This window comes from Crinia signifera, chromosome 7 (genome assembly GCF_055691185.1).
Source record: "Crinia signifera chromosome 7, ASM5569118v1, whole genome shotgun sequence".
Taxonomy (NCBI): Eukaryota; Metazoa; Chordata; class Amphibia; order Anura; family Myobatrachidae; genus Crinia; species Crinia signifera.
In genome coordinates, this window is record NC_139223.1 from 164,027,941 (window position 1) to 164,156,990 (window position 129,050).

General features: G+C 47.1%; 3 protein-coding genes across 3 annotated transcripts; 2 read left to right on the forward strand and 1 right to left on the reverse strand.

Moving 5' to 3' along the window:
- Positions 1-16,230: 16,230 nt before the first annotated feature.
- On the reverse strand, positions 16,231-22,608 carry LOC146021262 (gamma-crystallin 2-like). Its single transcript, XM_083155056.1, has 4 exons — positions 22,594-22,608; positions 21,920-22,016; positions 17,426-17,700; positions 16,231-16,506 (listed from the first exon to the last, which is right to left on the reverse strand). The coding sequence occupies exons 1-4, from the start codon at positions 22,606-22,608 to the stop codon at positions 16,231-16,233; spliced, it is 663 nt and encodes a 220-aa protein (XP_083011182.1).
- A 13,007-nt stretch (positions 22,609-35,615) lies between these two features.
- LOC146019609 (carboxypeptidase O-like) lies at positions 35,616-56,873 on the forward strand. The gene is made up of 9 exons (XM_083152119.1): positions 35,616-35,740; positions 36,795-36,909; positions 42,353-42,454; positions 44,616-44,720; positions 48,955-49,065; positions 50,599-50,689; positions 52,078-52,280; positions 53,117-53,201; positions 56,531-56,873. Exons 2-9 carry the CDS (start codon positions 36,799-36,801, stop codon positions 56,800-56,802), a joined length of 1,080 nt encoding a protein of 359 aa, XP_083008245.1. The 5' UTR covers positions 35,616-35,740; positions 36,795-36,798; the 3' UTR covers positions 56,803-56,873.
- Positions 56,874-65,543: 8,670 nt separating this feature from the next.
- Positions 65,544-117,583, forward strand: LOC146021263 (carboxypeptidase O-like). Its single transcript, XM_083155057.1, has 11 exons — positions 65,544-65,572; positions 72,786-72,861; positions 73,375-73,499; positions 74,643-74,757; positions 76,288-76,389; positions 79,742-79,846; positions 80,631-80,741; positions 99,655-99,745; positions 104,250-104,452; positions 114,375-114,459; positions 117,285-117,583. Exons 1-11 carry the CDS (start codon positions 65,544-65,546, stop codon positions 117,557-117,559), a joined length of 1,317 nt encoding a protein of 438 aa, XP_083011183.1. The 3' UTR covers positions 117,560-117,583.
- The last annotated feature ends 11,467 nt before the right edge of the window (positions 117,584-129,050 follow it).

A 129,050-nucleotide genomic window follows, 5' to 3' on the forward strand; every position in this document is an offset into this window, starting at 1 on the left:
CGCTGCACGGTGTACTGACACAGTCCCTGTGTATGTATAAACTTGGTGATCAGGTGCTGCTGTCTCTCCTGTCAGGGGTCCCCCCCCCTCTCGCAGGTACAGTTTACCCAAGCCTGTAAGGGGGGCCCTGGTCTGGACACAAAGTTTTTTCTTTTTATTTGGTGGCGAGTGTGCCGGGTCTGAGTGCGCCGGAGTCAGCTGTTCAGCAGCGGCATTGGGGGTGCGGATGTGGGCGGACGTAGGCCGACGTGGGGGCAGCAGCATCATAGAGGTCCTTCTGAGTGTCGTTCCACTCTCCGACTTCAGTGCCTAACTTGGGAGTTTACAGTGGCTGGACGACAGGAGGATAGGTAGTCCCTGGGTGCCGGGAGGAGCTGGGTCAGAGAGAGGCCACCTCCCGCGGGAGTACCACCCACTCCGCAGAATCCAGCCCGCCCTGCTCCCCATCCCAGCCGCCACCAGCAGCAGCAGGTGCCGGTGCCATGTCTCCAGCCCAGCAGTCCCAGACCTGGTTCCCCACCCATGTCCAGGTCACTGTGTTCCAAGGTGGAAGGTGGGTGGCCGGTTGTTCTGTGTCTGCTGCCTCCCTGTCTCTGGATGTCAGCATGTAACTCCTGGCAGAGGATGTACTGTAACTCCATGACAACGGGCATGTTAACCCCTGGCAAAGCATTTAACCCCTGGCAGAGCATGTACTGTAACTCCATGACAACTAGCGTGTTAACCCCTGGCAGAGCATGTAACTCCTGGCAGAGCATGTACTGTAACTCCATGACAACGAGCGTGTTAACCCCTGGCAGAGCATGTAACCCATGTCAGAGCAGGATAATCCCATGGCAATGAGCATGTTAATCCACTAATTTGCAATGAGCATCACGGTGAGTGGAATAACATGTAATGGGCATTATGGCATGTGGTAAAATATGTAATAGGTATTACGGTGTATGGCATAATGTGTACTTCCCATGACAGGGTATTGTCTAATCGCTGTGCCCAACTACCCCCCACAAATGACATAACTCTCTTGTTGGATAAAATTGGCCACAGCAGCCATCTTTATTGAAACAATACAATTTTAAACAATAATCCAAAAACATTCCCACGGAAGGTGGTCCCCGAGGCCCTCAATAAATATATATCCACGCCTCTAAGCACTTCCAGGAGCTCTTACCCCCAGCCGATAGCGATTGGCTCAAGGGCACCAATTGTACACACCCAGTGCTCATTAATTAACCTCACCCAGGGGAGTCCAGCCCCCTCATGGGGCCCTCCCCGCCGCATAATTAAGCCTCAATGCCACCAACCTCGAGGACCCCCCTCCGCACAGGCCACTGTGACAAAAAGACATCCTAGCAAATATTCTACCTAAACTATAAAAAATAGGGAAGGGTGGGTGGGAGCTGTTGAGAAAATCTCCCAGTGACCCCTATTTCCTGCCTGAATCCTGCTTATAAACCCCTCCAACACCCCGTTAAGCCCCTCCCCCTATGACCCTCTCCTTAAGCACTCCTCCTATGACTAAACTGCTAGTCAGCTCCCTACAAACCCTGTCAGGGGAGCCTACCCCCAGGCTTTGCCTCCAGTCCGGCTCCTACATGACAGGGTATTGTCTAATCGCTGTGCCCAACTACCCCCCACAAATGACATAACTCTCTTGTTGGATAAAATTGGCCACAGCAGCCATCTTTATTGAAACAATACAATTTTAAACAATAATCCAAAAACATTCCCACGGAAGGTGGTCCCCGAGGCCCTCAATAAATATATATCCACGCCTCTAAGCACTTCCAGGAGCTCTTACCCCCAGCCGATAGCGATTGGCTCGAGGGCACCAATTGTACACACCCAGTGCTCATTAATTAACCTCACCCAGGGGAGTCCAGCCCCCTCATGGGGCCCTCCCCGCCGCATAATTAAGCCTCAATGCCACCAACCTCGAGGACCCCCCTCCGCCACAAAGCACGAGGTTAAACCCTTAACCCTGTGCGCCCCCCCCACATCCGGAACGCTGTTTCTATTCCCTCTTGTAGTCCCAAAGACCAAACATCTATCCCCACAGCATTCAGGTGCACACCGTCACCTCTCCAAAATGCCCCGGCACCAGACTCAAGTTCCCTGTGCCTCACCACAACAGCCCCGTTCCTGGCCATAAAACGCCCAATCGCCCTGTTAACTTTAATCCGTGCCTTATTGAGCTTGTCAGCCGACCTCGCATCCCTCCAATAATGGCGTGGCACGATGTCTGACCAAACCGTGATTAATTCCGGAAACATTGCCCATAACCGTAGGAGATCAAACTTGATATCCCTTATCAACTCCCTAAATGGTCTGCCCCCAAGGTCATTCCCGCCCACATGCAAAACTAATATGTCGGGAACCCTATCGAGCCGAACAAAACGGTGAAATTCCTGCAGCACTCCACTCCATACCATACCGCGTTTTCCCCGCCAGCGAACCACTGCCTTCTCTCTATCCAAACCCAGCTGGCGGCCGTTCGGTCTGACATCAGCCCGTAAAGCTCCCCAAAAGACATATGAATGTCCTAAAATCCAAATCAGGCACGGAGGCTGCCCTAAAACAGAGAAAACACAGTCAACCTCAACAATCCCCTAAACGAACATAAGACCGAAAGCGAGACGATTCCCACCGCCCAATACGCTTAATCAACTCATCCCCAAATCCCATTCTAGCAGCCTCAGTTGCGGCCCCAATGCGGAAAGAGTGACCCGCGTATTCCTCCCCCTTGAGGCCCAACGTCCGCAGGACTGCTCTAAACACACTTGTGAACTGAAACCGTGATAAAAAGGATCCATTCGCATGCATCAGCAAAGGATCCCTTTCCCTGCCCACTCTGACCTCCTTAAATATCCTCAGCCGTGCCACCGGGCACATATCTGAGCCTGGTACAGAGAAGAGAACTACCTTCTTCCCCCTCCCTAACTGATCCGTCTTAGACCTTCTCACCACTAGCTCCACCCTATCCGAGTATAAATCCACATCCTCTCCTAACAAACCTCCCGGCCTGGACACGCTTGGACTCACGAGCTCCCCAATCCGCAGTTCCCCGAAGAAGGCAAGCGAAAAAGCTACCCCGAACAACCTTTCCTCGAAATTGGAACTACAGACCTCCCCTAACTTCATGCCCATATTCTGTAACAACTGGAAAGACACCGGCCTTCTCTGATCCTGTACGACATGACCTCTCCTCCAACCTTTTAAAGCCTGCGCAATCAGGAAATTCTTAGTGACGTCAGGCCTGCCGCCTGCACGAAACCCAAAAGCCAAGCCCGCCATGCAGCGCGTGATTTTTGCCACTGACCAACCAATCTCCTTACAATGGCCTATATATAGCAAGACAGCCAACTCGTCATCATCCTCCTTCAGACCTACTACCTCACGCCATTCTAACCAGCTCCGCCATTCCTGATTGTATGCCGACCATGTATTCGGGGCCAAGGATTCCCTGATGAGCTGATCGACTACCCGTCCAGCAGAGCCCAGAGCCGGCTCGGGAACCCGGTCCCCTCCCTGTCCGCCTCCGGTGCCAACTCCCGAAAACGCTCCCACTGTGAACGAGATAAAGCATCCGCAATGCCGTTAGAGACACCGGGAACGTGCCTAGCCACAACCCACAAATTCAAAGCCAGACATTCCAATACTAACTGCTGCAAAATAGTGACCACTGACGGTGAAGATGCCGACAATTGGTTAATAGCCATGACAACCCCCAAATTATCGCAGTGAAAACAAATCTTCCTATTGCGGAATAGCTCCCCCCAAACAACTACTGCTACCAAGATAGGAAACAACTCCAACAATGCCAAGTTTTTAACCATGCCTCTCTGCACCCAAGACTCCGGCCACCGGCCTACACACCAATGTCCCTGGCAATATGCCCCGAACCCACCACTCCCGGCCGCGTCTGTGAAAAGGTCTAGCTCAGTAGCGACGCATGTGTCTGACATCCACAAAGCTCTGCCGTTAAAAGCTTCCAAAAAAGTTGCCCACACCCGCAAGTCCCCTTTCAACTCACTACCTAATCTGACAAAATGATGAGGAAGAACCACCCCTGCTGTCGCTGCTGCCAGCCTCCTGCTGAAAATGCGGCCCATAGGCATAATGCGACACGCAAAATTCAATTTGCCCAGCAAGGATTGCAATTCCCGCAATCTAATCTTCTTCAACAGCAATGCCCTCCCTACCTCGGCCTTCAAACCCAGCAATTTCTCCTCGGGCAAGCGGCACTCCATATTCTCGGTATCAATGACAATACCCAAAAAACTGATCACAGTCGCAGGGCCCTCCGTCTTACCTGGAGCAAGCGGGACCCCAAAGTCTGCCGACACCCTTTCAACAGTCCTCAACAATAAGTCACATACTCCGGTCCCCCCAGGACCAATACATAAGAAGTCATCTAGGTAATGAATAACTGAACTACACCCAGAGACATCCTTAACCACCCACTCCAAAAAAGAACTAAAGGCCTCAAAATAAGCACATGACAAAGAACAACCCATCGGTAAACAACGATCAACAAAAAATTCCCCGTCCCAACAACAACCCAACAAACGCAAACTGGTTGGGTGAACCGGCAGCAAACGGAATGCCGATTCAATATCAGTCTTTGCCAACCTGGCCCCTTTCCCAAACCGCTTCACCCACTGAACAGCCGCGTCAAACGATGTATAAACCACCGAGCAGATGTCAGGGTCAATGCCATCATTGACCGACGCCCCCTTTGGAAAAGATAAATGGTGTATAAGACGAAACTTGTTCGCCTCCTTTTTTGGCACCACCCCCAACGGAGAGACTATCAAATCTGGCCATGGTGCCGACCCAAAAGGTCCAGCCATACGACCTAGCTGCACCTCCTTGCGCAGTTTATCCTGCACCACCTCTGGATGCTCCCTTGCAGACTTCAAATTCCTCCTCAAGCCCCCTGAAACCTGCACGTCGGAAGGTATCTTAAAACCTTCCCTAAACCCCTCCTCCAACAACACGGCTGTCTGTTGGTCAGGATACCTACGCAGATAGCCCAGCATCCTTTCCAGCCGAACCGGTGTCTCCCCCTTTTGAATTACCGTCCCGTGACTTCCCTCTGAAGCATTTATTTGCACCATGGGTCCCTCCACACGAGGAACATTCATGTTCAAATTTGCATTTTGCCCCAAAACGACATGACCCGTCATTAAAGGCAAAGCAGAGTCCCTTCTGCATGGCCATCCCATTTGTGGCCTCCCTCGCCCCCCCCCCGTCCCCACGAAAGGGCTGCCCACTTTTTGTGGGAGCCGTCACCTTTAACCATAAAGCAATATCCTTATGGTCCCAACGTATGTTAGGGCGAACAGCCTTCCTCTGCCTAAACTGCTCATCGTACCTAAGCCAAGCCAAGCCCCCATACACACGGTATGCCTCTCCTATCGCATCCATGTAACAAAACAAGCCTGAACAATTGTCAGGTGCCTTCTCCCCAATCACACTAGCTAAAATAGCAAATGCTTGCAGCCAGTTCGTGAATGACCGCGGTATCAGCCGATACCGCCGCCGTTCCTCCTCCTCCTTCTTCTCCTCCTTACGGGGCCTATCCAGATTAAAACGCTCTAAAGGGAGCAATGAAAATATATCAACGTATTCCCCTTTCCAAATCTTCTCCCTCACCTCCTGCTTCAGGTGGGCCCCCAATGGCCCCTCAAAGCATACATACACCTCCCCTTTTGCAGTGTCACTGAGCCTCCCACTCTCCTCCTGCGTCCCAACACTGCCCCCTTCTGCCCCTGCACTACTGCTACTTTGCTCACCGCCTGATACCGGCACCCCGCTGCTCACCGGCACCCCACTGCTAACCGGCACTCCACTGCTAACCGGCACACTATTACTGACTGGCACACTAATGCTAGCTGGTGTGCCCGCATTCTGCGGCACCCATGCTGCCGCCGGGGACGGCCCCGCCCCCTGCCGCAAACCCACCAACCAATCTGCAAAACCACTCAATAATTCAGTAACACCTCTACTCATTTCCCCTTGGAGGGCTAACCCTCCCCCCCCCCCTGACTCTGCGCTAAAGCATTAACAGACATAGAGACAGACTCACCAGGCTGCCTGGGGGCTGTGAACCCAGCAGCCGCAGGTCCAGTGTCCTTACGAACTCCAGCCAATGAGGAAGGACCAGGTATTTCTCCATCATCTGCTGACGCTGCCATCTCTCTTCTCCTGTCATCCCGACCCTCAGGTACAGCACCAGCCGGCGTGACCTCGTTGGAGGCGGAGCCAGCTGTGCGCCTCTCGCTCCGTGTACCAGGCCTGCGGTCCTCAGCCTGGCCCTTATTTTGATGTGAGCGGTACGGACCGCGTGCGGCCGTACCGCCGATGTTTACACTCTGCACATGCGCAGAGGTCACTCTGCGCATGTGCAGGGGAATTCGCCGAGTAAAAAATTTAGACGCCGCAAAGGGGGCGTATAGGGGTGTGAGGGGCTTAATAGCCTCATTACCCTATGTATACGCCCAGCGTTTCATGGGCGTTCCCATGCAAACGCGGGGCGTATGCATGGTAATGAGGCTATGACGCCAGTGATGGGGGCGGAAAGCTGACATCGCCGGATGTCAGCTGCCCGCCCCAATACAAGCTTTCACACGGACGATTGTCCGTGTGCTCTAAGCTTGCGTGAGCGGGGGGAGCGTGCGGCCCTGCCTTCGATGGTCATCGACCATCGAATGCAGGGGGCAGCTCCCAAATGGTGGAGGCGTACGCCCCGCCATTTTCATGCGGATCGGCAGCCGTCCGTGTACGGACGGCCGTGCCGATCCGTCTTGTAGGCGGGGATTCGTCTGGTGCGGTCGGAGCCGCATATGCGGCTCGACCGCACCAACCAGAATAAGGGCCCCTGTACTTCTGCCCCCCTGGCACGACTCACCCCGCGCTGGGCAGCAGCATGCCCCGCATGCCCCACCGCACCAGGTCCAGTACCACGCAACGCCGGATCTTCTTGCACGTGGGGGGGATCCCCCCCGCGCGGAGGGTTCCGCCTGCTGGTTGGATTCCTCCCAGACCTGGTCCTGCGGGCGGAAGGTGCCCGGCCCGCAGCCTGGCCTGGAGGGTCCCTAACGGGGCTCCGTGAACGGCGCTGAACCCTGGGGGACACAGATGGGCTAAAGCGCTCCGGAGGCCTGGACCTCCGAGGCCGTGCACCCGCTGGAGCAGCCTCCTGCGTTGCTGCTCCCAGTCCCCCCAGCAGACCTGACATCTGCTGCTGCAGCCACTCAGCCCCTCTGGTGTCAGCTGCCTCCCTGAGGGCAGCAAGCGCAGCGGATACCTCCGCATCAGCGTTGCCTGGGGAAGCCATGGGAGATGTCACGCTGCTTAGCTGTTGAGAAAATCTCCCAGTGACCCCTATTTCCTGCCTGAATCCTGCTTATAAACCCCTCCAACACCCCGTTAAGCCCCTCCCCCTATGACCCTCTCCTTAAGCACTCCTCCTATGACTAAACTGCTAGTCAGCTCCCTACAAACCCTGTCAGGGGAGCCTACCCCCAGGCTTTGCCTCCAGTCCGGCTCCTACATTACAATGTGTGGCATTATATGTAATGAGCATTATGGCATGTGGTATAATATGTAATGGGTGTAGTGGCGTAACAACGGGTCCGCAGAGTGTGCGGGGAGCTACGTCCATGGGGGCCCCAGGAAGTTGTTGTACCGGGGCCCAAGATTTCTCTTGGTGGCCCTGGGGATAATGAGTCATCAGCAGGGATTACTGAGCAGCTAAAGCAAATCACTGTCCTTGTAAAGAATTTCCTTGGTGACACCCCTGGCATAATCTGAAGGGAGATTGGAAGTGCAATGCAGGGCAGCAGTAGATTAATGACTGACTGAAACAGGAATCTCCTGTAGGGTCCAAGTGGGGGGGCAACTAGGATTACAATGTGTTACAATAATTAATAATTTCATTTTCTATATAGTAATAGCTAAGAGGTGCTGCAGCAGCTTAGTCTAGAGTGTAAATAGAGAAATGTAGTTTCTTGGTTACTCATTACAGTATTAATAAGGGAATTAATGCATATTACCGTACCATTTGTGCCATAATAAATGCCAATTGTATCATTATTTCCAGCATACGGGTGCTTTCCCTGGATCCAGGGCCTCTTACTCCCCGGACAGATTATGCTGCTGATCATTACTGTATGTAAGTCTTTGGGCGGTATTCAATGAGAATACCTGCGAGGTGCAGCGAATCCTTTTTAGGATTCGCTGCACATTCGCCACGTTCCGGAGCCGGCGGGCTCCGGTATTCAACGTGTCAGGGGCTCGCTGCCCCTGACTGGTGAATATGAGCTCCTGCGGCGATTGCCGCAGGGAGCCTGATGACAGTGGCAGGCAAAGAGATGGAAGTCTCTCTGCCTGCCCCAGAACTTTGTGGGGGGTAGGTGGGCTCCCCGGGTGCCAGGCAGCACAGGCTGCCCCCCGGGGGTGCCAGCAGGGGACCTATATTCACTATACCCGATCGTAACGATCGGGTGCAGTGAATATATGAATATGTAATGAGCGGCTCGGCTCCGGCGCCCCCTGCTGGCTGCTGTGTAAAAAAAATATATATATATATTTAAATTAAATATATATTCATGTGCTTACAGCACATGAATAAAAATAGCATGCCCCTCCTCAGAATAAAATTCCTGATTTTTTGACACCAAATGTAAAAAACAAAACACTTTATTTTAAAAGTTCACATTCCACTTCACCATAAAAAGATAGCGATTGCTACTCGGTGAATCATGGTGAAAAAAACCTTGAAATGTATTCGCCATGTGGTCATTGAATAGGGTGATTCACCGTTTTAGTCAGAAATTCGCCAAACAGCACAAATTCGCCATAAAAACATGGCGAATCAGGCTCATTGAATACCGCCCTTTGCCTTACTGCTCTTCTACGGCCTGAGATCAACAAACTAGTGGAATCATCGGAGGGAATAATGTGTACAATCTCTATAATGAATCATGAATCATCTATATAATAAGTTGAAGAGTCTGTGTGTGTGTGTGTGCGTGTCCGTCGCATTGCGGACACACCGTGGCACTCAGAGACACCAAATTTGGCAACAAGATACCTCTGGACCCGGTGGTGTGCACCTCAAAGCCATTTTTGGGAAATTTCACTTAGAATTTAAAAAAAACACCCAGTTTTAATTTTCCTTCATAGATGTTATCAGTTCTCAGTAAAGCATTTCAGGGAATGACAGCTTGATGTAATTGTTACCAGTCCCGGACCGCTGCAGCAAAGTTCCTGGCTGGTGTCTTCCTCCTCAGAAAGTGTGAAACTCCTTTAGTAGCTGTGGTCTTGCTGCCAACGCATTTCAACGCGGTCCGGGACTGGTAACAATTACATCAAGCTGTCATTCCCTGAAATGCCTTACTGAGAACTGATAACATCTAGTTCTCCACGCTTTCTGGTAATTGCAGACTTTCTGCCACCTCAGGATATGTGCTGATTCCGATGCTGTTATATTTTATGCCTGTTTGAGAACTCTTTTTATTAAGGTTCTCATTTTATTTTGGTAATTGTGCTTTTAGCTTGTTAACCCAGGAGGGAACCCAGAGCCGGCCTTAGGCATAGGCAAACTAGGCAATTGCCTAGGGCATTCGGAATGCCTAGGGGCATCAGCAGCTTCTGCTGATTAAAATGATATGCAGCATGCCTATATTCTGTGTGTGAGTGAGGCTGTATCTGCATATGAAATAGTGTATTCATGGAAATCACTGTAACATAGCATTCCGTATGCAGGTACAGTCACGGTCGCACACAGAATATAGGCATGCCACATATCATTTTAATAATCGGAAGCTCCTTGTGTGTACTGGTGATAACAATGCAAATAAGACGAATTTTAAGCAAAAAAGGCACCCAACGTTAGCAGAACTGGCCAGGAGCTGCATGGCCTATAGAGGCAAGATGTATGAGGAAACATCTGTGTCCAAGCAGAGGCAGAGGTCACAGTGTTAGCGGCTGTGCGAGTGCTGTCTGTGGGTGGGTGGGTTGGTTGTGCAATAGTGTTCAGCATATTTATAAGGGGCATTATGTGTGTCATGTATAAATGCATTAATAATGTGCGACATATGTGTAACAGGCATTATGTGTGTCATGTTTATAAGGGCATTAATAATGTGCAACATATGTGTAAGGGGCATTATGTGTGTCATTATGTGTATGAAGGGCATTAATAAGGATTGGCATAATGTGTAAGGGGCATTATGGTTATAAGGACATTAATAATGTGTGTCATGTGTAAGGGACATTACTGTGTGGTATTATCAGGGGTGCCGAGAGAAAGGGGTAGGGGGTACAAATTTCCCAGGCCAAAGTCTGATGGAAGGGTCCAGTGGGGGCCCCGGGCCCCCTCCCCTTAAGTGACATCAGCAGCTGCAGATCTTCTCCTCTGCCCAGCACACACTGCTTTGTGCTGGGTTGCAGTGTGGCCATGGAGGTGCTTAAAACACAATATTTTCTCAGGATTTTTTTCCAAGGGTATAATGTGAATAATGTGAGGAGTAATGTACATAAGGTAAAGTGGTACTACTGTGTGATGTAACGTGAATAAGGGACACCATCGCATGATATAATGTAAATAAAGTGGCACTGCTGTGTGGCATAATTTGAATTGGGGGTACTATTGTGTGGCCATGCCCCTTCCCAGCAAGAACACACTCCTGTTTGGGCTGCGCACCGAATGTGTGCACAGTTTCTATTTAAAATATTGCGGGTAGGAACACCAAAATGATGACTGCTATGATGAGGGTTGATGGTGCTGGGAAAGGGGAGCAGGGTCAGAGGCGGAACTAGTGGCGGTGCTAGGGGGCACCAGCCAAAATCTTGCCTAGGGCGTCATTTAGGCTAGGGCCGGCTCTGAGGGAACCAAAAGCATTTATTTGGATTTTATTGTATTAAAATATACTCTGTTACGCTATGATCCACTCTCTTTTCTATTTTCACATGATTATGACATCCAATTGATGAGAATATATTTGTGATTCTGTACCGGAAGCATCCTCTACAGTACAGTTCAAAAGGGTTGTATAATACCTTTATTTTATACGTGTGAAGGTGGAGGCGCAGACAACGTTTTGGTGTTAAACTCTTTTTCTATGTGCACATTCTAACATTATGATGAAGGCTTTAAACAATTAGGAAATAATTGAGGATATACATAGACCACACATAACACACACACACACACACGTACACATTGTACACGCACACACACACACACACACACACACACAAACAGTACACCACATACGCACACATAGCACACAACACACACATTTATACGTAGAGCACCTCACACACTTAAGCTGTGTACACACGGGGGAGATAGGGGCTGAAATCGCTGGAAACACACCGCATGCAGTACAATACAAATCCATACACACTACAACACACACCCAAAAACAGTACAACAAACACACAACTCCTGGCTTCAATCAATTCTATGGAGACGGACCACGATAAAATGGCCGCCCCATAAAGCAGACAGTTCTCTGAAACTGTTTGCGGTATGGGGGCGGCCATTTTATCGTGGTCCGTCTGCATAGAATTATTACTTGAAGCCAGGAGGGGAGCCGGGACGCGCAGACAGGTAAGCCTGCGGCGATGAGGGGGGGGGGGTGGCACCGGCGGCCGGGGTGGGGAGGGGGGGAGACGCCCCCCCATTAACGGCGGGGGTGGGGAGGCCGGCGGGGAGGGGGGGGGAGGCGCCCCCGCATTAACGGCGGGGGGGCGCGCCAAACCAAGCTACGCCACTGAGAACACACACACTTAAACATTGCCAGGATATGCACAGCACACTACACACACATATATACGTAGCGCACCTCACAAACTTACACATTCGGCAGATATACACACAACACAACACACACACATACATAACACACAACTCACAGTACAACACACACCAACATTCACTACAACACACACCCAAAAACAGTACAATACACAGAACACACACTTAAACATTGCACAGATACACACACATAACATACCTCTAACAGCACAACACACACCCACATTCACCACACACACCCAAAAAACAGTACAACACACACAAAACACACATTTAAACTTTGCACAGATACACAAAGACACAACACACACATACTGTATATACATAGCACACCTCACACACTTACGCATTGGACAGATACATACAATATAACACACAAAAACACACACACAAAAACAGTACAACACACACAAACACACAGAACACATAAAAAATAATTTGCCGTTTATTTAACAGTCTGTACCGGCAAATAAAAACTGTACCTAATGTACAATTTCTACTTTGTTCCCCATATCCGTCTCTCCAGTCCTCCAGTTGCACTGAGAAATCTTTGTCCTGGCCAATGCACCCATTGATCAATGCAAAGTGGGTACACTGCACTCACCCTGTTAGTCAGTTGGATATCAGGCACTGCTCTGCCTTAAGGGTTTCCCAGACTATTTTGGTTCATAGATAATGTTTGGTCGATGGGCATGAGCGCTGCATGCATTTGTTTGAATGTTATGAGTGTACGAAGTTGAAGAATAAGACTGAGATGAAGATTTGTCATGTTATAGTGTACAATTTAGTTTTACTCAATAAATCGTGAAAAAAATATGTGTACATAGAAGTACAATCAAGAAATGAAAGTAGGATTAAAAAACAAATTATGATTCAAACTGATAATTGTTTGTATGGCGGTGGGTTGCGAAACAACTCTATAGGTGGAGGGGGTATGGATATTGTGGGCATAATTGGTGTTTGGTACACCTACAGGGGGTACCCAGATGATGAGAAATTTTCACTACAGTGTCACCGTAGGGGGATTTCCAATTGGGGTTCAGGTGGTCTTTTAGGGACCCCTTTACAATTCCGTTGGTCTCTTCTCCTGGAGCCTATGGTCTCCCTCAGTGATATCATTAAGGGAGACCGTAAGCTCAAGGAGAAGAGACCTACAGGATTGTAAAGGGTCCCTAAAAGACCACCTGGACCCCAATTGGGAATCCCCCTATGGTGACAATGTGACCGTGACACTGTAGTGAAAATCCCATCAATTGAGGGCCCCATGTAGGTGTAACAAACACCAATTATGCCCACAATATCCATACCCCCACCTATAGATTTGTTTCACAACCCACCCCATCCAAACAATTATCAGTTTGAATCAGAACTTATTTTTTAATCCTACTTTCATTTCTTGATTGTACTTCTATGTACACTTACATTTTTTTCACGATTTATTGAGTAAATTGTAAACTTTGTAACATGGCAATTCTTTTTCTCAGTCTTATTCTTCAACTTCTTACACTCAAACCTTATCAATGCACCCATTGATGATTGTGATGGCTGGATCAGTGGATTGGCTCGGCGGGTGTAGGGAAGAATTTGGCCCATTGCACCCATTCCCAGTGGGGCATTACAGTGGTGCGGGTAGCGTGCGTCGTGTCATGACATCATGTGGCCAGGCCCGTGGACCTGCTCCCACACTCAGGGGCTGCCCCACTGTTTGGTAGAGATGCCCGGTGCATGTGCTTTACAGATCCCCAGACCTCAGAGACTGCTGCAGGTTCGGTGAGGGGAGTGGCAGTGGCAGGGAGCAGTGAATTTTTAATTAATTATGGCGGGGTAAGTAACGCCCACCCCGGTCCCTTCGCACTCAGCGCCTGTAATTACACACCCTAGAAACTGTACAATTTAGTAAAGTATAGAAATGGAGGTGTGGCCACGTACCTTTCTGATTTTGTACCGATTTCTGACCCTCAGATGTTGGAGGATATGTCATACAGTAGGTGGTAAATCTCAGGAGTGGATGTGGAATTCATCAACACATACAAGTTATCAACTCAGGAGCGTTGTGTTTCAAACAACAACACCACACCTGATTTCATTGCCATCATTGAGTATCAATGCAAACACATTCTAACATTGTGGTGGAATCTATAACAAATTACAATCTTAGGTCTTTGGCACAGCATATTGTAAGATGACATTTTTCAGCAATTTTGGAAATAAAGAAACCCCAAGGGTTTCCCGGGCAACGCCGGGCGGGTCAGCTAGTATTATAAGTATATTGAATTATGTGTGTATGTATGTGTTTAGTGTCAGTTTGTGTGTCTCCAAAACACTGCCATCTGCTGGCAGCGAGTGAAACTACGTCTTCCTCTCTCACACATGCACAAACACAGAGGCAATCACAAGGAAGCAGACTAGCTTTTGAATCATAAACTCACCAGGTATCTTTATGCTTACACTTTAATAAACTTAAGCCTTAACATTAAAATAAGACACAGACACAAGTGCTGGCTTTTAAAAATGAATATCAAATTTATTAATTGACAACTTGACTATTAACTATAGATGGTGGCAGCCTCAAGAGTGGTCAGGGGGGAAATGGGTAACATCACCGTACCATTCACACACTGCTAGTGATCAACTCTCCCTGCCAGGGCCGACGCCACCACTAGGCAGCCTTAGGCATTTGCCTAGGGCGCTGGCCACTGGAGGGCGGCAGTTCGGAGCTTCCCCCCCCCCCCCCCTGCGCTGCATCACCCAGCAAGCCCTCCTCCCCCTCCCTGGGTAGCGTTGCATCACGGCGACCCGCATCACCCACCAAATCCCCCCCCTGGAATGTCATGGTGCCAGACAACCCCCCTCCACCTCCCCACCCCGCGTCGCATGGCAAGCCCCCCCCCCCGGAACGTCACGGCAATGTGTGCCGCATCACTGGACCCGACAGGCGGCCCCCCTCGAGCGGGTTAGTGATTGATCGCCGGGGCACTGCTAGGCACCGGAGCGCCCCAGGCGGGGAGGGGGGGGCCCTGCTCCCTGCACAACCCACCCATGCTGGTGGTATAGCCGTCTCCCGTGTAGGAGCATGGACTAATGACAATCAATGTCGGGAGAGCACACCCACTATCTACATACAACTGCATAGACAAAAATGACTGGTCTTTACAGCCGCCGAAAGGAAAAGACACACTGTAGGATTGGGAGGGAGGGGAAACTTCACAAAGAGGCAGCTCACACTACTTCCTGGTCTGCCTACTCCTCCCCCTATACCCCCATTGGCTTACCCTTTCTCATCATATCACATAGTCCCTAACAAACTGCTAACTAAAGTGACGGCATCCCAGAACCTTTTGTGGTTTATGCCACCTCTGTGTTTATTCAACCATCGGTTAAACTGGCTGCTTTATTTTTACACTGCAATATAGATCTCACTTTGAAGTAAATCCCCACCCAAATCTAACTCTCTCTACACATGTTACATCTGTCCCCCTGCAGTGCACATGGTTTTGTCCATCTAAGAAGGAATTTGTCAGAAAGAGTGACCCAAAATAACCCCCTCTGTCCCTGTGACTGGGCCGTCAGCCAATCAGAACTTGCGGGCCGGAATACCAATCAGGAGCTGGCCCACAAACTTTGATTGACTGACGGCCCAGTCACAGGGACACAGTAAGGTGAAGGAGAAATGCGCAATGCGTTCTCCTCTGAATGGAAGCAGTGACGGCAGAGGAGAAGACAGACAGCAGGGAGACACTGGACTCGCCTCTCCCCGACAGCTGCATTGTGGTGGCAGCAGCAGGAGCAACATTGGGGAGTTGTGCTGCTGCTGGGAAATTCTGGCACATTGGGGGCAAATGTATTTCTGGCACTGTGGGGGGCACATATGGCACTGTGGGGGGCATATCTGGCACTGTGGGAAAATATCCAGCAATGTATGGCATACCAGGCAACGTGGGAGCATATGTGTGCATGGCACTATTGGAGGCATATGTAGTATATCTGGCACTATTGGGGGCATATGTATATCTAGCACTATTGGGGGGCATATGTTTATCTGGCATTACTGTGGTTATTGGGGTCATTGTGTAACTGGCACTGCTGGTGGCATGTGTATACTGTATAAGGCATTACTGGTGGCATTATGTGTATATATGGCACTGCTGAGGGCATTGTGTATATATGGCACTGCTGGGGGCATTGTTTATATATGGCACTGCTGAGGGCCTTATGTGTAAAAAAGAATAAAAAAGTTTATTCAACAGTTGATGCCCCACCCCTTTGGTAGCTCCGCCCACATCACCACCCACTTATGTCCCATCCACAGTTCCTGAACCTATTTTCCTACAAAATAGCACTGCATACAGTACGCTGTGTTAAGGCTTTTATTTAATGAAATGCTCATTCTTTATTCTTCAGTAAAAGTCCATGGCGCGTCTCAGTGATCCAACCCTGCTGCTCCCAGCTCCCCAGTCACTGAACCGCCTGTACTCTCCGGGTCTCACGTAGTACTGGCGCCCCCTGTAGTTGGGCTCTTCATAAAAAACCCAGTGTCCCTCAAACACATTACAGGATTGGATGTCCTGGTAGCGGAACTGCTCATGAAGATTGGGACAGTCATCGGTAAGGTCCATAAGCTGTCCCTTGTAATCTTCTCTCTCGTACACCTTTATTCTGTATGTTCCCTGGTGCTAAAGTGAGAAATAGCAGGAGAATGAATAGAACACGGCAAAGGTGTACTAATGAATATTACGGTATACAGGAGTTCTGCACATCAATAACGAGAACAAGACTGAAAGGTTGTAAACATTTAGGAAAACATAGTAAACACCGATCCTAATATACAGAGCCCTCATCGTTTACAGTATCTAGAAATAATTATCTAGAAATTATTCACAGGTCAAGTCAGGCACACACTATGCAATGTGTACATTGGGCGATAGTAGCGGCGGCAAGGACCCGGTGGGAGAGTGGCTGGGAGGAGTGATTTAGTGGAAAGCGATGTACTACCTGTATCGCATGTTCGTGTAGGATGACAGAACGCATCGTTAACGCAGGAGCGCGCATCCATGACATCGAGTTTACACACTACACGATTGTTTGAAAGATATTGCTCAGCAGGGTTTAATACTTGCCATCTAGAGTCCAGCGGTGACAGCGTAGTGCAAACCGCCGGAAAAATGCCCGGTTCGACATTCTTTCCAGATATCTGCGCAAACGCAGTGGAAGCTGAGGGCTCTAGTGCTCAGACTCCACAATGCTGCTGCTGGCAACAAAGTAAATGACCTCTGCGACATATTTCTGGAGATATGTGCAGATGGATTTGAGCGCGTTTAAGCTCGTACTCTTCTGTGCGGTGCTACTCCCAGCTGAGAGGAGGCCTAGATGGAACAGGCTGCGCATGGGCCGCCTCCTCTCTCACAATGCACCAAGGTCTGCTGTAGGTGCATGCGCAAACCCCTAAAATCCTTCAGGGGATCGTATTAGGCCCACTACAAGCAGGTCTGAATCACCCCATTATTTCTATCTATCTTTGTATCAGTGCTTATAGGATCCAGTATTTCAGTAATTATTGCTCTTATTGACAGTTGTGTCTATTTTAGGACCCACCTGTGGGATGACGCGGCAGGAGCGGATGGAGTCGTTGTACCCCAGCCAGTGCTGGCACTCAGGGTATTCTCCCCGTTTGAGGAAGTACTGGTAGCCCCTGAAATTGGGGTGCTCATAGACCATCCAGGGCCCACTCTCTACTTTGATGGAGTTGCAGCGGTTGAAGAAGGAGTGCAGGTCGGAACAGTCGGAGCTGCACTCGTGGAATCGGCCCTGGAAGTTCCTGTCCTCGTAGAAGATGATCTGGAAGAATATTGGATAAGAAGAGATGTTAGCTCAGAAGACTGGTTGTGATTCTATAGTGATCTAGTCATTTGAATTCATGTATGTCCTATATTTTCCATAATAGGGATTTACCTTTCCCATTGTACCGGCAGGCTCTCCGTGTGTGTAATCTGGGAGTGCTGGGAGCCAATGCGCCAGGGTTTATATTCAGTGCGTCTCGTGATTGTTTTGCATACGTTGAACAATAGAGGGTTTAATCTGTCTAGTAGGGTGAATTTCGAGTTCCTTTATGCTGCAGTATTGTGTGTGGTTCTTTGTGTTGTTTCTGTACCGCATGGCTTTGTATAGTACACAAATAATACATTAGGGTCTCTTTTGTAACGCTGCGATGTAGAGCGATGTCAGCAATGTTGGCCATTAATTTCAGGCTTCAACTGGGTCACAAGTGATGTGTCCACTGTGAAATAAGAATGGAAGAATATATACAGTGTGTGTGTGTGTGTATACATGGGATTTCTCTCATGAAATGAAGCCATACACGTGTTGTATCTACATTCTGTGAAAAGTGAATATTTTAATCTGCTGTAAAATGGAATCAATCATTTTTGTTTTATGTGTTTACATTTTTATCTATTATTTCATTCATTATAATGTGGTGAACATTGTATAGAGCGCACTTCTATATCTTTTTGTTTTATACATATATGTCACTGGTGAAGGATTGGATGAAGCCGTGTGATGCTCAGGAGACGGACCAGAAGATGAAGGATTAAAACGTGCAGGTTTAATGAAGGATTTCATATACTGTAGCTGACAACTTCACTTAAATACTTCTTTAAGTGGCAGTTAGTGGTAAACAGAAAAACACCTGCAAGGTACTTGAAATGATTATAGGCAATGTCTTTGAAAGAAAGTCAAAGTGGGTAATGAGGCTGGCAGGAAGATTGGTAGTGATGATGTTCCGGAAAGAAGATGGTAACGATGGAGGGCACAATTGGATCCTTTGGACTGAAAGAGGATGGATAATGAGTCTCTGAATAGAATTGGGAGGTGGTGGTGCCGGTAGCTCGGAAGTACGGGCTGGCTGCTGGGCTTGGCTGGAACAAGAGTGATGGGGTCCTAGGCAGTCAATAGTCTGAGCGCAGAGCAGTGAGACAAGGACACCAGGAGAGTCAGGAGTCATCTATTAGAACTGAACAGCTCAGAAGACTTTTTGTACTGACCCTGAACAGCCCTAGGCAGATCCGCTATATCCCTAGAGGGCGGCTGCCATTGGCGGTCAGGATAGTAGTGGGCGGAGACCCCTGACCTGGCCCAATCCCAGTTCTGCCCTAAAGCAAGATGGTGTCGCCGGCCTCCCGGCATCGCCAAACACAGAGGCAGTGCTGCACTCCCCAGCCTTTCCCGCTGCCGTCCTCACGCCAGAAGCCTCCGCCGCCCGCCGTCCACAAGCCGGGAGCCCACACACGCTAGCGGTCAGCGGGCATGGACGGGTGAGTAATGTACCCACCGGGTGCCGCTGCGGCGGCGTGTGACACATATATGTATATATACAGTATATATATATTCTAATCAGACCCCTTATTTGCGCTCAATCTGTAAATTATAGTAAGTAAGTTTAATTTGTATAGCCACTTTCTCCAACAGGACTCCACTACTGTACATGTTTTATACTTATTGTATAAAATATAAGGTGTCAGCGGCTTCATCTGATGAAGCCGCTGACAACTTATTGGAGACGGAGAAACGCGTCATACGACTTTATACTACCTCCACCATCTTTTCTGGAGCTCCAGAACATAACCCCATACCTGCCTGCATGAAAAGCAAGTACTGTTATACTCGTATCCAGCACTGCATTCAACAGTGGCTGGACAATCAGCAGCCAGTGGCTATTGAGATCATTGAATTAATTGTTATTATTTTTTTACACCCAATATTGGTGTTTGTATTGTCTGGCCAGACAGTGGACAATCAATACAAAAAACCTTCTTTTACACTAATTGGTGTCTTAAAGAAGTGTCTACATACTGGTCCAATAACAACAACTGGACATAACCATCTCAGGAGGGCCATATATTTACCAACCATCGGCTATTCCTTTAATTCAACATAATCACTAGGCACTAAATGTGCATATTTGTCTTTTATTGTTAAGTATCACTGGCCAGTGAATATATGTTTAATTAACCCCTTCACGACATTGCCTTTTAAGGTAATTTTTTTTTTTTTTTCCTCCTTGCGTTCAAATAAGCGTAACTTTTTTAATTTTCCGGCTATATAGACACATGAGGGCTTTTTTTTTGCGGGACAAGTTGTACTTTGTAATGGTACCATTTACTATACCGTATAATATTCTGGGGAATCAGGAAATAATTCAATGTGGGGTAAAAAAAAAAAAAAACGCCATTGCACAATTTTGCGCTGGTTACGGTTTTTTTGGAGTTCATAGTTCGTTTAAAATTATGGGTTATCTTTATTCTATGGGTCGTTACGATTCTGGTGATACCAAACTTATATAGTTTTCGTTATGTTTTACCACTAAAAAAAAAAATCGCAACTTTTACGGTTTTTCTAATTTGCGTTGCGTCGCCATGTTCTGCGGCTTATAACTTTTTTATTTTTCCACCTACGGACCTGGGTGAGGGCTCATTTTTTGCGGGCTGAAGTGTACTTTTTAATTAATACCATTATGGGATATGGGCGACTTTCTGATCTCTTTTAGTTATTTTTTTTTGGGTACGCGATGCTACCAAAAAACGTAGTTTTGGCGTTGGGGATTATTTTCCGTTTACGCCTTTAACCGTGCGGGATAACTAATGTTATATTTTAATAGATCGGACTTTTAGGAACGCGGCGATACCAAATATGTTTATTTTTTTTTTTTTTTTTTTTTTTTATTTGGGAAATGGGGAAAGGGGGGTGATTTGAACTTTTAATATTTTTTTATTTTTTTTTTATTTTTAAACTTTATTTTTTTTTTTTTTTTACTTTTACTACAAGGCCCCCTAGTGTACTTGACCACTAGGGGGCGCGATCGCCTGTACTAGGTTCAGCCATAGAGCTCTATGGCTGAACGTAGTGATTTTATGCACTTCCTATTACATCCTGCCTGAGGCAGGATGTAATAGGTATGCATACACGGCCAGCACAGGGGTCTACATTAGACCCCTGGCTACCATGGCAACCGATCGGCACCCTCCGATCTCGCTGCGGGGGGCCCCGATCGGCGCCGGAGGGGGGCACCCCCCCTCCGATCAGCTATTTAAGCACTGCGGGCGCTTTGCCCGCGGTGCTTAAAGGGTTAAACGGCCACGATCGGCGAACTCGCCGCTCGTGGCCGTGAGAGCAGGGACCTGGCTGTAATATACAGCCATTACCTGCTCTCTTTCAAGCCAGCTCACTCCGTGAGCTGGCTTGATTCCCCCGCAACCGAAATATGACGTATATATACGTCATATGTCGTGAAGGGGTTAAATTTTAACTTTTTGACCTATACATTGTTTCTAGCGTGTGTTTGTATATGTGTGTATATATGCTTACGCATATATGTGCATGTATATGTATGTGTATATATATATATATATATTTATATCTATTTATTAAGTCTTTCAGCTGGATGAAACATTTTCAAGTTCTTTTTGTTGTACATCCATGAACTTGTTGTAACCCCCGATGCATTTCGTCCACTAAGAGGCTCCCTCAGGGGTAAACTAAAAACAATCGGAAGACCTTGAATGAATTGGTCAGGATATCCAAGTTTTAATTAGAGGCGCTGTCTGGCTGGATGCTTATAGCCCTATATATTCCGTTCCGTGCCCCTTCTAACTGAATACGGAATCCTGTGCACGAAAAAATATTTCAACAGCCATAAAAACTTTTATCAAACCAATGGTACACAGGTCCTTTACTCATTCAAGGAGGCAGTAGGCTTATCCCCAAGCCTTCACCGGAAGGGGACAGTTTTTAGGTGGCCCGTAATAGTAACCGATTTACGTACTTCAACAATTAGACAATCTCTATAAGTGCCAGGAAAAGTCCCCTTAAAACCAGGAGATGTGTTCATCAGTCAGGCACTGCAAGAAAAAATTCTTGATAGAAAACCAGCCAATCAGCTCCTAACTGTCATATTACAGGCTGGGTTTGAAATATGACAGCTAGAATCTGATTGGCTGATTGTTTATCACTCTCCACTTTATCACTTTTGAAGCTTGATACATCTGGCCCTTAATAAGATATAGATCAGGCCAGTGGCGATTTCCTAATCACTATCTGATTTGCTGATCTGGGTTGCAGACACATGGTGGAATGCGCTGCGCCGTCGGATTACATTTGGTGGAACGCGCTGCGCCATGGGATTAAGCAGCTGTAATGTGTAACACAAACACAATACTGTTGTAAGTAAATAGTGACAGTATAAAGTTGAACAATCACAATGTCAGGTCACCACTTATCTGTAGCAAGGATTATTGTAAAGTAGATTGGCCCCGCAGCTGTATTTCCCTGATTGCAGCAGGTTAACACAGTGATAAAGATAAAATTCTGCAACGACGGCATAAATGCACAAAGTAAATTGCATCTAAAGTCCTTCCTAGGTTACAGTTTCGTGACTTTTGCAACAATGTCTGAAAATTTTAAGGTTTGTTTACATGACAATGACCATTTCTATTCTAGGGTTTTCTTACCAGCGTGGGGTGATTGCAGGACTTTCTTCTGGCTGCACCCACGCTGTGGAATTCCCTTCCAGGCACAAGAACTCTCCTTAAGTCTCCAAATCTTCCAGCGCTCCCTGATAACTTACCTCTTCAGCCAAGTTTATCATATTTCAAACTGCCATAATTGTGTTTATTTTGTCTTTTTTAATTCTAATGTATGTGTTGAATTTTATTTTATGAAATGTGTATTGCTATGATTGACAACTGGTGATTTGCGCAGTTACTTACCTGTTTTCCTTCCATTTTTGCTATTCGGGAGTGATGCCCCCTTTTTAAGTAAAAGCTGCTTGACAAGGCAGCACATTGCACAGCGCCCCAGATATAACATATATCCTTACAGAAATTTTTGTAACCCTGTTGTGTGCTGCTTGGGGTGAGGGAGGAAGGAAAGTACTACTGTGTGGTGTAAAGTGCAGTATAAGGCTACTACTGTGTGGTGTATCATGTATAAGGATACTACTGGCTGGTTTATCATAAATAACGGAACTACTGTGGTGTAACATGTACAGTAAAGGTACTACTGTGTGGTGTATCATGTAGAAGGGTACTACTGTGTGGTGTAACATGCATAGGGGTACTACTGTGTGTTGTAACATGTACAGTATAAGGTACTGCTGTGTGGTGTAAAATGTACAAGGGTACTACTGTGTGGTTTATCATGTATAAGGGTACTACTGTGTGGTGTATATAGTTACATTGTTATATAGTTACATAGTTGTTAAGGCTGAATAAAGCCTTGCGTCCATCAAGATCAACCTTTGTTCTTAAAGTGCATGAGCTATTTGCTTCATCCCTTATATAACTGAAATATGTTTAATTATATACAGATTTAATTGTTATTTGTACCCCTGGATGCTTGTGCCCAATAGATGATTGTCCAACATTATTTTAAAATAATTTATAGTCTCTGCCAACACCACTTCTCCAAGAAGAGAGTTAAACAATTTTATTGCCCTGACCATAAACAAGTTTTTTCGTTTAAGGGTACAAAATCTTCTTTCATCTATTCTAAACTCATGCCCACGTGTCCTTCCTCAAAGCAAAGAGGGTGCCTGACAGTTCATTATATTTGCCCCTGATGTCTCCCCTTAGACGTCTCTTTTCTAGCATAAACAATCCCAAATTGTCTAATTTGTCTTACTAATTAAATTTCTCCGACCCATTTATTCGCTTATAAGGGTACTGTGTGGTGTAATGTGTATAAGGTACTACTGTGTGGTGTATCACGTATAAGTGTACTACTGTGTGGTGTATCACGTATAAGGGTACTACTGTGTGGTGTATCACGTATAAGGGTACTACTGTGTGGTGTATCATGTATAAGGGTACTACTGTGTGGTATATCATGAATAACAGTGTAACCTGTAAACTATAAGAGTACTACCTTGTGGTGTATGATGTATAAGTGTACTAATGTGTGGTGTAACGTGCAGTATAAGGGTACTACTGTGTGGTGTAACGTGCAGTATAAGGGTACTACTGTGTGGTGTATCATGTATAAGGGTACTACTGTGTGGTGTATCATGTACAGTATAAGGTACTAGTGTGGGGTGTAATGTGTATAAGGATACTACTGTGTGGTGTAACATGCAGTATAAGGGTACTACTGTGTGGTGTATGATGTATAAGGATACTACTGTGTAATGTAATGTGCAGTATAAGGGTACTACCGTGTGGTGTAACATGCAGTATAAAGGTACTACTGTGTGGTGTATGATGTATAAGTTTACTACTGTGTGGTGTAACATGCAGTATAAGGGTACTACTGTGTGATGTAATGTGCACTATAAGGGTACTACTGTGTGGTGTATAAGGGTACTACTGTGTGGTGTATGATGTATAAGGGTTCTTCTGTGTGGTGTAACATGCTGTTTAAGGGTACTACTGTGTGGTGTAACGTTTATATGGGTACTACTGTGTGGTGTAACGTGTATAAGGATACTACTGTGTGGTGTTTGGTGTATAAGGATACTACTGTGTGGTGTATCACATATAAGGATACTACTGTGTGGTGAAACATGTATAAGGATACTATTGTGTGATGTATCATTTATAAGGGTACTACTGTATCCTGTATAACGGTACTAATGTGCGGTGTAACGTGTATAAGGATACTACTGTGTGGTGTATGGTGTATATGGAAACTACTGTATGGTGTATAAGGATAATACTGTGTGGTGTATCACGTATAAGGGTACTACTGTTTGGGGTAATGTGCAGTATAAGGGTACTACTGTGTGGTGTAATGTGCAGTATAAGGGTACTACTGTGTGGTGTAACATGCAGTATAAGGGTACTACTGTGTGGTGTAACGTGCAGTATAAGTATACTACTGTGTGGTGTAACATGCAGTATAAGGGTACTGCTGTGTGGTGTAACATGCAGTATAAGGGTACTACTGTGTGGTGTAACATGCAGTATAAGGGTACTACTGTGTGGTGTATCACGTATAAAGGTACTACTGTGTGGTATAGCACGTATAAGGGTACTACTGTGTGGTATATCACGTATAAGGGTACTACTGTGTGGTGTATCACGTATAAGGGTACTACTGTGTGGTGTAACATGCAGTATAATGGTACTACTGCGTGGCTTATCATGACAAATGTACAATACTGTGTGGCGTAATGTGCAGCGTATTTGTGCCGCTGCTCAGTGTCACCCTCCAGCTCACTGCAGCCTTTGGTCAATATTGGTAAAAAATGTAAAATATTGAGATGTGAGGGTCACAATTGACTGGAAATTAATGCTATCGAGGTTAATTAATACCGTAGGAACATACACAGGCCACAATTCTGTGATTTTAGCAATTTTTTTTATTGAAATTTTTTTAATACAGATCCAAAACCTGGGTGTAGTATAGCACACCGACAGCCATTAGCCCGACGTCAGGATCCTGACTGCCCGGACTCAGACAGAGGGGGGAGCGCAACGAATCCCCGTGTGGGCTCACTGCACTCGCCACACTGCGGGCTAAGCTTGCCTCTGATTCTATTCTCTCTCTATAGGGGTCGTGGACCCCCACGAGGGAGAATAGCCAGTGGCCATCGGGATTCTGATGTCAGTGTAAGGACTGTCGGAATCCCGACTGTCTGTCAGCCATCCGGCACCCCCAAAACCCAGCTTCGGCAGTTTTGGCAAAACAAAATACAGATGTCAAAGGAGATACAGGACCAAAACCAAACACGAGATCCGTCTGGGGCTGGGTTGTTTGTATCATTAGGCCCCACCCCTCACTGTATAGAGATGTGCTTAGTACATATACATAGAGAACCAGGCAAAAAAAAGACAATATTGCCATAGAAAACAAACTCTTACCCCTGGTTGAGGACCACAGTTTCCTTATATTTCCTCCCATTCTGCCCACTTAACCAGGAAGTGAATAGGATGCGGGAGGGATTCCAGGTATCCGGGAGATTTCCTGTAAAACCAGGAGTCTCCCGCAACTTTTTGAAATGAAACATGGCTGACATCAGAGCTGTTACGGAGCCTTCTGACACTTGGGCTTTTGCGGAGCGTTCTCACAAGCCTATTTGGTTGTTTCTCTCTGGTGGGTCAGTCTCTTCCAGCAACCACAAGCATTCCTATGAAAGCTACAGTCACAGTGCAGCGATGCAGAATGATATTTAATGAGGCAGAAGCAAATAGACGTCTGCAAAATGAACCACATTATTTTCCCCTGAATGTTTAGTGCATCATTAGGGTGCAGCCCAGCGATCCTGGACTACTGACATCAGATATGAAACCCAGAGGAATAGGACTTTATTTTCTTTTTTTGCTCTGTTATTTTAGCGTAGCCTATTTGCAGTTATTTTATCTCCTACAAATAACTGTAGGCAGGAATATCTGGGCTTGTTTGCAGCGTTAACATAACTTGATCTATAAAGTTTGTTAGAAGTTCATAAAGTGCCAAATAGACAATTACTGGGACATTCTCAGAATTTATTATATGCATGTCATTCCAATGGGATGGGCGCAGATAGTGTTATCTGAGCAGCGCTGTGTGTTTTAGGCAAGATCCCAAGTTAGATGCCGGGATTCCGTGTGAGGGACACAGGGAGCCAGCGTTACCAGGATGAAGGTCCTGCCTTGCCTTATGTGGTTTATGTGCACCATAGCATCGGAGGTCTTGTCTGTAAAAGTCCATTATAATGGGTAAGTTGGGCAATATGCATGAGGGGGCATCAGTAAAATCGAAAATGTGTTGCTTGGTGTTGTGTATTCTTAGTACATAGGCATAGGGGGAAATTTATGAAGATGAGTTCTATTTCAGATGCGATGTTGCCATTGGCAACCAATCAGCATAATTGCTAACTTTACAGTTATAGCTTAATACAGATGTGTCCACTTAATCTATCCTCCATGTGATACAAGTTGTGTTATACATAACACATGAGCTCGGTGTGATTCTGTAGCGATTGACATCTGTTTTGCAACTTTTTCTGATAAGAAGTGTGTTTACAAAACACAGTAAAAAGTACACACAAGCGGCTTCTGCTGAGTAAAATGATATACATCATGCCTATATTCTGTGTTTGACTGCAGCTGAATCTGTTGGTGTTTTCCTGGAAAACAGTGTGACACAGCTTTTTGTAGCATTTCCCGGAAAACCGTGTAATGTAGCATTTCGTAGGCAGATACAGTCGCAATCACCCACTGAATATAGGCATGCCGCATATCATATAAATCGGCAGAAGCCGCTTGTGCGTCCTTTTTGCAAACAAGTTGCTATTTGATACAAAAGAGACTCTACTGAGACAGACCGTGGCATGACATGACGAGAAGGGCTGTTAAATGGGGAAAAGGGATGATGTACTGTAAGACTTAAACATAACTCATAAATAAATACAGGGGAAAAAAAGTGGTTTCCAAATGTGTGCAAGGTGCCACGTGGCATTGCAGGAATGTCACGGTTGGTGGTCAAGGATTGCTTATAATAACCAAGGTACAGTAATAGAAAAATCCTGCGGGTACCTGTCTATTGAGCATATACAGTGTGGGACCGGGCATGAAGGGTTACCGGAGGAATGCTTGTTTAGGGGTGTGGCCAGTCTCCACAGTGGGTGTGGTCAGCCACCACATTGGTTTGCCAATTAGAGAATGCATGGTCAGGGCCTCTTGATAAATATATCTAGTAAATACTGCTATGCATACAGGATAATGTACCAGATGTATACAATGCACTGTAGACAATACACCTTATTCACCTCTGAGGTGAAGTACCGCCAGTGACCACTAGAGGCCACTCGATGGACCACAGTACTCCTTTAACAGAAAGTGAAAGTAAAATGATCTGTTTCAAACTTGCTGGATATGGAGAGAGGGAGCAGTGAGTAGGGATGGCCAGCGGTGCAGTCACCATCGCTGGTTGCCATCGATGGCGATTCTGTAACCAACCATTAATAGCCTTAAATTATCTGATGGATAACCATCGATAGTTTTAGCGATCGATGGTCAACCATTATGTTTGACCGATGGGCCCGTGGGCCAATAAGAACTCAGGGGCAGGATTTCCTGGTGTCAGGGGGCAGAGCTTTGCTCCGTGTCCCGGCACCTTGAGAAAAAAAAGGAAACATCGGTTCTCCTTTGCCATAGATGCATTGTTTTTCCCACATCGATGGCAAAAGTATTCAACATCGGCCATAAACCATCAATGATTTCAAATCATCGATGGTCAATGGCCATCCCTAGCAGTAAGGATAGAAAATGGAGGTCGGCGCAAATAGGGACTGAGCCATCATTTTGACTGGCTTTTAACTAGTAATGTATAATTCAAGTGAGCGGTCTGGAATCTGAGAGGGTTTCCCCCGTACCCCATTGGCTTGTCCAGATCTGGGTATATTGCAGGCAGGGCCACCGACAGGGGGGTGCCAGGGGTACAGCTGTCCCGGGATCCCATTGGGCTGAAAGCTGAGGGGCCCCTCTTTCCATGGGTACAAGAATTTTAAAAATCGGCCCTTGGGAACCGGAGATATCTGACTTCAAAGCAGTGGTCCCCATCCAAGCCTGTTAATTGCTCTTCCCAGTCAGATATTTCAGGTTCTGTCTGACGTAGAGTTTTTCTGAGGGTATATTCCAAAAGCTGGGACTCTCGCCCTTTGATGGACACTAGTAGCTTGTCTCTACTTTTCCGAGAACCAGAGATATCAGCCTTCCAGCAGCTGGTTACTGCTCCAGCTCCACACACCTGGTATGTAGTTTTATATACTCGTTGGCAGATTGCTCTGCCTCCTCAACTCTGATCCCCTAGTCCCCCTAATAGCATTTGGTAGGTGGAATTACATACCTCCCAACTTTTCATGTTAAGAAATAGGGACACTCGCGCGGCGAAGCCGCGCGAGCGTCCGAAAAGGGGGCGTGGCGTATGCAAATGAGGGCGCGGCTTATGCTAATTAGCCGCGACCTCATTTTCATACGAGAATAGACGCTGTGCGCATGCGCACAGCGTCTATTCTACTACATTGGGGGGTCTCCCAACTGCCACCCCCCGCAGCGGGACAATGCCTGCCGCGGGTGGGACGTCGGGACAGGACCCGAAAATCGGGACTGTCCCGACGGAATCGTGACAGTTGGGAGGTATGGAATTATCTAGTTTTTAATTCCATTAAATATAAGAAATCTATTTCTGGGAACTGGAGATATCAGAAAATTATGAATAATAAGCCCACTGCACTATACACCCCCCTCTGCATATTAAACATCCTGTACAACCCTGGAAGTTATGTATCAGGGCCCCTTCATTCAGCCCAATGCCCCCTTCTCCCACCCCATCTCCCACCATCTGTGCAGTAAAGGGGTAATTAGTGGAAATTACTGATCCAGGCCCTACATGCTGAGCGGTTGATATAATACCCCCTAACACCCGCGGGACATCAAAGCTTCCCCCACCCCTACCGCTGGAGGATCGGTAGGGGCCCTAATACATTGCTATGCCCAGGGGTCTACACTGCTGTTGACACCCCTGTATGTATAAATAAATACATATATATTAGAGGTGGGCAACAATTAAAATTTTTAATCGCGATTAATCTCATGAAATTTTTGCGATTAACTGTGATTAATCGCGCTGATAGGACATAAGTGCCGCTTACCTAAAATCTCCTTGCCAGGGGTTCCATGCTCGTTGCCAAGGGGGATTGCCACAGTGCCAAATACACATATGCCCCCACAGTGCCAGATATGCCCCCACAGTGCCAGAGACACATATGCCCCCCACAGTGCCAGAGACACATATGCCCCCACAGTGCCAGAGACACATATGCAGGTAATTCCATTGTCTTACATGACAACACTTGTATACAGTACAAAGTCTGGGGACATATATTGTTGCAGGACTGATGCATTTATATAGAGTGTACTATTGCAGGGCTGATGTATTTCTATAGGGTATACTGTATACATAATATGCTGTCTTTCATTCCAACCCCCCTTTAAAGTGATTATTCTAAAGCATGGCATTTGTGTACTCTGCAGTGTACACAAACAAAATCAGTTCTGTAATGCACTCACAAAAGGGGCGTTTGTCCTCCTTGCAGCAGGTCCTAGCAGCAAGAGCAGCAGCCTAGTCCATCTGTATTTTCAACTCTCCTGCCGCTGGACGGCCACAAACCAATAGGAGCTTGTGATCTGGCAGCCGCTCCTGATTGGCTGTCAGACCGCAAGCTCCTATTGGCTCGCGGCCGTCCAGGCAAGGGGAATTGATAATATTACTGACGGAGGGGAGCAGGGCAGGGACCGGGTCACCACCAGGCTGCTGCTACTGTTTTCACTTAAAGGTAGAGACTAGATCCAGCCGGGCAGCGCGCACAGACAGCGCTCTCTGCCCGGCTGTCAATTATTTAAGAAAACCGGTACATTCGGTACAGGTTGAATTTGCCGGTACAGACCGTTAAAAAACGGTACTGTACCCAGCCCTGTTCCCCACTCGCTGCCGCTGCAGTGATTCCCCCCCCCCCTCCCCCCGCGCGTTAACTGCGTTAATTTTTTTAATCGCAGTTAATGTGCTGGCGCGTTAACGCGATATTAACGCGTTAACGTGCCCAACACTAATATATATATATATATATATATATATATATATATATATATATATATATATATATATATATATATATATATATATATATATATACATATATATATATATATATACATATATATGTGTGTGTGTGTGTGTATATATATATATATTTATATATTTTTTATTATTATTATTATTATTATTATTATTATTTATATACATATGGTCTATCTATAATACTTTAACTGACTCAGCATATACTGGGTCACCTAAGTGTCCATCTCCGTGCTTTGCTCCACCCCTCTGGAAACCGCCTTCTGAAAATCCTGCGTTTGCCCCTGGCTCCGGCCTCTGCAGGGGCCCGGGCAGCTTCCCACAGTGGCATGGCACCACCCCCCGCACCCGCTCAGTATCCCCCACCCGGCGCCGACGGCCAGGCGCGCACAATACCCAGTGCAGCCTGCACAGCGCCGAGCCTAGGATACAGAGGGGCTCTGCAGGCTGCACTGTGCAGTGAGTGCTCTGAGTCCCAGGGGGGGGGGGGAGGATGCCGCACCGCCGCCACTTCTAGTAAGTATTAGTAATGGGGAGGCAGGGTGCCAGCATGCGATGGGGGGGGGGTGCCGGAGCATGCGAGGGCGGGGGGGGGGGGGGGGGGGTGCGCCGGCACATGCAGGGGGGGGGGGGGGGGGGGTTGTGTGCCGCTGGGAGCCAGGGCTGAAGGTCAGTCCCAGGACCCAACATTACTAGTGGCGGCCCTGATTGCAGGGAATTCCTATTCTAGGCTATATACTGTATCATCTCGCCCGTACTCAAGGCTGGTAAGTATTAAACAAAGGTCCGCGTGGCCTCAAGGTTAATATGCATTATATGGGTCATTATATGGGGAATTGGGGCTGTAATTAAATAACCCTGGGCGTTAAAGCTTGAAGATACCATATTTTTCCCAGCATGGTAAATCACTGCATATAATTTACACTGGCCCATAATACTGTATTAGAATGTCTAAAAACTACTAAGGTAAAAGGATCAATTCAATGAATGTGGTGCATATCAGTAGTAGAATTAAATGTAGTGTACAGTTTATGTATATACTGGAGCAGGATTAAACATCATGTACACTGCCCTGCCCAGGGACCTGATTTGGCCAAGGAAGGGGGTGTCTATTCTGTGGAGGGGGTGTGGTTAGTTTGCAGAGGGTGTGGACTAACATCCCAATTTATCCCCATCTAATGCAGAGGCGTAGGGAGCCGGCGAAGCACAAGCTCCGGGCGCCGAGACATCAAAGGGCCCCCGGAGCCGTGCAGCCCGCTCCCTGCTCTGTCCACCGCTAGTAACTCTGCTGCCAGACTGCTAGCCAATAGGTGCTTGCGTTCCAGCAGCTAATCAGAAGCAACATTGATGGCTGCTGGATTGCAAGCGCCTATTGGCTAGCGATCTAGCGGCAGACTTAAGTGAAAATAGCTGCGGACAGGGCGGGTAGCTCAGCCAGGCAGAGCAGGCAGTGGAAGGGCAGGGAGGGAGTCCCCCTTGGCAACGAGCAATAATTGTTCCCCTTGGCAACAAGCACAGAAAATCTCTTAGCAGAAAAGGGGTTAAACACAATTGAAGGGTGTGCTGTATTTGCCCTGTGTTGGTTGGATTTTCTTATTCATTAATATACATACAGTATAAATCAATAATAATACTAATATGTTCCTGGCATTCACTGTGCCTACTGTATGTATGTAACCACCAAGCTGGCACGGCTACTTACTGTAGATTGTGGTGCAGGTGTAAATCTTACGGTTTTTTTCCATCCTACTTTTTAGAGACCAAGTTTTAAGCATCGTCCCAGAGACATTACAGCAAGCTGAGCACATCCAGGAAATCTGCAACGAGTTCCAAGTAAGTTACAAATCATACAAGACTACTTTTCGTCACTATCCGGATGTGGGAAACAACAAGGTCAACCAGTGGGGGATAGATCAGGGGCATGGAGGGGCAAAGGAGACAGATCAGGGTCATCATGGTGCTGTATAGGAGGCTGTGCAGGGTTATGATAGCAGGTACTCATCATCATAAACACACCCATGAGATTACCAGCATTGTACAGCAGGGGGTGCAGCAACAATGACACAATAAATCATGAATCACGGCGGATGAGGTAGTATGGCTGCCTAAGGCATCTAGCAGTAGGATGCGGGAGACTTTCCCCGGAGCTGGGAGTACCACCCGATGTTTCAGGAGACTAGAAAAGTTACAAATGTGCCACAGAAAACATGTTTGCTCATATTTTGTGATATTTATTGCTTATGTTTCAGAGAACAGGAGGCTGACTAAGGGTAAACCAGGAGGCGGGGGGCTGTCTTGTTTAGGGGTTACATGTTGAGCAGTGGCGGCTCCAGGGGTGGGGGCTGTAGCACAGTCCAAAATTCAAATACGGAAGTCACACCCACTGTCATTCCAAGATGACTCACTAGCAGTGGGTGTGGCTCTCCAAACTGAATTTTGATCTGTGCTGCAACCCTTGCCTCTGAAGCCGCCACTGGTTGTGAGTATTGCCTGACAACTCTGGGTATTGTGTAAGGCAGTTTTCCTCACACAGTTCATGTTTCTAGGTCACCCAGTAGGAGCACAGGTGCATTCATTACTCACTGACACATTTTAAAAGATCCACAGGTGGAGTTAATTATTTTACTTGTGATTCTGTGTGGATCCACTTTGGACCCACTTTGAGACCCTGTGGTGTAAGGTTATTTCGATGCTGAGTTTTAGCCTCTTTGCAGAAGAGAGATGACAACAACTATTGCTAATCCTAAGAAGCCAACGATGGGCATCTCTGTCATTACCAAAGGCGACTCCTGCACCATTATCATATCTTCTCAGATCCATTGTGTACAGGGGCTGGCTGGCAAATTTTAGCCTGGGGGGCAAGTCCAGAGCACTGGCCCATAAGTAGCGCATAAGTAGCCCATAAGTAGCGCATACAACGCAATGCAATGGAGCAGCCTGTGGTGTCCTGTTTTTTTACACAAGGGTGTAGCCTGTGGTGCCGTGTTCTTTACGCAAGAGAGCAGCCTGTGGTGTCCTGTTATTAATTATTTATGCAAGAGAGCAGCCTGTGGTGTCATGGCATTATTATTATACAGAGGGAGCAGCCTGTGGTGTCATGGCATTATTATTATACAGGGGGAGCAGCCTGTGGTGTCATGGCATAATGCAATAATGCCATGACACCACATGCTGCTCCCCCTGTATAATATAAAAGTAATGCCATGACACCACAGGCTGCTCCCTCTGTATAATAATAATGCCATGACACCACAGGCTGCTCTCTTGCATAAATAAATAACAGGACCCCACAGGCTGCTCTCCTGCGTAAAGAACACAGCACCACAGGCTACACCCTTGCGTAAAAAAAACAGGACACCACAGGCTGCTCCATTGCGTAAAAGACAGGACACAACAGGCTGCTCCCCCTGTATAATAATCATGCCGTGACATTACAGGCCACTCTCCCTGTATAATAAAAGTAATGCCATGACACCACAGGCTGCTCCCCATGTATAATAATAATAAAATGCCATGACACCACAGGCTGCTCCCCCTGTATAATAATTTGTGTCATGGCATTACTTTTATAACATTATACAGGGGGGAGCAGCCTGTGGTGTCATGGCATTACTTTTATATTATACAGGCGGAGCAGCATGTGGTGTCATGGCATTATTATTATACAGGGGGAGCAGCCTGTGGTGTCATGGCATTACTTTTATATTATACAGGCGGAGCAGCATGTGGTGTCATGGCATTATTATTATACAGGGGGAGCAGCCTGCGGTGTCATGGCATAATGCAATAATGCCATGACACCACATGTTGTTCCCCCTGTATAATATAAAAGTAATTCCATGACACCACAGGCTGCTCCCTCTGTATAATAATAATAATGTCATGGCATTATTATTATACAGGGGGAGCAGCCTGTGGGGTCATGGCATAATACCATGACCCCACAGGCTGCTCCCCCTGTATAATAATAATAATGCCATGACACCACAGACTGCTCCCCCTGTATAATATAATAATAGTAATGCCATGACACAAATTATTATACAGGGGGAGCAGCCTGTGGTGTCATGGCATTATTATACAGGAAACAGCATAAATATATTTTTTTTAATTTGTGAGTTCTATTGTCACTTACTTTTCTCCCTCCTGCAGACCTGCTGCTCCCTGATTTTCTAGATTTGCGGCCCCAGGTCAGCCCGCCGTCCAGTATGCAGAGTGCCTCCTGAGTCCTCACTCCTCAGTGCCTGGCTCCACTTCCTGTGCAGACGCATGGGTGGGAGGCGTCATCGTCATGACGTCCACACCCAGCGTCTGGCACTGCTTGGAAGAGAGAGGGAACAGGCGGCCGGGCCCTCCTCCACGTAGCTGTGGAGGCCGGCGGCCATGTTCCTGTGGCCGCAGACTCATATTTTAAAAGGCTACAGGAACATGGCCGCCGGCAGAACAACAATGGTAAGGCGGCCGCGGCCCGCAGCCCTCCATCCAGAGCGGCCTGGGGGGCACATGGCACTCTGCCCCCCGGCCCAGCCCGCCCCTGATTGTGTACAAAGAAGCAGCCATGACCCGAGCTGTGTCCACCTCTGAATCAGACCCATTATACCACAGAGCTGCCCTACTTCTCATTTGTCTCCGTCCTCATAGCTTCCTCTATCTGTTTACTTTTTCCCGACTTACTATCATTTATTAATTAGCCTGCTTCTATCTCTTTTAAGTAACTTATATTACCTCTTACGTTCTTTCTCATGCCACATCTGCACCGTGCACTTTGCCCCCTGCTCATTTTCTCTTTCGGGCATCAATGATAAACACAGGATTACTAGAGGCGAGTTTACACTTTCCTTGATTTTGGATAGAATGAGGCCGGACCACGAAGGTCAATAAGTAAAAAAACTGCGATCAATCTAATGTAACGTATCACCTTAATACTGCAAACTTTCATTTGGGATCAGTAAAACTCTTAACTCCTATACAGTACACAGGGGGCCTAATTAAGACTTGATCACAGGGTGAATTTGTTCTCAAAATAGGCAAAACCGTTCTGCACTGCAGGTGGGGCAGATGTAACATGTGCAGAGTGAGTTAGATTTGACTTTGCACCGGTATATTACAGCACTATACATTTCCCACAGTAGTATGGGTTCCTGTTGGTAATGTATGGTGTTTTCTTACATTGCAGCTGGATCTATGGAAACCAGATGATGTCGGGGACGTCTCCCCGGGTGGAGAGGTGCATGTACTGGTGCCATCTTCTCTTTTGCCAAAACTGAAACAAAACTTTCTTCAAAAAGATATTCCAGTTAAGTAAGTGCATGGAGCAGCCCAGTCACCCGCCCCACACTGAGAAAGATGGACACTACTATACGGAAACAATTTAACACCATATTGAGCACTAAGCTTAGAGAGTGGGATATACAGTACCAACATTTACAGTACTGTACATCCGGCCGCTCATCGTAACAAAGCTAATTGCATATGTACTAACTGCGATGAGCAACTCAAAGGCCAGCTCTCCCAATAAGAGCTGCCATTTGCGATGGCCGCACACCCTCGGACACCCAGGTCAGTGACCCATGGAGTACGTCTCTGCATACGCAGGGTGCTGGCGGTGGCCGTGGGGAATTCTGGGAGGGATCCCTGTCATAACCCTACAGATAAGTGATAATTACAATGATAGGTAGAGAAGAACAGCGAAAATTACACATTTCCAAAACAATTGGGGCCAGGGTTGGACCCCACTCTTACGTGCAGTATTACCAGCCCTAGTGCCAATGGCATCCCACACCTTATTGATGATAAAATAGACCAATCACATATTTCCAGTGGTACACAACAGGTACCAGCAAGGTCAAGTTACACAATTAAAGATGGAACAGCCAGAACTACTTTTCCTATGCTTAGTCTTTCTGAAGGTCTTGACCTGCTATGAGCCTGCTCGGAACCTATAGACCACCTTCTACGCATAGCGAAAGGATGGGGGGTTCACAATCAATCCAGATTGACAGTAGTTTCTATTTAGAAATTCGAAGCGACCTTTGTTAAATGTTGTATTTTGAACCCTCAGACAATCCATGGTGATCCCCATCAGTTTACAAACCCCTACAGTACCGCTCGTTAGTAAATCTTATCTGATCTATAGTAAATGAATCCAGTATTATCACTGTTGTGTCATGACTCCAGCAGGTAACACGCCTAAACCTTGCGGTACATCGCCACATGTCTCCCCCTGACACCATTGCTATCTGAATGCCCATTAGTGCAAAGTCTATAGTAACAGGACAACAATAACATGCAAGTTACAGTAAGTATTCTGTGATACAGGATTGTTTCATCACGTATTCTTTATTCTCATTTCTAGGGTGATGATAAATGATGTACAAAAACTTATTGATCAAAACCTTGTCCATGAAGGCAGAAGGCAGCAGAAGTCATTGGCTTCATTTGATTACACAAAATACCACCCAATGGATGAGGTGAGGAGGGGGCTGTGCTTAGGGCAGGCTCTACCACTAGGCAGCTTTAGGCAGCTGCCTAGGGCACCAGGATCTAGGGAGGTGCCACCATGTCTGCCTATCAAAAAATCAAGGATGTCTGTGAGGATCCTTGTTGTACTTAACGCAGGCGGTTGCTGTGGAACCTCTACGACCTCACCTCCATACTTTCTCTTGAGGCATATTTCCCTATTTTGCTGCCCTCTCTTCCTGTACTCTGTTGTGGGTGGCAAAGGGGAGGGTGCTGGGGGCCTCCAGAGAAAGCAAGAGTCTTGCCCACCTACCTGGGGGGCTGGGAGGACCACTTAATTTTGGGAGGCTCCCTGCTATTCCAGAATGTTAATCAAGTATGCATTAAGGGGTTGGAAAATGGTTATTGGTGGCAGTATGTGTGTGTGGTGGTGGGGGGTGGGTGGGGGGCAGTAGGCTGGAGTTTTGCCTAGGGTGCTGAGAAGCCTTACACCAGCCCTGGCTGTGCTATGACCACACTATGGATGAGGTGAGAAGGGGACTGTGCCATGACCACACTATGGATGAGGTGAGGAGGGGGCTGTTCTATAGCCATATGATGGACCAGGTGAGGAGGGGGGCTGTGCTATAACCACACTATGGATGAGGTGAGGAGGGGGCTGTGCTATGACCACACTATGGATGAGGTGAGGAGGGGGCTTTGCTATGACCACACTATGGATGAGGTGAGGAGGAGGCTGTGCTATGACCACACTATGGATGAGATGAGGAGGGGGCTTTGCTATGACCACACTATGGATGAGGTGAGGAGGGGGCTGTGCTATGACCACACTATGGATGAGGTGAGGAGGGGGCTGTGCTATAACCACACAATGTATGAGGTGAGGAGGGGTCTGTGCTATGACCACACTATGGATGAGGTGAGGAGGGGGCTGTGCTATAACCACTCAATGGATGAGGTGAGGAGGGGGCTGTGCTATGACCACACTATGGATGAGGTGAGGAGGGGGCTTTGCTATGACCACACTATGGATGAGGTGAGGAGGAGGCTGTGCTATGACCACACTATGGATGATGTGAGAAGGAGACTGTGCTATGACCACACAATGGATGAGATGAGGAGGGGGCTTTGCTATGACCACACTATGGATGAGGTGAGGAGGGAGCTGTGCTATAATCACACAATGTATGAGGTGAGGAGGGAGGGGGCTGTGCTATAACTACACAATGTATGAGGTGAGGAGGGGTCTGTGCTATGACCACACAATGGATGAGATGAGGAGGGGGCTGTGCTCATAGGTGCCAATTTATGTTTTTGCTGGTGGGTGCTCAAGCCCAAAATATAGGGGAGTGGCTTTATGGGAAAGGGGTGTGGCCACAAAATAATACTGATTTATATTACGCAGCACAGTTGTCTCCAATATTCAAATTATGGCAACAGTGCCAAATACATAAATGCCCACATAGTGCCAAATACATAAATGCCCCCACAGTGCAGGTACATAAATGCCCACACAGTACCTGTGCCAGCGACGAGGGAGGGGGAGTGCAGTGGGACACGGGCGGGTGGGCCGCTGCTGAAAGGGTGGGTACTCATCAATTTCCATGGGTGCTCAGGCCCTCAAGCACCCACAGAATCGGCACCTATGGCTGTGCTATGACCACACTATGGACGAGGTGAGGAGGGGGCTGTGCTATAACCACTCAATGGATGAGATGAGGAGGGGGCTGTGCTATAGCCATATGATGGATGAGGTGAGGAGGGGGCTGTGCTATAGCCATATGATGGATGAGGTGAGGAGGGGGCTGTTCTATATCCACTCATTAGATGAGGTGAGGAGGGGGCTGTGCTATGATCACACTATGGATGAGGTGAGGAGGGGTCTGTGCTATAACCATTCAGTGGATGAGGTGAGGAGGGGGCTGTGCTATAGCCATATGATGGATGAGGTGAGTCGGGGGCTGTGCTATAGCCATATGATGGATGAGGTGAAGAGGGGGCTGTGCTATAGCCACACAATGGAAGAGATGAAAAGGGGGCTGTGCTAATACCACACAATGGACGAGGTGAGGAGGGGGCTGTGCCATAGCCACCTCATCCTGGGTAAATGAGGGTCACCAGAGATATGGCATGTTGAGCTTCTATACAGTTGTCTTGTGCATTGATAAGTTAAATAAACACCCCAGTATGCTCATATAAAACTTCTGGACACTGGACTGCCCTGGTTGTATGGGATTATGACTACCAGGATGGGTGGTGGGAACTTCGGTTGCTTCAAAAGAGGGGAGAATATTTGGAAGGAACTTCAGTGACCCACACAGGTGGACTTTGCTAATGTTTCATAGACAAGGATGTCTAAGGGGATTCCCTCATGGTGGTCCAGGGCAAACCATGGTCAGCAGATGACAATAGTGGGTAACAGTGTATGTTATCATGTGCAAGGCAAAATGGGTGAGCACCAATATGCCTATCGTGGCATATGTCTACCTGTAAAAATCAGCCAGTGCAGCTATAAGTGGTCCACAAACTCCATGATGAGAGATATCGTCAAGCTGTAGGGCATACCCCACTCTCCATGCCAGGTAGTGCCACCAGGGCCGGATTAACAATGGGCCTGATGGAGCTACTGCTCCAGGCCCACTCTCCAAATAGGCCCATTTTGTAGCTGAGGGTCAGGGCTTTCCAACGAGCCCAGCCCCGTGTCGCTAGCCCCCCGGGAACCAGAGATACCGCCAGGCAAACCTGGAACGTTGTCCCCATAGGATAACATGGGACCCGCTAATTCCGACCTCCACCCGGTTCCAACGGCTGTCAGTTCCCACTCCGGCATTACAGAAGCTCGAGGTTGATCTCAGTCAAACCCAAATTGCTGGGCCTTCAATCTGATACCTGGTCCATATGGGTTCATTGGTTCCAGAGATATTGTGGGTAAACCAAATTTTTTTTTCATTTCTAAAATGTAATTTCATGGCTGTTCATGTTGTTTGAGGTCAGAATTCTCTGGAACCAAACGGCCCAGTTTCACGGGACCAAAATCATTTGAAGCCTACATTTAAATGGGTCAGTTGGTTCCGAAGATATAGCTGTTTGTTTAAAGGGGGCGGCGGTGGCTTTCTCTCCCCCTCACACCAGAAAATGCAGGGATTAGGCTGGTGTAAAATGGGCCAGTCCGAGAATGTCCTTGCATGATCCTGGGATCGTATTCCCGGGTAAATCCCTGCATTTTCTGGTGTGAAAGGGGTATTATTTCAAATAGCCGGGACATGCAGTGCTCTGAATACAGCCGAGCAGCCCACTGCTCTCTGCCCGGCTGTCAATCAGTGCCAGATTAAGCCTTCGGGGGGCCCCTTGCACTTGTCATTACTGGCCACAAATTGCATGAGAGAATATTATACTGTCAAAACACAGAGTAAAGACAGTATAAACTTGGTCAATGGGTAACTGCTTACTCTGTAGGACTGTAGGAGACCTCACAGTGTCAGTGCCTCTGATTAAAAACCCTCCCATGACTAGGCTGCTGCTGCTGTCCTCCATAGGCCTGGGAAGCATGTAATGAGCTCCACCAATCAGAGCTCAGCATAAACCTCTCAGCCTCTGCCTTCTTGTGCAAAGTGTCATGGGACTTAGTCAACTCCCAGTAATGCACTGCACACTTGTGCAGTCAGTGTGCCTTGGCTCCCGATGCTCAGCACCATTAATCAATGTCACATTGGCAGATAGGTGAAGCTGCAGCACTACCCCACTCCCATGCACAAAACCTTTAGCTAAAAAAAATAATAATAATGTTTTTGTTAAAAATACATGCCAACCACAGGGGGCGCCTAGCTAGAGGGGGCCCATGGGTACTGACCCCTTTTGCCCCTGCTTTAATCTGGCCCTGCTGTCAATGGCTGTCATTTCTGCCCCGCGGTGGCTGTCCCCCAGTTACCGCGAGCATGTATTCCCCCTTGGCAATGAGCATGTAATCCCACATGGCAACGAGCATGGAACCCCTGGCAATGAGCATCGAACCCCTGGCAATGAACATGTAGGTAAGCAACACTTATGTAGCATCATTTTTAATAGGCATTATGGTGTTTGGCATAATACCTAATGGACATTATGGTGTGTGGCTTAACATGTAATGGGCATTATGGTGTCAATTTTTAATGCGCGCCAAATGCCCCTGTTTATGGAGCATATTGTGCATTTTTGCTCAATCTGTTTGGTATAGTGCAGGCATGTCCAAACTATGGCCCTCCAGCTGTTGTGAAACTACAAGTCCTACCATGCATTTCCCCAGTTTTGCTATTAGGGAATGCTAAAACTATGTCAAGGCATGCTGGGACGTGTAGTTTCACAACAGCAGGAGGGCCACTGTTTGGACATGCCTGGTGTAGTGTGCATTTTGACTCAATCCATGTGGCAAAATGTGAATTTTGCCTTAATCTGTGTGGCATAACGTGAATTTTGACTCAATCTGTGTGCCATAGTGTGAATTTTGGCTCAATCGGTGTGAATTTTGGCTCATTCCATATGTCATAATATGTAAGAGGCAAGTACAGTATAAGGGGGTTACTATTGTATTACATGATTTGTATAAGGGGTATACGGTGTGGTAACTTTAGGTGCTGAAATGTTGTCTACCAAGTTTCGGCTTTCAGTATTTTTTTTATGACTGGAGTGCCGCCTCACCCCGCAAGTATCTGAGGACATCGGCATCCTGCGGGTGTACCTTTGGAGGGCACCTGCCAATATATCTCCATGCATTTTTCTTATGCCAGCCCCCTGCCTTTTCCAGGCATATATAATTAGTTGAAAGCATTTACACAAATAAAGACACACCCATGAGCAGACCACCCAACCAGAACACTGGTCACGCCCCCCACATTATTGCGCATAATAGGCCCTTGATCATTTTCAGCTCCAGGCCCATTTAGACCTTAATCTGGCTCTGAGTGCCATGGTGTGTAGAGCAGAAACCATGGACGACTGAGCACTGGTGGAACGTGATGTCATCAGATCGCACATCCTACCGGTCCCCGAGATCTACCAACAGTCCATGTTTTCCAGGCCACCTGGGGATCTGTAGAATGTGTCAGTTATGAATAAAAGCTGCCCACATTCAAAAATGGGACCTTTAGTAATAACTACACCTGTGTTCCAGCTAGGTGATCTGGGAAACATGACCTGTTTGTAGATCTGGAGAACTGGTTTGGGCCAGCCCTGCACTACATTAGTAACTGTGTCTAACGGAACAGGGTTAGGGGAATTCCACAATGGACAGAAGTAAGTATTCCTGGCATGGTCTCAGTGCTTGCTTTGCCCATGGAGCAAGAACTCCCGCACAGGCCATGTCCATAGAAAGGGTAACCCGACGTCAGCGCTAGATATTCCATATTTCTGTGTTACGTATCCTCCGCGACGTATGACCATTATTACACAAATAAATAAGTGTTTCTTTGCATTTTACAGATTTACAAATGGATGGATCAAATAAAAGACACTTATAAACATCTTGTAACAATACATTATCTCGGACCAACCTATGAGATGAGACCGATCTACTATTTCAAAGTAAGCGTTGTACCTGTACCTGTGCCTTACGTTCTGCACGTTACTGCATTACGTCTGGTGCTTTTACTTTACGGATGATTATGTGCAATCCGTTCCATGCAATTCTGATTCTGAGCTGGGAGCAGCAATAAAAGCAAATACTGTTACTTTGCACCTGGACAAACGATGTAGCAATATAATATGGGCTAATACATTATTAATGTTTCCATGCAGGGTAAATACTGGCTGCGTTTGCATGTGGCCCACAAATGCTGGGCAGCTTTATTCTTAGTCTGGGTACACACCTAAAGATATATTTGCAGATGGATCGGGCAGAGTGTCCTGTATACACACTGGCAGATCCGTCGTCATTAATGATGTCACAGCCTGGCGGAAGCATTGACATTACATTACCATTTGACATAGTATTGGTAGTGAATAGTGATATGAGTAATATGCCCAGATGGATTAACCCTTTGAGTGCCAAGTGAATTTGTCAAATACTGTAGATGTGAAAATTGCCAAGCAAACATTTATATGCATCATAATTACTTGTAATGTATGTTACCTCATAGAGGAAATATCATCCTTTTTTACACAACATTTTTTATTTGAATTTATATAACAAATGTGAGCAACGCTGGAATTTTTAGTGGATATTTTGCGCATCTCTCACAGATGTTGGCACTCAAAGGGTTAAGCCTGGCGAAGTGATAAAGTGAAAGGTGATAACGCACCAGCCACCTGCACCACTGGGTCTGCGCATGCGTTATTGGTGCTGACCCCCAGACGACCTGTGCTGACCCCCCCCCCCCCCCCCCCCCCCCCGCTGGCAGTGTGGTCTGTAGCACAAAGGCTGCAATGGGCTATCACCATCTCAGAATGGCAGTAGCTCCAGGACCCGCTGCTGCTCGATATTGATACATCGAGGGGCATCGCATCCCCCGTAGTAATCTATGAGGGATGTCGCTGCTGGCTGGGCATGAGGGATCAGAAATTCCTGCTGCAGTTTTTCCTTGATGCATGTGGGGGGTACTAAATATTTATGGGTATCCCCTAAAAATGGGTGTTTTGGGGGAATTAGCCACTAATTTATGATAAACGGGCCGCTTATACTGTTGTAGTGCAGAGCAGGTAGATGTTACCAGGAGAAGGAATCCAGGCTAGTAGCAATGCCAACAGCTGTGCCATGCCCAGGGTACTTGGAGGGGGTGTGGCCAATGCATGGAGGTGTGGCCAGCCCCCCTCTTATCTCTCTCCCCACCCTCTCGGCCCCATTGCACACAAACTGTCCTTCAGTAACAGTTACTATAAGCTGAACATTGTAATAGTGGCTCTGATGACGGACTGTACTTTTTCCTCATATGATGTGCAGCCTCTGAGTATGATGTGCAGCCTCTGAGTATGATGTGCAACCTCTGAGTATGATGTGCAGCCTCTGAGCATGATGTGCAGCCTCTGAGTATGATGTGCAGCCTCTCGGTATGATGTGCAGCCTCTGATTATGATGTGCAGCCTCTGAGTATGATGTGCAGCCCCTGATTATGATGTGCAGCCCCTGATTATGATGTGCAGCCTCTGAGTATGATGTGCAGCCTCTGAGTATGATGTGCAGCCTCTGAGTATGATGTGCAGCCTCTGAGTATGATGTGCAGCCTCTGATTCTGATGTGCAGCCTCTGATTCTGATGTGCAGCTTCTGATTCTGATGTGCAGCTTCTGATTCTGATGTGCAGCCTCTGAGCATGATGTGCAGCCTCTGAGTCTGATGTGCAGCCTCTGAGCATGATGTGCAGCCTCTGAGCATGATGGGCAGCCTCTGAGCATGATGTGCAGCCTCTGAGTCTGATGTGCAGCCTCTGAGCATGATGTGCAGCCTCTGAGTATGATGTGCAGCTTCTGAGCATGATGGGCAGCCTCTGAGCATGATGTGCAGCCTCTGAGCATGATGGGCAGCCTCTGAGCATGATGTGCAACCTCTGAGTCTGATGTGCAGCCTCTGAGCATGATGTGCAGCCTCTGAGTCTGATGTGCAGCCTCTGAGCATGATGTGCAGCCTCTGAGCATGATGGGCAGCCTCTGAGCATGATGTGCAGCCTCTGAGTCTGATGTGCAGCCTCTGAGCATGATGGGCAGCCTCTGAGCATGATGGGCAGCCTCTGAGCATGATGTCTTCTTTGCAGATCGGGCAGCCTTCAAATATAAAGAAGAAGATTATTTGGATGGACTGCGGAATTCATGCTCGTGAATGGATTTCGGTGGCGTTTTGTCAGTGGTTCATTAAAGAAGTAAGTATCTGTAACCTTCAGTGTCCAGTGGTGGCTCTTCCCCGGTATGGTGACGTAACAATACTGAATACATTGTTTATAAAGGGGCAGATGTGACTGGAACAGTGCCAGATTTCCCACTAGGCACCTAGGGGCGGCATCTGCTGGGGGCGGCACGGCAGGAGGGGGGGGGGTCACAGGTGGGTCCGCAAATCACAGGATGAGGGTGACGGGGGTCGGCAAATCACGGGTGGGGGGGTTGCGGGGGTACGCGAGTCGCGGGAGGGGTCTGTGAATCATGGTAGGGGGTGTCGCAGGTGTCCGCGAATGACGGGAGTCTCGTGGGTCCGCGAATCGCGGGAGGGGGGTTGCGGGGGCCCACAAAATGCGGGGCGGGGAAGAAAATTGCGGAAAGGGGGTCACGGGGGTCTGCGGAATGCGCGGGGAGGGCGGGACACAATGTTGTGCCTATGGGCGGGCAGTTACTTAAATCTGTCCCTGGGCTGGAAGGAATATGTACTGATGACCGTGTTCAGAATATCGACACTGTCATCACGATGGATGGAAAACTTGCCCCCTAACCCTCTCCCCAGCCGTCTTACCCCCAACCCTCACCGATAGTGCCTAACCTCCGTACCACACCACCTACAACTAACTCCTCCCCTCTGCAGACGTTATGCGGTTGATGGTTAATTAGGTTGGCACAATAGGTCGACCACTGTTGATTGATAGGCCATAGGTCCACACCTTAAAAAAGCCAACATGGCTTAAGTCAACATGTCAGAATGTCGATACAAGCAATATGTTGACATGGAAAAGGCTGACATAAGAGATTGGTTACGTTTTTCATGTTTCTTTCCCCAGAGCAGGTGTTCTATCATCCTTACCTATTCACATAAGCATAGAGGGAGAATATAATAGTGTGGCGAGTGGGGCGAGTACATTTATACCGTGTTCATGTTGACATAAGTCAACAAAGACTAAAAAAAAAACTAGAAAAATCATGTCGACCAATTGCTTGTGTGGACATTTTGTCCCTATCGACCTAAGCCATGACCTTTTTAAGATCGTCTAATAGGGGGAAATTTACTAACAAAAATTTGTGAAAAAAAATCGTATTTTCATACGAAAATATGATTTTTGGGGGGTGGCGTATACGTATTTTTGGCATTTACTATGCCAAAAATATGAATTTTCGTATTCATATTGATGGGACATTTGTATTTGTATTTACAAATACAAATGAATACACCATCGATAGAATACTCCAGGAATCACCATTCAAAAGAATGGTGGTTTTGATTTACTAAGCAGCCGTAAAAAACTGCCACGAATATACGGCAGGAAAATACAGTGTAAAACTGCCACGAATATACGGCAGGAAAATACACTTTATTTTCCTGTCATATTTGGCAGAAGCCTGCAAAGGATCAGTCAGATCCCTGCAGGCTTCAAGGTAAAAAAATAGAGAAATAAATAAATAAATAAAAATCAGCGTGGGGTCCACCCCCCCCCCCCCCGCCACACACACACACACACACACACACACACACACACACACACACCTGTAACCAGCACCAGGCTGAAAGATCCGGGGCCGGTAATAAAAAATCAGGGGTTCCCCGTATTTTAAGAACCAGCCCCAGGCCAAACCAGCCAGCAGGTTAATGTCACAGACGGGGGACACTTATTATATAAGGTCCCGCGGCCAAAACATTAACCCCCTGACCGGTCAGCCTGGCCAGGGGCCCTGGGGGAGTGGGCCCCCCCCCCAATAAAGGGGTCCCCCCCTCCAGGACTTACCTGACCAGGCTGAAGCCTGGTGCTGTCCCCGGTGGCCCTGTGCGGTGGCCACCGGGCTGATTTCAGTGTAAAAAACTAGAATAAACTATTGTCTCACGCGCACGCGCGTCTCAATCTCCGTCGGCGGGGCGACGGGAACCCTGTCCGTCTCCGCCTCAGGGAGACGGACAGGGTTAGGGGGGTGCAGGCAGGTGGCGGGGACCCCGGGTTACCGCCGACACGCCGGCAGTGACCCGGGGGAGCGGCTGGAAGCGCCGTCGGAAGGGGACGCGCGCGCCTCTCGTGCGCGCGCGTCCCGATCTCACTATGCAGATGGCGCTGGCGGGGGATGGCGGCTGGCATCGCCATCGCCATCCCCTGCCAAGATGGGACCTGCCCCATCTGTATACGGCCGTTAATACGAATTAATACGACATCGGAGGGTTACAAAGCAGACGTAAATTGCTTTGTAAATTCCCCTCCGGAACACGACTTTGCATACGAGGTATGCAGTCGTATTCATTCGTAGCAAGAATACAAATACAATTTTTGGTACTTGTTTCCTATCTGGGCGCCCAGGTTTTCTACGTACAGCACCGTACTGAAATCGGATCGCATCGCATCGTACACATACACGATATTGAACGATGCGATGCGATGCGATGCGATCCGATTTCCCATAGGAAACAATGTGAAATGGCTCAATTTAGCCAAATTATAATAGGAACAATAGTAAATGGGCCAAAAACACCCCTGAACATTGAAATGTCCCCCCAAAAGTAGTTGACGCCACCCCGCCATCAACGTGAACCCGAAGCGTGGCGAGCGCAGCGAGCCCGCGAGGGGCGGCGGTACGCGTCCTCCGACCTTTTCATGCCCTACTATCCACTAGGGCGTGGAGTGAGAATAGAATAGTGTGGCGAGCGCAGCGAGCCACCGAGCCCGAAGCGTGGCGAGCGCAGCGAGCCCCGCGAGGGGACGCGGATACCTTCACAGTTATACGCGTCCCCTCGCGGGCTTCCCAGGTGTCCATGGCGACGCGGACACCTGGGAAGCCCGCGAAGGGACGCGTTTACCTGTGAAGGTATCCGCGTCCCCTCGCGGGGCTCGCTGCGCTCGCCACGCTTCGGGCTCGGTGGCTCGCTGCGCTCGCCACACTATTCTATTCTCACTCCACGCCCTAGTGGATAGTAGGGCATGAAAAGGTCGGAGGACGCGTACCGCCGCCCCTCGCGGGCTCGCTGCGCTCGCCACGCTTCGGGTTCACGTTGATGGCGGGGTGGCGTCAACTACTTTTGGGGGGACATTCCACTGCTCTGTGGGTTTTTTGGGGGTTTCTGGCCCATTTACCATTCTTCCCTATGCTGATTTGGGTAAATTGATCCATTTAACATTGTTTCCTATGGGAAATCGAATCGGATCGCATCGCATCGCATCGTTCAATATCGTGTATGTGTACGATGCGATGCGATCAGATTTCACTACGGAGAATAGCATGGTGCGCAATTAACTTAGTGGGCGCCCAGATAGGAAACAAGTACCCAATTTTTTGTATTCGTATTCTTAGTAAATGTCCCCCATAGTGTCTACCTTAATTGGGTCAAACCTATGCCCATACCCCTGCAGCCTAACCTCCTTCTAAGTGCCTAATGCCCACCCACCCCCACACTCCCCCTGTAGTGTAAGCCAAACCTCCCCTCCGGGGTCTAACCCTTACCTGCCCTGCATACTTATATTTGGCATCCTGCCAGTCGGGATTTCGGCGCCGGTATTGATGTCGGGATTCCATCGCCTGTCTGGGAGTCAGGATGTCGGCATCGGTATTGTAAATGCCACCATCCCCGCCGCCGGGATGCTGATTGCATCCTGCCTGGATTAGCCTCCGCTTCTACTTACATTGCTTACTAATATGGTAATGCAGCAGGGACGCCACACCTCCAGCATGCAGTACTGGTCTGAGCTGCAACACCATTGGCCGGCTGCATAACCCATTGGGGCCGTGCAAGGAGAATGCCACAGATCCAACAAAGAGGCTAGGAAATCCCTGTCCTCTGATGTAGATCCTGGCCTAATCTCTCCCCCAATACAATCGTATTGGCTATCTGGCTGTCACATGTTTTGGAGTCAAAAAAGGTGGCAGCCGATAGACAATAAGATCCCATTATGAGATCTGGATAAATCCGAACCTGCACATCTCAAATTTTTTCCTCAAAGGAGATGCCAATATGACACAATTGCGTTATTTTTATACTGCCCCCCTTCATAGACCTGCAAGATTTGATATTTATTTGAGAGTTCGCATTCTGAGCGAGCGCTGTCTGTAACCACACGGGAAACACAACGCAGTAAGGTATATATTCACATCTATATAGATCCCAAGACTGTTTTTTTGGGACAAACAGAGAGATGACTTCATATAAGGAAACCGCTCGTAATGGTAAATCGACATCTTTACTTTTTATACTTATTTCAGATACTTGAAAACTCCGTTAGCAACCATGTGATCCATAAGGCACTTACACACATAGACTTCTACATTCTGCCTGTCCTAAATGTGGATGGATTTATTTATTCCTGGACTACGGTAAGAACTCTACAACAGTCTAACAATAACTAATATACAGCCTAATTCAGCATAGATCGTTATTTAGAGGATTTGCAATCCAGTTGATTACTGAACGCAGAGAAGTTGCAGAGTGGCTGTAGTTTGATTGACAGGAGGCCAGTGTTTAGGGGCGGGAACATGGCATTTTCTGGGTGAATGTGTGTGAATACACAGACGTACCCAGGTTTTTCGGGTGTGTCTCTGATGTCAGCGATGACCACTTCCAGCCTGGTTCTTGTGCCGATCAGTAGAAGTTCTAGACTGGCGCAGATGGAAAACTTTGAAGTTTTGTTTTTTTGCGAATGGATGGCTATTTGCGATGTATGCGCAGTTTTGCACCGGGCGGTTGTTCTTTCTGACTTTTTGATCGCAGGCAACGGCTTTTTCTCTAATAACAATCCACGCTGAGATGTAAGAATTGCTCTAGAATATACATTCCTTACATAAGATGCTAAGAATGTGTTCCCAGAATCCTCTTTGTCACATCGCTCTGACGAGCGCAGTCACGTTCCTGACCTTGGTGACACGTGGATGCTGCCAGTCTATTTTCTTGCAAAATTTACTGCATGTTCTAAACGGTGTCTATAGACCGACACAATTTTACTTGGAGTACTTGTGATCAATGCGCATCGATTATGAAAATGCAGCCTGCTATTTTACCATGGGAGGGATACCGTCCCCCTTTAGACTGGAATATGGTAAGTTGAAGTTATGGTATAGCTTGGCGCAAATTCATAAATAAAATGTGAGTTGTTTGAATTTAAAACAACATTTATTAGCAGATAACATAAAATTTATACATACAATGTACACATGGGCACTTTGATTCAAAACCGGGTATAATCCTTTCTGTTTAACAGAATGAACAAAAAATACCTCACCCTATTTGATGGTTGCGGTTGGCTTGACTTAAATGGTACGCTCTGCCATACCTCCCAACTTTTCATGTTAAGAAATAGGGACACTCGCGCGGCGAAGCCGCGCGAGCGTCCGAAAAGGGGGCGTGGCGTATGCAAATGAGGGTGCGGCTTATGCTAATTAGCCGCGACCTCATTTTCATACGAGAATAGACGCTGTGCGCATGCGCACAGCGTCTATTCTACTACATTGGGGGGTCTCCCAACTGCCACCCCCCCCGCAGCGGGACAATGCCTGCCGCGGGTGGGACGTCGGGACAGGACCCGAAAATCGGGACTGTCCCGACGGAATCGTGACAGTTGGGAGGTATGTTCTGCTGCACCACCGCAGAAGGCTTAAGGGTAGGAGTCCCGGAGGAAAAGTGCAAGTGCGTCCTTTCAGAAAGTGTCCAAGTGCCAAGAAGGTGCTAGTGCACCGGCGTGATAGCAGCAGCTGCGATGGACCCGATTTTACATTTGTCGGGAAACCTCAAAAAAAGACCGAAAATGGGTCCGTCGGGTCCCATCGCATACCTTAAGTTAAGGTATGCGATGGAACCCAATGGGCGCCGTGCTAGGAAACAAGTACCAATGTTACTTTGAATTTAATACCTAGGATCGTCTCTGGAGAAAATCGCGTTCGCCGCATGACAACGGAACCTGCTATGGCGTTGACCTGAACAGAAACTTTGATGCAAAGTGGTGCTGTAAGTTCATGACAGTAGACAATGTTTCGCCTACAGTATGTGGGAGGGGATCCGGATAATAGACAGCTGCTAGGTCGACACCATGTCGACAAGTATTAGATAGTCAGGTACTAAAGGTCAAGCAGATGAAAGGTCGACAGTGTTTAAGGTCAGCCGGCACAAACATTCAACAGGTTCAAAAGGTCACAGACATTTTTTAGATTTTGTAACATGTTTTCAGAACTTTTTCTTCATTTACTATACACGTGGTCTATTGTGTGGGAATAGCGGCAAACTGCGTCCAAACGCCGGCTTCCAGTCAAGCAACTTGCGAACATTTAATAAAAAAATAAAAAAAAAACATTTTATCGCAGGATGGTCTCACGCATGGCCGATACAATCCATATGCATGCGCAGACTATTGATAATCGGCCGATGTGCAAATTCTGACAACAGCAAAAAGGTCTGATTAACCTTCAATGTTGCACTGCCGGTGGGGCAGATGTAACATGTGCAGATTTAGATTTGAGGGAGTTATTTTGTTTCTGTGCAGGGTAAATACTGGCTGCTTTATTCTGACACTGCAATTTAAATATCGGTTTGCACACACCCCACCCAAATCTAACTCTCTCTGCACATGTTACATCTGCCCCACCTGCAGCGCAGCATGGTTTTGTCCATTTGAGAACGAGTTGGCTTTTGGCGATCAACTCTGAATCAGGCCCAGTATTTTATACCTCCCACCCTTCCAGACTTCTAGGGGGAAATTTACCAATATGAAAAACCTAGTTTTTCGTATTAGTATTTTCCCTACGACTGCATACGACTGTTTCAGTCGTATCCAAAGTCGTGTTCCGGAGGGGAATGTACAAAGCAGTCAGATGCGTATTATGAATACAGCTGCTTAGTAAATCAGGAACCACCATTCTTTTGAATGGTGATTCCTGTCGTATCCTATTGATGGTGTAGACATTCGTATTTGTAAATACAAATAAGAATGTCCCATCTTTAGGAATACGAATTGTTGTATTTTCGGGATAGTAAATCCCGAAAATACAAATGTGTAAAAAATAGGTGTATTTCTGCCTACGAATACACCTATTTTTTACGAATCCATATTGGTAAATTTCCCCCTAATGTAGAATGCAGCCACCTGTAAAGGGGGCGTGGTCTATGTATGAGCTTCACAGGAATGACACGAACACAAGCCACGCCTCCGGTTTTCATCAATGTGTGGGCGTGCTTAGCGGCCTGTGAGCTATTACCCATGCCCACAGCGGCTCTGTCTTCATGAATAGATGCTGTGCGTCCATCTGCGGCCTCCTGAGGTATCCCAATAGTGCGTGTTCCTTGTATAGAATTAATTATAATGTTTCAGCCTAAACCATCTCGCACATTTTTCTTTTTAGCCATCGGCGCCTCTAGAGTTTGCAGAGACCTTACATTCTGTGGCCCTGGCCCGGCCTCGGAACCGGAGGTCAGCGCTGTGGCCCAGCTGGTGGACAGTCTTAAATCTGATATATTATGTTTCCTGACAATGCACTCGTACAGCCAACTCATCCTCCTGCCCTACGGCTACACCACCAACGTCTCCGCCAACCACGAGGAAATGGTAATTATACAAAGAGGATCATATCACAGGCTCTTCTGACCGTTGGGTTATCGTTACTGTGACATAGGCAGAGTTTTGGCAATCACTATGGGGGGGGGGGGGGTTGTATTAAAGCTTGGGGAGAGAGTAAGCGCCAACCAGTTACCGTCTAATTGTCATGTTACTGGCTTTGCTGGAAATGACAGAAGACGATTGGTTTATACTTTAGATCTCTTTACGGTTTTGAACCGGTATTCCACCGTGAATTTCACTCTCAGCTTACTAAGATCCAGTAACAGGTGATGGTTCCAGGTGACATTAAGAGGATTGAACCATTAGGGCCACCACCAGCCTGAGCACGCTGCATTATGGGGCATCAGGCTGATTATTATGCCAATGGTCAACACATGGAAAGGGTGTCATGAGTTTTTCACTAATTATTTTCATCCAAATGACTTGCTCATACGTTACGATCCACATGGACTACAATTGGGAATGGTAAAGTGGATGGCATGGCGAGAGGAGCGAACCCCCGCATTACACCAATTTTGGGTTCATGATGACAGATGTTGACACAGACATCAAGACGTGAAAACTTCACTTGGACCGTTTCAGGTGTCAGCTGATTGCTTGTGTAGACCTTTTGTCAATGTCGACCTAGTGCATCTCCAAAAAATTTATGTGTTGATATTTAAACCAGAGACTTAGGCGGTGACATCAGTACTACCAGACCCCCTTGGTCTCAAACTAAATAAATAAAATGCATGGGTCAGGGGGACACTACGATCCGAATGATTATCTTGCAAAATATCTGACAAAATAAGTCATTTACCATTTACAAATAATATTTATTACAGATGTCTGTGGGGCAGAACGCAGCGACCCAGATAGCGCGGCTCTATGGTACACAGTATCGAGTTGGATCATCATCTGATATACTGTGTAAGTTTCTACAACAAGAGAAAGACGATAAATCTGGACACGTAATAGTATTTGTACAGTAATAGTAATAATATATGTTTGATAGTGCATTACAAGTGTTCTCCAGTGCCATACACTGGGCAATTAAGACCGTTCATGGTCAAACAGCACAGTACAGAGAGTTGCACTATACAGCAGACCAGTAACAACGCTACAAATCTTAGTGATGAACGGGGTTCAATGGGAATATTCCTGTACTAGCTAACGTACAGCAGGAGTAGATAACCGGTCTAAAGATGCTGAAGAAAAGAAAGCAACTAAGGGGTAGAGTCAGGGGGCAGAGCGCCCCAGGAGGGAGGTAAAGAGTGAAACTAGTGTGCAAGAAGTACAATAGGTAATAAGAACAAGAGGGAGGAGGGCCCTGCTCATAGCTTACATTCAAAAGGGAAACGGTAAGACAAACCGAAACCATAAGGAGTCAGTTTAAACGGAACTAAGGACAGGAAACAGGAGTAGGAAAGTTGGAGGATTCAAGAAGGTGAGACAGACTATGTGGTGATGTGGTGGACTGGTATGCTTACTGTATTTGAACTTACATCAAAGCCTGCTTGAAGCCATCTAGGCTGTCGAAGAGTCTATTAGATGAGGGAGATGATTGTAATGTCGGGGGGGGGGGGGGGGGCTGCACGGTAGACGTCTTGGGTTCTGCTATAAGATGTGGTGATCAGAGGGGAGGAAAGGTGACAGTCATTAACCAACTATAGAGGGTGTGAGCCAGTATGTATTGGAACTGTAGGGAGCAGCAGAGTTGGAGAGGGCCTTATATATGGTGGTGAAATTTAAGAGGATTCTGAAGGGAGGACTTGGTTGATGTGGAGTGGCAGGAGAGGAAGATGAGTCTAGCTGAAGCATTGAGTACAGATTGGAGAGAGCTAGATGGCAGTGGGGGAGGTGTGTGAGGAGAAAGTTGAGTGACAATGGTTTGGTGTCTTCCTGGTAGTGGAATAGTATGATGTGGACAATGTTGCGGAGCTGGAACCAACGGGATAGAGCAAGAGTTTGAATGTGGTTAGTGAAGATGACAAAAGAGTGAAGAATGGCTCAGAAGCAGTTGAGTTGGGGGTCAGAGGTCATAGTAATGTTATTGACAGTGATAGACATATTGAGAAGGGAGGAGAATCTAGATGAAGGAAAACAATGAGTTCAGTTTTGATCATGTTGGGGTTTACTTAATAAGATGGTAGCTCTGTTTAAGAATTTGATTCTGATTGGTTGCTATGGGCAACATCCGTCTTCCATAGAACTTACAACTTGGTAAATAAACCCCACTGAATTTGAGAAAGCGTTCTGACTTCCTGGAGGTGACACCAGAGAGGCATCTGATAGAGAAGGTGAGAGAAGAGATAGAGATGCTGGAGGCCAATGCATTTACTCTGTGAGGAGGTGTAAAGTCCACAGAGAAGAGGACAGAACCCTGGCAGACACCCATTAGAAGGATGGAGCCAGAGGTAGAATCAGAGGAGGAGATGTTGGTGATGTACGTGAAGAACCAAGAAAGAATAGTGTTAGAGTGATGGTCTGAAGGATGAGCAGCAGGAAAGATGATCCCCTGTGTCATAGGCCACAGAGTGGTCAACTAGGTTGAAGATGGAGAACTGGCTCCTTCATTTGGAAGAGAAATTGTTGGTGACTTTGGCAAGGACAGGTTCAGTGATGCAGAAGAGGCGGAAGCCAGATTGGATAGAATCCAGGAGAGTTGTTGGAGAGGAAGCAGGTGAGATGGTTGTAGACAAGCTGCTCAAGTATTTTAAGAGTCAAATGGGAAAATATAAATGGGATAGTAATTAGAGAGTGAGGAGGAGTCAATGTTGCTGTTTTTATTTTTAAAATGGATGAGAGAAGAGTAAGTTTGAAGGATGAGGGGAATATACGAGAGGAGAGGAATAGATTGAAGAGGTGTGCAAGGTACAAGCAGGCAGTAGGGAATAAAGGAAAACACACACATGCTCATATTCAGTATTGTATGCATTGAGATATCATGGAAGATAAAGGGGTGAGAGTAGACTGAGAACACAGAACTACCTACTAGTATAGATTTATGATGCTGTCACAGCCTGATCATTTCAGATTATGTTGCTTCCAGTATTATAGCTGTTGCTTGTGAATTGATAATTATGTTTGGCTGCTGGGAAAAATAAAGATAGGAAGTTGGTTACAATGTGTCTTGTTGCTGGGGCGGGAGGTGTAAATGCCCCATTTTGACCTTTTCTTCCTGTTGGGTGCATGGTTATGGCATTGTGTGAGGGGGTACCTCCTCTGCCCCTCACTGCCATGCCTCCTGTATTACATGGGGGATATTAACAGTGTCATTAACTGATTGGCCTCTACATTGTATGGTGGTCTCTAATACTCTATCCACTATATGATGGTGACAGATGCTCTCAGCAGTGTATGGTGGCCACCATGATGCTCTGTGCACTATATGATGGTCACAGATGCTATAAGCAGTATATGGTGGCCACGATGATGCTCTGTGCACTATACGGTGGTCACTGATGCTGTCGGTAGTATTTGGTGGCCACCATGATGCAGGGGAACTAACAGTTCAGAAGGGCCTCAGTAAAATTAAGGGTGTGACCAACAAAAGCAGGCATGACTAGAGATCCTCCATGAAGAAAAAGAAAGGAAAATAACAGAGGTCATGCCTCCGCATGTGCCACACAGTATGGCATCAGTATATAACCCAGATGGTGGCAAGATGCCGGGAGAAAGAGAGGACAGAGACGCTGCAGCTGCTTTTCTCCCCCACTCAGCACACAGCACTGAACAGCATCTACTGGGATGGAGAGAAAGGCTGTTGCAGTGGCAGTTAGTTCTTTCTCACTCCCTGCAATGGGTGAGTGGGGAGCAGGACTCAGACCCTTCCAAAAGATTTTGGGCCCCAACACTTGGCACCATGGTGGTCACTGATGCTCTCTGCTCTCTGCAATATATGGTGGCCTCCGTGATGCTCTGTGGTGGGATAAGTCATATAGCATCGATTGAAATATGTACCCTTTAGTACAGCGGAGCCTGCATGTACCCTTCAAAAGTTTTACCCATTTGTATATATATTTTAGTCTTGCCAATGTTGACAGCTGTATTCAAACCAACCAAAGATGCAGAAGGTACTGGCTGACGAGGCCATTGCCCAGAGCACTGTAGTCCTAAGGGCACAGCGCTGCCGCCTGAACTATTCCCTTATAGAATGGGGGTATGGGAGGCATTCATGTATCGAAACATGTAGGCTATCTACAGCAAATATGGCCGACCAAGCTGCTGGCTAATGCCTGATTTCTTCTCATTAACAGACAGTAGTTCTGGCTCCTCGCGGGATTGGGCTGCCGATCTGGGATTAGACTTTGTCTACACGTTCGAGCTTAGAGATAATGGAACATATGGATTTATACTTCCGGAAGAGCAGATTAGACCTACGTGCGAGGAGACCACAGATGGGATATTGTCCATTGTCGACTACATCAATGAAAAACATTTTCCCAATGCAGCAAATATGTTGCCCGGAACTTTGTGGTTTTATTTAACATTCTCAATTGTCATTGGCACATACTGTTCATTATTTTAATCACATTCATAATTGTTTTTCTTCCGGATTATACTGTTTGTCGTTACCCGCTAAAGAGAAACCTGCAAAAGACAATGGCCCTTATTCTGATCGGTGCGGCCGGAGCCGATTATGCGGCCAGGACCGTGCGTGCGAAACCCCGCCTTCCATACGGATCGCCAACTCCGTCCGTATGCGGTAAGAAGCTTGCCGAACGGACCGCACGTGTATTTTTCACGGAATACGCCTCCTCCATCTAAGGGAACCTCCCCCATCATTCGATGGTCGCAGACCATCGAATTCAGGACCGAGTGATCCGCCAGCTCCCGCAACCTCAGACCACACGGACATTTTTCCGTGCAAAAGCAGGGATCTGGGCGGGCAGCTGACATCCGGCGATGTCATATGTCCGCCCCCTACACGTGCGTCACGGCCGCATTACCATACGTACGCCCAGCGTTTTCATGGGAACTCCCATGAAACGCGGGGCGTATGCATATAGTAATGAGCCCAAATAGCCCTTCACGCCCCTCTCCACCCCCTGTTCGGAGTGTTCACATATCATGCGGGATTTGGCCGTACGCCCCGCTCGCACATGCGCAGAGACGCCTCTGCACATGCGCAGACACAAAACATCGGCGGGCCGAACGCAAGCGGATATATCCGCACCGATCAGAATAAGGGCCAATGTTTGGGTTAAACTCCCTCATGGTCATGGTTCAAGTTTGTCATTAAACCACCTTTAAGAATTAAATGTAACAAATAAAGACATCTCATTCAATAATGACACGTTAGCTGGTATTTAATGCAGTCCGAGTTTGCTAGAGGTGCGGTACACATCAGGACTTTTTTTTTCAAATAGGCAATTATTTAAAAGATGGGGGGGTCAAAAGAAATAAAGAGGATCTCGTCATGTTGGCTCCCCCCTCTTACCAGTGTGAAATTGCTGTTGAGGGGGCGGGGTTTTGTAATATCATGCTTGCCTTTTCTCTACTGTTAGTGAGGTGTATGGGTACTCAGACCACCACCCCCACCCCCTGTGTGCGCTACTGTACCGTGCATTAGTTCTGGACGTATTTCCATTGCCTTCTTGTGCCTCTACTGAGCATGTGGATAAATCAGTAATTCTACATTCCGAAGTACATGGGGTAAGAATGGACACTATTATGGGGGTACAGAGGGGGGATACAGTTTAAATCCCGGCGGTCTGGATCCCTGCGTTCAGAATCTCGACGCTGGAATTCCGACCGCCGAAATCTTGACACTTTCTCCCTCCGTGGGTGTCCACGACACCCCTGGAGGGAGAATAAATTAGCGTGGCGAGCGTAGCGAGGCACCGGGCCCGCTGTGTGGCGAGCGCAGCGGGCCCGCTGTGTGGCGAGCGCAGCGGGCCCGCTGTGTGGCGAGCGCAGCAAGCCCGCAAGGGGGGAAATCCACGTCCCCCCCTTGTCGGGATTTCGGCGGTCGGGATTCCAGCGTCGGGATTTTGAACGCCAGGATCCCGACCGCCGGGATTTCATACTGAATCCTACAGAGGGTACTTGTTTCCTAACAGGGTTGCCCAGTACGCATTTAGTGTACTGGGCTATTCTCCGTAGTAAAATCGCATCGCTCTGAATGCAATGTGATGTCCATATAAAGTGCACAGGAGTGCTTATACAATGAAATGTCGAATCCGATCTCAGTGCACCAAATGCGATGCGATATTTCATTGTACAAGCACCCATGCCACGATATGTGATGGGTGCTTACAATGAGATGTGATGGTATGACATGTGATGGGTGTTTACAATGAGATGTGATGGGTGCTTACAATTGTAAGCACTTGCACCTATGCCATTGTTTAGCGTCAACCCCAGTATCAATGCCACCCCGAAGCGGAATGCGTCCTCTGATCTTTTCATACCCCCACTAACCACGTCGGCATGGAGTTGACTTTATATAGTGCAGCGAGCCCCACGAGGGGACGCGGAATACATGTAAAGTAATCCGCGTGCGCTCGCCTCGCCTCGCTTCGGGCTCGGCAGCTTGCTGCGCTCGCCACACTATATAAAATCAACTCCACGCCGACGTGGATAGTGGGGGTATAAAAAGGTCGGAGGACGCGTTCCGCTGCGCTCGCCACGCTTCAAGGTGGCGTGGATAGTGCTGGTGTTTTAGGAACACATTCGCATCTGCACATTCATACAGCTGACACAGTAATGACGAAATGTGTTACCTAATAACTAATTTACTTAAATAATTTGATTAATGTAGCATAAATAATTAAGAACATTCATTATTAATTACAATATAACAACTTTAAATTCATAAACACTAATGATTAAAGAACAAGAAGAATAAACATGAATAATAATAAATGAAAACATGATTAATCGTCCTTTCAGAGGAGCTTCAGGGCCTCAATTATACAGAGGAAAGGGTCCTCAGCTCCCAAAGTTTTGAGCCACATGAACTCTGTAAGGTATGACTGCAGCTCATGATGCACAGTGCCTCTTTGGCACTTATTCCGCCACTTGCATGCACCCCAAAGTCGTTCCACTTTTTGGGTGTGCTTCCCTGTAGCCGGATCAATAAAATCGAACTGGTGGTTAACAGTGAAATGCTGGTATCCAGCCAGTTGAAGTTGGGCAGTATAATATGCCCTCTAGCAGTCTGTATATATCGTCGTAGCCGGTCTGAGTGACCGCCCAATGGCTTTGCTGGGAGTCAATTACAGGGGAATTCTCACGAGAAGTTGGTAGTTCTCACAAGATTCCTCTTAATCAACAGCAGCTGGAGACGGTCAGTGATATTCAGCGGCAGCCGCCGGAGCATTGTACGGCTGGAGCAGGACAATTTGTAAGAGAATTTTTTAAATATGGCGCCCGAAAGATTTTTTTCCCCATACAAACGGCCCTTGGCACAAAAAAGGTTCCCCACCCCTGATCTAGGGAAATACTGTAGTTAACATAAGCTACAGTATGAAAAATAGGTTCAAACAGGGTGCATGAGAGAATTTCTATTTAAATATAGATGTGGTCACAAGCCATAGGGCTCCCCAAAACTAGGAAAGGTGAGTGCCGATGTTTAGTGTATATTATATAAAACATTCATAGAAAATACATACATGTATTCATTTAAATAGGTAAAACATTACAGTCCTGATCTAATCATTATTCCCATGAGTTATTGCAGGGGCGGATTGGCCCACTGGGAAACCGAGCCATTTCCCGGTGGGCCGGTCCATATTGCCCCTTGGCCGGGCCGCCGACCCTGCTATCAGGGCCGGTGCTGGCATCATCCTATGCGGCTATGCTGCGGCCGCATAGGATGACGTCACACCGACTCCAGTATTAGTGGGGACCTAGAGCTGGCCGGGACAGCTCCTGTCCTGTGGCAGGACTCGCATCGGTGCCCTCCCACCCCCCGGCAGTAGCAGCACCCCCCGGCAGGAGCAGCACCCCCCCGGCCTGGGAACAATAATGTAAGTAGTGAGAGAGAGAGGTTATGGAGTCGGCATCGGTTCCCTCTCACCCCCCCAGCAGTAGCGTCCGCCCTCCCACCCCAGCCCCCCGGCAGTAGCGTCCGCCCTCTCAATCCCCTGGCAGGAGAAGCACCCCCTGGCCCGGGAACAATAAACACCACCACCACCCCCCCCCCCAGTAGCGCGATCACCAACCCAACCCCCCCCCCCATTGTATCTAAACTCATTGGAAGAGTGGTGTTATCACATCATTAAAAGTATTCCTAGATAATTAATATTGCTGTATAGTTAGATGACTGTTTCCTGGATAATTGCCGCTATAAATACAGTATTATCTGTGGTTTATAAAACTACACAAATAAGGTGAAAGGGAGAAGACTCAGCGCTGGCTCCTTTGCCAAATATCCCAATATGTATCTCTTGTTAATGTCTGTCCCAATGCATTCTTGTAGCTGGGCCTGTGAACTTCAACAGGCTATGTCCAAATTATTTTGAATGTAGCATCCTGTAGGTGGGGCAAAATCAACTAAAGGCGGGGCTAGTATAAAGTAGGTGGGGTTAAAATGCATTTAATATACTTGTGTTATAGAAAAAATGCATTTGCCTCTGCCTATCTGCACCTAAACTCAGATTACTATATATTATATTATATTATGACTGTAATATATAGAGCATTCTAGTGCCCACTGCACAATAGCATCTCAGAAAATACAGTGCACCCTAGTTACAGATGTACAATACAATGAGCATCCTAATGACTGTCATACTATACAGAGAGCAGCCCAGTGACTGAAACAGAACACAGAGTGCTGTCTGGTGGTCTTGTATAATATACAGTATAGTGATTCCCAGTCGACAATTACTAGGTCGACATGGTCAAAATGTTGACACATGCATTTATTAGACATGGAAATGATCAACATAAAAAAGTGTGTCATTTTTTTTGTCTATGTCGACCCAAGTTGACATGGACACCGTTATAAGCGTACCGCAACCTCCTTACACGGCTCGCTGCGCTCGGGACACTATTATATACAGATGGAGCGCCTCTCTTCTTTGGCCGGGAATCGCCAGCATGTCTCCTCTGGTGATCGCCGGCGCAGAGGCGCTCAATCTGACTGGGACACGCATGCGTTTCAGAAGCACGCGTGTCCCAGTTTCAGGATGGCGCCGCTGCGGGTCCACTTCAGGGAGACGGCAGGTATAGGGGGGACGGCGGGCAGCGAGGGGCACCGGGGGAGGCGGCAAGGGATGCGGCAAGGGAGGCAGTGGGTGGCAGAGCCAGCGCCGTAGCCACAGGGTGCGCGCGAGCGTCGCCAGCCCCTGCAAGGAAGAGGCCGGCTCCATCTGTACTGTACTCACTCTATGCCTCTAGAATAGTAAAGTATTAAAAATAAAACTCATGTTTTATGTATCGACCTAGTGATTGTTGACCTATAATGGTTGACCTAAGGACTTGATGATTCTAAATCATTGATGGTTTGTGGCCAGTCAGCGTCCGGACAGTCTTTTAAAAATGTTTTCAAATCCAGCAACGCTTCCTGCCTCGCTGCCTGGCAAACAGCGGTAAAAGTGCCCAGCCGCCGCTGCCTGGAACTTCGCAGTCTGGGCCCCGCTGCCCACCACCCGCTGTCTGGACCCCGCTGCCTGGACGCTGCTGCCCCCCTCACACCAGAAAATGGCGGGACTAGGGTGGTGTGTAAGGGGCCAATCCAGGAATGTCCCTGCTTGATCCAGGCAGTGGCGTAACTATAAATTTTGCGCCCCCCTGCCAAAATGTTTGTGGCGCCACCCACAGGCATAATGGAGAAGCTGAAGCAGGAGAGAGGAAGAGAGACCAGCAGACACTGCTGCTTCCCTTGGCTCCAACGCATTCCAGGCCACCCTAGCACGCCCATCCGCCCGCCCATCATGTACACAGTAGCCAATAGCTGGCTCTGTGTAATCAGTGGGGTATTTGTTGTCTCTGCCATGGCGGCACTCGCTCTGCAACTCCGGTGCTCGGCCAGTGGGCAGCGGCAGGCAGCAGCATGTCAGTGCGTCGAGCAGGTGCCGGCACCCACACAGACCCTGCTGCCACTTGCTCCCCCAAGCAGCAGCTGGGGCTGCCTTACAGTAGTTACGCCACTGGATCCAAGGACCATTTTCCAGAGTAAGTCCCTGCATTCTCTGGTGTGAAAGGGGTATTACCTCAGATGCTGACCACTCAGTCCAGGATGCTCCAATCCCAGATACGATGGACATAACTTCTGCATTCCAGCTGTCTACGATGTAAAGCAAAGTGCATTAATTCTGCATGAAGAAGTCAGTGCATTATACATATAACACAGTGCTGGGCGCGGGTCACATGTATGCCTGTGAAACTGATAATGGTATCTATGTGACAAAGTTCATCCCTGCTATGGTGCTATAACTTTCACAGTGTGCTACCACCAGACGGCCATCAGTGGTACAGGATGAAGGGTATATCCAGCATCATCTGCCTACTGGGAGCCCTGGTCTATGGTGGGTTGTGCGTAAGGGTGCAGTACAATGGGTGAGTAGACACAACTGCTACCATCTCGTTATCTCTATCCTGGCAGAGCTAAAATATTGTGGACAAGATAATTACTGACGCAGTTAGACTTTTGTGAATACACACACACAAAAGGGTCCTGATTCAGAGACGCGCGCTGCATTGATTGAAGTGATTTTATTGCAACGTTGCATGAGCTACAACTCCTTTGGTGCAGATGTTACAGGGTGTACGCACAAAGATGCTGCTGCGGTTGTCGCACAAAGTTGCACCAGGCGCTATTACTGCATCTACAGTTGCTGATAGTGGGCGTTACAGGACCTGCGCATACATACGCACCGACACACACCAGGGAAGGGTTATGTAGCGGCATCTGCCTAGAGTCACAGGCCGGTGGGCGCCAAAACATGCAGCAGCCGCATCCGCGTCCGGCTCTAAATTGGACGCGGACATATTTATATCCCACGTTAATGTATATGTCCTCAGTGCATGTCTGGTTCAATGTACAGTATACAAGGGGGAAATATACTAAGATGGGAGATTTATTTCACATGGGATGTTGCTATCGGCAACCAATCAGATTTAATCTATTATTTTCTGGAAGGTGCTAAATGAATGAGAAGTAGGCTCTGATTGGTTGCCCATAGCAACATCCCATGTGAAATAGAATTCCCATCTTAGTAAATATCCCCCAAGGAGTCTGTTGTTATGTTGTGTGTAACTTATGGTAACTTTGCTTTGAACGATTTTAGATTTCGTGGGGTAAAGCTTCTAAAGGTGAAAAGTGCGGACTTTGCCCATAGCAACCAGATTCTTTCTATCATTTCTCTTTTGCATTCTAGAACATTATAGACAGAATTGAATTGGTTGCCATAAGCAACATCAAATTTTTAGAAGCTTAAGTAAATGTACCCCCAGCCCTAGCGCTATTATACTTCTGCGTGGAATGGAAAGGATGGTGGTATATGAGGCTTCCCGCAGGGTTCTGGGATCTTCCACGCATCTTCCTGTCCTAAGTATAGACAGAACCATGACCTTTGCCCTCAGTACTCATGTCCTAAGTATAGACAGAACCATGACCTTTGCCCTCAGTACTCATGTCCTAAGCAGACAGAACCATGACCTTCGCCCTCAGTACTCATGTCCTAAGCATAGACAGAACCATGACCTTCGCCCTCAGTACTCATGTCCTAAGCATAGACCGAATCATGACCTTCGCCCTCAGTACTCATGTCCTAAGCATAGACAGAACCATGACCTTTGCCCTCAGCACTCATGTCCTAAGTATAGACAGAACCATGACCTTTGCCCTCAGCACTCATGTCCTAAGCAGACAGATCCATGACCTTTGCCCTCAGTACTCATGTCCTAAGTATAGACAGAACCATGACCTTTGCCCTCAGCACTCATGTCCTAAGCAGACAGAACCATGACCTTCGCCCTCAGTACTCATGTCCTAAGCATAGACCAAACCATGACCTTCGCCCTCAGTACTCATGTCCTAAGCATAGACAGAACCATGACCTTTGCCCTCAGTACTCATGTCCTAAGCATAGACAGAACCATGACCTTCGCCCTCAGCACTCATGTCCTATGCATAGACAGAACCATGACCTTTGCCCTCAGCACTCATGTCCTAAGCATAGACCGAACCATGACCTTCGCCCTCAGTACTCATGTCCTAAGCATAGACAGAACCATGACCTTTGCCCTCAGCACTCATGTCCTAAGCATAGACAGAACCATGACCTTTGCCCTCAGTACTCATGTCCTAAGCATAGACAGAACCATGACCTTCGCCCTCAGCACTCATGTCCTAAGCATAGACAGAACCATGACCTTTGCACTCAGTACTCATGTCCTAAACATAGACAGAACCATGACCTTTGCCCTCAGTACTCATGTCCTAAGCATAGACAGAACCATGACCTTCACCCACAGCACTCATATCCTAAGCATTGACAGAACCATGACCTTCGCCCTCAGCACTCATGTCCTAAGCCGACAGAACCATGACCTTCGCCCTCAGAACTCATGTCCTAAGCATAGACAGAACCATGACCTTTGCCCTCAGCACTCATGTCCTAAGCATAGACAGAACCATGACCTTTGCCCTCAGTACTCATGTCCTAAGCATAGACAGAACCATGACCTTTGCCCTCAATACTCATGTCCTAAGCATAGACAGAACCATGACCTTCGCCCTCAGTACTCATGTCCTAAGCATAGACAGAACCATGACCTTCGCCCTCAGTACTCATGTCCTAAGCATAGAGAGAATCATGACCTTCGCCCTCAGTACTCATGTCCTAAGCATAGACAGAACCATGACCTTCGCCCTCAGTACTCATGTCCTAAGCATAGACAGAACCATGACCTTTGCCCTCAGTAGTCATGTCCTAAGCATAGACAGAACCATGACCTTTGCCCTCAGTACTCATGTCCTAAGCATAGAGAGAAACATGACCTTTGCCCTCAGTACTCATGTCCTAAGTAACGACCTCCCTGCATGAAATGCTCCATGTGCCTGATGGCAGCACCGTTACAATTATTATGATTTCAAAGCATAGTGTATTAACCGTTCCAGAGCATGCAGCAACCAATGCCATCTTCAGATGACGTTATTCCCAGTGCCCTGTACTTTGCTATGGGAATGATGTCCGAGTTGCGAAGCAGGATCCTCTCCGTGTGCATGCATGAATACAGATTGGGGGTCACGGGGATGGATGAATTTAGAGATAAATGTCTGCTGCCGACACAATCATGATTTGCTCCGGTAATATGGTATCCAATGCCACAACTCGCAGCAAGTAGGAAACTACAGAACACCATCGCATATGTATCTGTCAAGGTCTCGTGTCAGAAATGGGATTGGTACGAAATCCCGGCAGTCAAAATCCCGACGCCGGAATCCCGACTGCCGAAATCCCGACTGCCGAAATCCCGACTGCCGAAATCCCGACAAGGGGGCACGTGGATCGCCCCCCTTGCAGGCTCGCTACGCTCGGCACACTAATTTATTCTCCCTCTATGGGTGTCGTTGACACCCATAAAGGGGGAAAGTGTTGGGATTTCAGTGGTCGGCATTCCGGCATCGGGATTTTGACCGCCGGGATTCCGACCGCTGGGATTCTAACTGCATCCCTCAGAAACATGTGGTCTCCCCACCCAACGAATCCGGTTATGGTATAGGGGGTTGACAGTGTCTAGGTCGACCACTAATGGTCGACACCTAAAATGGTTGACATTGACAGGAGGCTGACATTGACAGAAGGTCGACACACATGTCTTAAGTCAACATGGTCAACACTCAAAATGTCGAGTTTTTTTACTTAATGGGTGTCTGTCTATGTCGACATAGACACCATGTAAGTGTACTGTGACACACTATCAGCACACTATCATAGATACTTGCGTAGTTTTACGGCGGCAGCCTAAGCTACATTGTCAGCGTAGCCCAATGGCTGCCTAGCGTAGTTAGCGTACTGTCTCCGCGGCGTCCCTGGCAAGCCTAGTAACCACCAGATCCCCTGCGCTGGCGGATGCAGGCAGAGAGGGGATCATGCGGGCACCGGCGGAGAGACTCTTCACCTGTATTGTGTGTCTCAGACGCTTGTGCGCCTCAAAGTTAGTATTGCGGCAGGGTACGGCAACGCTGGGGTTCGGTAGCACGTGCATCTCCTGCACAAAGGGGGGGGGGGGGTGCGGTGCGCAAATGCGTCTCATGCACAATAAAGGACACATTTGCCAGTGCTCCATGGTATATACTGGTAAATGCCTCCTTTTCAAACCCCCACTATCCACGCCAGCCCAAAGCGTGGCGAGCAGACGCATTACGCATCCTCCCAACCTTTTCATACCCCCACTATCCACGTCGGCAGGCATGATGTCCGTTTATGTAAGATGTCCGCCCACCGCACGTGCATCACTATCGCATTAGCATGTGTACGCCCTGCGTTCTCACAGGAACACCCATGAAACGCTTGGTGTTCACATATACTAATGGCCCAGGCCGGCACTCCACGCCCTTCGCCACCCCCCGCTTGAAAGGCAGGGAGTGTGTGCTCGGCGAACAGATTTTGCACCGAGTTTGCACGGTCCCACCGTATACACATGTGCAGAAATGCTGCTGCGCATGTGCAAAACATCGTTCCCCCATGCGAATTCGTGCCTGACTGAATAAACCAGAATAAGGGCCAATGCCCACTTGGATAGTAAAGTTTGAACCAAGATGGTCTAAACCAAGGTCAACCTTAAGCTTTTGTCCATTGTCGATCTAAGGTATGTCGACCACTCGTAGGTGTTGACCTAGTCACTGTTGACTGTTTAATGAAGCGCATATTTTCTGAGCAATATTTGCAAAAAAAAAAGTGGATAAGAGTCAAGAACGTGTTTGATGTGACTGCGCGGTTTGTGTAATCATTGTTTTCCTATCCTCCAGCTTCTGTGCTTTCTAGAGCAGTATAATATTTGACCTCAATGATACATCGGCAGAAATCGCTTTATGATAAGGTTATATAGTCATTTATTATACAATTATGCTGAGTTCTGGTTAAGGTACAATAAGTGTTTCACGTTTATTTGTTGTTGTTGAACTTATCAGTTATTACAGGTAATGACTTTATAATAATGTGGAAAATTAGGGTAGGAAAAGACACGCCCCATGGGTGGGGCAAGACACGCCTCCTCTAGTTAACTGAACCCTTAGCGCCAAAGGGACTCTAGTGATGTGTCACAGATTTGCATATTTTCTCCTTTCCTCTCGTACTTACGAAATGATATCACCAATAGTTACAATTCATTTATTTTAGTTACAGTATCTACTGTTTGCAGCAATCAAAACATCCTTATGGCCCAATTCAATTAGTTCCATCAACAGAAGCCACGGGTTACATTACTGCACTTCACAGGCTATCTTCATCATGCGCTCTCCGTGGATTGCGCAATTCTATTGTACAGGCGAATTGTAAAGGCAAAGCAATGTTACATAGTAATTCTACATGGTGCGGGGGGAAAGTGGGGTAATCAACCTGAACTCAAAAAAGGTGGCAAGTAAGTTTGGATACAATATAGAAGTCTATTAGTAGCCAAGTATTAGTGCTTGTTATAAGGGGCCAGATGTACTAATACCCGTTTTACACCACCGCAAAATCCCGGGTCTTCAGTGGGTCTGACCCGGATCAGCGGCGATGTAAATGGGACACACCGTGTCCCTTTACACAGGACTTCTAGCCAGGTCCTGACCGCCTGGGGGGGGGGGAGGGGGTGCACGGGGGCTGCACCAAGTGGGGCTGCCCCCAGCACGGCAATCAGTGTTTCCGGCGGGGATCACCGCAGTCCCGGTGCTTGTAGATGATGTAATCTCCAAGCGCCGCCTCCGTCTACATTGCGGGTGGGCAGTGCGCTCGTCACGCTTCGATCTCAGTGGCTCGCTGCGCTCGCCACATTTTATAAAATATAGTAGTGGAGGCATGACGTGGATAGTGGGGGTGAAATGGCTGGTCCAGCGGCACTACGCTGAATTACGTACATCGTCCACTATGAGTGCTGCCGCCGGGGAGTGACCATCGCTGCCGCCAGGGAGTAACTGTCGTTGCTTCCGGGGAGTCATCGGGGATCGCCGCCCGAAGGAGGGTAAGTATAAACCACACCACCCTGCTCCCAGTGCTGCCTCCTGTATTATCACGGAGCCAGCTATGCTGACAACGTAGCTTAGCCTACGTTGAAAACGCAGTGTAGCCGGGCGCCGTGATAATACACAAGTAGCAATGATGGTAAGGAAGTGTTGTAAAGGATAGCCTCTAGATTGTTTAAAAAACGTAAGTTTCAAAATCACCGGTACTTGTGTCAGGGCTGGTGCAAGGCACCGGAGCGCCCCAGGCAAGTCGGGGTGGGGGGAGGGAGGGGGGGGGGTGGTAACTGTGTAAAAAAATTGCTGCCCCGGCGTCCCTGCAGTGCTGGGGCGGTCAGGGGTGTCCGTGCCATAGGGGAACCTGCGGCGCTGTCATGTGTATAAAGCTGGCTGCGGCCGGCGGGGTCCCTGTAGTGAATAGTAAATAACTAGCGCTATGCGTGTGGCGGCGCGGGAAGCGCTAGTTATTTGCTATTCACTACAGGGACCCCGCTGGCCGCAGCCAGCTTTATACACATGACGGCGCCGCAGGTACCCTTACGGCACGGACACCCCTGACCGCTCCAGCACTGCAGGGACGCCAGGGCAGCAATTTTTTTACACAGTTCGCTGGGGGTGAGGGGCGAACTGCCGCCCTCCAGGTGCCGGCGCCCTAGGCAAATGCCTAGAGCTGCCTAGTGGTGGCGCCGGCCCTGACTTGTGTATTATCACGGCGCCCATCGCATCGCATACCACTAATTAAGGTATGTGAAGACATGCGATGGACCCGATTTCAGCCTTTTCCCGGGCTGAGTATACAATTTTAACATTGCGTCACATCGCATGCCATTACAATGGCATGCGATGCGACGCGATTTCCCATTGAGTCCCATGTTAAATGGCACCCCCAGACCTGATTTTTAATTGTATACCCACCCTGATGGATAATAAATATGGTAAATGCCCCCACATTGTTAACGGCCCCCCACTATCAATGGCAACCCGAAGCGTGGCGAGTGCAGCGTGCCCGCAAGAGGTAGCGGTACGCGTCCTCCGACCTTTTCATACCCCCACTATCCACGTCGGCGTGGAGTTGATTTTATAAAGTGTGGCGAGCGCACGCGCATTATTTCACAGGTATATGCGTCCCCTCGCGGGGCGCGCTGCGCTCGCCACGCTTTGGGCTCGGTGGCTCGCTGCGCTCGCCACACTTTATAAAATCAACTCCACGCCGATGTGGATAGTGGGGGTATGAAAAGGTCAGAGGACACGTGCCGCCGCCCCTTGCGGGCTCGCCATGCTTTGGGTTGGCGTTCATAGTGGGGTGGCTTTAACAATGGGGTGGCATTTCACTTACTCATGACCCATGAGGGTGGGTACACAATTAAAAATCGGGTCTGGGGGGGGCATTTAACATGGTAATAAGGCATCTGGGTGCCTGTACAATTAAAAATTGGGTGAAATTGCGTTGCATTGCATCGGATGCGATCATATCGCATCCGATGCGATGCAACGCGATTTTTCATCGTACAATGCCCTGCGATGGAAATCGTGGGTGCCGTGATAATACACAAGTAACAAATTACCTTTGGGACAATGTAGGGCATTACAGCATTAATCTGAGTTATGTACTAACACTCATACAACAGATGGTTCCCCCTGAGTACAGTCAGGAGAGAATGAAAGTACGGGAGACGGGCACATTTCGGGAATGGAGTGGATCTCTGCATAGAGGCAAGCGGCGAGGTGCAGAATACATAAGTGATTTGTCTTTTACATTATTATAACCCAAAAAGGCAGAGATGACTCCTACTCTATAACCTGTTATATTGCAGCCATTGCCCTAATCAGCAGGTTGTAATCATTACATGTTAAAGTACCATAATCCCCTATGTGCAATAACAGTTTATACAACTGTACATCAATCCAGCTGTAAATGATAAACCAGAAGTCCTTGGCAACGGGTGTGGTATGACAGCCCGATAGTAGGCATTCTGACGGTCCATATACCAACATCAGAATCCCAACTGCTGCTACTCCGACATTGAGCACAAAGAAACCCCTTGTGGGCTCATTGCACTCGCCACGCTGCAGACTCGATTATATATTCCCTATATGCCTTCGACACCGTACCACACAAGAGGTTGATAAATAAAATGGAGGACATGGGATTAGGGGCAAATATCTGCAGATGGGTAGGGAACTGGCTGTGTAATAGAGAACAAAGAGTGGTTGTGAATGGTGCCGTATCAGATATGATACAGTACTAAGTGGAGGGCCACAGGGTTCGGTTCTTGGGCCCATTTTATTTAACATTTTTATTAACGATATTGGGATGGGGTTACTCAGCAATGTATCCATCTTTGCGGACGATACAAAACTGAACAGAGTTATTAAATCATCAGAAGATGTCACCATGCTTCAAAATGATCTTGACAATCTAGATGAGTGGGCAAAAAAGTGGAAGATGAGGTTCAATGTGGACAAATGCAAGGTCATGCACCTCAGGAGACATAACCAGTGTGCTAGTTATAACCTAAGCGGGGATGAATTGGGTAAATCAATACTCGAAAAGGATCTAGGAGTCCAAATAGACAACAAACTGGGGTGTAGTGCTCAATGTAATATAGCAACTAAAAAGGCCAACAAAATTCTTGCATGTATTAAAAGGGGCATGGAAACTAGGGATTAAAAAGTAATTATGCCTCTGTACAAATCATTGGTTAGACCTCACCTCGAACATGGAGTACAGTTCTGGGCCCCGCACTATAAAAAGGACATCATAGAATTAGAAAAAATCCAAAGAAGAGCAACAAAATTTATTAGGGGAATGGAGAATTTAAGCTACGGGGAGAGATTAAGCAATTTGGGACTATTTACACTAGAGAAGAGACGTTTAAGGAGGGACATGCTCAATATGTAAAAATACATTAGGGGCCAATATAAGGAACTGTCAAACACCCTTTTTTTCTGCTAAAAAGGAATTCAGGACGCGAGGGCACGAGTTTAGATTAAAAGAAAAAAAGATTTTTTTTCATCTAGAAGAAAAAATTTCTTTACAGTCAGAGCAGTCAAAATTTAGAACTCTCTTCCTAAAGAACTGGTGTCGGCAGACACTATAAATACGTTTAAAATAAGGTTGGATAAACATTTATTGGTTTAAAACATCCGCGGTTACAAATAAGTAACATAATCTGACTTTAAAATATCAAAACATACTATACAACAAGGGATAAGCTACTATAAACATAGGTTGAACTAGATGGACGCAAGTTTTTATTCAGCCTCACCTACTATGAAACTATGGGGTTTATTCTAGTTCATTCTTTCTGACAAAATCCTTCTTAGATGGACAAAACCATGTGCACTGCAAGGGGGCAGATGTAACATGTGCAGAGAGAATTAGATTTGGGTGAGTTATTTTGTTTCTGTGCAGGGAAAATACTGACTGCATGATTTTACACTTCAATATAGATCTCACTTTGAAGAAAAACCCCACCCAAATCTAATTCTCTCTGCACAAGTTACATCTGCCCCACCCGCAGTGCACATGGTTTTGTCCATCTAAGAAGGATTTTGTCAGAAAGAATGGACTAGAATAACCCCCTATGTAACTATGGGAGGGTCATGAACCCCCTCGATAGAGAAAAGCCCCTGTCAGTCGAGGGTCTGATGTTGGTATACTTACCATCAGGATCCCACCTGTTGGGCTGTCATATGGCACCCTTGGCGAGGGGCATATACACAGGCTCGTGTGCTTAGGGATCTAAAATTGCTCAGTGTGTATGGACCTTAGGACTGATGAAATAATAACTGCAACACAAACAACAGATTAACAATCTTGGATAGATAATAACACGTTGATTAACATTAATTGTGAAATATATCCCTGAACCGTCAAAGTTGTATACAGTCTATGTGTCACAATTATATAGATTCACACATATTATATTATATAGCAACATGTGCAATAAATGCAGACATAAAGTTTGTAATCACTTGTTTCGATTCTTTATTGCAAAGTACTCTGTACTTTCTGTTATATTCCAGATTGCCTTCTTATAGATACGATGATATACAATAAAGGTTATATTTTAAGAATATAAATCCTCTTCTTAAGTGCGCCAGCAAAGAGACAATTCTACTTCTCATTATTGCTGTATACTGCTGTGTGGCGTAGTGGGTAGAAAGAGGACTTCAGTTTGGTGTAACACTAATAAGGGGTAGTTCAGTGTGGTGTAATGTGAGTAAGATTGCACTACAGAGTGATCAATTTAATTTCAATTTTTTTGATGGCAGAATTACCTCTCTACTATAGGAGCTACAAATCCTAGTTTCAGACATGTTTAATAGTGTCCCCCAGCACCCACCCATTTGTATATTTGTAATGTGTGTTATTATATTTATCACAGAGATCAAGTCCTAGAAATTGTCCCCAAGACGGCCAAACATGCCTCATATCTGCAGGACATAGCAAACGAATGGTTGGTAAGTAACAAGGGTAACAATGAGTGAATGAAAGCAACAATGTAGCATAAGCCCGGCCCACCCTAACATAATACAGTCATTATTAGGTAGTTACCTGGTAGGGAACACCCAAAATATTCTGCTTACATTGTATAATAGTAATTCAACACTGGGCAGCTGTTACTGTAGCTGATCAGTTATACCTATTTGTCTCTACTGTACCCCACTGGCAGGGCTGCAGAGAGCAGGGATGGGCTTAGGTACTGTTGGAGGTGGGGCCTAATTGCAAAGGTATGGCTATGCCCCGTACCCTATATGATGTCAGCTGCCTGCCCCTGACACACTCCATCATGGCCGCTTTTATATGGGACACCCATGAAATGCTGGGCTGGGAAACGCCCAAATATGTCATAATCCAATGACTGCAATTGGTTCATGTTAGTAGACATACAAAGTGCGTAAGCTGCAGTAAGTTGGCCGTTATATGAGAGGCGCGAATTTCTGTCGTGTCCTGACCAGTACCTATTGTTTTAGCTGGACTTGTGGAAGCCACGTTCTCCGGAAGCAATTCAGCAGGGAAGCAAGGTCCATGTTCACATCCCTTCTGCTTATCTGCAACCAATGAAGGACAAACTTCTCCAGTATGAAATTCCGTACAGGTACAGTACGTTCCGCCTTTCCTCATGCCGGTTACTTGTGAAGGAGACCTCATGTAGAGGACTCCGGGCCAGATGTACTAAGCTTGTAAAGTGATAAAACGGAGAGTGAAAACCACCAGCCACTCAGCTCCTCACTGCTATGTCACATGATGGGTTTAAATATGACAGAAAGGAGCTGATTGGTTGGTGGTTTATCCCTCTCCATTTTATCACTGTCCATTTTATCACAATCTGGGCACCACCCCTCTCCGCCGGCTACCGCATTCTTACTAATCATATATGCACTAACATACAGTATGCGATTAGTAACGCACAGGGTAGCTCATGGACTTCCAGGATGGCACCGTCTGCAGGGGATGCTGGGTGGGATCCGTGACGGATCCCTCTGACGATGTTGCGGAGAGAAGCCCATAGGCTTCTATAGGGAATCGGCAGCAAACGCTGTGCCACACACCCTGATTTATTCTATAACAACTGTATCTGCTATAGTCCTACTGAGGGCACCTGTAGGTATACATTCCCTGCACGGGTGTGGTATAGGGTTCCGACAGTCGGGATCCCGACAGTCATTAGCCCGACATCGGGATCCCGTCTGGCCGGACTCAGACAGCATGGTGAGCGCAATTAAGCCCATTGCGGGCTCGCCACGCTATACTCGCCACCTATTATATTCTCCCTCTATGGGGGTCGTGGACCCCCACAAGGGAGATAGCCGGTGGCCGTCGGGGACCCGTCTATCGGTTTTTTAACATTCAGGATCCCGATGTCGGGTAAATGACTGTCGGGATCCCGAATGCCGGGACCCCGTCCGCCACCCCCCTGCACTTAGTACTATAGGTGAAAGGTTATGTTCTGCAGAAATTTAAATCCACCAGAAATTTGTGGTTCCCACGGGCATGGAGATCTGATACACACGAGTTCCATGTTTTAAACTGCAAAAAATTACATAATTTTAGCGGATTTTATCAATTTTTATCAATGACTATCGATGATTAAAAACAGAATCTAAATTAGCACCAAAAACACGAGGTTTGCTTTGTAGTCATCGGTGCTTAGTAATAAAGCTTCCTAGCCGGCAATACCTATTAAATGGAAAATGACCATCACAAATGAATGTCTAACGTTAATGTTTTTGCTTTGTAGTGTGCTGATTAATGATGTGCAGCATTCAATAGACAAAAACACAGCCAATAGGAGAAACGCCAAGGCAGTGTCGCTGGAGAATTATGTCTACACGCAGTATCACCCGATGGATGAGGTACAGTAGGTGACAGCTTGTCTGTCCGAGAAATCATTCTGCCCCAAGCGCTGTAGGTTTTGAAGTGCCCCCGAAATTTCACATGTGGGAGGAGATCAAGTACCAGCCAATCAGCTCCGAGCTGCCATGTTACAGGCTCTGCTTGAAAAATTACAGGTAGGAGTTGATTGGTTGGTTCTTTGGGCCTGATTCAGACACGCTTTATAAGCAGCGTATATTCTCTGCCTATCGGGCGGGAAATCGACCATCGAAGGATTCCTCTCCCCTTAACAGTCAGTGAAAACTAACTTTTATTTCCGGCGCTGTTCGCCAAAAAGGGGGTGGTCACTGACATCATGTGACATCAGCCACCCGCACCCCCACAATGCAAACCAGTTCTTCTCTAGAAGTATTAGGTGTAGTACTAAGAGGTGTACACCTGATTTTACTTGTGATTCGACCCTGATTCGATTGGGACTGAATCGGGATTGAATCGGACGGCAAGTAAAACGCATTTGATTTGGACCACATAGTACAGATATTGTACAGATCTAGCACAGATCTAGGACAGATCTATACTTGATCTGTACTATATAGTCTTGCCTGCACAGCCTATTTTTCTACTCGATTTCAATGCCGCAGGGCAGCGCATCAGGATCGAATCGGCATCAAATGCGGCTGAAAACCACTCAATGTCCATTCGATTTCGATTTGACCTTGTTTATATAAGCAGAATCGAATAGAAAATAGACCAAGTCGAGCCGTGTGTTCGTATGTAGCATTACTATTGCAGATATCAAAGGGTCCCCGATACAGAGCACTAAACACAACCGTCACCAACTCCATAACCTCCACCGGGAATAGATCGTAGGGTCGACAGAGTCTAAGTCGGCAATGAATAAGTCAATACCAAAAGGTCAACATGCAGAAGCTCAACATTGACGAAAGGTCAACATGTAAGTTGTTGACATTGGCAATAATTCAACGCACAGAAATGGTCGGTAAAGAAAACGTTGACACATGAAAAGGGTACCACAAGTCTTTGAGTGTTTTTCTGTCAATGTCGATGTCTGAGCACCAAGTATCTCACTGCACAATGGCTGCTCTCGGCACACTTTACCATTTCCAATCAGAGTCCACGGGTAGAGAAAAGTATGAAAGTGCAAAAACGGGAAATAATCGTAAAAAAACTCACGTCAAACTTTTCATGTGTCAACCATTGTTAGGTCAACCATTCGATTGTGTCATTGTTCACTTGGTGTACATTGAGCTTTACGTATCGACCCATTGATTGTCAGTAAAACATTGTTGACCTATCATTCGGATGTCCTTCCACATACCCCACCTGGCATTCTCTGCCCCAACATTGGGACCCTAATCCCAATGCTGTTTTGAACCTCACAAAGTAACGTTCCCCTCTGTCTCCTTTGTTTGCCTTGGATCTCTTGTATTTGGGGTTTTATAAATGTTGGATGATGATGATGATGATGAGGTAAAATGCCCCAAGTCCTTTGTAGAAAGCTCACTCACTGAAGCACACACTTATTGCAGATCTATGAGTGGATGGATGAGATTAAAGTGAGATACAGTGACTTGGTGACAAAGCTGTACCTGGGGAGTACATATGAGCGGAGATCAATATACTACTTTAAGGTGAGTTGTACAATATTATACTCTTCCAAATAGGAGATGGATCGAGGTCTAGAGGGAGATTCAGTGGAGGAGTGTCACTCAGCAACCAATCCCCTTCCAACTCAAAGACTGTGCTAGAAAAATGGCAGAAGCTGATTGGTTGATTTGGACTTCTCTCTCCGAGCCTTCATACATTTTCCATAACTATTTTTTCTTCTTAAAATTACTGAAATTTATTCACTTGTAACTGAACGTTAAGGAAATCTCAACAATCAGCCTCTAAAAACTAGATGTATCCATAATGGAGGTTCTACGGTGAGTAAGATCACTTATCAATTATTCTGTATGCTAAATGGTGTTCCAGCCAGAACACATACAGATGACCAGCAGACGGGATGCCAGCAGTCACAGTACCGATGCCAGCATCCTGATAGCGGGAATCCTTATAGGGGTACGGTAAGTATACTTACCTTCACCACCCATACAGATATGAATCCTGCACCAGTCCACAATATTATATCAATGACCCACTTTTCCCCAACTTATGATGGGTTATTTGGCCTTTCAATTAAGATTTGGAGGTTCTAACCACTGCTTAGATATAAACCTGAAACACCAAAGAAAAAGTAAGCAATAGTTTGGGTGCAATAAGAGTCGTATAATAAAAATTAATTATAACTTTTATTGTTTTTGATAAAATACAGAAAGCAAAGAAGGAATGAAACCAAGTGTGTTAAACTATAAGCGGCCACTGCCTGTATTCAGTAAATTAGGGATAATATATTCCCTATACAGTATGTGCTTTGTGTCTCCTATTATTACTGTATTATTACTGTATGTTAATAATTATTAACATTGGGGATGCCAGCTGTCAGGATTCTGGCATCGGTTGCAAGTTACGATGGGTCATTGGTATCCTGACTGGAGATATCCGTCCTTCAGGATGTTAATCCTATCCCCTCCAGCCTGTCAGCTATTTACTGTCATTAAAATGACAGTCAGGAGCTGTTTAGCTGCTCATCATTTATAATTCATAATGAGAAATAACAAAATATCACTCATTGTTACATCTGCCCCATCATGCGTAGATGGATCGTGCATATTACCAGTGCACGGCAGTAGTAATATAATAATACCATATGGTAATGTGTCTGCAGGTCAGATGGCTGTAATAATATAGTACTACCATATACACAATACATATCCTGCTATAGTGCATCACTGTCCTTGCATCACCACAGTCTCTGTCTTTAGGCCCCCTGGTGGCTTCTGTCCCTGCCTTCTCTGGCCCGCATCCCTGCTATCTGTCCTCGCATCCCCGCCATCTCTGTCCTTGCATCCCCGCCCGCCATCTCTGTCCTTGCCTTCTCTGTCCCCGCATCCACGCTCTCTGTCCTCGCATCCCCGCCATCTCTGTCCTTACGCCCCCGTCGCTTCTCTCCCTGCCTTCTCTGTCCCCGCATCCTCGTTATCTGTCCTCGCATCCCTGCCATCTCTGTTCTTGCATCCCCGCCATCTCTGTCCTTACACCCCCGTCGCTTCTGTCCCTGCCTTCTCTGTCCCCGCATCACTGCTATTTGTCCTCGCATCTCCGCCATCTTGGTCCTTACGTCCCCGTCGCTTCTGTCCCTGCCTTTTCTGTCCCCACATCCCCACTATCTGTCCTCGTATCCCCGCCATCTCTGTCCTTGCATCCCCGCCATCTCTGTCCCTGCCATCCCTCTCTCTGAATTTGGGATGAATCAGTGTGGCATAATGGGAATTTTGACTTAATCCATGTGAATTTTGTCTTATTCCATGTGGCATTATGTGAATTTTGGCTCAATAAGTGTGAATTTTGGCTTATTCCATAGTAAGATAGTAATTAAGGTTGAAAAAAGACGTTAGTCCATCAAGTTCAACCTATCTAACTGTATCTTTGTATTCTAGTGATTCAAGACTTTTTACTAGCTTAGTCGCCCTTCTCTGTACCTGTTCCAATTCATTTATGTCCTTTTTAAGGTGCGGTGCCCAGAACTGAACACAATATTCCAAGTGTGATCTCATCAATGCCTTGTAAAGAGGCACTATCACATTGGCATCCCTTGAATCCATTCCCCTTTTAATTCATGCCAGTGTCCGGTTTGCTTTTGCTGCTGCACTTGAGCAGTGTGCACCATTACCTAATTTATCATCTATGATGACCCCCAAGTCCTTCTCTACAGCAGAATTCTCTATAATAACTCAATTTAGCCTATAAATAGCTTGTTCATTATTGTTCCCATAATTAATTACTTTACATTTATCAATGTTAAACTGCATTTTCCACCTTTCCAGTTCAATAAATCACTTTGTAGTGTATCCACATCCTCTCCTGAGATCATTTCTTCAATCAATTTTGTGCTATTTGTAAATATTGCAATTTTACTCACTACGTCACTTCCATTAATGAATATATTAAACAAGATGGGTCCCAATATTGAACCTTGTAGGACTCCACTTTGGACCTTACCCCAGCTGGAATGTATGCCATTTGCCACCATTCTCTGTCCCCGATTGTGCAACCAGTTTTTAATCAAATTACAAATATTATCTCCTAACCCTAAACTACCTAGTGTTATTAATAACCTTTAATGAGGCACCATGTCAAAAGCTTTAGCGAAATCAAGAAGTATTACATCAACAGATGTAACACCAACCCCCTACTGACTTCCTCATAGAAGCTAATTAAATTAGTCTGACATGATCTATTTTTGACGAACCCATTGTGAGCCTTACGTCTCACCTTCTCCTGTTCTAAGAAATTTTGGATACTATCTCTTATTATTCCTTCTAATATTTTTCCCACAATGGATGTGAGGCCTAATTTTCAGGGTTAGTTTTGCTACCTTTCTTCCATATTGCTACTACGTTAGCTATGCACCAGTCCCTTGGTACCATCCCTGAGTTTATTCCGTGTGGAATTATGTGAATTTTGACTCATTCCTTGTGAATTTTGACTCATTCCATGTGACTTTGACTCATTCCATGTTAATGATAATATATGAATTTTGAATTTTGAAATTACTTATTCCATTTAAATTCTGGCTTATTCCATGTGGCATAATTTGCATTTTGATGTGACTTATTCCGTGTGAATTCTGGCTTATTTTGAGTGGCATAATGTGAATTTGGACTCATTCTGTGTGGCATAATGTGTAAGGGGCAAGTATAACGGGGTCTACTATTGGGTTGCACAATGCGTATAAGAGGTATATGGGGTAGTACACTACACTGAAGGACATGTCCCCCTTTGAGTGGCCTTTGGCACGAACATGGTTACAGCCTCTACTTTCCATATCCCCACTTCTAAATTTCCACTTTGACCACTGACTGTACGGTAATTTGCTTGCAGATTGGATGGCCATCGGACAAGAAGAAGAAAATCATGTTTATTGACTGCGGCTTCCATGCCAGAGAATGGATCTCGGTCGCTTTCTGTCAGTGGTTTGTGAAAGAGGTAAGTCATATCCTGCATGTGTATTGTAACGGGGCATCTTAGTGAGATTACTGCCCACGGGCAGCAGCTTGTTGTTCCGTACAAGACTTCTTCTATTCATCCAAAAATATCGGGCTCTTTACCAATCAGAGTCAAGGCTGCTGTATGGGGCACTACTGTTCCCTGAACCCTGCCAGCCAGAAGCACGGGCAATTAGGTGCCCCCATGGTGCAGTGCCCTGCTCACCATCACCTACTTACGGCCCTGCATTTACACAACAGTATTTGTCATGGGGACCGTTGACCTGAACTTTTTGAGCAGTGCCCCGGTGGCAAGTCTGCAGTGTCACAGACACGTCGCCCGTTTTCCTCAGCTCAGTCTCGCCAGATATCCCTGTGGATCCTAAGGTGTATTTACTATGGAGAGAGATAAAGTTGACGGGGAGAAATTATCTACCAACAAGCTCCTAACTGTCATTTTTATAACCCAGCCTGCAACATTGCAACTAGTCGCTGATTGATTGCGACTTTATCTCTCTTCCCTTTATCTTTGCCTGAAGCTTATGCCCCATACACACGGTCAGATAGCTGAGAGCTACAGCAGCCTCATGTGTATGCCGCATTAATGCATGGACCCATCAGATCCTCCTCAGCTCCCATACTACGTGGCTGCAATACAACCTTATTACTGCTGCCCAATCAGATCACTTCTGCCAATACGTTCTGTACTGTACACATACTGCAATATAATATAATATAATATAATAGATACTTCATATGACCTCCTTCTGTATTCCCTTCTGCAGATTGTCAATAATTACAGGACCGATGCTTTCCTGAATAACTTCCTTAAAGAAGTAGACTTCTACGTTGTACCTGTATTAAACATCGATGGCTACATTTACACCTGGACAACGGTAAGACCAAGGATAAGTAATGCATGTTAAAGAGTAGAACAGGGCTGCCGTCAGGAATTTTGAGGCCCAGGACCCATTTCCAGTCCGGGCCCAGCCCCCCCTTCTCACTTGACTTACCGTGAACCGGCTCCTGCTCCCCCATCTCCTCTTCCACTGAGCTGCAGCCCGGAGGCCCCAGAGCACATACTTCTTCAACTCAGGATGCCGGCTGACAATTAAAATGCAGCACCGGCTGGTGAGCCAATCAGAGCTCGTGTACCGGCAGCTGCTCTGATTGGCTGCCGATACGCAAGCTCTGACTGGCTCAAAAGCCGATGGAGGCAGTCGGGGGGTTGCGGTGGGCAAAATGAGCTACCCGGGCCCTTCCAGAGGCCCGGGGCCCAGGAAAGCTGTACTGGGGCACCATCTAGGTGAGGAGCAGCGTTAGGCTGTTATCATATAGGATATTACCATAGTCTAGCATTACAAATACAATATAAAATCCACAGATCAACCAAAAGGTTTCCCTGTAAAGATACAAAGAAGCTTCCCTGTTCCTTAATCTGCCAGACCTATGGGACAGGACAGAGATCACCAAGGCTGCCCGCTGGTTTATTACAATCATTATCATCACCTTTAGAACATACATATATACAATTAAATACATTTCAAATGGTAACTTATTAACTCCAGCATCGCGGTATATAACACACTTATCACTGTAACCTCTGTTACTTTGTGCCAGAATTGCTGAAGTCTTTTTACGACCCATCTTCAATAAGTATTTCATAGATAAGATGGAAATAATGATCCTACATGTAACGAGAGGGCGACCTCAGACGGGTTACATGGGGCCAGTTACCCACTGGGGTGGCGCTATACACCAGCGACATGCGGTGGATGTTAGTACATTCGCAGTCAGACAGGAGGAAAATCCCCCCCCCTCCCCAGTGATTTCTCTAGGTATGACCTACAGTAGGTGGGGGTCTGGATTACACACAGCGCATATAAGGCATACAGTAAATGCTCCTGAATACAAGAGTAGACGCCAGTGGGTATGGGGCTTATGGAATAAACGGGACACATCTCAAATAATTGTTTAGGTTAACGAAATAACACTGAAGCTAAAAACCGGGCACAACTAATACATTATATAATATATATATATATATATATATATATATATATATATATATATAATTATTATCAGTTATTTATATGGCGCACACATATTCCGCAGCACTGTACAGAGATTATTATCAGTTATTTATATAGCGCACACATATTCCGCAGCGCTGTACAGAGATTATTATCAGTTATTTATATAGCGCACACATATTCCGCAGCGCTGTACAGAGATTATTATCAGTTATTTATATAGCGCACACATATTCCACAGCGCTGTACAGAGATTATTATCAGTTAATTATATAGCGCACACATATTCCGCAGCGCTGTACAGAAACTATTATTACCAGTTATTTATATAGCGCACACATATTCCGCAGCGTTGTACAGAGATTATTATTACCAGTTATTATATAGCGCACACATATTCCACAGCGCTGTACAGAGACTATTATTACCAGTTATTATATAACGCACACATATTCCACAGCGCTGTACAGAGACTATTGGTACTCTTTACCTAGAAGGGCGCCCGTCGTGGTGATCGCGGGTACATTTATGTCTGGCCGCGACGCGACCGACGCGATGCCCGCGATTTCCCATTGAAACCCATGTTAAACATGGAAATCGCGTCGGTCGCGTCGCGGCCGGCCATAAATGTACCCGCGATGCCCGCGACGCGATGCACCCGATTTCCCATAGGAATCAATGTTAAATGGCCCGACCGACGCGATTTTACTGTTAAATGCCTCAATGGACCCGATGTGGCCATAGGAATCAATGTTAAATGGGCTACAGAGCCCAAATAGGCACAATTAACCCTTAAATGTCCCCCCAAATTTTTAACGCCACCCCACGATCCACGCCAACCCGAAGCGTGGCGAGCGCAGCGAGCCCGCGAGGGGCGGCGGTACGCGTCCTCCGACCTTTTCATGCCCTACTATCCACGTCGGCGTGGAGTTGAGAATAGAATAGTGTGGCGAGCGCAGCGAGCCACCGAGCCCGAAGCGTGGCGAGCGCAGCGAGCCCCGCGAGGGGACGCGGATACCTTCACAGGTAAACGCGTCCCCTCGCGGGCTTCACAGGTGTCCGTGGCCACGCGGACACCTGTGAAGTCCGCGAAGGGACGCGTTTACCTGTGAAGGTATCCGCGTGCGCTCGCCACGCTTCGGGCTCGGTGGCTCGCTGCGCTCGCCACACGGCCCTTATTCTGATTGACGCGGACTTTACCGCATACTTTCGGATCGCGTGTTTACGGCGTATGCGCATGCGTGGAGAACGCAACGCGCATGTGCCACGCCTTGACTCGGTACCAGTTCGGCCAGATCCCGTCCAGAACTGTTCACCGCTATCATTCGGGAAATAGGGGCGTATTATGGGCGTCATGCGGAATGACACATGGGCGTAGTTTCAAAGTGGGCAAAACGGGGCGGAAACATGGGCGGACACGGGGGAGTACACTTATGTTGGGGGGCGTACATTCGGAAACCACTCCGAATGCACGCGATCAAAAAGGCCAGAAATGTGCGGTGTCCACAAGTGTACTATTGCTTTGCGGACACCACTCGTTCATGCGGTAGGCGAACGTACGCCTAATGACTACAACCATTAACACCTGAACCCAATAGAATCTACTCCTTTACTCATTACTCACTAATAGGACGCTTGTCAGTGCTTTAATTGAAACCATTGCTGCTTCAAGGAACCCGTACTAAACACCCACATATGCTGTACTTGTCAGACACTTTCAAACTGCTAACAATGGACATGACAGAATATTAATACTAGCAATACACATGTGTATTTGACATGTACTCATGAAACCACACATTTTGGGTAAAGTAAACACATTTATTTATATTCATGTCACAGTCAATGCCAGTGTGATGCAATGACCATAAAATAATACATACAAACAATAAACAACATGGCAGGAATGCCGCAAAATAAATAATAATACAAAACAAATATAATTGCACACAGATGGACTCCAGCACCTCCTATGTGCCACTGCACATGCAGCCAGTGGGAAATGAGGAGGCTGCTGGCCCTTCTACAGCAGGGCAAGCTGCACCTGACCATTCAACAGCAGGGCACCCTACACCTGGCCCTTCTGCAGCAGGCCAACCTGCAGCTGGCTCATATGCACCATCAGCAGAATCATTTGGAACACAACCGGGGACTTCACAAGATAGTACCATGGCCATCACTTCAAGTACAGCTGACAGTAATGGCAGGCAAAAGAGGGCAACAGGGGAACCACAAAGGACATATGAAGCAAGGGCTCAGCTGGTTCCCCTCAGCACGTGATTGGACACAAGAAGCTGACACACACAGCACAATGGAAGATTTGGGAACACATAACGGCAGAGATTAATGCAGCCACAAGTTCATTTCCGACCACGTTTGGCCTTGGTAGGCTCCTTGGCCTGTGCAGCAGCTCTTCGGGGACGGCCAGATGCTGGGGCAGGTGGAGCAGATGATGTGGAGGGGTTGGCTGGTCTACCCCTCCTGCCAGCAGGGAGTGTTGCCGCTGGTAATGCACCAGAAACGGATGCCATTAGGACCCTGTTGCTGGTAACCAGCTCCACCATAAGCTCATTATGGTGGAGGAGGAGATCATTTTGGCGGGTGGCTTGCTCGGCCAGCACCTGAGCACTTGCAGCCATGGCCTGCATGCTCGCAGCCATGGACTGCTGGGTGCTGACCAAGCTCGCCAGGATCTCCTCGGTCCTACGCACCCGTTCTGATGCCAAGTCTCCCTGCTGGTTGATGTCCCCAAGCACCTCGGCCAAGGCGGCCAAATCGGCTTGGCCCGATGCCTGCTGCTGCACAGGCCTACCTCTGGGGCCAGGTGGCACGGACTCCTCCACCTCCTGAACAGAGTCGTCACCAAGCGGTGGGGTGTCTGTGGGAAAAGATAAACACAATTAGTAGACATTCTACGATAATTACTTGCACAAGTTTATGGCATGACCAATATTTACCTTCCAGAAAAGACGCAAACACTTCAGCTGGGGCCTCGCTATCCATCGTGCTCACCCCCCTGATCTCCTCAACTGATATACAGCTCTCGGCCATCACCTCCAGGGGGGTGAGCTCTAGCCCTGATGGCATGGGGCCGGCCCCAGATGTCTGGCTGTGGTCCCACCGCTTGGTCATCTTCCTCTTCAGGTTGGTTTTGAAGTCCTGCCACCTGCAATGTAAGTTGACATATTAATACATGTCACTCCCAATGTTAGCTGTTGCAGCCATTGCTCTGTGCTACATATTACAACATGTGATTAATGTCCCATATATAATATTACATGCAACTAGGATATCAACCGTTACAATACACATTCACAATCACCCTACTCTAACTCTCAACGAAATAACATGGCAATAATGTATGTGTATCGTAACAACCTCACGGCCCATTTGCTAAATGCATCTAAGCATCAATTCAATCATTACTTGGCTATTACTGGCCACATGTATCACAAAACAACTTGCCTCTTCTTCACATGGTCCGTCTCACGAACTTGTGGCGCTACTTCATTAATCTCTGCCGTTATCTGTTCCCAAATCTTCCATCTGCGTGTGTGTGTCAGCTTCTCGGATGGACACTCTATCCAATCACGTGCTCGGGGAACCAGGATGGCCAGCTCCTGTGCTTCATATGCCTTATTTTTTTTGGGTGGTTCCGCTGTTGCACTGGCTCGCCCCTTGCCACGTCCCTGGCCACGCCCCCTGGCACCAGTCGCTGCACTTGAAGTGCTGGCCATGGTACTACCTTGTGAAGTCCCCTGTTGTGTTCCAAACAATTCTGCTGATGGTGGATATGAGCCAGCTGCAGGTTGGCCTGCTGCAGAAGGGCCAGGTGTAGGTTGCCCTGCTGTAGAATGGTCAGGTGCAGGTTCCCCTGCTGTAGAAGGGGCAGCAGCCTCCTCATTACCCACTGGCCGCATGTGCAGTGGCACATAGGTGGTGCTGGAGTCCATCTGGTCAAATAGTTGCTGCAGCACTGGGTCCACCTCTGGTTGGGATCCAGCCATGTTAGCAACAACATTGTCACCTTCTAATACACCTTTATATACTGTTTGTGTAATCTGTTTGGCGGACATCAGCGGCAGCTGCGTTCCGTGCGTGAGCGTACGTCGCTGTTTTTTCGCGCCGCATACGGTGGCGGAAATTCCATTGTGTAAAACCTGGCGAAAGTTCTACATGAAATACTGGTCACCAATGCTAACATTGCATAGAATCTTCTGATACACCTGTGACTATTGCACAATACACATGCTATTTGCTAGCATGACATGACATTTCATTCATGACTACTGTGGTATTGTGGCGTTTTAGTGCAAGCTAAAAGTAGCCCAATCCCTTAGAGAATCCAGCCCACAAGTCATGCAATACTCATCTCTACTGTTATAGACCACACATGTGAGAGCCCTATAAATAGTGACTTCCTGCTAGAATCATTTGTCTCCAGATCTGGACTTGTCAGGGTCTAAGGTAAGCTCTTCCATGCTCCTTGTAGATATGATATCCATTAACAATGTAAGTGTATGAATGTATGCACCATTGCCTCACTGACTACAGATTGTTGGGCCAGCAAAGTGGGTGTATCATTATTGCAACATGTCACATGTTCACTATTTCACTCACAGGTCTTAAACCTGTGTGGGTTCATCTATTGCAGGACAACATGTCCCAGCAATAGATGAAATGTGTCATAGTACATGATGTCGGCAAAAAATGCTGACACCTTTATCTGTGTGTTTTGGACGGTGTGTATTGAGTTCATATTATTGTGTCATCATTAGAGAGTCAAATGGATCTGCGGGATTTCACGGGGCGGCCATCTATTGTACGTATTGAAGGCTACAAATCTATTTGTAGTGGGATATGGCCATTATGTGCATAGGTGCATCAGTATTTATGTTCATTTCTTTATAGGTTGCTGAAGCTATTATGCGCTACATGGAGAGGAGGCTAAGGGCACTTGCGGCTCTCCCCACTCGTCGGCCAAGGAGGCCAGGACGTGCTAGAATCTATCGCACACGGGTGACTCTGTTTGCTATGCCCGATGATGAGGTACTTACTAGGTACCGGTTACCACCACATGTAATTCTGGATCTGCTCACCTTAATTCAGAGCGATCTGGAACCTCTACACGGGATCACGACAGCAATTCCGCCTCACACACAGCTGCTGGCGGTGTTGCATTTCTGCGCCTCAGGATCATTCCAACAAGTAGTGGCAGTACTTGCTGGAATATCTCAGCCGGCCTTCTGCCGAATCCTGAGGCGTGTGACGTCGGCCATGTTCAGGCGCAAAGGGCACTTCATGGCCATGACATTTGCCACCGAGACCCTGCGCAGAAGCCAGCAGGCCTTCCATCAAATTGCTGGCTTCCCTAATGTGATAGGGGCTGTGGATGGCACCCATGTACCATTTGTGCCTCCATCTCGAAGTGAGAAGATATATAGGAACCGCAAATTGTTCCACTCACTGAACGTGATGGTGGTATGTGGCCCATCCATGGAGATTCTCGCCTTCAACTCAAAGTTTCCCGGAAGTGCCCATGACTCTCATGTCATCCGACAAACCGGGATATGGCATAGACTCCAAGAGCTGGAAGGCCGTGATGCGTGGGTTCTGGGTGACTCCGGTTACCCATGTACGCCCTGGCTACTTACGCCGTACAGCTACCCAGCACCGGGCCCACAGGAGGCATTCAATCGGGCGCATGTTGCCACCAGGCAAGTGGTGGAGCGCTCAATTGGCCTTTTAAAAGGTCGATTTAGAGTGCTCCACCGCACTGGTGGTGACTTACAATATGCGCCTGAAATGGTGTCGAGGATCGTGGGCCTGTGTATATTTTTCCACAACATTGCTGTGCGGCGTGAGATACCCTTTGATGAGTGGGAGGTACCATCTGAGCCGCAAGATCCGCCCATGCGCCCATCCCGCGCCCCTGAATGCCGGAGGGGATACCAGCTGCGGGACTCTGTGGCGCAAAGATACTTCAGGTACATGTTATCGAGTTGACAGAACACACCAATTATTGTACAAATCACCCCTTCAAATAAGTACAGTGTGTTAGTTGTCAGTGTTACAACACGAAAATTAGCCAGCCTGCCCTCCTAATGGCAAAGAAATAGGAGATATTTATCATATGTGCTTAGTTTTGGGGGAAGTTAAATATTGGTGCTAATTATTATACCTTGTTAAAGGGATCTTATGTGTTTGTTATATCTTCATTATTGTAGTTGATACTATCCCTGATGACTGGTGAGTACATTGTTTTATTCTGTAATGTGTTTTGGATTTTTTCATGTGTTGATGTCTGATTTGTTTGCAGATATATATATATATATATATATATATATATCTATATATATGATATTAGAATTTATTCACATGTTTCAACATTTCAAGGAGCAGGCAGCCAGGCAGGCAGGCAGGCAGGCAGGCAGGCAGGGCTGTTGTATAATGCTGGTCTCAGGATACCTGCAAGTGTGTGTATGTGTCTTTTACACATAAATGTACGCATACACATAGATGCATAGAGTAAATAATGCTAAGTACAGCTATGCGTTGCTAAGCTATAGCACGCGTTGCTTGGCGGAGCGAGGCGTCATTGGATTTGCTAAGTGCATACACACTGTGTTTTATATATATCAGATTTGTTCATTGCCATACATCAACACTACTGTTTTGAAGGCAAGCGAATTTGTCACCATTTGTGTTGGCGCAGAGACGCTGTTCATGTAAAGATGAACAATAAAGTTATTAACACAAATAACTGTGATCAACCAATGCCACCACCTGATTGGTTGATTGATGCCATTGTCAACATGGCGGAGACACGAAGGGCAGAACCCTTCACACATGCGGAGCTGAGGGTTCTTGTCTCCGTCATGGAGACAAGGCTGGGCCGTGCAGGGCCCTTTATCACGAACCGGCATAAGCGGAGGGCCTATGCTGCGGCAGGGCGCCGAATTTACGCCCGCACTCGGGTGCGTAGGTCCCTCGGCCAGCTGGAGAGGCGGTGGTCGGACCTCCGCAGGCGCCAGCCCCAGCTGCTCCAGCAACTCAGGGGCGAAATTGCTGATTGTGAGTATTTTAGCTATGAAATTTCGCACTTACAACATAGCATATATAAACAATAAAATGTGTCTCATGATAAGTGGGTGTCCATGGGTTTAAAAGTCCATAGACTGTTATGTGTGCTTCTTCCTGGTTAACATGCAGTCATGTGGCTTTTATATGTAATGCCATAGCATTGAGGATTATGATGCATACAATGTGCCAGATCTAATATGTGTTACACATTGATAAATGCCTGGGTTGTAATGTGTGAACAAATTACTACCAATCACATACTAATTTAAATGTCACAATTTGGAATCCATTAACAGTAAGGAGCTACTTTCTTGCATCGTTTGCCATCATTATCACCCTTCCATGTATGTCTTGTTATGGATTAATACATGTGCCCCAATGACCCCACATTGACCATGATGTTTTTTTCTACCACACAGCACGAGCCCAAGCACGACAGGCCCGTGAAGAGGCGGAGGCAGCCCTGGGCCAGGAGGAGGCCCAAGACCCGGAGGAGGAGGTGGCGGCAAGGGTGGAGGAGGAGGAAGTGGAGGAGGAGGAGATGGTGGTGGAGGAGGAGGAAGTGGAGGAGGAGGAGATGGTGGTGGAGGAGGAGGTGCGTGAGGAGGTGGTGGAGGAGGATGTGGAAGCGGAGTTGGTTGCGGAGGAGGAGGTGTTGGTGGCGGAGGAGGAGGTGGAGGAGGAGGTGGTGGTGGAGGAGGAGGAGGAGGAGGAGGAGGAGGAGGAGGTGGAGGTGGAGGAGGAGTTGGAGGAGGAGGTTGTTGTTGCAGAGGAGCTGGCGGAGGAGGGGGCTGAGGAGGCCACGGTTGCCCCGGAGGAGTCGGATGACGATGGGGAGGAGGCGTGCCAGGCCCCGGAATACCAGCAGATCGGTATGTTAACATAATGCATCATTCATGAAGTAGTTGTACTGGTATTTGTTATGTTGCACTGGTGATAAAAAATTTTTGACCCATACTATTCATATAGACCCCAAAGTGGGTAGCTACAGATACAGGTACGGGTTAGATGGGGTGTCCAAGGCATCCCTTTCATCCAGGACACCTCTGAATTACACCGGTTTGTGGGATGGCTTGGAGCTCCATTTTGACTGCCACATAACCGTTGTAGTTAAACAGGATCCTGGAGTAAAGGGATGAGTGGATCATTTGTGGATTAAATTCACCTGCTGCAAGCGTTGATTATGACCCATCAAATAGTGGAATCTATATTGTTGGTGAATGTTATTTATAAACTTATAGGATGTATGCTATAAATGGAGTATGGCCCGGCCTACCTTGGAATGGAGTCAGAAGTTGCCAGTGTCCCAGGAACCTCCTCTACCTAAACACCCCCTGTAGTTCTGATTGTTTTTTTGCCCTCACAGAATTGTAGCTTGGTTTAGACAGAATTATGATTTTGAGGGTGTGTACTGTGCATTCCTGACATTTGCATAACTCCCATGCCACGAACCATCACTGAACTTAAACTGAGCAGATTGTGACAAGTTCTTATTGACGGAGGCCATGACCTGGTTGTCATTGGTTAGTCATGGGTGGGTTGTGACTGAGAAGAAACAATATGACTGTTATGTCTTCTGCAGAGTAAAGGGTATAGGCCAAAAAATACAGTATGTAGTAAATAAGTTAGCATGTATGTATATATGTATGTGTCATATCTATTTATCTATGTGTGTCTCTATCTCTCTACATACATAGATATATATATATATATATATACACACATGTCACCTAGCATTTGTGCAATTTATGTCGCAGTATGTGAAATGTATGCAAGAATAACATGACTAATTTTTGCCCCTTTGACATGCCCACAGATGACACCACACCGGCAGATGAGGGGGTGCGTGGGGCCCTCCTGCGAGCGGAGCACCATCTGCGGCTCCTTCAAGCAGACCTGCAGGACCTCAAAGACCTGCTTATTTAATTTATAATTTTATATTTTTTTATTTCTGTTAATTGTCTGTTTAAATAAATTCTTTATGCAAGTTTACAGTTGTTGGTTTTATTTGCACTTTAAATAGTATATGTGTAGATTGGTTATAATCTTTTACACAGGGTGTAATACAAACCATTGCACTTCAATTGCTGTAAGGGTTAATGTGTGCAATGCATGTGTTAGGCATGCTTGTAAGGATATATTGGAATCTAATTGATTCCAATTCCAAATAAGCATTTTTTTATGAGGATAGGTAATTGAATAAGTGGGTCATGTGATGTATAGCAGAAGATACTTCATAGTGGGTTGTTTGGCGTAAATACTCCGCTTACGTGCGGTAGCACCGCTTGGCTCCCGTTCGGATGCGGTATTCCCGAGCATACTCTGTAATACTCTGTAATACCGTGCCGAATCGGAGTGTTTCTCCCGCACACGCATGCTTTGTATGTCGTCCGTAAACACGCCCTGTTCTTAAAGAGTGAGTCCGTCCGAATGCGGAGGACACGTGGGCGTTTCTACGGACGATGGCCGCACGCGGCAAAACACCGTGGCGTGCGGACCGCACCGTAAGAATGCGGGAATATCCGCACCGATCAGAATAAGGGCCTATTCTATTCTCAACTCCACGCCGACGTGGATAGTAGGGCATGAAAAGGTCGGAGGACGCGTACCGCCGCCCCTCGCGGGCTCGCTGCGCTCGCCACGCTTCGGGTTGGCGTGGATCGTGGGGTGGCGTTAAAAATTTGGGGGGACATTTAAGGGTTAATTGTGCCTATTTGGGCTCTGTAGCCCATTTAACATTGATTCCTATGGCCAAATCGCGGGCATTGAGGCATTTTACATGAAAATCGCGGTCAATCAGCCTTTTTAACATTGTTCCCTATGGGAAAATCGCGGTCATCGCGGCCAGCAGATTTTTATGTACCCGCGATTTACCCGCGATGACCGCGATTTTACCCCCGACGCCCGCGATTTCAATCGCTGGCGCCCTTCTAGGTAAAGAGTACCAGACTATTATTACCAGTTATTATATAGCGCACACATATTCTGCAGCGCTGTACAGAGAATATTATTACCAGTTATTATATAGCGCACACATATTCCGCAGCGCTGTACAGAGACTATTATTACCAGTTATTATATAGTGCACACATATTCCGAAGCGCTGTACAGAGACTATTATTACCAGTTATTATATAGCGCACACATATTCTGCAGCGCTGTACAGAGACTATTATTACCAGTTATTATATAGTGCACACATATTCCGAAGCGCTGTACAGAGACTATTATTACCAGTTATTATATAACGCACACATGTTCCGCAGCGCTGTACAGAGAATATTATTACCAGTTATTATATAGCGCACACATATTCCGCAGCGCTGTACAGAGACTATTATTACCAGTTATTATATAACGCACACATGTTCCGCAGCGCTGTACAGAGGCTATTACCAGTTATTTATATAGCGCACACATATTCCGCAGTGCTGTACAGAGAATATTATTACCAGTTATTATATAGCGCACACATATTCCGAAGCGCTGTACAGAGAATATTATAACCAGTTATTTATATAGCGCGCACATATTCCGCAGCGCTGTACAGAGAATATTGTTACCAGTTATTATATAGCGCACACATATTCCACAGCACTGTACAGAGGCTATTATTACCAGTTATTATATAGCGCACACATATTCCGCAGCGCTGTACAGAGATTATTATTACCAGTTATTATATAGCGCACATATTCCGCAGCGCTGTACAGAGATTATTATTACCAGTTATTATATAGCGCACACATATTCCGCAGCGCTGTACAGAGATTATTATTACCAGTTATTATATAGCGCACATATATTCCGCAGCGCTGTACAGAAACTATTATTACCAGTTATTTATATAGCGCACACATATTCCACAGCGTTGTACAGAGATTATTATTACCAGTTATTATATAGCGCACACATATTCCACAGCGCTGTACAGAGACTATTATTACCAGTTATTATATAACGCACACATATTCCACAGCGCTGTACAGAGACTATTATTACCAGTTATTATATAGCGCACACATATTCTGCAGCGCTGTACAGAGAATATTATTACCAGTTATTATATAGCGCACACATATTCCGCAGCGATGTACAGAGACTATTATTACCAGTTATTATATAGTGCACACATATTCCGAAGCGCTGTACAGAGACTATTATTACCAGTTATTATATAACGCACACATGTTCCGCAGCGCTGTACAGAGAATATTATTACCAGTCATTATATAGCGCACACATATTCCGCAGCGCTGTACAGAGACTATTATTACCAGTTATTATATAACGCACACATGTTCCGCAGCGCTGTACAGAGGCTATTACCAGTTATTTATATAGCGCACACATATTCCGCAGTGCTGTACAGAGAATATTATTACCAGTTATTATATAGCGCACACATATTCCGCAGCGCTGTACAGAGAATATTATAACCAGTTATTTATATAGCGCGCACATATTCCGCAGCGCTGTACAGAGAATATTATTACCAGTTATTATATAGCGCACACATATTCCACAGCACTGTACAGAGGCTATTATTACCAGTTATTATATAGCGCACACATATTCCACAGCACTGTACAGAGGCTATTATTACCAGTTATTATATAGCGCACACATATACCGCAGCGCTGTACAGAGATTATTATTACCAGTTATTATATAGCGCACATATTCCACAGCGCTGTACAGAGATTATTATTACCAGTTATTATATAGCGCACACATATTCCGCAGCGCTGTACAGAGACTATTATTACCAGTTATTATATAGCGCACACATATTCCGCAGCACTGTACAAAGATTTTTATCAGTTATTTATATAGCGCACACATATTCCGCAGCACTGTACAGAGACTATTATTACCAGTTATTTATATAACGCACACATATTCCGCAGCGCTGCACAGAGACTATTATTACCAGTTATTATATAGCGCACACATATTCCACAGCGCTGTACAGAGACTATTATTACCAGTTATTTATATAGCGCACACATATTCCGCAGCGCTGTACAGAGACTATTATTACAAGATGTTTATATAGCGCATACATATTCCACAGCGTTGTGCAGAGAATATTATTACCAGTTACTTATATAGCGCAAACATATTCCGCAGCGCTGTACAGAGAATATTATTACCATTTATTATATAGCGCACACATATTCCGCGGCACTGTACAGACAATATTATAACCTGTTATTATATAGTGCACACATATTCCGCAGCGCTGTACAGAGAATATTATCACCAGTTATTATATAGTGCACACATATTCCGCAGCGCTGTACAGAGATTATTATTACCAGTTATTTACATAGCGCACACATATCCCGCAGCGTTGTACAGAGATTATTATTACCAGTTATTATATAGCGCACACATATTCCGCAGCACTGTACAGATAATATTATTACCAGTTGTATTATATAGCGCACACTTATTCCACAGCGCTGTACAGAGACTATTATTACCAGTTATTATATAGCGCACACATATTCCGCAGCGCTGTACAGAGAATATTATTACCAGTTATTATATAGCGCACACATATTCCGCAGCGCTGTACAGAGACTATTAGGTACTTGTTTCCTAGCACGGCCACAATCGCGGTGCCCCCGATTTTCCCATTGAAATGCATTGAAAAAAGTCGCGTCAGCGCGTCGTATGCGGCTATAAAAGGCTTAAATGGTCCAGACGCGATGCCCCCGATTTCCCATAGGAAACAATGTTAAATGCCTCAATTTACCCGCGATGCCCCCGATTTCCCATAGAAAACAATGTTAAATGCCTCAATTTCACCAAATCATCATAGGGAACAATGGTAAATGGGCCAGAAACCCCCCAAAACACCCCTGAACAGTGAAATGTCCCCACAAAAGTAGTTTACGCCACCCCACGATCAACGCGAACCCGAAGCGTGGCGAGCGCAGCGAGCCAGCGAGGGGCGGCGGTACGCGTCCTCCGACCTTTTCATACCCCACTATCCACGTCGGCGTGGAGTTGAGAATAGAATAGTGTGGCGAGCGCAGCGAGCCACGAGCCCGAAGCGCGGCGAGCGCAGTGAGCCCTGCGTGGGGACGCGGATACCTTCACAGGTAAACGCGTCCCTTCGCGGGCTTCACAGGTATCCGCATACGCTCGCCACGCTTCAAGCTCGGTGGCTCGCTGCGCTCGCCACACTATTCTATTCTCAACTCCACGCCGACGTGGATAGTGGGGGTAGGAAGGGTCGTAGGACGCGTACCGCCGCCCCTCGTGGGCTCGCTGCGCTCGCCACGCTTCGGGTTCACGTTGATCGTGGGGTGGCGTAAACTACTTTTGGGGGGACATTTCACTGTTCAGTGGTGTTTTTTGGGGGTTTCTGGCCCATTTACCATTGTTCCCTCTGATGATTTGGGAAAATTGAGCCATTTAACATTGTTTCCTATGGGAAATTGGGGGCATCGCGAGTAAATTGAGGCATTTAACATTGTCCCCTATGGGGAAATCGCGGGCATCGCGTCGGTACCATCGCACCCGATTTTTTAGTGCATGCGATGGCCGCGATGCCCCCGATTTTTACTCACGATGCCCACGATCATGATCGTTGTGGCCGTGCTAGGAAACAAGTACCGACTATTATTACCAGCTATTTATATAGTGCACACATATTCCGCAGCGCTGTACAGAGACTATTATTACCAGTTATTATATAGCGCACACATATTCCACAGCGCTGCACAGAGACTATTATTACCAGTTATTATATAGCGCACACATATTCCACAGCGCTGTACAGAGTATTATCACCAGTTATTATATAGCACACGCATATTCCGCAGCGCTGTACAGAGAATAATATTACCAGTTTTTTATATAGCGCACACATATTCCGCAGCGCTGTACAGAGAATATTATTACCAGTTATTTATATAGCGCACATATATTCCACAGCGCTGTACAGAGAATATTATTACCAGATATTTATATAGCGCACACATATTCTGCAGTGCTGTACAGAGAATATTATTACCAGTTGTTTATATAGTGCACACATATTCCGCAGCGCTGTACAGAGAGTATTATTACATTATTATATAGCGCACACATATTCCGCAGCGCTGTACAGAGAGTATTATTACCAGTTATTATATAGTGCACACATATTCCGCAGCGCTGTACAGAGAATATTATTACCAGTTATTATATAGCGCAAACATATTCCACAGCGCTGCACAGAGACTATTATTACCAGTTATTTAAATAGCGCACACATATTCCACAGCGCTGTACAGAGAATATTAGTACCAGTTATTTATATAGCGCACACATATTCCGCAGCACTGTACAGAGAATATTACCAGTTATTTATATAGCGCACACATATTCCGCAGCGCTGTACAGAGAATATTATCATCAGTTATTTATATAGCGCACACATATTCCGCAGCGCTGTACAGAGACTATTATTACCAGTTATTATATAGCGCACACATATTCCACAGTGCTGTACAGAGATTATTATTACCAGTTATTATATAGCGCACACATATTCTGCAGCACTGTATAGAGACTATAATTTCCAGTTATTTATATGGCGCACACATATTCCGCAACGCTGTACAGACAATATTATTACCAGGTACTTATATAGCGCACACAAATTCCGCAGCGCTGTACAGAGAATATTATTACCAGTTATTATATAGCGCACACATATTCCGCAGCGCTGTACAGAGAATATTATTACCAGTTATTATATAGCGCACACATATTCTGCAGCGCTGTACAGTGAATATTATTACCAGTTATATTATATAGCGCACACATATTCCGCAGCGCTGTACAGAGAATATTATTACCAGTTATTATATAGCGCACACATATTCCGCAGTGCTGTACAGAGACTATTATTACCAGTTATATTATATAGCGCACACATATTCCGCAGCGCTGTACAGAGACTATTATTACCAGTTATTTATATAGCGCACAAATATTCCGCAGCGCTGTACAGAGAATATTATTACCAGTTATTATATAGCGCACACATATTCCGCAGCCCTGTACAGAGACTATTATTACCAGTTATTATATAGCGCACACATATTCCGCAGCGCTGTACAGAGAATATCATCACCAGTTATTTATATAGCGCACACATATTCCGCAGCGCTGCACAGAGACTATTATTACCAGTTATTATATAGCGCACACATATTCCGCAGTGCTGTACAGAGACTATTATTACCAGTTATTATATAGCGCACACATATTCTGCAGCGCTGTACAGAGAATATTATTACCAGTTATTATATAGCGCACACATATTCTGCAGCGCTGTACAGAGAATATTATTACCAGTTATATTATATAGCGCACACATTCCACAGCGCTGCACAGAGACTATTATTACCAGTTATTATATAGCGCACACATATTCTGCAGCGCTGTACAGAGAATATTATTACCAGTTATGATATAGCGCACACATATTCCACAGCTCTGTACAGAGAATGTTATTACCAGTTATTTATATAGCGCACACATATTCTGCAGCGCTGTACAGAGAATATTATTACCAGTTATTATTATATAGCGCACACATATTCCGCAGTGCTGTACAGAGACTATTATTACCAGTTATATTATATAGCACACACATATTCCACAGCGCTGTACAGAGAATATTATTAACTAACTGTTTGTGTTCTTGTCGGCATACTGGGCACATTTTGGAGGCCATCAGCTGCCTACCACCAATCAGTATCCATACAATTGTTACTCATGTCCAGGGCTTAAAGTGGTCCTGGAAAGGTGGTGGAACTTCTTTCCCCTGACCCCCCCCCCATACTTTAGGCAGAGACTAGTGCCAGGGAACTTGTGCCCTACTGGGATATAAAGGGATAATGGTCCCACAAGGGAGGGGTGTAGTCACACAAAAGTAAGTCCAATTAACATGACAACATACAGTAGCACAATCATATACACATTATACCGCCGCATATAGTGCTCTTGATTCATGTTAAGTGACAAAGTATTGCCCCTTATACACATAATTTTCACAGTTGTGCTGCTTATATACATCTGACTCTGTCAATCCAGCAGCTCTCTGTCCATGTCGCTCAGCAGCTCCATTCCCTGTGTCCCTCCAGCAGCTTCCCCACCTCTGTGTCCCTCCAGCCCCCTCTCACCCTGTCTTCAGCATGCACAGAACCTGTTCCACTTAGTGGCCCTTCTTCACTTCGGCGGTGATGGCATGACATCACATACGCCAGGCCATTCTGTTGGAATTACTGTTCAGGACTGTGGGAGAGGTGGAACTCAGTTCCCCATACCATTAGAGGTGGTAGAACTCTGTTCCCCCTCACTTTAACCCCTGCTCATGTCTCCAGAACCATCGGTTCCCTAAATGATTATCCACCATTGGTTTCCTGAAGTGTTTGTGCATGACTGGAGTTAGACAGGAAGCCTCAGACAGTGGCCACTTCTTACCTGTCGGTAGTAGCGTCCTTATGCCCTGTGAGGTTCCCTGGTGAGGGCCGCCAGAAGGCTAGATTCCGTGCTTCTGCTCTGTGTATCTGCCCACTCCTCCACACACCGTCTGTGCCCTCAGTGCCAAGCAAACCAAGTACAGGTTCCGTGCATGCACCACTGGCCCACTATGGTCACAGCTGGGAGCATAAGGTCACCCGGTACTGACACTATAATATAATGTACAGTATTACATATATATTACAATAAAAACCTTGCTGTTCCAATGACTGTTCCACAGAAAATATTATTATTGTAAAAGGAAAAATCCTCAATAAAAAGAACACAGTAGGGATCACATAACATAAGGGTAACATACATACCCAGAAGGTGGCAAGTGCTGGGATCCCAATCTGTCCAAAATTATATATATATATATAGACAGCTTTTATGGACACCCTCCCTTATGAGGTGAACCAGAACCCAGCACACAGGATTTATTCAAAAGAGGAGCTTTAATGTACAACGTTTTGGGGTGCGTACCCCCATAGTCACGTAGACAGCATTTATATATATATATAAAACTAAAGGTCAGTGCAACAGATTAAAGTAGAATCATAAGATTAAAATAATATACACAAATGTAATATGCTGGAGACCGAATCTAGCTGCTGATGTTAGAAGACACAGACATAGATTGCCGTAATAACGCTGTATATTAGTATCGATGAAATGTTTGATGGGATACACTATGGTGGCAGCTGGGAGCACAGGCAGATTTAGACCTCTTGGGCCCTAGGCAGGATATTGGGTTGGGGCCCTCCTCAAACAATCCATAGCACTACATTTTTGTTGCTGATTGCAGGCGGTATCGATAAATGCTCAGCTGTGTGACCATCGACATTGCGTACAAATCTGAATCAGGCTGTAGGTATACGGAAGTAGCCGAATACCGGTGTCACATGTACCCGGACTGCCCACATACAGTGTGAGACCATTGTGTGTGTCCTAATAGTTTTCATCCACTCAAAGGGACCTTGGGAGTGTGGGCGGGTCCATGTGATGTCATAATGTCATGTGGTAGTCACGCCACACTCCTCTGGGAACGTTTTGAAGGTCCAGGATATCTTTATGGGGCCCTAATTACAGTACAGGACAGACAGTACAGTGTATTATCACAAGTCACACCCCAAAAAATTTTGCATTTTGCCTTTAAATGCAGGATCGCCTGTGGAGAAAGAATCGCGCCCCGTACGAGAACGGCACCTGTTACGGAGTGGACCTGAATCGGAATTTTGATGCCCAGTGGTGCAGTAAGAACATTTCCAAACTTTTCACATTCAAAAATGTCTATTACTAAATGTACAGTATATGTTTTATTTCCGTTATTGAGCTACAAATTCTATGCGTTATATTATGGGGGTTATTCTGGTTTAATTGATGCCCCGCACGTTTGCACGGGGGAGCGATGTTTTGCATCTGCGTATTTATACGCATGTGCAGACGCTTTGTGCGAGCGGGCAAGGCAAACTGCCTGTTCGCCGTTCCATTCGCACCTAGAGAGGTGTCTCACATCCGTGTGCGCTGCAGAAATTCCTCCTCGCACGCATGCTGCAGATGGATGTTTATGCAAAACATCAATTCGCATGCGTTAGGGGGAAACTCAGCTCGCGAGGGGGGCAGGAAGCCACATGTGGGCAGCGGGCGACATTTGGTGGACTCCCAAAGCTGTGAATTTTGCAGTCAATCAGCATAAGGTCCTAAATCCCGATCAATCTGTTATTGACATTGCTGTGAGTGTAACTGATATGGATGGTTACTGTGAGTAGCAGTATCACACAGTCCTTTGTCACCTGTAATACCTGGCGTCATCACCAGAGGGCACCCTAGTCATTGTATTACTACAGGACAGATTCTGTATGTGAGCAAATGTATAGAATAAAGCATTTACTGGGTGACATTTAATAGGATGCGATTTTTTTTTTTTTTTTGCAAATTTTAGGCAACAAAATGGCGTTATCGCATTTTTTGCTGAAATCCCTTACTCAATAGGGTTCGCTAAATCCCGTAATTCGCACATTTTGTGCGATAACTCGCACTTTCAAACTTGCCGGTTTTAATTTGCATTTTTATCGCATTCAGATGTTTTCCCATACAAAAGTATACAAATCGCTTTTTTAATGGAATGCGCAAACGGAATTCTCATTTTTAAAGTGTCTAAAAAATCGCTAATGTTTCAGACCAGGTCCTGATGGGCGTATTGACCCTGAAGCAACTTTGGTCAAGTGCAGAAATGGTTAATTTTCACACAGGTGTCCTCATTTTTACTCATAATCTCCCCTGCATATACCCCAACATGATTAAGGACACCTGTGAGGGTTTCAGAGATGGAGATTGTGCAGAGTGGATTGGAGTTGGCTCTTTGTGATTTGAAGTTTCAAAATGTTACTAAAAATCGCATTTTATTAAATGTCACCCAGTTTCTGCACCAGCCTTATACAGGGTTCACAGAACGTGTTAGGGCAAAGGTTGGAATAAGGAATAGGAAGGAACGCAGCACAGATTTAGGTCAGCGATTATTTTCCAATTTTTTTTTTTTTTAAATAGCAATATCTCTCATATCACTACGCATGTATCATATATAGGTGCAGTAATAGTGAGGTCTGGACTATTTTCCAGCTTGGACTCACTCGGTGGAGGGATACAGAGCATTAAAGGCTGTATGCATAGAGTGCGCTATGATAGATATTGTCCAGGTGCAGGTCATAATTAGCACTGGGTGTGGTTTAAAGGGTCAACAGTGAAAAGGTCAACAGGCACACGGTCAACGTCGACATTGATAGAAGATCGACTGGAAAGAGGTAACCACAAGAAGAGGTTGACACATACCTCCCAACTTCTGTGCTGATGAAAAAGAGCGTCTGAAAAGGGGGCGGGGCATACACAAATGAGGGCACGGCTTATGCTAATTAGCCGCGACCTCATTTTCATACGAGAAACGAGCGTCTATTCTATTAGATTGGGGGGTCTCCCATCTGCCACCCCCCCGCAGCAGGACAATCGGGACTGTCCCGCTGTAATAGTGACAGTTGCATACCTCCCAACTTTTGAACTTCGGAGGTCGGGACGTTCGCGCGGCGAAGCCGCGTGCGCTCCCGAAAAGGGGGCGTGACCTCGAGAAAAGGGAGCGTGGCCTCACGGGGTGACGCGAACTCCGGCCACGCCCCCGTTTTCGCCGCTCGTCGGCGCTGAATAGATGCTGTGCGCATGCGCACAGCGTCTATTCTCGGCAAGCTGGGGGGGCTCCCAACTGTCCCCCCCACCGCGGGACAATGGCGGCCCCGGGCGGGACGCGGGAACGTCCCCGAATATCGGGACGTTCCCGCGGAAATCGTGACAGTTGGGAGGTATGCAGTTGGGAGGTATGGTTGACATGAGTTTCTAAGTTTTTTGAGTAAATGTCGACACCTGTCAACATGACACCCATTTAGCATAGTTAGTGTAGACCTGGGGTAGCCAACCCTAGTCCTCGAGAGCTACCAACAGTGCATGTTTTGCAGGTCTCCTCACAAAATCACAAGTGAGCTAATTAGCTCCATCTGTGTATCTTTTAAAATGTGTCAGTGATTAACTAGTGCAGCTGTGCAGCAGCTAGGTTGTCTGGAAATTGTGAACTGTTGGTAGCTCTCGAGGGCTAGGGTTGGCTACCACTGGTGTAGACCGTAAAGCATAAAAAAGTTCAACAAAAGAAAAAAAGGTACTTGTTTATTTTCACGGCGGCAGATATATCGCATGCATGTGAAAATAAACAAGTACCTTTTTTTCTTTTGTGCGATGCGATCGGATGAGATTTTGTACCTGTTCATAGTACCCCACTATCCACTACGCATGGAATTGATTTTATATAGTGTGGCGAGCGCAGCAAGCCACCGAGCCCGAAGCGTGGTGAGCGGACGCGGATCACTTTACATGTATTCCGTGCCGAGCGCAGCGAGCCCCGCAAGGGGATGCGTAATCTCGCCTGAAAGTGTACGCCATACCATACGGTGCAATACATTTTTGGCAAACAGGTGCGATTTCCCAGGCGAAGGGGGCAAATCATGATTTTTGAAGTTCCCCATTTGAACTATGATGCGATACAGAAACTTAATTTTTAAATAAAAGTGTAAAAGTCCGGGGATCATTACTTGTGGTGGAGCGTCTAGGGGTATCAGGAGGCATGTGTGGTTCCATGCACACATACGTCTAGATGACCCAAGCCCATTGGCGGAACTACGATTATTGGCGCCCGTCTCCTCGCCTTCTTACTTGCTCATTGTCAGGTGCTGCTCCACATGTCCTGCTCATTGTCACAGGGGTTTTGCTTGTTTTTAGGGTATTCCTCCCGCTCCTGCCGTCATTGTGGTCTGCCCCTCCTGCTCCCATCAAAACGTCCCTCCCAAAATGTCCACCTCTGCCTCTAGTATGCTTCATGTAATCCTCAACTGTCTCCTATGAGGCTGCGTTCCTTTTGGGAGGTATATTTTTAATGAGGGCAGGCACAATGGTACCGCAGACAGGTATATACAGGTCCTGGCAGGAAAATAGCAATAGAAAAATGATGTTGCACTTTACAGCTGGAAACAATGACAAAGTAAAACAATACAATTGGAAACAGTGAAAACACAGACATATGCAGAGGTATGAGGGCCCTGCTCCATACTTGCCTACTTTTGAAAATTACATTCAGGGAGATTATAATTGGTAGTAGAATTTTGCACAGCGCCAAATTGAGGGGGCGTGTCATGCTCCACCCAAAGGGCGTGTCTAGTTCCATAGATAGAGAGATATTGAAAAGAGATTGTGATTGTGGCATCTGGAAGCGTGGGTGTGTACTGCTACATCTGAGAGGAATCTTTTAAAATGACTTATATCCAAATGTAGATGAGCCCAAAGCCGTTAGTAAGAGCTACTATACTTGGTAAAGTGCAGGGAAATGGTGCTGATGATTCAATGTATCTATCTCTCATTCTTTTTTTCCCCAAAAACGTAACAGTGTAATGTGGGCTAGGTGACATGAGGGAGATTGCTAGACTAATGAGGGAGAGAGGGAGATTGCTGCTATGTCAGGGGGTCTCCTGCAGAATGCAGGAGGGGAGGTAACTATGATGTAACAGTGTAATGTGGGCTAGGTGACATGAGGGAGATTGCTAGACTAATGAGGGAGAGAGGGAGATCGCTGCTATGTCAGGGAGTCTCCTGCAGAATGCAGGAGTGGAGGTAACTATGATGTAACAGTGTAATGTGGGCTAGGTGACATGAGGGAGATTGCTAGACTAATGAGGGAGAGAGGTAGATTGCTGTTATGTCAGGGAGTCTCCTGCAGAATGCAGGAGGGAAGGTAACTATGATGTAACAGTGTAATGTGGGCTAGGTGACATGAGGGAGATTGCTAGACTAATGATGGAGAGAGGGAGATTGCTCCTATTTCAGGGAGTCTCCTGCAGAATGCGGGAGGGTAGATAATTATGCCCTGCTCACAAGCTTACCCTGTATAAGGATATCGGGGGCTCTTGGTGGGCTGTATGACACGGTGACCCAGCAATGTTGGCCTGGGGTCAGGAGGATGGGAAAGTGAGGACTGTACAGTGGGGATGTGATTGGTTTCTGCAGTTATGTGGGTGGTTCTGCGCCATGTACAGCGCCAGTGCTGTACTAGGATATGGTGTTATAGCAGGAACCAGTATTGTGTATATTATCAGCATTGCCAGGTAGGAGCTGTGGATTATTGTGACATCATAGGTGACGTCATCTTTTCCTCTTTGTCTCTTTGTTAAGCTATCGGAGCTTCCAGAAACTGTAACAGCTCCACCTTCTGCGGAGCATCTGTAGCCTCAGAGCCGGAGACAAAGGCGCTGTCCGGCCTCATCGAGCTCATCAAGTCCGACATCCTCTTCTACCTCACCATACACTCCTATGGGAAGATGATTCTCCTGCCCTATGGTTACACACTAGATGTATCTAAGGACCATGAACTGCTGGTGAGTGCTGACCCCTAAATACAATTGTCATGGATACGAAACAATGTGCTACAACCACTGCAGGATCATAGTCATTACAGGAAAACAGTATCATAAATGGAGGGGGGGTCATTGAGGTAGGAAGTGGGGGAGATGTGCAGAACAATTAGGGCAGGATGCACCCTATCCAGCAGTGCTCCGCTATGAGGCTGTGGAGCATTCTCAGTACACATAACAGTGCTCCGCTATGGGGCTGCGGTGCATTCTCAGTACACATAACAGTGCTACGCTATGGGGCTACGGCGCATTCTCAGTACACATAACAGTGCTCCGCTATGAGGCTGTGGAGCATTCTCAGTACACATAGCAGTGCTCCGCAATGGAGCTGCAGCGCATTCTCAGTACACATAACAGTGCTTCTCTATGAGGCTCCGGTGCATTCTCAGTACACATAACAGTGCTCCGCTATGAGGCTGTGGTGCATTCTCAGTACACATAACAGTGCTCCGCTATGAGGCTCCGGTGCATTCTCAGTACACATAACAGTGCTCCGCTATGGGGCTGTGGTGCATTCTCAGTACACATAACAGTGCTCCTCTATGGGGCTGCGGAGCATTCTCAGTACACATAACAGTGCTCCTCTATGGGGCTGCGGTGCATTCTCAGTTTACATAACAGTGCTCCGCCATGAGGCTCCGGTGCATTCTCAGTACACATAACAGTGCTCCGCTCTGGGGCTGCGGTGCATTCTCAGTACATATAACAGTGCTCCTCTATGGGGCTCCGGTGCATTCTCAGTACACATAACAGTGCTCCGCTATTGGGCTGTGGTGCATTCTCAGTACACATAACAGTGCTCCTCTATGGGGCTGCGGAGCATTCTCAGTACACATAACAGTGCTCCTCTATGGGGCTGCGGTGCATTCTCAGTACACATAACAGTACTCCGCCATGAGGCTCCGGTGCATTCTCAGTACACATAACAGTGCTCCGCTATGAGGCTCCGGTGCATTCTAAGTACACATAACAGTGCTCCGCTATGAGGCTCCGGTGCATTCTCAGTACACATAACAGTGCTCCGCTATGAGGCTCCGGTGCATTCTCAGTACACATAACAGTGCTCCTCTATGGGGCTCCGGTGCATTCTCAGTACACATAACAGTGCTCCGCTATGGGGCTGCGGTGCATTCTCAGTACACATAACAGTGCTCCGCTATGGGGCTCCGGTGCATTCTCAGTACACATAACAGTGCTCCGCTTTGGGGCTGCGGTGCATTCTCAGTACACATAACAGTGCTCCGCTATGGGGCTGCGCTGCATTCTCAGTACACATAACAGTGCTCCGCTATGGGGCTCCGGTGCATTCTCAGTACACATAACAGTGCTCCGCTATGGGGCTGCGGTGCATTCTCAGTACACATAACAGTGCTCCGCTATGAGGCTCCGGTGCATTCTCAGTACACATAACAGTGCTCCTCTATGGGGCTGCGGTGCGTTCTCAGTACACATAACAGGGCTCCGCTATGGGGCTGCGCTGCATTCTCAGTACACATAACAGTGCTCCTCTATGGGGCTGCGGAGCATTCTCAGTACACATAACAGTACTCCTCTATGGGGCTCCGGTGCATTCTCAGTACACATAACAGTGCTCCTCTATGGGGCTCCGGTGCATTCTCAGTACACATAAAAGTGCTCCTCTATGGGGCTGCGGTGCATTCTCAGTACACATAACAGTGCTCCGCCATGAGGCTCCGGTGCATTCTCAGTACACATAACAGTGCTCCGCCATGGGGCTCCGGTGCATTCTCAGTACACATAACAGTGCTCCGCCATGGGGCTCTGGTGCATTCTCAGTACACATAACAGTGCTCCGCTATGGGGCTGCGGTGCATTCTCAGTACACATAACAGTGCTCCTCTATGGGGCTGCGGAGCATTCTCAGTACACATAACAGTACTCCTCTATGGGGCTCCGGTGCATTCTCAGTACACATAACAGTGCTCCTCTATGGGGCTCCGGTGCATTCTCAGTACACATAACAGTGCTCCGCTATGGGGCTGTGGTGCATTCTCAGTACACATAACAGTGCTCCGCTATGAGGCTGTGGAGCATTCTCAGTACACATAACAGTGCTCCTCTATGGGGCTGCGGTGCATTCTCAGTACACATAACAGTGCTCCGCCATGAGGCTCCGGTGCATTCTCAGTACACATAACAGTGCTCCGCCATGGGGTTTCGGTGCATTCTCAGTACACATAACAGTGCTCCGCTATGGGGCTCCGGTGCATTCTCAGTACACATAACAGTGCTCCGCTATGGGGCTGCGGTGCATTCTCAGTACACATAACAGTGCTCCGCTATGGGGCTGCGCTGCATTCTCAGTACACATAACAGTGCTCCTCTATGGGGCTGCAGGGCATTTTCAGTACACATAACAGTACTCCTCTATGGGGCTGCGGAGCATTCTCAGTACACATAACAGTGCTCCGCTATGGGGCTGCGGTGCATTCTCAGTACACATAACAGTGCTCCTCTATGGGGCTGCGGTGCATTCTCAGTACACATAACAGTGCTCCGCTATGGGGCTGTAGTGCATTCTCAGTACACATAACAGTGCTCCGCTATGAGGCTGTGGAGCATTCTCAGTACACATAACAGTGCTCCTCTATGGGGCTGCGGTGCATTCTCAGTACACATAACAGTGCTCCGCCATGAGGCTCCGGTGCATTCTCAGTACACATAACAGTGCTCCGCTATGGGGCTGCGGTGCATTCTCAGTACACATAACAGTGCTCCGCTATGAGGCTGCGCTGCATTCTCAGTACACATAACAGTGCTCCGCTATGGGGCTCCGGTGCATTCTCAGTACACATAACAGTGCTCCGCTATGAGGCTCCGGTGCATTCTCAGTACACATAACAGTGCTCCGCTATGGGGCTGCGGTGCATTCTCAGTACACATAACAGTGCTCCGCTATGGGGCTGCGCTGCATTCTCAGTACACATAACAGTGCTCCGCTATGGGGCTGCGGTGCATTCTCAGTACACATAACAGTGCTCCTCTATGGGGCTCCGGTGCATTCTCAGTACACATAACAGTGCTCCGCTATGGGGCTGTGGTGCATTCTCAGTACACATAACAGTGCTCCGCTATGAGGCTGTGGAGCATTCTCAGTACACATAACAGTGCTCCTCTATGGGGCTGCGGTGCATTCTCAGTACACATAACAGTGCTCCGCCATGAGGCTCCGGTGCATTCTCAGTACACATAACAGTGCTCCGCTATGGGGCTGCGGTGCATTCTCAGTACACATAACAGTGCTCCGCTATGGGGCTGCGGTGCATTCTCAGTACACATAACAGTGCTCCGCTATGAGGCTCTGGTGCATTCTCAGTACACATAACAGTGCTCCGCTATGGGGCTGCGGTGCATTCTCAGTACACATAACAGTGCTCCGCTATGGGGCTGCGCTGGATTCTCAGTACACATAACAGTACTCCTCTATGGGGCTGCGGAGCATTCTCAGTACACATAACAGTACTCCTCTATGGGGCTCCGGTGCATTCTCAGTACACATAACAGTGCTCCGCTATGGGGCTGCGCTGCATTCTCAGTACACATAACAGTACTCCAGGGTTGCCGACCCTCCCGGAATTTCCGGGAGTCTCCCGAAAATCGGGTACCCCCTCCCGGCCCCCGGAAGGGTGGGCAACCCTCCCGGATTCAGGGGGGACCCCCGCTGACCCCCGGATCGCGGCATTAAAATGCCGCAATCCTCGGGTCTCAGAGGAGGGGGCGGAGCTAAAACGGCACAATCGCGTCATTTTAGCCCCGCCCCCTCCATGGAGATCCCTGAATTAGCTGCTTTTACCAGTATGGAGGTGGGGCTTAGTGATGTCACTCGTAAGCCCCGCCCCCTGAGCGGTTGCTGAAACTCTCCTCTCCGGGCTTCTCCCGGAGAGGAGAATGTTAAAGTCGGCAACCCTGCAGTACTCCTCTATTGGGCTGCGGAGCATTCTCAGTACACATAACAGTACTCCTCTATGGGGCTCCGGTGCATTCTCAGTACACATAACAGTGCTCCGCTATGAGGCTGCGGTGCATTCTCAGTACACATAACAGTGCTCCGCTGTGGGGCTGCAGAGCATTCTCAGTACTTATAACAGTGCTCTGCTTTGGGCCTGCAGAACATTCTCAGTACTTATAAACGTGCTCCGCTGTGGGGCTGCAGCGCATTCTCAGTACGCATAACAATGCTCTGATGTGGGACTGCAGTGCATTCTCAGTACACATAACAGTGCTCCGCTATGGGGCTGCGCTGCATTCTCAGTACACATAACAGTGCTCCGCCATGAGGCTCCGGTGCATTCTCAGTACACATAACAGTGCTCCGCTATGGGGCTGCGGTGCATTCTCAGTACACATAACAGTGCTCCGCTATGAGGCTTCGGTGCATTCTCAGTACACATAACAGTGCTCCGCTATGAGGCTCCGGTGCATTCTCAGTACACATAACAGTGCTCCGCTATGGGGCTCCGGTGCATTCTCAGTACACATAACAGTGCTCCTCTATGGGGCTGCGGTGCATTCTCAGTACACATAACAGTGCTCCGCCATGAGGCTCCGGTGCATTCTCAATACACATAACAGTGCTCCGCTATGGGGCTCCGGTGCATTCTCAGTACACATAACAGTGCTCCGCTATGAGGCTCCGGTGCATTCTCAGTACACATAACAGTGCTCCGCTATGGGGCTGCGGTGCATTCTCAGTACACATAACAGTGCTCCGCTATGGGGCTGCGCTGCATTCTCAGTACACATAACAGTGCTCCGCTATGGGGCTGTGGTGCATTCTCAGTACACATAACAGTGCTCCGCTATGAGGCTGTGGAGCATTCTCAGTACACATAACAGTGCTCCTCTATGGGGCTGCGGTGCATTCTCAGTACACATAACAGTGCTCCGCCATGAGGCTCCGGTGCATTCTCAGTACACATAACAGTGCTCCGCTATGGGGCTGCGGTGCATTCTCAGTACACATAACAGTGCTCCGCTATGAGGCTGCGCTGCATTCTCAGTACACATAACAGTGCTCCGCTATGGGGCTCCGGTGCATTCTCAGTACACATAACAGTGCTCCGCTATGAGGCTCCGGTTTATTCTCAGTACACATAACAGTGCTCCGCTATGGGGCTGCGGTGCATTCTCAGTACACATAAAAGTGCTCCGCTATGGGGCTGCGCTGCATTCTCAGTACACATAACAGTGCTCCGCTATGGGGCTGCGGTGCATTCTCAGTACACATAACAGTGCTCCTCTATGGGGCTCCGGTGCATTCTCAGTACACATAACAGTGCTCCGCTATGGGGCTGTGGTGCATTCTCAGTACACATAACAGTGCTCCGCTATGAGGCTGTGGAGCATTCTCAGTACACATAACAGTGCTCCGCTATGAGGCTGCGCTGCATTCTCAGTACACATAACAGTGCTCCGCTATGGGGCTCCGGTGCATTCTCAGTACACATAACAGTGCTCCGCTATGAGGCTCCGGTTTATTCTCAGTACACATAACAGTGCTCCGCTATGGGGCTGCGGTGCATTCTCAGTACACATAACAGTGCTCCGCTATGGGGCTGCGCTGCATTCTCAGTACACATAACAGTGCTCCGCTATGGGGCTGCGGTGCATTCTCAGTACACATAACAGTGCTCCTCTATGGGGCTCCGGTGCATTCTCAGTACACATAACAGTGCTCCGCTATGGGGCTGTGGTGCATTCTCAGTACACATAACAGTGCTCCTCTATGGGGCTGCGGTGCATTCTCAGTACACATAACAGTGCTCCGCCATGAGGCTCCGGTGCATTCTCAGTACACATAACAGTGCTCCGCTATGGGGCTGCAGTGCATTCTCAGTACACATAACAGTGCTCCGCTATGAGGCTCTGGTGCATTCTCAGTACACATAACAGTGCTCCGCTATGGTGCTGCGGTGCATTCTCAGTACACATAACAGTGCTCCGCTATGAGGCTGCGCTGCATTCTCAGTACACATAACAGTGCTCCGCTATGGGGCTCCGGTGCATTCTCAGTACACATAACAGTGCTCCGCCATGAGGCTCCGGTGCATTCTCAGTACACATAACAGTGCTCCGCTATGGGGCTGCGGTGCATTCTCAGTACACATAACAGTGCTCCGCTATGAGGCTGCGCTGCATTCTCAGTACACATAACAGTGCTCCGCTATGGGGCTCCGGTGCATTCTCAGTACACATAACAGTGCTCCGCTATGAGGCTCCGGTTTATTCTCAGTACACATAACAGTGCTCCGCTATGGGGCTGCGGTGCATTCTCAGTACACATAACAGTGCTCCGCTATGGGGCTGCGCTGCATTCTCAGTACACATAACAGTGCTCCGCTATGGGGCTGCGGTGCATTCTCAGTACACATAACAGTGCTCCTCTATGGGGCTCCGGTGCATTCTCAGTACACATAACAGTGCTCCGCTATGGGGCTGTGGTGCATTCTCAGTACACATAACAGTGCTCCGCTATGAGGCTGTGGAGCATTCTCAGTACACATAACAGTGCTCCTCTATGGGGCTGCGGTGCATTCTCAGTACACATAACAGTGCTCCGCCATGAGGCTCCGGTGCATTCTCAGTACACATAACAGTGCTCCGCTATGGGGCTGCGGTGCATTCTCAGTACACATAACAGTGCTCCGCTATGAGGCTCTGGTGCATTCTCAGTACACATAACAGTGCTCCGCTATGGTGCTGCGGTGCATTCTCAGTACACATAACAGTGCTCCGCTATGGGGCTGCGCTGCATTCTCAGTACACATAACAGTACTCCTCTATGGGGCTGTGGTGCATTCTCAGTACACATAACAGTGCTCCGCTATGAGGCTGTGGAGCATTCTCAGTACACATAACAGTGCTCCTCTATGGGGCTGCGGTGCATTCTCAGTACACATAACAGTGCTCCGCCATGAGGCTCCGGTGCATTCTCAGTACACATAACAGTGCTCCGCTATGGGGCTGCGGTGCATTCTCAGTACACATAACAGTGCTCCGCTATGGGGCTGTGGTGCATTCTCAGTACACATAACAGTGCTCCGCTATGAGGCTGTGGAGCATTCTCAGTACACATAACAGTGCTCCTCTATGGGGCTGCGGTGCATTCTCAGTACACATAACAGTGCTCCGCCATGAGGCTCCGGTGCATTCTCAGTACACATAACAGTGGCTGCGGTGCATTCTCAGTACACATAACAGTGCTCCGCTATGAGGCTGCGCTGCATTCTCAGTACACATAACAGTGCTCCGCTATGGGGCTCCGGTGCATTCTCAGTACACATAACAGTGCTCCGCTATGAGGCTCCGGTTTATTCTCAGTACACATAACAGTGCTCCGCTATGGGGCTGCGGTGCATTCTCAGTACACATAACAGTGCTCCGCTATAGGGCTGCGCTGCATTCTCAGTACACATAACAGTGCTCCGCTATGGGGCTGCGGTGCATTCTCAGTACACATAACAGTGCTCCTCTATGGGGCTCCGGTGCATTCTCAGTACACATAACAGTGCTCCTCTATGGGGCTGCGGTGCATTCTCAGTACACATAACAGTGCTCCGCCATGAGGCTCCGGTGCATTCTCAGTACACATAACAGTGCTCCGCTATGGGGCTGCGGTGCATTCTCAGTACACATAACAGTGCTCCGCTATGAGGCTCTGGTGCATTCTCAGTACACATAACAGTGCTCCGCTATGGGGCTGCGGTGCATTCTCAGTACACATAACAGTGCTCCGCTATGGGGCTGCGCTGCATTCTCAGTACACATAACAGTACTCCTCTATGGGGCTGCGGAGCATTCTCAGTACACATAACAGTACTCCTCTATGGGGCTCCGGTGCATTCTCAGTACACATAACAGTGCTCCGCTATGGGGCTGCGGTGCATTCTCAGTACACATAACAGTGCTCCGCTATGAGGCTGTGGAGCATTCTCAGTACACATAACAGTGCTCCTCTATGGGGCTGCAGTGCATTCTCAGTACACATAACAGTGCTCCGCCATGAGGCTCCGGTGCATTCTCTGTACACATAACAGTGCTCCGCTATGGGGCTGCGCTGCATTCTCAGTACACATAACAGTGCTCCGCTATGGGGCTCCGGTGCATTCTCAGTACACATAACAGTGCTCCGCTATGGGGCTCCGGTGCATTCTCAGTACACATAACAGTGCTCCGCTATGAGGCTCCGGTGCATTCTCAGTACACATAACAGTGCTCCGCTATGGGGCTGCGGTGCATTCTCAGTACACATAACAGTGCTCCGCTATGGTGCTGCGCTGCATTCTCAGTACACATAACAGTGCTCCGCTATGGGGCTGCGGTGCATTCTCAGTACACATAACAGTGCTCCGCTATGGGGCTGCGCTGCATTCTCAGTACACATAACAGTGCTCCGCTATGGGGCTGCGGTGCATTCTCAGTACACATAACAGTGCTCCGCTATGGGGCTCCGGTGCATTCTCAGTACACATAACAGTGCTCCGCTATGGGGCTGTGGTGCATTCTCAGTACACATAACAGTGCTCCGCTATGAGGCTGTGGAGCATTCTCAGTACACATAACAGTGCTCCTCTATGGGGCTGCGGTGCATTCTCAGTACACATAACAGTGCTCCGCCATGAGGCTCCGGTGCATTCTCAGTACACATAACAGTGCTCCACTATGGGGCTGCGGTGCATTCTCAGTACACATAACAGTGCTCCGCTATGAGGCTCCGGTGCATTCTCAGTACACATAACAGTGCTCCGCTATGAGGCTCCGGTGCATTCTCAGTACACATAACAGTGCTCCGCTATGGGGCTTTGGTGCATTCTCAGTACACATAACAGTGCTCCGCTATAAGGCTCTGGTGCATTCTCAGTACACATAACAGTGCTCCACTATGGGGCTGCGGTGCATTCTCAGTACACATAACAGTGCTCCGCTATGGGGCTGCGCTGCATTCTCAGTACACATAACAGTACTCCTCTATGGGGCTGCGGAGCATTCTCAGTACACATAACAGTACTCCTCTATGGGGCTCCGGTGCATTCTCAGTACACATAACAGTGCTCCGCTATGGGGCTGCGCTGCATTCTCAGTACACATAACAGTACTCCTCTATGGGGCTGCGGAGCATTCTCAGTACACATAACAGTACTCCTCTATGGGGCTGCGGTGCATTCTCAATACACATAACAGTGCTCCACTATGGGGCTCCGGTGCATTCTCAGTACACATAACAGTGCTCCGCTATGAGGCTGCGCTGCATTCTCAGTACACATAACAGTGCTCCGCTGTGGGGCTGCAGAGCATTCTCAGTACTTATAACAGTGCTCTGCTTTGGGCCTGCAGAACATTCTCAGTACTTATAAACGTGCTCCGCTGTGGGGCTGCAGCGCATTCTCAGTACGCATAACAATGCTCTGATGTGGGACTGCAGTGCATTCTCAGTATGCATAACAGTTTCCCGCAATGGGGCTGCAGACCATTCTCAGTACGTGTAACAGTGCTCCGCAATGGGGCTGCAGCGCATTCTCAGTGCGCATAACAGTGCTCCGCAATGGGGCTGCTGCGCATTCTCAGTACATCCTGTGTCCAATACATTTACCTCCCGTCGGTGAAAGATATTGGCACAATGATGGCGCATATACAGGAGATAACTAAGACTGGCACAGGAGCAGACTCTTTCTAACCTGCGCATGCATCAGCGTATATGTTCTAGGGGGGCCAGGAAATCTGCATGCGGGCCCCTCATTGCTTAACATGCTCCTGGGAGAGTGGCAAGAGAATCACACTATATAGTTGCATTAGGAATATGGCGGCTTCTTCTAGACGTGCACAGTCTTGTTTGACGTTGGTGTAACAGAACCATCTACTCTTTCAGATGACAGTGGCGAACCGGGCTAATGCCAAAATGAAGGAGAAGCACAACAATGAGTACGATGTGGGGGCCTCAGCTACTGTTATACGTGAGTATTGGGAAACGCTTCCTGAACGCAGGATATAATCATATCGGTAGGTGGGTTTGGGGAACTAAATAGCTTGGAGAAGAACTTAGTGGCATCTTCCTGAGCCCTCTCCTTCCTTCATCCTAAACAGCGAGCACTGAGCTCAGATTAAATTTTAGATGAGATGAGAAATCGTTATTAGTTGCTGCAGTTGCACCTGCAGTCACTAAGCTCCTACCCACCCCCATTACCACTTTTAGTAGCATTCCTGCATTCGGGTAAAGATTTTGCCAACACATCTGACCATTACAGATAAAACTTGCCTTCGCTGCAGGTTTGGATGCTGGGAGAGAGAATTTGTTGGAGGATTAGGGTTAGGCACCAGGGGAAGGATTAGGGTTATGCATTATTAAGTAGGATAATTTTAGGCACTAGGGGGAGGTCAGGGTTAGGTTATAGGGTGAGGGAACCCTATTAGCTAACCCGGAGGAAAAATAACAAAAAAAGTGTCAACCTTTTCTGTTGACCTTTTGACCCCGATGAAGTCGCTGTCTACCATTTCATTGTTGACCTGTAATGTATGTAGCAGTACATCAGTCTCCTTCTCTGCCGGGTGTAAGGTTATATACATTACAGCGTTCAGCACTTCAGCTGTCCGCTTGTGTACTCTGTCTCCACTCCACTGGCGGATTTAGGGGGGGGGGGAAGGCACCCGGGCACGTGCCCCCCCTGTCATTTCTGACACAATTTTTTTTTTACTTTAAATGCCGCCGCAAAGAATTAACAGCCGGGCAGATCGTCCTGCTGCCCGGCTGTATACAGTGTCAGGCTCAGCTGTGCAGCAGCCCCTAGGTCCCGGGCGGCTCCCGAGTCCCGGCTATTTTAAAGCGTATCTTGCGCTGCCGCGGTCGCTTGCCGGGACCGCGAACCAATCAGAGCTCGGTCGCGGTCCAGCAGCCAATCAGGAGCCACCACTCCTGATTGGCTGCTGGACCGCAAGCAAGCTCTGATTGGCTCGCGGTCCCGACAGGCGGCTCGGCAGCGCGAGGTAAGCTTCAAAATAGCCGGAGGTCCCGGGGCTGCTGCAGAGCTAGTATACAGCCGGGCAGCAGGACGGCTGTTAATTCTTTCAGGCGGCGGGGGGCGGCATTTAAATAAAAAATAAATAAATAATAGGTCATAGTTAACGATGGACATCCCCTCCCCTGAGATTGAGAAAAAGCCTGCAAGCAAGAAGGAGGAAACTGTGCAGGTAATGTTTCACTACACAATGATATACAAACCATGTGACCCATGAACTCATTGTATCACCTTTTTTTTATCCAAATGAATGCATAGAGAAGGAGCTGACATCTTGTTATATAAAAACAAATCGCATAGTTTAATAATAAATACAGAGGTGATGACAGAGCATTCGTGTCTGTAAGCTCTTGTGACTGAGCTGTTCTACTTTACAGTTGTGATGGGGCTATTGCAGATTGCACGTAATGGCTGCATTGCATAAAACACGGATAAAAATGGCAGAATAGTCTCCCATATGCTTCTATGCACGGCTGTAATTGGGAGTGTGTGTAGGGTTCTGTGTCCTAGGGGGCTGGCTGCTGCAGTGATCTCTGTGATGGACATTGTATGCAGCCGGGCAGCTGGACGCTCTGCCCGGCTGTGAATTCTTTCAGGCGGCGGGCGGCAACTTGTAATGGGCATTATGGTGAAATTTTTTGGCGCACCCACGGTGCGCAATGTCCATGTTTGTGGTGTCTTTTGTGAATTTTGGTGCAATCCATGTGGCATAATGTGAATTTTTGCACACTTAGTTTGGCATAATGTGTAAGGGGCAAGTATAATGGGGGTCTACTATTTTGTTGCATAGTGTGTAGATGTGGTATATGGTGTGGTACACAACACTCAAGGCCACACACCCTTTTCCGCCTTCGGCGTGCGCACAACTGCATCCTTCAGTATTGACGCCAAGGTGGGCCTGTGTACTTTCAATGCCTAATTTTTAATCCCATTCCCGCCCTCTCTCTGTCCTCCTTCCCTTCCTCCTCAGAGTGCACACTGGCACCACTAACACCCCCCCCCCTCCCCTATCTTGGTGCCCCCCTTGTCATTTTCTCCTGGATCCGCCCCTGCTCCACTCCCATCTTCCCTAATCTCCCACTGAGTCTCTGGAACTGGGAGAGATGTCATGATGTCTCTTACAGCCCATTCTCACAATGCCCTGTGCCAAAGCAGCAGCAGGACTGGAGAGTCAGGACTATGCTGTGCAGAGTAATGTTTAAGGGACATTGCTGTGTGGTGTAATATGGAAGAGGCATTGCTGTGCATTGTAATGTGTAAGTGGCATTGCTTTGTAGGAGTAATGTGTAAGGGGCATTGCTGCGCAGAGTAATGTGTAAGTGCCATTTCTGTGTAGGAGTAATGTGTAAGGGGCATTGCTGTGTGGTGTAATGTGTAAGGTGCATTGCTGTGTGATGAAATGTGTAAGGGGCATTGCTGTGTGGTGTAATGTGTAAGGGGCAGTTTTGTGGAGTAATGTGTAAGGGGCATTGATGTGTGGTGTAATGTGTAAGGGGCATTGATGTGTGGTGTAATGTGTAAGGGGCATTGCTGTGTGGTGTAATGTGTAAGATACTGTACATTAATATGTGGTGTAATGTGTAAGGGGCATTGCTGTGCGGAGTAATGTGTAAGGGGCATTGCTGTGCAGCGTAATGTGTAAGGGACATAGCTGTGTGGTGTAATTTTCTTGCATAGGGGACCAAAATCTCTAGTTCCGGCTATATATATATATATGCGATTTGTGATCATATGTTTCCGTAATTTTCCCTCTATCTGTTTTATAGAATATTTTGACTCTGGGTCATCAGGAGATTATGCGACTGACATTGGGATCAAGTTCTCCTATACGTTTGAGTTGAGAGACAATGGAACCTATGGATTCCAGCTCCCAGAAGACCAGATTCTGCCCACTTGTGAAGAGACTACAACTGCAATCATGTCCTTTGTGGAATATGTCAGTGAAACCTATCTTGATGACAGTGCGTTGGCTATGACTTCCTCCTGGCTCAGTGTCCCGCTCTCATTGGTTGTCTGCATGTACTATGCCATAGCCCATTAATTGCCTCATTTATTATTAAGGTTTGTGAAGAAGGCTGATGTTTAATGTTAATAATAATAATAACACAATTGTAACATAATTTACTAAGTAGAAAAACAATATTTCTACAATAAAAATGGAAGTTGATTATAGTTCTCTGTCTTTCTTTGGGAACCCTATGTATAGGAATTCTTCTCTATGCCTCCTAGATTGTAAGCTCTTTAGGGCAGGCTAGCCTTACCTTCTCATCATGTCATTGTATAACATTTGTTTGTATGATATATTTATAAAAAAAAAAAATATATATATATATATATATATATATATATATATATATATCACTGTGCAAGGATACAGGTATTATAAATATTTATTCTCAAATAATTACCTGTCAATGCAAGAATTATATATATATATATATATATATATATATATATATATATATATATATATATATATATATATATATTACACTCAAACAACAATAAAATACAATAATGGAAAAATGACACCAAGAAAAAACAAAAATTAAGTACAAAATATTGAAATAAAAAACTTTCCTCCCAAACCCCAGAAAACATACTGGTTGATTTGTTGGCTGATGAAAACAACTATCCCCAGTGTATGGTCACGTGTCATGAGGGGGCGTGGTTACATAACAATGGGGGATTGACAACATGACATATGGGAGTGGCCACATTACACAGCCACTTTTTTTGTGGGCTACTGCATGTGTAGTGGTGAGGCAGCCTGCCGGTGTCCAGTCACTTAACCACTTCTCAATGGATATAGCCCTGGGTGTAGTGTTCACGGAGCGCGTCACTTGTCCCAGAGCTTCTATTGTTGCTTTCCTATCCATGGCTGTGAGTCTCGGCAGCGTGTGATGCAGACTTCTGGACCACCTCATGAGTTCCGGAGATGCTTGCAGTGCCTTCCAGACACCATGAGCATATGTTCCAGCACCGGCGTCTGCTGCATGCTGGATGGATTTCAGGGCCACCTCATGAGTTCCGGAGATGCTTGCAGTGCCTTCCAGACATCAGGAGCATATGTTCCAGCACCGGCGTCTGCTGCATGCTGGCCGGATTTCTGGGCCACCTCATGAGTTCCGGAGATGCTTGCAGTTCCTTCCAGACATCAGGAGCATATGTTCCAGCACCGGTGTCTGCTGCATGCTGGCCGAATTTCTGGGTCCCTTGTTACCTGATGCTCCAAGATCTTGCTATGAGCAGGACCTCTTTCTGGGCGAGATGTACTAAGCCTTGAAAAGTGATAACATGAAGAGAGATATTCCACCAACCAATCAGCTCCTGTCATTTTTTCAAACACAGCCTGTGTGACATGGCAGTTGGAGATGATTTTTTGGCTGTTTATAACTCTCCTCATTATCACTTTTCAAGCTTAGTACATCTGGCCCAATGTGTGCGGCACCACTAGGCATTGTCAGCATCTTTCTTGTGTCAGAGCAGAAGTATTTCTATATGAGATGAATGGGAGGGGGAGGTTATGATGGCTTTGTGTCTTATCTTATGGTGTCGAAGTGTTTATATCCTGCTGACCAGAAGAGTGAGGCAGCCCTGTGGCCTGGTCAGAAGAGTGAGGCGGCCCTGTGGCCTGGTCAGAAGAGTGAGGCGGCCCTGTGGCCTGGTCAGAAGAGTGAGGTGGCCGCGTGGCCTAGTCGACAGAGTGAGGTGGCTGCGTAGCCTGGTCCGCAGAGTGAGTTGGCCGTCTGGCCTGGTCAGCAGAGTGAGTTGGCCACATGGCCTGGTCAGCAGAGTGAGTTGGCCCCGTGGCCTGGTCAGCAGAGGAGGTGGCCGCGTAGCCTAGTCAGCAGAGTGAGTTGGCCGCCTGGCCTGGTCAGCGGAGTGAGTTGGCCACGTAGCCTCGTCAGCAGAGTGAGGCGGCCATGTGGCTTGGTCAGCAGAGTGAGGTGGCCGCATGGCCTGGTCAGAAGAGTGAGGTGGCCACATGGCCTGGTCAGCAAAGTGAGGTGGCCACGTAGCCTCATCAGCAGAGTGAGGTGGCTGCATGGCCTGGCCTGCAGAGTGAGTTGGCCCCGTGGCCTGGTCAGCAGAGTGAGGCTTTCTGGTATAGGGTACCAGCTAAATGTTTCTTAAAGGTACGGCGTACCCCCACACTTGCACCGCTTCCACCAGGTAATTATTGAGGAGTTACTACAAATAGAAAAAGAGATATTTGTGCACTAACGAGGTTATTACCCAGGTCAACACTCTAAGGGACATCTGATGTTTATTGGATCTGATATACTGCAGTATAGATGATAAGGAAAGATTGTAATGATTATTCTTGGAATGATTTATAGGTCGACTCTTAATAAAGGAGATATAACTCCACATAATTTGATTCAAAGGTAAATGAATGCTAAATATATTGTAACAAGTTGTTTAAGACCAAATAGCCAACATGCACAAAGTCGACATATGCAAAAGTTTGACACTAGCAAACGGTTGACATATGAAAAGTCAACGAAATTTTTTAAAAATATTTTTGGGTGTCCATTTCTAGTTTTCCTCACATGGACTCTAAATTAGTGTACTGCGTCCCCCTGCATGGAAGGAAAAGTATGAAAAAGATAAAAAAAAATGAATGTCAACCTTTTCATGTGTCGACCATTGACCATTGTCATGTCGACCTTTTGCTTGTGTTGACCCTTTATCTATGTTGACCACATCCATTTCGACCAAATGGTGTGGACCTTCAAATTTATTTAATTTTTTTTTACATTCCATAGTGTGTACAGAGGCTTATGGTATTTTTGGAAAACAAAAAGTCTTCTGAAAATAAAACTCAAACAAATGTATAAATTGTGCGGATAATGCATTAAAAAACTCAGACATATTAATGTTTGAATGTGATGCGCGCAAATGTGAAAACAAAAACAAGGTAAGAAATATTTCAGTAGTAAAGGAGGGATAAATTAAAAGTGGGCATTTTCCACAGCTCTAGTAGAGTAGGCAGCTCTCCCGCATCCTGCCCACGTCTTAGTGAAGCTAGCAGGTTGGTGTAACAGGTCTAAAATGATGAGCTCCACCTCCTTATGATGGAACCACAAATAGTGGGTGTTCCTCTGTGTTGGAGGTGGAGCCTAATGATGTGCCAGTACAAGTCCACCCCCAAAGTGGTCTGAAGTGTCTCCTCCTTGGTACCTTTGCTGGGTCCCATCTGCTTCCAAAGACAGAAAACATTTATACATGACCTGTTGGGATCACTCAGTGACAAAACTAGTACTTTGTGGGCACTATTGCAAAATCTTGAGAGAGGAAGGTAGATAGAAAGAATGAGAGTGCAAGGTAAAGAGAGGGAGTGAGAGGGTGCCAGCAAGAGAAATGGGGAGAGACAGAGAGTGAGGAGAGAAAGAGAGAGAGGGTGTCAGGAAGAGAGAGACAGCATCAATTAGAGACTGTCGGAGATTGATAGAGTGAGGGAGAAGCATGGGGAAAGAGAGGAGGGAGAGAGAAGAAAGAGATAGATTAAGGGCAGAAAGATAGATAGAGGTGAGACAAAGGAGTGAGAGAGAAGGATGAGATAAATAGAGGGGGCAGGTGGAAGAGAGATAGGAGAGGAGGTGAGGGTCCTAGACGAGGTCCAGGGGGTAGAAGATGAGTGGGGGATGACAAGAGGAGGAGGGAGGAGTAGAGGTTGAGAGAGGGAGTAAAGGAGGTAGAGGTCAAAGTGGAGTAGAGGAGTACAGCGGGAGAATAGTGGGGGAGATGGGGGAGTAGGGGAGAAGAGAGGGAGAGTAGAGGAGGAGAGAGGGAGAGTAGAGGTCAAGGGGAAAGAAGAGGAGGAGTGGGGAGGAGTAGAGGTCGAAGCAGAGGAGGAGAGAGGGTGAGTAGAGATCAATGGGGGAGTAGAGGTCAAAGTGGAGTAAAGGGAGAGTAGAGAGAGGGAGAGTAGAGGAAGAGATGGGAAAATAGAGAATAGAGAAGAGAGGGAGAGTAGAGGAGGACAGAGGTAGAGTAGGGGTCAAAGTGGAGTAGAGAAGGATCGGGGAGGAGTAGCAATTGAAGCCAGGGAGTAGAGGTTGAGAGGGAGTAGATGTCAAGGGAGGATAGAGGTTGAGGGGAGGAGTAGAGGAGAATAGAGGTCAAGGATAGGAGTAAAGTTCGAGAGGGGAATAGAGGTTGAGGGGGTGTAGATGAAGAGAGGGGTGGTAGTGCACAAGAGCTGGGTGTTAAAGGACCAGAAAGTGGGGTGACAGAGGACCAGAGGGGTTGGTGGTAGAAGACCAGGGGGTATAGAAGTTGGAGGGTAAATCGAACAGGAGTTTGAAACTGTTGTGACAGCCATCAATTTGACTGTGTACTTTTCTCTGTCCCTCTTAGCATGGGAATTCCTCTTCCTATTGCCAGCACTGCAGGATTTCTCTTTAAGGCACCAGGTCAGGGGCAAACGCAGGATTTTTGGAAGGGGGTTTCCAGAGGGGTGGAGCAAAGCACAGAGATGGACACTTAGGTGACCCAGTATATGCCGGGTCAGTTAAAGTATTATAGATAAACCAAATGTATATAAATAATAATAATAATAATAATAATAATAATAAAATATATATATATCTCATATATTTGGCTACATCTGTCACTCAAAGTGTGTCTGGAGCTATAACGCTGGGTGGAGCCTCTGACTCACAAGACTGACTTACATGACAGAGAACCAGCCCAGTGAGCCCACAGACAGTGCCAGACACCCTCTGCCTCCCCATGTTACACAGCAAAGACACAGCTACTCACCAGACACACCAGGTGAGCGCCCCACACCTCCATACCTCCCAACATGACCCTCTCCAGGAGGGACAGAATGCTCTGTTTCTGGACTTCCATCTTAATTTATGATTGTCATCACCTGTTTTAAACAGGGTAATTGATAAGAAAGGTGTTTAAGCACAGGTGATGGTAATCCATAAATTAAGAAGAAAGTCCAGAAACAGAGCAATGTGTCCCTCCTGGAGAGGGTCATGTTGGGAGGTATGCACCTCCCTCCCTCCCCCCCCCCCCCCCATTCACGGCATCCCCACGATTAAATGGCACATGCAAAACACTGACATGGCTATGGTCGACAATGGAAAAGGTTGACAAGATTTATTTTTCACTTTTTCAATGTTTTCATATTCATTCTCATGTGTCGACATGGACACCAATGAAGTGCCACACTTATGTCAACATTTACATGTATTGACCTTTCTGTGTTGATTTTTTCTTGTGGTGATTCGCGGCACCTCCCGCGACCCCCCTCCCGCGATTTGCAGCACACCCCCCGCAATTCGCGGCACCCCCGGTGACTCCCGCGATTCGCGGCCCCACCCCGTGACACCCCCCTCCTGCGATTCGCGGCACCCCGCAACCCCCCCTCCCACGATTCGCGCCAACCCGATGGGCCCCCCCTCCCGCGGTTCACGGTGCCCCCCACGACCCCCCCTACCACGATTCCCCACCCCTGACCCCCCCTCCTGTAATTGCGGCAAATCCCCGCCCCCGAGACCCACCCTCCCGCGATTCACTGCAACCCCCCACGCCCCCCCTCCCACGATTCTCCGCACCCACAACCCCCCCCCCCCGCAACCCCCCCTCCCGAAATTCACGGCATCCTCACGTGATTCGCGGACACCCCTCACCTCCCCCCCCCCACCCCCGTGCGCGATTTACGGCAACCCCAGGATTAAATGGCACATGCAAAACACTGGCACGGCTATGGTCGACAATTAAAAAGGTTGACATGAGTTTTTGAAGATTTATTTTTATTTTTTTGAATGTTTTCATATTCATTCTCATGTGTCGACATGGACACCTATGAAGTGCCACACTTACTGTATGTCAACATTTACATGTGTTGAACTTTCTGTTTAATTTTTTTCCAGTGACAACTATGTGCACGTCAACCTACACATCATCAACCAATTCTTTGTATAATATATAACACCTGTTCTGTTTTACTGTAGTTGTTTTAAGTCAGATCTTTTACTGCTACTATTACTGTTTATGTAAATGCATTCTGAATGACAGCAACATCCTACCATCCTTCTACAAGAATATATAACCAACCAGGTGATTCATCGCGCCCCGTGCCCCCCCCCCTCCCGCAATTCACGGACCCCCCGCGCACCCCCCCTCCCGCGATTCGCAAACCCCCCTCGCGCAATTCACGTGTCCTCCCACACTTTGCGGACCCCCGCCCTCTCCTGCGATTCGCAGACACCTGCGCGCCCTCCCTCCCTTAATTCACAGCACCCCTAAGCCCCTCTTTAGTCCCCCGTATACTCACACACCCCTATCACTACCCAGCTTCCTGCTCTCCTGAACCGTAACTTCCACCACTGGGGAGTCGCTGACGCTGTTTTGCCCACATGCCCCTATCATGCCTCATAGCCCAGCCTCCTGCTCTCATGCGCCCGAACTCCCACCCAGTAGGAGGAGACACTGAATAAGGGCCACCATCCTGTACTCCTGTACTGCCACGCTGGCAGAAGCTGCACAGTATCTCCCACCCTCCTCTTTAGTCCCCCTTATGCCCACACACCCCTATCACTACCCAGCCTCCTGTTTTCCTGTGTCGTGACCTCCGCCAGTGGGGAGCCGCTGACTCAGAAACACCCTACTATACTATTGCACACACACACCTAAACAACATGCACCCACACCCACAAAATGTCACTGTACCATCCACACTATCAATGTACATCTTACTCTGTATCTGCTTTTTAATTAAACAAAACAATACACACCCCCTTCCAAATCATATGCTCTCTATTTAACACATTTCACCTATAACTCAAGTTGCAATACAGGCCATCTTTCATATAATTCTAACCATCTTTCTCATATACAAATGTTCACAAATTAAGGGGACGCAGCTCCTTACGACGGTGTGAAGAGCGCCCATAGGGCGCGATGAATCACCTAGTATATGTATATATATACATACAGGGGCGGCAACAGCAGTGTAGACCCCTGGGTATAGCAATGTATTGGGGCCTCTACCGATCCTCCAGCGGTAGGGGTGGGGGAAGCTTTGATGTCCCGCGGGTGGAAGGGGGTATTATATCAACCGCTCAGCATGTAGGGCCTGGATCAGTAATTTCCACTAATTACCCATTTACTGCACAGATGGTGAGAGATGGGGTGGGAGAAGGGGGCATTGGGCTGAATGAAGGGGCCCTGATACATAACTTCCAGGGTGGTAGAGGATGTTTAATACGCAGAGGAGGGGTGTATAGTGCAGTGGGCTTATTATTCATAATTTTCTGGTGGGAGGACAGCTTGCTTGACTGCAGATATTTCCAGTTCCCAGAAATAGATTTCTTAGATTTTAATGGAATTAAAAACTAGAGAATCCCACCTACCAAATTATATTGGGGACTAGGGGATCAGAGTTCAGGAGGCAGAGCAATCTGCCAACGAGAATATAAAACTACATACCAGGTGTGTGGAGCTGGAGCAGTAACCAGCTGCTCGAAGGCTGGTATCTCTGGTTCTGGGAAAAGTTGATAGTGTCCTTCAAAGGGGGAGAGTCCCAGCTTTTGGAATATACCCTCAGAAAAGCTCTAAGTCAGACAGAACCTGAAATATCTGACTGGGAAGAGCAATTAACAGTCTTGGATGGGGACCACTGCTTTGAAGTCAGATATCTCCGGATCCCAATCGCCGATTTTTAAAATTCGTATACCCATGGAAAGAGGGGACCCTCAGCTTTCAGCATAGGTCCCTTAGACTCCTGGGGGGTTTCTGGGTACTCAGAAAACCCCCCTGCGTGCGCTACTGCAGGTCTCCCTCTTCCCAACAGTAGAGGATTCCTCTCCACAGCACCTGGTCTCCCTCTCCTCTTCCTGGAACCAGGTCTTCCTCTTCCCCAACAGCAGCACAGTGTTCCTCTCACTTGCACCTGGTCTCCCTCTCCCCGGCAGTGAGAGGCTTCTTATCACTGATTCCCCCCTGTCTTGTGCTCCCACTCACTAGAGCTGCATGCACTTTAATTGTGTCACTGAAGGGGGACACAGACAACACTGCAGCCACAGCATTTTAAAAAAAAAAGTCCAAGGTGTGCAGGGGATTGCCTTGCATTTTCATACCCTTCACCCTCTAAAGCTACGCCACTGTAAATTCTTGAGAGCTGAGACTAGGACCACCTGTCCTAAGTCCCAATTCAGACCCGTTCGCAGGGCTGTGAATTTGCAATTATCAAATGACCTTGCATGCTCACGGTTCACAGCGCACATATGCAAGGCCATCCTGTGATGAAAGCCCCTGATGGCTTTTCACCACTGGCTGTAAGCATGATGATTGAGAGCCAGACGGCATTTGTGGCTAGCAACTGGCAGTTTTATAGGAGTGTTATTGGAAGTGCAGGTGGACCCCAGCTCCAGCACCAGACTGACACATCTTCATCACAGTGCCGAGTAAGTATTTGGCTACACCGCCGGTGCACACATGGGGGTTGGGGGGAATCTATTAGATGGTGAGTGGTTGTGAATGGAATTTCCACTATTCAAACAGCTGCAATCACATTCACAGCCATACACAGGGGTGGCCATACACTCTGGCGGGGCGGCAATTACCTGATTGCTGGGCTCCAAAGATTCACAGCTCAATGAAACGGTCTAATTTGGGTCCCTACTGCTTTTACTGTATGTCCAGCTTTGACACTAGCAGATTGTACGTATGCCTTTTCTGTCAGGTGTTTTAGCTCTGTTCTTGTTTTCTTTTTGACCTCTCGGTTACGGATCATTTGGATGAATCCTCTGTTTTGCATATGACTCATTGTTCTGGCTCGTCAGTCGCTGCTTGTAGAACAGCCTATTCATTAACTTTATAGATTTTCCCTGAGTCATTGAGCCTTATTTAATAAATGATGAAATTGCATCACTGTTATACTAAAATGAACAAGGCTGTTTAAGTAAAGCTACGTTATATTCACATACTGATAATATAAAGTATGGTGGTGATTCAGCAGGGATTGCCTATGAAACCACATGTGTGCTTTACGGGAAACTGGGCACATACAGGACCCATAAATGTGAATGGCCAAACTTATATCCAGATGTTTTCTCATGGTACATAAAACTTGTCCAATGTAATAGGGTGTAAGTTGCACAAATTACTATATAAATGTATGTACTGTATATATTTATCAATATAACACCCATAGAGGACCAGATGTGCACTGAGCCTTCCTTTCCACACATGCTGGTCTTCAAATTTACCCATGTTTAGGTTGGCATAGCTTTGCACAAACTTAGTCCCCATGGCAGTTCCCATCACCTATAAATAATGTGTGGACAAAAATAGTAAGTGCTTGTGCTTGAGTATAAAAGCAATAGAATCCAACAAAAATATGATGTGTCTCTTTGTGAAATCTCAATTTAATTTCAATTGAGCTTCAATTGATCCCAAACCCAGATCATTAGGAATATTCGTATATAAGCTTTGTAAATCTAAAGTTAAAAAAGCTAATTTCTCTTTCTATTTTATGTTCTGAATTATATGACCTAGCACAAGGAGAATGGTACAATGGCAATTCATGCCCTACATGGGGTGACATTGTATTGCATATGTTTTATATAGTAACAGTGGTATATACCCCCTTTAATTAGAGATGTGCAGGCTCTGATTTACTCTGATTTCAAAGAAGGATATTTTTGGCTTTCAGCTGTGAACAACTGTCATGTGATTTGGGATAGCCAATAAGATCCTGCTTTGAAATCAGAGTAAATCAGAGTAAATCAGAGCCTGCACATCTCTACCTTTAATGGTGCGTGATTTTATCCTGATGTTGTGCAAAAGCTGCACCAATAAATTGAGTATTTTACAGATGTTTATCACCGCTTTCTGAAAATCAGAGACAGAGTCCCTTATTATTGTTATTATCATTATTGTTTTTTTGTGCATCAGCTGAGCTATATAATATGGGGAGGGAGAAATTTACAAGATGTAATAAGTTTTTCTCACATTCTCACCTATAGATGAATTGTGATCATGTGACACAACCCCATCCATATTATCTAAGGACAGATTTTGCCCATACTACTATAGAAAAAGTCATTGGTACAGTGCCAAAACAAGATAAAATAAATTAGATAAGGTTAGTGGGATATGACTCAAACTGCTGCAACTAATGTGTGGTGCAATGTTTGAGTGTGGGGTAGATGCTTCCACTAGCCGCTTTGATTGTCTACCTAGCAAGTGGTGGGACAACTGAGTTCAGGCATCAGCCCCAACCCTTTGGGCCGTTTCCGTGGTGGCCAAGGGAAGGTTGATATTATTGAACATGGATCCCACCTCCCCAGGTGATCTCCATGATGATTGTGACCACTCAGGGGTTTGGTTGGGCTTATCAGCTGGACAGTCTCGATGTAGTGGGGACCAATTTACAGAAAGTGCGATCATGGGACTATAACGTACATCTGTCAGGCCTCCCTAAGGTAGATTAAATATATAGGAACACCACAGACCTTCTCTGTACCCTAGCGATAACGTGATGCGATGTTTGCATCACCTGATTGCTCGGATAAAACAGGAAGTCTGCCCAATGTGGAAAAATACAAAAAAAAAAACAATTAAATAAATATGCTATACAGTACTTTATCACAATTTGTGTGGTTATATATTATAATCTGGTATTAGTCATATGCTACATATGTTTTATATACATACAAATGAAACTCATATAATAGGCACTAATATATATGAACCAGAGCTAACATGAAATGATCCACAAATACACTATACTTGAAAATGTAAAATAAAATATATATTTAATAGATCTTATATTAAAAAATTATATTTAATAGAATTTTCAATACTAGCACATAATTTCAATAAAAAGAAAAAGAAGTATGGTATGTTTGTCTATCATTTCATGATAGAATGAAACAGGGGGCTCAACACTCACCATAATAAACTAACACATCTTAATACACAAATAATAAAATAAATAATGGGGCTTTAGTTCATGAATTGATCAATGCATTTAAGCTTGGAACCCCGTTTTACTGCCATTTTAAAGGTGAGACAATCACCGTCTCCTCTCCTCTGTCCCTGCCTCCTCTCCTCTGCGCGATGATGGATCTCCCCTTCTCCGCTTCTCCAGAGGGCCGTGGATGGGAGCTCCACGTGCGTTTGATCATCCCCGGCACCCACCGAAAATGAATTGAGATGTTCAGTTTAGCTATAACATGTCAGCAGTTGCCAGGTTCTTAAGAGACTGGTTGTTAGAGTAGGACTTGCAGTGAGGTGGGGTCCCTTGGCGGTGGGCTTCAAGCTTACATGCAGTGATTCATTCTTGAACTACAACCCCAATTACTTATTTGATTATTTGTGTAATAAGATGAGTTAGTTTATTATTACGAGTGTTGAGCCCCCTGTTTCTTTACTTATTTGAGGATGTGGTCACAGGCCACTGCATCCCAACCTGGGAATGCAGAGTGCAGTTTTTACCCCATTCCTAGGAATGGCGAGTGCAGTGGTATCCTGTATGTTTGTGTGTGTATATATATATATAT

Excerpts from the sequence above, each read along its gene's own strand:
- LOC146021262 (XM_083155056.1), bottom strand. Across the intron at positions 17,701-21,919 it reads CCAGATCAGCAAATCAGATA|CTAACATCTCTTCTTATCCA; the intron begins GTGATTAGGAAA and ends CAGTCTTCTGAG. Across the intron at positions 16,507-17,425 it reads CCTGCCGCGTCATCCCACAG|CACCAGGGAACATACAGAAT; the intron begins GTGGGTCCTAAA and ends TTCTCACTTTAG.
- LOC146019609 (XM_083152119.1), top strand. The coding sequence starts at position 36,799 with ATGATAAATGATGTACAAAAACTTATTGATCAAAACCTTGTCCATGAA. Across the intron at positions 49,066-50,598 it reads TTATTTATTCCTGGACTACG|GATCGTCTCTGGAGAAAATC; the intron begins GTAAGAACTCTA and ends TTTAATACCTAG. Across the intron at positions 52,281-53,116 it reads CCGCCAACCACGAGGAAATG|ATGTCTGTGGGGCAGAACGC; the intron begins GTAATTATACAA and ends TATTTATTACAG.
- LOC146021263 (XM_083155057.1), top strand. The coding sequence starts at position 65,544 with ATGGTATCCAATGCCACAACTCGCAGCAA. Across the intron at positions 72,862-73,374 it reads ACATAGCAAACGAATGGTTG|CTGGACTTGTGGAAGCCACG; the intron begins GTAAGTAACAAG and ends CTATTGTTTTAG. Across the intron at positions 99,746-104,249 it reads TTTTGATGCCCAGTGGTGCA|CTATCGGAGCTTCCAGAAAC; the intron begins GTAAGAACATTT and ends CTCTTTGTTAAG.